Raw genomic sequence first — 126,513 nt, 5'->3', positions numbered from 1 at the left:
TAGGAGAAGCGAATCAGGTGAGAGTGACTGTTTGTATATTTGATTACATTGCATTTATTGTTTTGGGCAATGTTAACCTTCTTGCAGTAAAACCCACGTCCACGAAACTGGGAAGGCAAAAAAACCTCACATTTAACGTCTTTCGATACAGCGTGTTGAATGTCCTTCTTATACCTTAACCATGGTAGTGCTATCAAAGGAGGAAGATACAGAAAATACATACAATCGGAACTTCATGTGACAAATACCATCGGTATAGTTATCGAATTTGACCCGTAACTCGTTACTTATAGTTATATTATATATCAATAGGGCATTATTTAACCCCAATCTCTTGAATAAATAAGATAGTTAAGAGTGTATATCTGTATGTTTGAACCTGTAAAAGTGCCTTCGTTTTGTTAAGGATGTACTTAGGTGAGGTTTTGAAATTTGTGTCAAATGTTCGGACTCCTAGGTGTTTTTCCATACAATACAATGTAAAATATTTTGCCCCATAACACCCATTTATTTTTTCATATAAGACTTAATAGCTCATGAAAGGTCATTTACCAAAATTTTAGAAGATTCTTGATTTTTTTCCTTTTGTTTTGAGACCCAAATAATACCAATGCAAAATATAAGGTAAAAGTCAGAGTAAGCATTTTCCCGCCATATTTTAAATCTCAAATATCTCGAAAAGGAGGTCCATGACCTATCAATATTTTTAGCTAATCTTTATCCTTAATTGATGCCTTACCAGCTTATAGTATCAATTTTAATTTCTTAGTTTCTTAATTTTTACCTTACCTCACCTAAGTACATCCATAAAATTAATTTGTTAATTGCCATATGAGATATGAATACTTACCTTACATGGTACTTTTCTAAATTTTAATTGGATGATAGCGACCTTAAAATTCGTTTTCGTCCGGTCGGTAACTAAGGAAGCCGACATTTTGAATACTGGAATGTATTTACATGTGATTTGTTTAATTATGATAATAATTAAAAAAAAAGCACTTAGAAATCTTCTTTGATCAATTTGTGTTCAATTCGGACGTAAACAAGAACCCAGGTAACACCGGTTAAATTAATAGGGTACTGATTTACTTGAGTAATCTGGATATTTAAAGGAAAATCTCATATGAATTATAAAAATGAGACGCATTTGACTGTGAGAGAGCAACCTATCAAAAGAAAAAAGCAACACAATTTATAAGCAGCAGGGTTTATTACATCATGTATATCTTAAGTTAGAGAGTTAAACAGACTACAATAAACATGTTTATGAACATTTCGAACAAAATATTGATGTGCAATTTACTGTTATTATAAAACAAGTAGCTTGATTTATTTATTCCTTTATGTTCAGCAAGAAATTGAACGCTTAAATATGACGTAAAATAGAAGGTGGTTATCATCATTAAATATGTGTATGTCGGTAGAGAGATTACAGATTGATTGTCCGGTTTTGGAATACATATAGACTGAACGACTGTGTAAAGGTGTGCAAAAGATACCAGAGGGACATTCAAACTCATACATAGATTGAAAATAAACTAACAACGCAATGGCAAAAAAAAAAACAAAAAAAAAACAAACAGAAAAATAATAGTACACAAGAAAACAAAGAAAATTAAAGAGTAAGCAACACGATCTCAGGTTTTCCGGAAGAGTAAGCAAATCATGTTTCACATGTTGAACCCGTCGTTTTGCTAATGTTATTACAAACCCGGTTGATAAACTAATTCGGTAGGTCACATTGGTCAAAAGGGAACAGGATTATAGGATTTTGTGAAACGAATATTCTATAACGGTTTGTAACTCTTGGTTTAATAGCTATTATGTGAGTAGCAATCCTCAATCAAGGAAATTATAATAGGAAATACAAGCATGTTAGCATACACTTTAAAAAAAAATCAAATGTGATTAGAGTCTATAATTCATCAGAAAGCTACGTTTTTGTTGGCCTCGTAGTTATTTCAATATTTTTCTGGATATTAACTAACTTTTCTATAATGAATTTTTACTTTTTATCAGAGTCATGTCTTTTATGTTTTAAACCGGACCAAAATTACACAACGCTGAAGGTCATAAGGTTATCTGGAATTTGATCACATATCTATTCTTTGGTCTATGAATAGCTATATTTAAATTGGCACCAAAACCACATGTCATTTTCTTTATAAAAAGATGATAGTCCAACAACAAATATCTAATGTGTGTATGTTTTATTTTTTGTTTTAGATTCCTTTTTGGGTACTAGTACTATATATGTGTTTCGTCTAAAGTGACCGAACAGGTTGAACAAACGTTCCTTACTCGACATTCAACAGACAGTTTTACATTCCAGTAGTAAATAAAAACTCACATTGCTTTCGTAATTTTTTCTGTCAAAAGTAGGCAACACTTTAAAACTTATATTTATTTATATGTAATGTTTAGATTTGATATTGAGAAAAACTTTTCAAATTATGGAGATTCTTATGTCACATTTTTTGATGTTTTTTACCTGATATTCCATGAAATTTTTGGCCGAAAATGAATTGAAAGTAAACTGCAGGGGAAGAACCAAAGTCTAATAAAGATGTGCGATGCAAACCCAATGAATACAGCTTCAAAAAAAGTTATAAGTAAAATGCATATTTTTGAACATTTTTTTTTGACTATGCGGTAAAGACATTGCTCAATGTTGAAGACCTTAGAATGATCTATAGTTTTTATTCGGTGGCATTTGTTTTTTTGTGGAGAGTTGTCTTATAAGCAATCATACCACATCTTCTTTTTATATGAAAACAGCTATATTTATAGATAATATTTTCAGACAAAATTGCTGTTCATTTCCATTTAATTGATTTCAACAGACAATTAAGGTGGTACCAAACACTTTCAAGTTGACTAAAATTATTTTGCTTGTTTAATTTTCATAAATATTTGACAAAATATTCAGTACACTGTGATCCTTTGACAAAAATATAACATTTTAAAAATCTTGAACCAGACAATTGATCAGAAAATATTTTTGTAGTTTTGTGACAGTTTTATAAACTCCAATTCTGATCATTTGGAAGGCATATATTCCTCAACAAGAAAATGTGATTAAAATGTTCAGCTGATTTTTACAGAGTTGTCTTCCTTTCGTGTTATGTACCACCTTAAATTACCATACTTGTTGGAGGGATTTATAAATGAATGACCTGTCTGATTTACAATTATGTAAAAACAATATAACCATGACACAACAAGCACATGACGAAACTCCGTAATAAGTATTCTTTTGACGCTTTAAAGCCCCATGTACTTAAGTTGTTGGCTTTATTAACACAAAATTTTCCATCAACTTCTCCGATTTGCGAAGAAATTATTTCTTTGAAGAAGTTAGATAAAACACCTCTCTGTTGATCAATTATCCGTTTGTTTCGATAACATCCTCTTTCTAATGTCCTCTGTACTACGAAACATCCTCTGATGTGGAAATGTATAGGAAAATCTATAATATAAAATGTGATTGAGATTGTCGTCAGACATTGGTTTAAAAGAAAATGAAATAATAATAATAATAATAATAATAATTAATGTTAATACTGTGAAAAATACTTTTCAAGTTTCAGAACTGAGTCTATAGTTTACATGGAAAAATGACTATTAAGGTCACTTTATTTGAGTTAGACCAATGCAAATATTGGAATAAACGGGAGATAATTCAATATGAAGTTAAACTGAATGAAACGTACGAAATTGCGAAGTTCACCGTCTCTGAGAACTTATACATTTTGGCTTTCAATGTTTTGGTTTATAGAATTCCTGATGAAATTAAACCAAAAAATCCTTTCAAACGTGTCTGAGACAAATATCAAACAAAAGTAAACAGCGACGTCGTCGTTTACAAAAGCACAGGACAACAATAGTCTGCTGTTATTAACAGAAAAATGCAACCATCTTATCCAACGTCAATGTTAACTCTATGTTAGATTTGAAAAGGTAAACTTGATCGAATTTTGTACTAGATTGTGCTTCCAGAGAATATTGGTTTGCCCAAACATTTCGGCTTGGCATTATTAACATTTATGTCAAATGTTTTGTTGACCTATATTCTGTATTTGAGTCGTCTTTTCTATGGACCATTGTGATTTTCGAAATCTCTTAAGTAATTTTAAATACTTTTAAATGGTTTAATTTATGTCAAACAGTGCCAAAATCAAAAACCATTAGAAACAGGAACAGGATAAACAATTCTACTTCATGTCCATTCAATTTGATAATGGATTAAAAATGTGAAATAGGGTTACGAATGTGTGTGATCGAAAATTACCGTACCTACATAAAATATAGAATAATAAAAATACCAATTTAAAAAAAAATGAAGTAGAAAGTCCTTTAGAAAATGGCAAATTTAAAAACACATCAAACGAATGGAAAACAACTGCCATATTTCAAACTTTGTACAGGGATTTGTCAATATAGAAAAGGGTCGATTAAGGTGGTATGGGAGTCTAAAGTAAAAATGATAGAATTTGTCCATACTTGCCAAAACGTATATATTGATATATGTTCAAAAATATAATGGAAATGATACATCGCGCATTTTCTCAATCTATATTTTGTGACAAAATGACGTATTTTGTAGGGATAATACAGGAAAAAGCATCATTAAGCTAAACTATATGAAAAATTGTAAAATACAATACGAGACGATATAACTTTGAGAAAATGCTTTAAGAATATCACAGTGCGTTTTTTTTCTCGGTAAAAATACAAAATAGCAAAATTCCAAGAAGATTCCTTCAGAAAATGCACTATTTTAGAGGTACCTCCCCTTAAAAGGCCAATTTCAAAATATTAAAAATCAAGCAGAAATAATCTACAATTGTAAAAATATTTTAATATTTATAAGTAATAATCTTAAATTTGTTCTTTTAAATACAAGTTCACATTAGTTATCTGAATTCCTGCATAAAATTTTGCTAACTTGATTAAAAATCTGGACCTTAGATTCCCTGTTTTTTACAACCCAAGATGGCGAAAGACACCCATATCACCTTAAATCAGGTGGAACAGTAGTAACACAGACTTATTTTTAACTTATTACCATTTTGTTTTATGCTATCTGGTAAATGCGAAAATACATTTTGACAAACAATTAAAAAAAATATCAAAATAATAAACCATCCTTCCTATTGAAGTACCAATTATTCAAAAATTGTACGATTGCAATATACATATCTTTTGAAAAGAAAGTTATGTAACGTTGCACCTGTTCATGTAGTTCTTAACATTTTCAAACAACCTTTTTTAAGATATACTGGGTGGAGCACTACTGAGGACGGTTAACAGAAGCAATCTCTTTGAGCGCCCGACATTTATAAAGGTTTTTTTTCATTTAATGTTGAAACAGTACCTTTTACATCAACAAGGTGTGTCTGTAGGGAAATATTCACTGTTCCAACCAATCTGCCACATGTATTTACTTGATCGTGACCAGGAACTTCCATACAGTTTTGCAATTTAACGCCTAGATCAGGTTTAGCTGTTTGTGCTTTTTCGCATTCTGGATTTCTGTGCGTTGAATCAAAACGCTGTAACACAAACGGGACAGACGGACTCTTCAATAAAGCGTCTGTACATTTGATACACTCTATTCCTGTTGAAAATTGATAGATTATATTAACGAACAAAGCTCACGTTACTAAATGTTTGCACATTATAATACTACACACTTTAAATCAAGTTGTCCTAATGTAGCTCCATTCATTAAGAACAGATCAGACAATGTATACCTAATTCAAATTTTAGTTTTCAAAGTTTTTAGTATCAAATGTTGTAGTTTGTAAAACTATTAATTGGTTATTCAGCGTTTGCTGAAGGTTATTATTTTGTAAAGGCATCATTCATTCATTCTTGCTTACATGAAGATGTCTGTTTTAAAATTTCAAGTTATGACAACGAATCGTCAAAATGTATTAAACAAACTCAACATAATATTTTTAGGGGTGGTTTTTCATTCCTTAACGTAAATTCCTCAGCGGTACTTAGTTGATGTATATATCTAGGTCATATATCTATGTTGAGTTTCAAATCTATGGAAAATAACGTTAACCATCCCAAATCTATGGCAGATATTTTACAATCCTAATCTATGGTACGTTTTGTAATTTCCTAATCTATGGCGGATTTTTTGTTGTTTTCAAATCTATGGCAAATTTTGTGCAAATGGAAAACAATGCGAGCCACATAAAAATAAACACTTTCTTATATGTGCATGATACCTGTTTAACCAATTCATTAAAACAAGTGGTAAGTAGTTTTCTATATAAAAAAAAACAAAACAAAACAAAACAAAAAAGATAACAGTTTTAATTTTCAAATAACTATTTTTCTAAAATATCCAGTACTTAATACAGTGGTGCATTATTCATCATAGGATTCGCTCTGTACATCACATTTTGTTCCGCTTTCTGGTAATAAGTTACAGCTTCCTCTAAACCATCCGCGAAGAGTTGTCGAGGGAAATACCTCCATCAGAAATTAAGTTCAAATCGTTGGGTTCCGCCTTCGTTATTGTCGGCGACGATGTAATACCCGGTATAGCGCTATTCAACTGTGACGTTATATGTTACTCTTTTCCCCGGTAAATACCGCAATTTCAAGATCTGCCATAGATTTGGAGAAAACAATAATCAGCCATAAATTTGAGTTGTTTTGCGTTTGTAACGTCACATTAGCCATAGATTAGGAATCTACCATAGATTTTGAACCCGCCATATATATAGGTTTGAGTACTATATACAGTATATATATAATTAAGAAGATGGGGTATGAATGCCAATGAGTTAACTCTCTATCCAAGTCACAAAGTATAAAAAGTTAACAATTATACGTCAAAGTATACCCTTTAACATGGACTATTGACTCACACAGAACAGTAAGCTATAAATTGCCCCGAAAGGACAAGTGTAGTATAATGAATCAATTTTTTCTTACCATAACCTTTTGTTGTGAAAAACAAAATTGTAATCAAAACCAAATACATCGTATGAACATAACAAAACCAATTACAATACCTAAGAATGAACACGATAATGTGAATTTAAGGAAATATTAATGTAGTGTGGGTTGATTTGACCTCAACAATGATTCTCACCATATTATTACATATGTGGCATTTCTAAGTTCATTCAAATGTATATTTGTGTTTATCAAGTATATTCTTCCCGGCGAAAGGTTTCCAAAATACTAGTATATAATTTAAAGAACGACTATGTAATGCATATAAACGTCATGACTCTCATCATACTGACAATGGTGAACACGTCAATTGTTCATGACAAAGATATCTGCGACTTGTAGAAATGCATTTCCATATGAATATATATATAATTCTCGGAATGTATTATCAAAAACGTCTAGCATAAACAGTTCTTTTGATGGTCCACAAAGTAAGATAATTGTATAGTTTTACGTTAATTAAAGAACCTTAGTGAGCGCACCCACATACCCCACGTCCCCACATTGTCACTTGAGATATAAAATAACTGTTAGAAAACAAAATGAATCATAATTACCTGTCCATATGCACATCTACATAGTATGTCCTTGCAAAGTTTCATGAATTTCTGTTGTGTGGTTTCAGAGGATTTGCGATGACAAACTGTTGCAGAGGTATATTGAAGCAAAAAAAAAAAATCAAAGGAACGTAACTCTTACAAAAAAATTGAAACACAATTTCCTGTCGATATGCAAATCCACGAAGTATGTCCTTATTATATACAAAGTTTCATGAAATTCTGTTTTATGGTTTCAGAGGGGTTGCGATGACAAAACGTTGCAGTAGCATATTGAAACAGATAAGTTCAAAGGGACGTACCTCTTAAAAAAATTGAATCACAATTTCCTGTCGATATGCACATCTACGTAGTATGTCCTTATTATATACAAAGTTTCATGAAATTCTGTTTTATGGTTTCAGAGGGGTTGCGATGACAAACTGTTGCAGTAGTATATTGAAACAGATATGTTCAAAGGGACGTACTTCTTAAAAAAATTGAATCATAATTTCCTGTATATATGCACATCTACGTAGTATGCTCTTATTATCTACAAAGTTTCATGATACTCTGTTGTGGGGTTTTAGAGGAGTTGCGATGACAAACTGTTGCAGTAGTATGTTCAAAGGGGCGTAACTTCTAGAAAAAAAAAATCGTAATTTCCTGTCAATATGCATATCTGCATAGTATGTCCTTAAAATGTATAAAGGTTTCATGAAATTCTGTTGTGTGGTTTCAGAGGAGTTGCGATGACAAACTGTTGCAGTAGTATATTGTAGCTACTAAGTTCAAAGGGGCGTAGCTCCAAAAAAAAAAGAATCGTAGTTTCCTGTCGATATGCACACATACATAGTATTTTCCTATGATATTGTGTTGTTTTAGAGGAGTTACAATGACAAGAAACAGGACTGACGGACGGACAGACGGTCAAAACATTAAACCCTCCACAACTGCGTTGCGTGGGGTACCATTAAGATGCACACCTCCATACATCTATAGCCTTTTCACTAATAAGTAATATTGTCATTTTGTTTATTTTCTTTGGTTACATCTTCTGACATTCTCTTGAACTGAATTTTAATGGGAGTATTGTTATACGTCTACTTTTCTCCATTCGCTAGAGGTATAGAGGGAGGGTTGAGATCTCATAAGCATGTTTAACCCCGCCGCATTTTTGCGCCTGTCCCGAGTCAGGAGCCTCTGGTCCTTGTTAGTCTTGTATTATTTTATATTTCAGTTTCTTGTGTACAATTTGGAGTTTAGTATGGCGTTCATTATCACTGAACTAGTATATATATTTGTTTAGGTGCCAGCTGAAGGACGCCTCCGAGTGCGGGAATTTCTCTCTGCATTGAAGGCCTGTTGGTAACCTTCTGCTGTTGTCTTCTTTATGGTTGTTGTCTCTTTGACACATTCCCCATTTCCATTCTCAATTTTATGTAGTCTATTTTAAGTTGATGATTCATAAAAAAGTGAAGTGTATATAGATTGTTTGTATTTATATTCTGATTGTATTCATTAAACTTATCTTAAAATCACCATCATCCAGGGACTCTTTTACCACACATATTCAGCTTTTTAAATAATTTTTAATTCACGTGGTACGTTTTCGTGTGATGTGGTAAAATTATTTAAAAAGCTGAATACGTGTTTATATGGCTTCCTTTCTTTCCCATTATGTAACGCTTGTCCTATCTTGCTTGGAATCGTCTTTCATGTATAGAACGGATTTTCACAAGCGACACCGTTTATTTTCGCGTTTAGTGGTTTTACAGAGTCATCTCATTTATTTTTCAAACTGGAACAGAAAAAATCAACGTTGTAGGCTCCTATGATAGCAAGTTGTTCACAAATCTGTTCTGTGATCTAAGAATATCTGTCTTCAAATAGGGAACCAAACCACATGGCATTATCTTTAAATGATAGTCCCATAAACAATTTCTATTAGTGTATGTTTTATCTTTTGTTTTATATTGCCTCATGCAATGACGGCCCATTTTTTATTTGACACACCAGCAGACAATTATTTTAACATTCCAGCTTATAAATGAAAGCTCACATAGCTTTTGTAACGTTTTTGCTATACATAACATAACTGAGCAAAACTTAATGTGTATCTAATAAAACTGATCAAATAATGAAGTTCATGTCTGACAATGAACTAAAAGGACAACTGCGCCGGCGGAAGTCCAAAGGTTTTCGATGCAAAATCCCATGAATACGGTTTAAAAAAAGTATAATGCATATTATGGGGCTATTTATAACTGGCTATGCCGTATGGGCTTCGTTCATTGTTGAAGGTCGGTTAACTTTTGTGTCATTTCGTCTGTTGTGAAGAGTTGTTTCATTTGCGATCATTCCACAATTTTCCTTTTTTATAAATAAAAAGAGATAATATATTCTGACAAAATTTAACTTAATTATCATTTGATTGATTGGATTTTTGAAGGGTTTTGAAAAGCCAATCATATGACTGAAATTGTGGAAGGCATTTACAAATGATTGATCTGTCTAATTTGCAATCATGTAATAGTTTTATTTATAAAAAGAATAAAACCAAGACACAAGCATATCAGGAAATCCTGCAATAAGTAATTTTTAGACGCATTAGTGCCCCATGTGCTTAAATTGTTGGAATTTGAGACATTAGTGCCCCATGTTCTTGAGCTGTTAGCTTTATTTACACATAATTTTGCATCAACTTCTCCAAATTGCAAAGACATGATGTCTTTGAAAAAATTAGACAAAACACCTCTCTGTTGATCAATGATCTGTTTGTCTCGGTAACATCCTCCTCTAAATGTATTCTCTACGACAAAACATCCTCTGATCAGAAAATGTATAGGAAAATCTATAACACAAAATATAATTGTAAGTGTCTCTAGACATTTGGTTAAAAAGAAAAACACAATCCTTCTCAGAATTAAATATGCGTTTGAATTGAGATAAATTAGTTCTACGTTTATATAGAAAATTAAGTATTCAGTACATTATATTTCAAACAGACCTCAAACAAATACTTGACTTTGTGTGAGATCATTTAATCTGAAATTAAAATTGAATAAAACGTAAAAATATTAATGAGAGTGTCAAGCTGATCATGTGTCGGGAATGTAGATGGTATGTGTGTTTGTGGTTTCAGGTTTCCTTGTGCAAAATTTGAACGTCTTTTAGTACTGACACTTCCTTGGCTTAATGCGTCCCAATGTAAGTAAATGACCCCCCCCCCCCCCCAAATAAAAACCCCATTTTGGACGTTGCCGTTTATTTTTTTGAATTGACAATCGATACAAATCTCAAGCAAATTAAAGTAACCGACATTATGTATACAAAAGCACTATAGGGCACATACCGCACTTACTGTTTTAACGAAAAGTTCAGTCAACAAAACGGATATCAATGATAGCGAAATGAGGATTTTGAAAAGAGAAATTATTTCATTTAATGTTCAAACGGTACCTTTTACATCGACAAATTGGGTCTGTATGGACACATTCAGCGTTCCTACCATTCGTCCACACTTGTTTACTTGATCGTGACCAGGAGTATCCAAACAGCGTAGCAATGTTACGCCTAAATCCGGTTTAGCTATATGTGCTTTGTCACATTCTGGATGTCTGTGTGTTGAATCAAAATTCTGTAGTACAAACGGGGTAGACGATCCCTTCAAAAAAGCGTCTGTACATTTGATGCACTCTATACCTGTGGAAAATCAATAGATTTTATTAACTTGTGTAGCACACATTACTAAACTTTCTGACCTTTTATTACTACACACGTTAAATTGAGTTGTCCAAACGTTACTCCACTCCTTAGGGACATGCACTGGTCAAACTTCTTTTAAAGACAGTTAAATCTTTTAAAACAATTGAAATTAAGTAAGTGCTTCAAATTAAAGATGAAAAGACATATTGAATGTCATTGGTGTTGGCAATGTTAAATGGATCATCATGGTATATTTGGCGTTAGCCAATTTCCCTATTGTTAGGATACTATGATGGTAAAAAGATGCAGTTTGTCTTTTTATTCCAGATTCATAAAAATATTATAATAATAATAGTTTTATGCTCTGACACTAAATTCAAATTTTGGTATGCAAGTTTTTAGATTCAAGGGTAGTAATATTATTCAGTAGAACATTTGCGTGATGATGTAAATCGGCATTGATCTTTTTATAACTATTCATTGGTTATTCCCATTCGTCACAACTCGGCAAATTCCGTACCTTTATCTAACGGATAGAAGGAGAGTAGCGGATTCACCCATTGGTTATTCTCATTCGTCACAACTCGGTAAATTCCGTACCTTTATCTAACGGATAGAAGGAGAGTAGCGGCTTCACCCATTGGTTATTCTCATTCGTCACAACTCGGTAAATTCCGCACCTTTATCTAACGGATAGAAGGAGAGTAGCGGATTCACCCATTGGTTATTCTCATTCGTCACAACTCGGTAAATTCCGTACCTTTATCTAACGGATAGAAGAAGAGTAGCGGCTTCACCCATTGGTTATTCTCATTCGTCACAACTCGGTAAATTCCGCACCTTTATCTAACGGATAGATGGAGAGTAGCGGATTCACGCGAGGATTGCCGAATGCGGTTAGTCAGCATCGTCCTTTTCTGCATGAAGCTGGTTGAGTTTTAATTTCCATTCCTTGAATTAATAAATTGTTCTCAAACTTTAATTGCATTTTTCCTAAATCAAAGTAGCATGTTTTTGCACCTGTTCCAAGTCAGGAATCTGATGTTCAGTAGTTGTCGTTTGTTGAGTTGCTTCATAAGTGTTTTCGCGTTGCTCGGTTTTTTAAAAGATTAGACCGTTAAATGGTTTACACTAGTAATTATTTTGGGGCCCTTTATAGTTTTCTTTTCGTTATGATTCAGTGTTGAAGACCGTACTTTGACCTATAATGGTTTACTTTTATAAAATGTGACCTGGATGGAGAGTTGTCTCATTGGCACTCATACCACATCTTACTATATCTATAGACATTTATGGCTTTACTTTTCAGACCTTTTCTTTTTCATGCTTTGAATCATTGTAGTTACAAAAGAAAAACGAATAGTGTAATTGCAAATCAACTTACATGCATGGTTTCTAATGACAAATGCTAAGACGGTTTATAGTTAAATGCATTCTTTTGGTGATGTAAAATATTTAACTTACCGTAACATTTTCTTGTGAATAACAAAACAGTTACCAAAACCAAAAACATTGTGTGAACATAACTTTCAAATAACAATAGCTAAGAATAGAAAATATGATCAAATATTATCTAGCTTTAAGGAAATATTAATGTAGTGTGGGTTGATTTGACCTCTCAATTATGATTATTGTTTTATTATAACAAATTTCCCATTTCAAAATGAACATTTGTGTGTATCAAATATAATCTTCCCACCGAAATGTTTCATTAAACTAATATATGATTTTCAGCATGATAATGTAATATAATTCATGATGAAATTTTAAAATTTTACATGAGACAATGTAAGAAGTGTTTTTGTTAAAAGTAGGTCTGGAGTTATCAATTGTAGAGCTTTCTTATTCATATAATTGTATTCTTTGCAAAAAAGGAGAAGACATTAATTTCAATTAATTTATTTCAAATTTACACTCGTTTGGCTTTCTACCTTTTTTTTATCTGAGCGTCAGTGATGAGTATTATGTAGACGAAACGCGCGTCTGGCAAATAAAATTAAAAGCCAGGGGTGGTGTTTTCGAAAGTATCATAAGATTCGTCCTAAGTCATAAATAAGACCAATTTTAGGATGGGCTTATGATCAATTTAGGACACTCTTAAGTTGTGTCTCGAAGCTATCTCAGACGTATCTTATGTTAGGACGTCATAAACATATCCTAAGTCGAAATTTTAAATCGTAAAATTGATTTTTTGATAAAACATTTATTAATGAATAAACCAATTAATAAAATTGTTTACGAATTTTATAATTACAATTAAAGAATTCAATCTAATTAAAAACCGATCTCTCATCGCTCCCGTTTTCTGATGCTCCAACGCGACATATCAGAAAACGGGAACGATGAGAGAGGCTCCCACAGGGTACCCCATCAGGTCGCATAGTCACTTTTAAATTCGTCGAGAGGTCGTTTTTAAGGGAAATGTACAGGTCGCAGGTCGTTTTTTCCCAACACAGAGGACGGGTGTCGGTCGGAGGTCGTTTTTTCTAAATTTTACAGGTCGTAGGTCGTTTTTAGAAGGCTCTCAGGTCGGAAGTCGCCTCTAAAAAGCCCAGAGGTCGCAGGTCGTTTTTGACCATGCGGGAGCTGCATGAGAGATCGGTTTTTAATTAGATTGAAAAGAATGAAATCCATGATTTCAAATGTAATACTAAAATTATATCAAAAAGGATTGTAATTTAAACTGAAAATTGTTTTGAAATGAGACTTAAATTGGTAGCCGTGTAATCGTAAAAACAAAGTTCAAAGTTTAAAATCATGCATTATTTCTTTATATACGAGTCAAAACCGATGGTGCGTTTTATTTCATGTTAATTTTCAGGTAAAAAAATGAACAAAAAGCGAAATCCAAACTTTATTATGTTAGAATGAAGATAGGATGATCCTAAGACACCTAATTTAAGACACCTAATTAGGTGTCCTAAAGTTAGGAAGAAAACTGCGATATATCGTAAATTAGGAGAGCTTCGAGAACACGACTTAGGATAAATACCTGTCATAAAATGGACTTAGGACACGTCTTAGTCCTAAGATAGCTTTGAGAACACCACCCCTGGTACCTTTGAAAACTATTTTCGCAATTAATCAAATCACTATTGTATTCAAATGTATACAAAGAAAAAGTCCTATTAATAATTAAAAACCAATTGTTTAGAGACCAATTTATGGTCTTTCAAAGAAATTTTGAAAAGAAGCTAATTTCTTCATACTGATGAAATGAATAAATGGTTTCAATATACTTTTGAGTGAAATAAGTAAGATAATAAGCTACTTCCGGTGAAGTTTGATCACTTCTGGTCTCATATGATAGCTTTTTGCACACTGATTCCAGAAATAAATAGTTTCTATATACTTTTGCCTGTAAACAAGGAGATAATTGGTTACTTCCGGTTTATCGAAAGTCACGTCTAGTCGTAAGTGATAAGTTTACGTATCTGAATTACAAAATATATTGATTCCGACCTTGACCTTTGACCTTTACCTCATTTTCTAAGTTAGGACCTAGCGAACTCAAATAAAAGGTTCTAGGGTTATACGGTTAAAGATTTATGAGATAAAAAAGCATACTGACAAATATTTTGTGAAGGTAGATAACTCCCATAAAATTTCATCGAATCGCTTCAATAAAAATTAGCCAAAAATTCCTAAGGATGTAATTTTGTCAATATCTTTTTTTTGTTACGAAGGAGATAAACTCACTTAATAAACAGTGAATAGGGAGATAACTCTTACAAAGAAAATTGTTCGGCTTCGAATAGATAAAAATAATTTAAAAAGCGCATTAACTGTATGATACTATATAAGAAATATCTTAGCGGCATATTGCGAAACAAAAATTTTACGCGACAACAAAATTTGGTGTCAGAAAAAAACATTTTAATAATTAAAAACCAATTGTTTACAGAACAATTGTAGGTCTTTCCACACAAAACAATGTATTTTGATATGAAAGTAGTAAAATTAAGTTAAAAATGTCATTTCAATCGTCAAATGATAACTTATTGTACGCTGATTCCCAAAATATATGGTTTCTATACAATATTTTTAAATAAGGGAGTTAATTTGTTTCGTTTTGAAAAAATGTCACTTCCGATAATATTTGAATATTTACTTGACACTGGTTTCAAACCTATCTGGTTCTATATACTTTTATATTAATAAACTACAAAAATAGCTAGTTCCGGTTTTCACATTGTCTATTCCGCTTGTTTTTTTTTCAAATTTAAATGGTGATACCTATAATAGGTTATGAGGCCCAAACTCCTGCTGAAATTTTCCAAATCTCCAGTTGTGGCTTGACAACTCTGTAACATGTATGCCTATTGCCAAAAGTTTTATGGCTTTATCATGTATACATATGAGGTAAAAGCAGAGGTCAAAATCTAGAACGTCAAATTAAGCTATGGCCTTGAAATTAAAGGTCATAGACCAAGGACCTCAAATCAAAAGACCATAGGTCTTAATTAAATTTGGTTATTGAGTTATATCACCATACGCGTATTTTTAAATACAAGAGGGGAGAAAACTCCCTTTTACATTCAATGTACCCTTGCAATCAAAATTTACATGTTACGACAACGGTCGCAACTAACATATTAGTAAATATAATTTGTCGATATCTTATACGATTTTTAGAAATAAGTGAATATAAGCAAAATTCAAAAATTAGAATATGACCTTGACCTTGTATTATCCTCTAAATCCGAACAATAATGAAAAACAAATTAAAGTATATTCTCTTAATGGATATAGAAAAAGTTTGATTTTTATTCGACTTTCCTGTTACTTTGTAATGTTCAACTTGAAACATATTATGGCGAAGACAAATATGCTACATCACGTATTGTGATAATTAAACTCATCATAGATACCAGGACTAAATTTTGTACATACGCCAGACGCTCGTTTCGTCTACAAAAGACTCATCAGTGACGCTCAAATCCAAAAAGTTAAAAGGGCCAAATAAAGTGCGAAGATAACCACATCAAAGAATGAAAGGACCACATCAAAAACTGACATTATGAAGTGTAAAATAGTCCGATAAGGGCCGATTTTGGCCTCAAATTATAGGTTCATCTGACGGTAGATTTTGGACACTTTTTAAACACTTAAGTGTCTATTTTAGATATTTCCATTAGTTTATGTGAAATATCTTAACCGATTTAGTCATTAAAACGCTCCGATTCAAGCTTAAATATTAAAAATCTATCAAATATGCTAAAAAATGTAACATTTAAGATGGTTTTCGTCAAAAATTTAACTGATCGCATCTCTGTTCATCCTCAACCTTTATATATGTTGTGTATTATCATCAAATACAACTTACATTTTAATATTAAGAATGGACACAAATACGGCCACTTTCATTGAAGACGGAAACCGTCTAAAATTTAACTCAAATGCTAAATTCAGAAGATTTCAGTTGTTTAGCATGACTTTGTGGTGCTAGTACTCCATATATGTGAATTGTATTGTCAAAAACAGACCGTATTTATGTAGCCGAAGCATTCTACTTTCCAATTAATAACTGAACGTTTACATTTTAACAATTTTGTAAAACTGCTATATTTTGCGCCAAAAAAGGGTCTTACTGGACATACTCCTTTTGAAACATCAATACGTAATGATAAAGCCATATACAGAGTTGGCAAATCTTAATTATGAAATAACAAAGCCACATAATTTAATGAAACAACTACATAACATTAAGTCACATACACATCAAGTAATGTTAAAACCACATTGCCAAACGACACACCCATATTAAATAATGGTGAAACCATATCGTTGTTGGGATTACGCTTGTTCCACAATACATGGATGGTGGAAAAGTCACATCACGTGACATTTTTTTGTACATCTACGTATGACGAGAGTTTATCAAATGCGAATTAACATACAGGATCGATTTCAACTGTTTCCTTTGAAAAATTCGACTTCCCATTTTTATGATGGTCCTTATTATTCCGGAAACTAAGAGTCAAGAGACAATACCATAAGTGGGTATTTTATGCATATCCTTGGTCCTCAGATTGCTAATTTCGGAAGTCACCAGTTACCGTTGCGTGTGTGTGTTAAAGATTGTGGACCAGGAAAAAACGAACTATCGCGGAAATTTCGTGTCGATATGTAAGTGCTTCCTTTCTATTGGATAGAATTTCCTTATGTATATCATTTAATCTTCAACTTTGTCGTTTAATTTTGTAAGACAGCCAATATTAAATTGTTATCAAACAAGGTACCAGGATTATAATTTAGTACGCCAGACGCGCGTTTCGTCTACATAAGACTCATCAGTGACGCTCATATCAAAATATTTATAAAGCCAAACAAGTACAAAGTTAAAGAGCATTTAGGATAAAAAATTCCAAAAAGTTGTGCCAAATACGGCTAAGGTAATCTATGCCTTGGATAAGAAAATCCTTAGTTTTTCGAAAAATTCAAAGTTTTGTAAACATTGTACCCCTCAAAATTAAGATATCGTCCTCTTTAAACCAGACAATGCTGATATGTGAATACATATGGTTCCACAGCATAACACATTTTATTTGCTGCTATAAATCTAAGTCTTAATTGTCAGCTATACATGTTTTCTTCTCGTGACACATCAGATCGCTATCTCTAATGATTTTGACATAACCGTTACAAGAACAGTGCTGTCAAATTGACAGCAAACCGTGTTTTCTGTATTATGAAGGCACATTCACACTTATTTGACCTACGACTTATGTGCCTGTTAACCATAACTCATGAGCACTAAAAGGGAATATTATCAATTCGAAATTAATCTTAATTGACCTTCATTTTTTCATCGGTAACAACATGTTGAATTTTAAAAGCATTGGAAGAACGGTTGATCGCTTATTACACGGAAATGACATAAATTTCAAATTTGAAAGAGTATCAAGAACAATAACTCTACAAGCATTATCCTTTCAAAAAGGGCTAAGTCGACTCTTAGCTGATGAAAATGGAAAGTGCTCTCGCTTTGTAGATTTATTCATTTACTAGAATAGCCACGTGCATCAATCAACAAATTTTACCACACACGTGAGGTCACACGTTATGAAGTAGTATATATCGTTTAACGTTGTTGTTTACGAAACTCCAGAAGATTCGACTATTATAGATAAAAGTTACCTGTGTACCAATATCATGAATATGCATTATCAATGACCATGGCAAAATCTAATTGCTAAAATAGAGAGGACAAATCCGATATTCTACGGGATTGAAGGACATTAACTAGGTTTGGATTGTCCTAACCAATCAATAAACTTTGATTATTCACGTCTGGTAATATCTTCCAATCAGGTAGCAAGAAAAATTCACGCACTGACTGTCCATCGTTCAATTCTTAATATCGACTCCTAGGAGTCGATAATAACGGTTGAAGTGAAAATCGTTAATACTGATCTTGACCTTCATTCATTATCAATAGCCAGTGGCGTAGCTAGGTCATTTTTTCGTGTACGCCCGAACCTTGGCGAGGGGTCTGAGGACCCCAAACGGGCCAATGACAAACAATTGCTGGAATTGGCTGAGAGCTAGGGGGCGAAGCACCCGGAAGCTAACGAGTTATCGAAAATGGACACCATTCCTGTCATTAGACACTCATAAGTAGCAACATCGTTTAGAATCTAAATGGTTTATTTGGTATATTTAATTAATCATTTTGTTTATTTGAAATTATCATTGGATTCAGAGAAAATGTCAAAACCAGTAATTTTAAATTTCGTACATGAACATGTATTAATTAATCGTCAGAGATGTTCAGATGCAATGTTAGATATCGTAAAGGGCTCTGTTGAACCCTGGTTCTCGTCTAAGATTTTCCCCGCAAAAAGTGAATCCATTATCAGTCCGCTACTGGATTTTAAAAATCAAACGGATATTTTTAGATATTTTTTATTGATCTGGAATTGTAGTTTCGTCCCAAGTTTCATAACAATTTATCAAGGTTTATGCATTTATAATTTAAAAAAAGCCATACGGTTTGTCAGTATAATACTGAAAAATGAATAAACAAATTTACTTTCAAAGTTGTAAAAAATGCTTGGATTCTGCGAAAATTTCAATTAATTCGATAAAGTTTCGACAAAGAAATTGTTGTGTCAAAATATTAACCCATGACTATTACTATTAGTATTTGTTAATTTTTTTCGTCAAACACGGGAAAATTAACATCAGTATTATGCTCTCAGTCAGTTTACTCTTTTGAACATATACAGTTTCTGTTCAACTTCGTTAAATTTCGTAAAGGTTTGGCAAAGTTCTTGTTTTTTTGTTTTTTGTTTTTTTTTTTTAAAGTTTAACAACATACTGAACCTAAAATTTAGAAACGCTATATATGTCTCTCTTTGTCGTCAAAAATATGTCACAGGCTTGACAGAAAATGATCATAATCATAATATGATACTAATTTGCTGAACAGTAAATTTCGTCAATTTGATCCGCAATTACAAGCCAATGAAGGAAGAATTATAACTGAGCTTGTGTGCTTCTATAACAAGTTCTTTTTTCTTTTCTTTCGATTATTTTTTTTGTCAAAATTTAAGTGTACGCCCGGGCGTTTTGACGTAAATGTAGCTACGCGCCTGATAGCAACATATTGAATTTGAAACGCATTAATTGAACGGTTCATAAGTTATTGCGCAGAAAGTGCCTTTTATACAATTTATCCAGAACCTTATCTTCTGAACGTGAAAATCGCCATCATCAAACTTTACCTAATTATTGTCATCAGTGACAACATATTGAAATTGAAATGCATTGTTTAAACGTTTAATACGTTATTGCACGGAAATTGTTGGCAGCCGCCCACCGCCAGCAGTACTTCATCGAACTAATAACCAGATATGTCCTGTGAAACTGATACAAAATATAAATGGATACACATTTTTACCCGCGCTGGTGATAACTGCCTATAGTACATCTTATACAGGGTGTACATCAGTGACAAGAGAATTGTTAACTACTATAATATGGGAAGAACAAAACGGGTACCACATGTGGAGCTTGATCTTTACCCTTCCGGAGCAAATGATATCACCCTAGTATTTGGTGGGGTTCGTGACTCAGTCTTTAGTTTTCCGAATATTTTTTATGTACTGTTGTTTGTCTGTTTTTTTCTTTTCTTTTTAGCCATGGTTTTGTCAGTTTATTTTTTACTTAAGTTTGAATGTCCCTAGACTGGTACCCGGCCGTTATTGGAATTCTTGACAATATTTGTATATTCCGACTTCAGGCATACTGGATATTTTACGGAGGGAACCAACCTAGAATGTCCCTTTGGCACCTTTCGCGTCTCTATGACGTCGAAATATCTTTTTGAAAACAAGTTGCTTGTTTGATCATAAAGAATTGCAGGAACATGACAGAATACCGCTGAATGATGAGAAATATAAGTGTCAAATTTGTTGTGAAATTTGTACACTGTGATTTACAATAATTAACTTGACATGAATATTAACAGAAGTAGCGTTTACTCTAATGGGACAACAACACAACATCACAAACAAAAAATAAAAATCTTAAGCGGGTAATATGCGACGTTGAGCAAGAGTGTTATGTTTATCTCTAATGAATATTATAATAAAATATATATAAATTCATTATATTTATAATTAATATATTCATCACGAATGGGACATTCAATTCTTTAAAAGGAAGAGAAACATAATAGATTATAACTTAATATTATAACTACTGACGAAATTCCGGAATTTAAAAGGATTTGAAATATGTTGTAGCGTAGTTTAAACTGTGTTTTTAGCATTCAACTTTCATCCTCTTATATTTATGAAGGTACATTTATAAGTTTTAACCTCAAATATTAGAATTCACACTATACTAGTTAACGAAAACTTCAAAAAGGTTGATTTTATTATGAGCTAACATTAAATGACAAATTAGCTTCTCATTGAACACAGATATATAAATAATATATTTATAAAAGGGGATGCGTTGTATACAACCCCCCCCCCCCCAAAAAAAAAGATAGTACAAAATTAAGAAATATTTCATTATTTCATTTAAGTAACGTATTTTTATTCCAAGCAACAGTTTGGGATCAAATTATGTACAAGTCTCATTTTTACATATTTTTATCTTTTGATTTTGATTTTATATGTGATGCTTAAAATACTACAATGACTATAAATTTATATCCTTGTTTTCAAAATTCCAATAGGGAACATACCTTTTATAATTGTATAAATAAACCAATTTTTCAAGACGTTTCGGCCATTGGCAACTGAAGAAGGCCAATGGCCGAAACGTCTTGAACAATTGGTTTATTTATACAATTATAAATTTATAGATAAAAATAATAGTTCACCTTTTTGTTGAATATTTTGATGTGTTAAAAGTTATGTCACTGTTTTCATTTTATTGACATGTAGTTTAAAATATTCATACTACATGTACTAGTTCCACGTTTACACATGTTTTATCTTTTATGAGATTTCTTTTGTTTGAGGCTTAAGATACTACAGTACACTTCTTATCTCCATAAATATATTAGGCTTCATTTGTGCATGTAGGAATTTAAATATTTATCTCTCTTTGTCCTGAAAGGCAAATGGAAAAATAAATATTATATTCATAAAATTAATGTACATTCATAGGAAAAGGGAGAGAAGCCAACATTGTTTCTTGTTCTTGATATTGTTATAATAGATATTATTAATAATTCCCTTTTGAAATTTATTATGTTTAGATCTCAATATTGAGATGTGTCAAACGTTGTCTTTTGTTGATATATTAGTGTATGTATACTAGACTAATTACCATTGAATTCTGAATTTATTCAAATCAAATAAATTGAATTAACAAGTTTTCACTTCTTTTAAAAACCATGACATTTAAGGTAAAACATATATATATAATACTGTTAAATAATGTGCAAAATGCATCAGAAGTTGCAGTAAGTATTTAAAATTCTACGAAAAAGGCTTTTAAAGTAACTAATATTGTCCTGTTCATACTGATTTATTATTTTAACTGTAAGCGAAATTTAAAACCAACATATTAAATAAGATCAAAAATAATTCTCGAATTTTACAGATTTTACCACTACATCGAATCGGTACCATAAACCAAGTGTAAAAATATGAAAACAGGGACCATGTTATATTGCATTCTCCAATGTTATTGTGGTGTGTACTTTGAACAACAAAAAGCAATCAAGTTTAACGCTGTCAAAGTTTCCAACACATGTCCAAAGTCAAGAAACCACGCCAAGAGGGAGATGTGTGATCTCTAAAATTAGCTATAATAGTTTACTTCTTCACATATTAATGATTCTCTAAACTGACTGCCTTATGTCATAAGTTAATGCTTTTGTTATTTTGCAGCATTTTGCTTATATGACAGATCTACATGCTTTATCCTTCTGTTAAATACATTCGCCATATAAGGTGACTTAGAACTTCAAATATTGTTCTCCACATTATCAAACCTTGAAAAAAATTCCACATCTGCCTTGTGTCATGGGTTTATTTATATAAAGGAGTAAAACGACTGAACGATCAGGTTAAAGAGTGTAAATTTTATTGAGTGTATAGATATATTCCTTTCAATTTGTTTTTGTTAATAATCACGGTGTGTAAGGTTGTCCTGCGAGAAAACGTTCTGTGCTGGTGATTCGGTCCTGACTGGTGCTGGTGATCATTGAAAAAATGTAAACAAAGACGAAAATGATGATTTTTGACGTTTTCTCTCATAAAAAATTGAAGGAAACAGTTGAGATTTTCAATTTTGTTTCTTATGGGTTCATAAGCAAACCATTAAAAAATTGACCCTCTAACACAGGTACTTGTCTCATTTCTATATACCTTAATATAATATACATGTATTAAGGTTTATAGGAATTTTTTTTCTGAGACAAGTGCCTGTGCCCTCTAAACTGTTTCAGTAAGCGTAACACAAAAGTGCTCATTTTCAGAAAAACTAGAACTGGAAAAATAAAACAAAAATGCTCATGAAGTCCGCTTTCTATACTCAAATCCAAAGGACAAAATTATTTTGTGAAAAACCCGTGCAATTTAAGAAAATTTTGCATTTTCTCAGTTTATTTATGTCCTGATACTGTGCTGGTGGGTCCTGTCATTGTGCTGGTGGGGCCTGATACGGTGCTGGTGATTTTGGGTAAAAAGTTTGCTATATTTGATTTGAAACAAATGTTACAAAATCAATAAAATTTGGCTGATAATTGTATTCAATCGGATCTGTGACTCCTATTTTTACTTTAGTGCATCCATTTGGCTGTTTTATAAGCGTTTTCAAATAATAGTAACTCATATTACATAAATGAGCAACATCTTCCGTCAAATATCAGATGAAAATGTATCTAATTAGAATAGTTTTATTCAAGATATTAAATGCCCTTCAATTGCTGATTCTTTACATAATATGTTAACTTAAACAGTTTTAAAAGGTGCTTAAAGTAAAACGACATTTATAAGAGGGGGTCTTATATTGACATTAAGGTTTGGCTGGTTTATTCAGTTAAATATGCGTTCCACACACCCCTCGCAACTCCATCAAACCAACCCCTCCTCCTTTCCTCATTCATTGGTACAGTGGTGTAACAACACAACAATTTATCACATAAAACAATAACATTAAGACACAAATTATTGAACAACGCATACTCGCAGCTACTGTGAAAGCTAGTTCAAAGCCGCATTTTCAACTAATACCGGTAGATAAACCAAGTTATCTTAGATAAAAATCTCAATCGTACCGATCATAAAGTTCATGTTTAAATGTTTGATAAAGCAGAACTTTTAAAGTGTGCAGTGAATCTTGTGCTCACAACAGTTATTTCATAACTATGTATAAATCAGACATCTTAATTGAGAAGATATCGAGAAGTATTTTACAGTTAATGATCATGAAGGGGTAGAGATTGCATGGAAGTTAAACTAGGATAAGAAAAAAAATATAGTATGTTCTGGCGAAAGACTTTAAAAATTCTTTGCATTAAACTCTAAACAGCTTCTTATTGTCGTAAATTGTTAAATTCTGAACAAAATCTCAATAACTTTGTTGGAACGAACAGAACAAAGGTGACCTATACATGTAGTTGTTAATTTCTGTGTCATTTTGGTCTCTTGCGGAGAGTTATCTCATTGGCAATCATAAGCACATCTACTTTTTTTTATATTTAAATAAAATGTTTATGGAGTTTGATTTACTTTTAAGCTTCAACCCTGGTGAGCCATGTTAATTGTCGTTATGCTGTTGCACACATCGCACGTAAATTTTCATATTTCCATCTTTTTTTCTGATTTATTTTACCAAATTCATACGTGACAGGATTATTATCCTAGTAACCGGTGTTAACCGTGTATATATTGAACACAAGTTAAAAAAATAAACAATACTATACTTATGTGTGTGTCAATTTGTTTAGGCAAAACAAAACTACTGAAAAGTGCAAGGTAGATAGGCTTTTTTTTTTTTTTTATTACGGACGCCAAGTCAATACATGTAGCCCACACCGCCCCTAGCTGTAATAAACGAGTATGAATATAATAAAAAACAATAAACCAGAGTATACTGAGTTGTATCACTACAATATAATAGTCATTACGTTGAGGTTTAATTCCCTGTCATTAATTTATCATCAACGCACGAATTTGTCTCAGAAAAAGAAATTATATCTGTAAACAAACCTTACTTTCAGGTATAGAGATGTGATTTTTTTTCTGAGACAAGTCTTTATCATAATATCCATCAGACGGCTGTCATCCGATGTTCAGTACATCAGTTCTTTGATTTTCAACTGTTATGGCTTTTAAAAGTTAAATGTAGGTGTATAATTTAGTTTTTTTTTGCATCTTATATACTTTTATAATTATCACTCAATTGGTAGTATGAAGCTACGAGATATTTTAATTTTTGAAATTAAAAGCACATTTAACAAAACCAATTTCTGTAGGTGCAAACAAGTATAAATTCAATTGAAAAAAAAAACGTACACGAAAAGATAAAATATTGATTTTAATTTGCATATCTGACCCTCCTTCCCCATCCAGCAACAGCTCTTTTTGGGGAGGTGGAGGGGGGAGTAAAAATGGGCAATCATTTTATCGCATTCTACTTCCAAGGCGTGTTTGAGTTGATTGTTTTGTCCTGAAAACACATAAATAAAAAACAAATGTTTGATATATCTGGCTTTAGTTTCGATTTAAATTAAATATATACAAAGGTTACATGCTAATGTTATAGTACTAAGAATTCACTGTATCAAAAAATGAAATAAATGCGTGAAGTAAAATACCTCAGTAACGAGTCATTACTACAGAGAAGGTGTGTTTGGAACACAAAACTTAAAAGCCTCGTGATATTACCAATATTTAAATAAGTATTTCTAGTCTGGTATTTTTTTCCGTTCACTCGTTTTTCACTCAATTAAAATTAAAATTAAGGCTTTTTTTTTTACTTTTATTCATGAAATATATTTAAATATAGAAAAGTAGGACACATCATTCACCCCCCCCCCCCTTAATTCTTTATCAAAAATCTTTGACAACAGACTTTCTTTTGGAATTATAAAATGCAAAACTTAAAAAATCTTATTTCTGTTAGTGTTATCTAGGCTATATCGTCTTCATTCTCTGACAAATTCAGACCTCCCTCTTACTACCCCCCCCCCCCCGCCCCAAAACAAACCATTAGAAAACGTAAAAAAACAATACTATAATAGACTAGTCATCCTTTTAGTCAGCACTAACTTGTTTACAAAGAAATCTGATTGTAGCTGCTGAAGACACATGATTCTAACTCACAGAAACAAGGCTGAGTTTCATTTGGTTGAATAAAAAGAAAAGTATCTACAGTATCATATAAATTTATCAAAGAAACACTATTCAGGATGTTTAGATTAGACTGAATTCATTATCCAAACTCATCTAAGAAGTGTTCAGGCTCACCTTAGTCTGATTGTTTTCCTTGATCAACTTTGTTTGTTTTTGATTCGTACAAAACATGTTAAATCCCCAAGCATTTTAGCGCCCGGTCCAAGTCAGGCGACTCTTGGATTCAAGTCAAGCGACTCTTGGATTTATAAGTCTTGTATATCTGTTTTATTTATAATTTCAGTACATTAAAATGTCGATAACCGATAATAGCTGTTTAAATCATTTTAAATGAGAAAAACAGAAAACAGTCAATTCAAAAATTATGGGTTCTTTTTTCATAATTGCAGTAAACAGATTCACAATAATGTCAATTTTAAGAAAACAGATAACAGCTAATTAGTCAATTACAGTTAAGCATCAATGATCTTTAATATTTGCCACTTTTGACTTAAATATAAAGGCACAGAACCAGGACATAGGAGCAGAGAACCAGGACCGTTTTTTCTATCACCAGCACAGCGTCAGGACAATTTCGTTTAACGAACTTGCACGACTTTTGCAATAAAATATTGTTGTAATATACTTTGCATGGTACTTATGACGTATCAGAGAAAAATTAAGCAACAAAACAGTCGTTTTATTGTCTTTCTGATACAATGTAATCAAACCCACCAGCACCCGTCAGGACCGAATCACCAGCACAGAACGTTCTCTCGCAGGACAACCTTACCCACCGTGATAATCAATAAAATATAATAGCTGAAACTAGAATATAATAAATGCATTGCTTGTCATTAAATTTCCACAAAGAGATGTCACTGTTAACAAATTGTGACGGGGTATTTATAGCTCACGATATGGGTTTGTTGGGTGTTAATTGTTAAAATACACAGTTATCTAAAGTTGCTAATTTCATCAATGTCATTTGGAATCTGATGTATTATTTTTTATAGTTGTATCATTGATAATCAGATGTCCTTATTCTATAGTAATTAAACGTAAATTGTGTATAAAATTACTCAGCGCTTGTAATTTTTTAGTTGTTAATTAATCAAGAAAGCTACAGAATCACAATCACATATTTAGATAACAACAACAAATTAAACAAAAAGGCATATAGAATAAAGAGCTCCGCTATGAGTGCATGATACACCCGTCGCCTTTTCAACGAAAATAAAGTATTTTAGAGTTGTTGTTCGAAAACTGGGGAAAAAAACTTATTTATGAATTAAATCCCATAAAGGGAGCTAACATTAACATAAACAATTCACCAAAGTTTCATAAAAGTTAGTTAGAGTCTTTTTGAGTTGTTGTCCGACGTGAACGGACGGACAACGGTATACCATAATACGTCCCGGGTGTATTAGAACTAGACATAAAAATTGTCGTACATAACCATCGAAGAACACAAGTGAGAGGAATGTAGTAATTTTCTAATCAAAACTTTTCAAAAGATGAGAATCACTTGTTATGAGTGGTATTTTATGTACAAATACATTATCTTTAATGTTCTGTTTAGGACAAGCATTGAAACAATAGCACAAATAAATAAAGTCGCCCAGGAATAAGCATGTCTGATTGTCTTATTAGTTCCACATGCATTCAAGTTGTTTGGTCCATTTATGCAGAGAACACCATTGAATTCTCCGAGTTGCAAGAAAGATATTCCTTTCAATACGTTAGATAAGACCCCTCTCTTTGATTAATGATTCGCTTATCTCTGTAGCAACCTTCTAAGTTTGGTTATATGTATTCTATTTTCTTTTTTTTTCAATCTAACTACAGTGGAGATCACTTCTAACCTCTCATTAGAACTGTCAGAATATTCTGTCATAGAACTGTTCTAACCTGTCCTAGAACAGTTCTACCTAGAACAGTTCTACCCTAGAACTGTTCTAAGTAGAACTGTCAGAATCAGTTCTAGGTAGAACTGACTAAATCAGTTCTAGGTAGAACTGTCAGGATCAGTTCTAGGGTAGAACTGTCAGGATCAGTTCTAGGTAGAACTGTCCAAATCACTTCTAACCGTAGAACTGTCAGCAGAACTGACTTAATCAGTCAGGACTGTAGAACAGTTCTAAATGACGTCACTGCAGTAAGGGCACTTTAAAATTTAGAAGAAATAAATCACTTCCAATTACTTTGCTATATATATATTAAATAGCAGATTTTCTATATTTTTTACTGATCAAACGACTTTTATTACGTTACATGTACAAATATCGAAGTGAATAGAAGGTTATCCAACTCATCGGAGATATTTTTATAAGATTGCATACGGAAACATCATTGTTTACGTTTCTTCGAATCGTTCCCCGTTTTTAACAGTCTCTTCTAAATAAAACTACATTTAATTCATGGAATTTTAATCGTAATTTACCTTGTTTGCCTTGGATTTACATTCATTTATAATTCTGTTTTGACAAATGTTCAAACGAAAATTGTACAGTGGATGAATTATGGGATATTAATGAAAAAAGTGTTGTGTAACGTAAAAAAACTATATACATTTGCACCATCTCGTCTTAATAGCCAAACTTATCCATAACGATAATATAAATAAATGATGTCTGGGAGTCTGGAACTCAGAAAAATATACTGGATCTGAACATGAATGAAACATTTGCCCCTGGACGTTCGGCTACAAACAAAATCATGCATTTTTCTTTGCCTTCTAATCTTCAAATTATATTAACAGTATATATATATTCCAAGAAGAGAACTTCCCATACATGTACTTTTTATTTTATTTTTAAAATAAAGTATATGAATCAGTCATGTGAGTGTTGGATGATGCCATTAAATAGTTTTGTTTAAAAAAAAAACCATCACAAACTAATCTGACTTAAAAACATGTTTAAAAGTCACTTTAGAATGTTTAATGACGGTTCATTATTATGGATACAGAGAGGAAATAACGGTGCGCTAAATTCTTAGATATGGTATAAATACACCTTGTCGCAATTTGTCTGCCATTACTGGATATCACACAGGTTCCCGTAAAAATTTTGACGTCATAAAACAAAATATCTGACGCCACAATGGAAAAGTCGATCATTGTTGTATGCTTCAAAAGTTCAAGAGGCCGGGTCAGCCAGGATTAGCAATAAGGTGTATTGTGTTTCAAAGTTGGTGTCATTTTTATCATACGATCCGTCCTCACATAGAAATAACATTGGTTTACCATGTTTACAATGAGGCCATATACATGTATATTTACATGATAAAGTGTAAATAAGTCCAGTTTTGGTTGATGCGGTCAAATAATTTTGTTAAAACAACTCTCACTCAGTCTGATATATCGAAACCACTGAAATTTGTTTACAATTCAATATTTTGAATAAAAAGAGTACTTGCTAATATTCTAAATTGATGTGGAATTTTTTTTGTAGCCAATCATGTGTTCCAATATTCATTGATATTGCTGTCATTTGAATTATACAATCCATCGTTACCGGTTTATGTATTACTATAAGTGATTTAGTATGCGGCTATATATATATTAAGATTTTCATAACAAAGTGTAATTATGGTCAGTTTTGGTTGATGCTGTCACATATGGTCAGTTATGGTTGATGCTGTCAAATATGGTCAGTTTTGGTTGATGCGACAAATAATTTTGTTATATTCATGAGTCAGTCTGAGATATTAAAACTACTGAAATTAGTTTACGATTCAAAATTTTGATGAAAAAAAGGACATGCTGGCACTATAAACTGATGTAAGCATAATTTTATTTTCCAATATTGCTTTCATTTTTATTAAACAATCCATCCTGATATAAAAATATACAGGATTTACTTTGCGGCTATTAAGATTCACATCATGTTCATTATAAAGTGCAAATATGGTCAGTTTTGGTTGATGCGGACAAATTATTTTGTTATACCAGTCAGTCTGAGGTATGAAAACTACTGATATTTGTTTATGATGCAATATTTTGAATAAAAAGAGGACATGCTGGCATTCTGAATTGATGCAAATGAAATTAGGTAGCATTGTGTTCCCATATTTCTATCATTTGTATTTTCATGATTTTACAATTCATCCTTACATAAAAATATTACAGATTTACTATGCGACTATAAGAGTTACATAAAAAAAGAGCAAATATGGTCAGTTTTGGTTGATGCGGTCAAATATGGTCAGTTTTGGTTGATGCGGTCAAATATGGTCAGTTTTGGTTGATGCTCTCAAATATTGTTAGTTTTGATTGATGCAGACAAATAATTTTGTTACATGATTACATGTTACTGTCAGTCTGAGGTATGAAAACTACTGACATGACTGATATTTGTTTCTGATGCCATATTTTGAATAAAAATAGGAAATGCTGGCACTCTCAATTCCAATATTGTAGTTATTTATATACTACAGTCCCTCTTGACCTAAAATTATAACTGAATTACTGTGCAGCTATTTAGATTTACTTAAAGAAAAGCAAATATGGTAAGATTTGGTTGATGCGGTCAACAGATTTTATTATACGACTCAGTCTGAAGTATGAAAACTACTGATATTTGTTTATGATTCAATATTTTGAATAAAAAGAGGACATGCTCATTGGCTGATCAAGGGGGGGGGGGGGGTTCAGGAGTTGGAACCCCCTTATTTTTTGACGATCAATGCTTTTGAATTTGAACATATAGTTGGAAACCCCCCCCCCCCCTTTTTTAAATGGCTGGATCTGCCCCTGCATGCTGGCACTATAAATTGATGCGAACAAAATTGTTTTCCAATATTGCTGTAACTTGTATAGTACAGTCCCTCTTGACCTAAAATTAAAACTGAAGTACTGTGCAGCTATATATAGATTTGCAGAAAGACTGAAGAGCAAATAATGTCAGTTTAGATTGATGTGGTCAAAAGATTTTTGTTAAACAGTCCGTCCGAGGGATCTCCTGTAGTTGGTGATCGCAATACTGGTATACCAGTATTGTCCACAATACTAAAATTTTGTACCAGTATTGTGTTTTTTTAAATAAACAATACATATAGGTAATTAATCTTTTATCAAAGGTGTCACATATACATACATAATGATATTAACATATGACATGACAATTTTATATGGAATGATTGTATGTTTAACTGATAATGCCATTGATGGTACACTGTGATTGTAATCAAAGAAAGTTTTAAATCTTCTGATGGTTTTTTTCTTTTAAAAGGGAACTGTACTGTCTCAGCATTTTAACAAACTCTTTACTTTCTTCTTAATGTTTTCTTCCAGCTCTTAAGACTCAATAGTATATTTTAGTGAATTTTATATTGACATTGATGCTGTTATAGCTTCGGTATCAACAACATTGGTATTGTTTATTTCTTCTTCAGATGGCATTTCTGTAACCCCCACTTCCTATATTGATATTTAGGTATTCAGTCTGTTGACTTTCTCTTACGCCTACTAGATTACAAGCTTCTTTAGATAGCACCTGTGCGGCTCTCCTACTGTAGGAGTGCATGTTTAATACATGTACATGTATTAGTATTTGTACCAGTAGATATATCTGCTACAAATTGTATTGCCCATGGTATTGAATCACCTGCTTTAACTACCCTTAACATTTACATGTATGTAGACAAACTAGTTGATTTGGTTATAATCAGGTTTCCCTATGAAGCAACTTTTTATGTTAAATGGATATTGATATCTTTTATTGAGAAAGATTAATAAGAAAATAAAGACCAACAAATGCATATGATCTAAGTGCATGTATACATGTATAAAAATATATCTGTAAAAAATATACGATGGCATACATGTAAATAAAATATAGACATGATAGAAATATGTTAAAATTACTAGCAATTATTTATATAACTAAAAGTTGTTTGAATAATATGAGTTAATTAAAATAATCTTTAGTTTATTTGTACAAGTATAGTTATTATTTTTAACTGGATGTTAATTGATTTCACCAGAGACATATAATACAATTGTATTATATGTCTCTGATTTCACAATTATCCTCTATAATCTTTTTGAGTTTATTTAATCTCCCTTGGACCTTCAATGTCTAATTTTGATTAAAATTCACTTTTCATTATACACCTTAAAGTATAGTCAACAATACAACTACAATACTGGTATATCAGTAATGTACCAGTATTGTTGTTTCTTAAAAAAAAAGTTACAATACTGGTACAAAATTTTTATACCAGTATTGTGGACAATACTGGTATACCAGTATTGCGATCACCAACTACAGGAGATCCCGTCCGAGGTATGAAAACTACTCGTAAACAGATATTACATTTGGTTAGGCAGCAACCATTTGATTTTCTAGGGTGGGCTATGGGTTTTTTTTCTGGACAATCTATTTTTTTCGCGACAAGTCGAAAACAATTTTTTTCTTTCAATTTTAGCATTACATATAGTGGCAGCTGAGGGTGAAACAAACAATTTTTTTTTCTCAGAATCATAAACAAATTATTTTTTCTCCAAAAACTGGAAACAAACTTTTTTTTCCAAAAAAAACCATAGCCCCCCCCCCCCCCCCCAGAATATCAAATGGTTGCTGCCTTAATGAGGATAATTTTGTTATGTGATAACGAGCCATCCTGACTCCCAGAATAAAAAATGTAAAACAATTCAAATAATAACCCCCCCCCCTTCCATAATACTAATTAACGGCCTAATTTATGTACAAAAAATGAAAGAAAAACAAATATTTTATACTACACATCAACAAAAGAAAATCACTGAATTACGGGCTCCTGACTTGGAACAGGCACTGACATACATGCAGAATATGGCGGGGTTAAACATGTTCTCTTGCCGATTATAAATCTGAAATAAAACCGGCAAAATAGCAAAACTCTAGATAATATTAATCGCTATTTTGCCGAAGCCTTTATATTAAGACAAATATTTCTTACAACTAATAAATCAATTCTAGCCGTAGAATTTATAAATCAATTCTAGCCGTAGAATTTATAAATCAATTTTAGCCGTAGAATTTATAAATTAATTCTGGCTGTAGAATTTATAAATCAATTCTAGCCGTAGAATTTGAAATCAATTCTAACCGTAGAACTGTTCTAGAAGTAGAACTGACCAAATATTTGGTCAGTTCTAGCTAGAACTGTCTAAAACTGTTCTAGGGTAGAACTGTCAGGATCAGTTCTAGCTAGAACTGTCCAAATCAGTTCTAGGTAGAACTGACCAAATCAGTTCTAGCTAGAACAGTTCTAACCTAGAACTGACTAAAAGGTGTCAGGCTGACAGTTCTACATACTGTTCTAGAACAGTTCTCCTGACAGATTCTGACAGAATTTATGAGAGGTTAGAACTGATCTCCACTGTAAGTAATTTCTTAGCAAACATTGTGTTTAAACTGTAAATAATATCACCTCTTGAGGAGTTTTCAGCATCACTAAACCACTTTTGAGTAAACTGGTCGTGTAAAATTTGCTTTACATATATTTTTATTTCAACATTTCTTAAAATACATTGATTGTTCCACACATAGCTCAAAGCTGTGTTTTCTAATGTAGATTTTATACAATTAATCCACTTAGAAACAATATTTCAAGAATTATGCATGTAATAAAAAAGGATGTTTATGTAAGGTGTGTGAATGTCAGCGACCTTAATAACCTTAACCTATAGAAAAATATGTTTAATCCTTACAATTCTTATGTTTGATATTTTCTTTCTTTTCAAATATCCCCTTTACTCGAAAACCAGGGCTGACATGGATAAAACTACTTAAATTAAGACATCCATTCGTAGTACTAATTTCATCGTTGGACATGAAGAAAAATCCATCCCTTCGGAACAAGTCTTTTTGTAGCCGAGCCCTGGATTCCATTCATGTGATAGGACATGACTATTGACACTGTTTACATATTATACGGATAGGAAAGAATTCCGGCAACATTGTCTATCAAAAGAGTGAACAAAAGAAAAAATTGCTTGTGCATTCATTTGATAACAATATTTATTTGTAGATATACAAATCATAAAAATAATTATTAAAGAAACATCTAATTTTGATTTAAGTAAATGTATAATAAAACCGCAAACACTATTGGACACAATTCTGATATAGCAATATATACAATTTAAAAAAAATATATAACGTGTATTTTTCTATTCTTATAAAAAAATAAGAAGATGTCGTATGATTAGCAATGAGACATCTCTCTACGTGAGACCAAATGACATAGAAGTTACCAACTCTAGGACACCGTACGGCCTTCAATAACGAGGAAACCCCTTATTTATAAAATGTTATCCCTAACCGTACGATTCTCCAGTCAAAAACAAAAATGTAAACACGATCAAAAGCATTATTAATATAAACTACATAAATCTTTTTGTCAAGATATTAAGTACAATAAACTTTTCACGTTACACACGGAAGAATACACTTAAGTGTATTTGGATGAGACATAACTATTGATAATTATAGGTTAAATATTGCTACAATTTTGTGTCTATGTAAGTGTTTCTCTATTTCCTTTAGGCTAAGTGATGAATTTTTTTCGAATTAAATAAATCATGACTGAATAATTTTTACGTTTCATTTATACATGCTAAGGAAAACAGATGATTTAGTTATAATAAATAATATTTTATTAAAGTAATCAAGCAGTAGGGTAGAAGACATGTTTAATATTACAACCCATACAAAGACCCTCTCCTTACATATGCAATACATCTCCATGGTTAGATAAGGAAGCGGTACCGTTATTTCGAAATATTTCTATATACTCTCTCTAGTGAATTATAAATACCTTCTTCATTGATATCCTTTACTTTATTCCACCTTAAGTACACCTTATAAAATTGAGAATGGAAACTGGGAAAGTGTCAAAGAGACAGCAACCCGACACAAGAGCAAAAAGCAGCCCATATGTATATTTATGCTTTAAATTGACATGAGTGGTATCATTGGCAGTTTGACACCAATAGAAAATTTTGCAACAGATTTTTGAAAAATCTTTTACAAATTTAGTGATGCTGTTAAGTAAATTCAAAGTTCACGTTTTTAAAATCCGAGGATCTTCCATTTTTGAATCACACGTTCATTCAAGTGTTGGATGCAACAGACAAAAATCAAACGGCATCAGATTTTCCCTATTTGCATGGCTTCTCTCCCTTTACATTGTAGTTGCAGGACATTTGTTTTAACAACATTTTCATGTTCACTAGAATCATGCGTGTGTTAGATAATAACGTGACGACAAAGATGGGATATGATGTATTAGGTCACGACAAATCCGTACAAATATTTGACAAAAAAGAATGGATATTCTTCATCTCAAAGTCATAACACTGCTAGTTGTTCATCTCCAAGTCATATGTACAATCGCCTCGTTGGTCTTGTGGAAGGGTGTTCGCCTCGATGCTAGAAGGTCGTGGGTTCGAACCCCAACCGGATTAAATCAAAGACTTTAGTATTGGTATTTGCTACTTCTCCGCTAGCACGCGACATTATGGAGTAATACCAAAGACAGGATACAGAATAGTGTCTTTTTGTGAATTGTTACCTTGTGAAAAGCAGTGTTAATATTCGTTTTACATTAACATGCTATCGTACTGAATTTGCATTTAATTTGCCGCTGGACGTTAAACAGACACCAATCATCATCATCACCAATTCGTATTTGTGTCTCAAATACATAACTTACATATAACCATTTTTCGCTCTCCGTTAAGACAAAATTGTAAAATCATTTAAAAGAAAAACTGATTTTTGCTACACAACAAACGAAAAACAAATAAGGCCAACAGCTACCAACAACAACCACAAAAAAGCTCCTAATTTAGTATTGAATTATAAGGCATGAATGTAATATTTGTTCTGTCTATTCGAAATAACCTAAAAATGTAGTGCACACTTTTAAATAACTCGACAGGTGGGTTCTTCAGTCTTCACCACATTTGAGTTTAAACAATATTTATTCAGATAAATCATCACAAAACGATATGATACAATTGAAATAAATATTAAGGATTCCGAAACAAGTTAATTTGCTTTTACAAATCTTTCTCCTATTACACAAATAATACACTTATTGCACAATACATAAATATAAATACTGGCATGATGGTCTTGATTTGGTTTACATAATAAAGAATAATGGACAAAAAATGCAGAACAATAAAAAATATGTAAAATATGCGTAAAATATGAACAGAGAATAATGGGCAAAATGAATAAAAAATACAGAAAAATGGTCTGAAAAAAAAAAGAATAAAAAATCAATGATCCCCTATCCAGACCCTCTGTATATATACATGATATATGCATTTTTTATATTGACTTTTTAATATCCTATAATTCTAGTCAAACTTCAAACATAAGGCAAACGTTCAAAGCTATAGTCTATTGCTTAAATAGAAGTACTTAAAATAGAATAATTAAATTTAAGTACCTTAGAAGTGCTTTCTGAACGTACCTTGTTGTTTTCCAAACTAATTAACTCACCAAAAATCCGTTTCCAACATATTTTTTGTTGGTATTTCCATTTAATTTTATCTAGTGTAAATACTAGGTTATTATCAAATGTATTCCATGTAAAAAGTTTATTTAAATAATGATATAGACAAAATCTACATTTGTTGATTTATAACAATATGTATAGAATTAAATGAAATGTATCCTAAAGTATTTCAGTAAATATGTAAAGGGCGTAAGAAGTTTGATTCAAGTCAAAAATTTTAATTGTTTTTGATACTTATATTAACATTTTTTTGGTAACATGTTTATACATGTATTTTCTTCTAATAACATTATTTTTTTTTATCCTTATCTTTATCTTATTTTTATAATTTTTCGAACAAATTTAATGTCAAAATCAAATTTGATTGGTTATAAAGAAGGTATCAAATTTATAGGCAGTTATTGATCTGTAAGCATTTCCTATACAACATCGACTTTGAAATTGACTAGGTCTTACAATTGAATATAAGTTCATTATCAAAACAGTTCTACTGCAGACCAACGCTTTTATGTAAGAACCATGGAATAAGATATCATATATCATTTTCGTTGACATTAATTGAGTTTATTTAAATCAATTCGGAAGTATTATTTCTATCTCTAAATGGTAAGCTATTGCAATAATTGTCGGTAATATTTTTTACTTGTTTGTTTATCCATTTAAGAATTTGATTATTTATTTCAGAAATTGTTGAATATTTATTTTTCTCTAATTTTTGTACTATCATTTTCACATTTCTTGATCGGTGTGAGAAAAATATTTCTCCTCACTAATGAAATGTCTGTTCTCGGCAAACGATTGGTCGAAATTTAATTATGACGTCAAATTTTCTTGGTTTCTTCTGAAATTTCTATTGTCACGTCATGAAAAAGGCGACCGTGCCTGATGACGTCATATATAAAGAACACAACTTTCTGCAAATCTTTGAAAAGGAAGGATAAAAATCATTAGAGAAACAGATTCCATCACTATAACTCGTTCTCTGCTTACTGTTTTAATAAAACTGGGTATTTGCGACATATGTGTTTATCTTGTGAATGATTTATGTTGAAATCTGGTAGACATACCATTCAAAGGATTCAAAGCACTTTTCTGGAGTAATACGATTTGCATATTCGATTGGTTTAATTTTGATGACTTTTCACTCTTAGCTCTTAGCACTAAGTATAATAAAATTAAGAATGGAAACGGGGAATATGTCAAAGAGACAACAATCCGACCAAAGAGCAGAAACAGCCGAAGGCCACAATGGGTCTTTAACACAACGAGAAAATCCCGCACCCGGAGGCGGGCTTCATCTGGCCCCTAAATACAAATGTGTACTAGTTCAGTGAAAATGGACGTCATACTAAACTCAAAAACATATAAATGAACTAAAATTAAAAAAAAAACATACAAGACTAACAAAGGTCAGAGGCTCCTCACTTGGGACAGGCGCAAACATGATATAGAAATATGGTCAGCTGGTCCTATTCCATCAAATAGTAGCACCTATGATAAAGAGGGGCGTCAGTCCGGTCGTGCGGTAAGTTACGTATAAGTAGACTCTATAGGTAGCTACGTATGGTCGGAATAGGAAAGTCATCTCCGATGCCTCATGTTGGAAGCGTGTCACGCTTTCGTCACGTTGAATAATTCTAGCAACAACTTGTTGTTTGCTCCGTAGTTGAACATTTGCAAGGTCAAGTTTCTGTCCTTTTCCAAGATACATTTTTCCAGTCTACGCATCACGTCCTTAATTTCGGAAGATCTGGCCACGTTACATCGCCTACTCATATATTTTTTCATTGGTTTTCATCTTAAACATGCATGAGATATTTGCCACTAAACGAAAATTGAACGACCATCAATCAATTACTTTGCTTTGTACAATTTTAGCTATTCGACTATGGAACAGATTTTAAATCACACTAAATAATACAAAGTTAGGTGACTGTGTTGAACGCATCTATTCAATTGAACTTGATATAAAGGATACAATAGATGCAGTTAAGTCTGCCTCGTATCTTACAATGAGGGGCGATTGAGAACAAAACTCTACGATAAAAGAGATTGTTTCAACTTTCAAATTGTCAACTTTCTATTTCTATGAATACATTTAGTTACATCGGATCAGTTACTACATGGCTGCTAGTTCGAAACATATCTACGCCGTTGTTTTATTGATCTCACAGTAACCTGATAGGCTATGGTGCAAAAAGATGCGATTTCGATCCCTTGCCTGGTCAATCATAACACTTCATATTCTCCGAATAACAAATTACATTTTGGACTATATCAAGGAAAGGTGTGTTCGGTGTTGGGATTGTATGTCCAAGGGGAGGGTGTGGTTGGGCGTTACGTCCTCCTTTAAATTGTAAGTTTCGATGTTAGATTATTTTATGACATGGGGCGACACGTCTTCCTGTAGATTGTTACCGTTTGAGCTAGCCCATTAAAATTCTGTTTAGAGCGCTGATTTAAAAAGAGAAAATGGAAAACAAATATTCGATTCTTTATATGGGTCGAGGACACGGTCACACCGTCGGGATATTTAAAAAAAAATTAACTATATACATATATATTTCGTCCACAAGTTGCGATTTTGTATATGTTGTAACATGTGCAGAAATATTGTACATGTTATAACTTGCACAATGCAAAAATAAATGTATAACATGTACAAAAGTACATCGTATATGTTATAACATGTACAAAATATTGCTTAAAAATAGTTGTAACTAAAGTCTAGTACAAAATTTGAAAATAAATGAAGCAGAACATACATTTGAAATTTACTGAATCACAACTTTGTTCAACTGGAAACAGTTTAGATATCAATATTGCAAATGAACAAATAGAGAAATGTAGATTGTGAAAAACTTCTTGGTTTATATATTGACAAAAACCTATATTGGAATGAGCAAATAGATAAAATGTCATGTACAATTTCAAATAGAATCAATTTATTACAAAAGATAAGAAAATATGCATTTACGTATTATCTATTTTAAGGTGGTACCCAACACTTTCACTAAAATTAATTTGGCTCGTTTAATTTTCATAAAATTTTGTCAAAGTATTTACTTTGGGCCTTAAATAAAAATATGAAAAATTTAAAAAATTTTGAACCAACCGTTTTGTCAGAAAAATTACACTGGTTATATATCAATTTGACAAACACCAGTTTTGATCATTAAGAAGCCTAATATTCCTTTTACAACACAAGGTAATTAAAACGTTTACCTGACTTTACAGAGTTATCTCCCTGTAGTGTTAGGTACCACCTTAATGCTTATATTCTGCCATTGTTTGATTGTTGCAATATATGGGGAAGTTGTTATGAAAGTGGAATAAATAAACTTAATAAGTTATTAAAGAAATCTGCTAGGGTTATAGTAGAAGCTGACATAATGACATCATCCAGTTTATTGTTTATTAGTTTACACTGGTTTAATGTGGAAAAACGCATTCAATACCAAAAGACAATACTTGTATTTAAATCATTAAATGATATGGTTCCTAACTATTTAAAAGAAAATTTTCATTTTACTGATAATCAAAATTATAACTTACGTTCAGCTGATGAAAAAGTATTAAATCTTCCAAAACCAAAAACAAATTTTAGTTAAAGAAAACATTTACATAAAAATTATTCAGGTTCTCAAATATGGAACAGTTTACCAAATGAAATAAAAATAAGTAATACACTCGAATCTTTGAAAACAAAATATTACAAATTTTTCATCAATTGTGCAAATTAATTTGCTTTTTCATTATTATTCAAATACAATTGTATATTGTGTATAATATATACGGAAGCCCTGGAGTGCCACGCAAAAAAATAATTACAACTTGCGCGCACAAGTTACTAACTTGTGCGCACGAGTTTCTATCTTGTGCGCACAAGTTACATAACACACGCAAGATGTAATTATTTTTTTTGCGTGGCACTCCAGGGCTTCCGTAAATATATCATTATAATACTGTATGTACTTATAAATATGTTATTATTATTTTGAGGACTCTCAGGAAGATTAGTTTTAACTAATGGGATCATCCTCTTGAAATAAAGATTATTTATTTATTTATTTATTTTAAAGAGTAATAATCAAAAGCAACGATAGGTACATGATTTACAGCGTGCATACAATACTACATTTTCATACATTATAGAAACATGTTATGTTTACTTGTTGCTACAAGACAGAGAAGTGTGACACCAAGAGTTGAAATTATTCTTCCACATTTACATCTACAAGATTTATAATTGCCTTTCTTACATTGACCATGCACAAAACCTTGCCCTCAGCTCAATGATATCTTACGCACTATTTCTATCACACTCATATCACCCATTGAAACTTCAGACACATCTAACGTTGCATTTGCAATAAATTGAACCTGCTTTCTACCCAAATATCCCTTTACTTGTCCAACTTAAGGATGTACTTAGGTGATCTAAGGTAAAATAAAATAAATCAAAAATTCAAAATTGATACTTTAAGCTTGAAGAGTAGCAGTTAAGGATCAACATAAGCTAAAAATATTGATAGGTCATGGAGCTCCTTTTTGAGATATTTCATTTAAAAAATATGGCGGGAAAAGGCTGACTCGGACTTTTACCTTATATTTGCTTTGTAATATTTGGGTCTCAAATCAAACGAAAGAAAATCAAGAATCTGCCTAAATTTTGTCAAATGACCTTTTATGAGCTATTAAATCTTATGTTAAAAGATAAATAGGTGTTATGGGGCAAACTATTTTACCTTGTATCGTATGGAAAAACATCAAGGAGTCCGAATATTTGACAGTTATTCCAAAACCTCACCTAAGTACATCCTTAAGTTTCAATTCAATATCCTACATGCTCATTCATATTCAGTCATAAACCAGTTCTAAACTGTTTTTCTTTTTCTTTTTCAAATAAAACACGGGCCTAACTGTATATTTGGTATCAATCATTTCAAGTTCAAAGAGATAGATGTGATCAACAGTCATCACACTTTATTTATTCAGTAAGATAACCGTTTGTATTGAGGAAATTGAGGTTAAAGGAAAATACAACTAATTTCATCGCATTTTTTAAAAGACTCTGTATGATTTCTGTGTTATACACCCTGTCGACCAAACGTTACACATTTGTTTCAATGAAAAGCGGCACCTTTATGACTTTAGTTTTAAAGAAATTCTTGTTAAGGTGGTATTTATTATGAAAATGGCCCTTGCTAACAGTATATTTGTACCGACGTTGACTCTTTTATTAAAAAAAATTAAACTTAGTTTTTCAGGATGTCTTACGTTTAGAATGAAAGTTAGAGAAGTCGAATATCTGTAACCATAATGCTACGAAATACAAATTGTACATTTATGCTTTCTAATATTTTTACTGGTCAAATATTTAGGGAGGCAGTTGCCTCATTCATTGCCTCATGGGAGGCTACGCCTCTGACTGATTAACACTCGTTTTAAAAATTTATAACCTCTCCTTTGAAAACAGATTATAGTTTGCAGAGGAATTTATTCTCGACATATTAAGGATTTCATTGTAGAATATATCCTGGCTACCTACTTGAATTTTATGTCTTAATTTGTATAGAAGTATTTTCCTAGATAGAAACTTTTAATTTTGGTTACACATTTTCAATGTTGATCGTGGTAATAACCTAGACCATACGCGTATGGTCGGACTATATGAGTACATGTATAAATGCAGATCATAGGCGGATTTAGGGGGGCCAGGGGGCCCGGCCCCCCCTTTTTGGGAAAAAAATTGGTTGCTTATATAGGGAATCACTGAAGCGTGACTGGAGCGGGCCCCCTCTTAGGTCAGTCAGTGGGCCCCCATTTATGAAAATTTCTGGATCCGCCACTGCATGCAGATGGTGTTGACCCTACGCGTATGGTCTAAATACTGATATGGTCCGGAACATATACACTAATAGTCATTTCCACGCATCCGACAAACAGACGCATGTGAAAAATATTTCAAGGAATGTAGATCACTTTTTAATTTAAAATAAAATCAATAATTCCAAACTGCCGTTTCCATTCCCAAATCTGAGGATGAAATTAACATTACAGATCAAGCAAACAGAGGTTATATAGTAGCTGTTGTTGTCATTGCCCCGGCGAACGAGGATTATTTTTCCTTGTAAAGACACATATTTGAGATGCTGATAGTACGGATAAAAAGACCCTGAAATTATTCGCGAATCGTAATTTGAAAGCAACAGTTGGAAAACTACAGTTGAAGGCGGGTTGATAACATTTATACTCGGCTTGAAGCATAAAACAGCTTTGGTAATGGCTGTTTCTAAGCGATTTATATGCCTAGATTTGGATACATGTGATGACGCCGGAATCCTAAGCACCATAGAGGATATGCGTTTTGAAAAATTTACATGCTTGGGCAGTGACAAATATTTGAAATATATAATTTCAATAAGTTAAGATTATGATCTAATATAATCAGTCGTGGTAATAGTCCTTTTTTATAAATAGTTAAACATCAAAATGCCAGCTGTTTTTAAAAAAGGTGCAAAGCTTTGACGTTTTGTACAGAAGTAGGTTGAAATAATAGAAAAAACGTTGTCGAATAACGTTACCATTACTAAACCGAACACCGTGCGTAACGTCATTAATGTCTTCTGAGTTTTTAAAATTGATTTAAAATGTTGCTATGCGAATAAACTCCTGGAGTACCAACATTTTTTTTACTGGCTGTATACCTCTCTGAAACATTCCTATTGTGGAAAAAATCCAAAGGAATCGATTGGTAGGCAGCAAAGATTGGCATTTTTGAAATTAAGTTACTAAGCAAATTCAAACGGATCAAGAAGAAAACACATGTACAAAAATCGAGACGCCCTTTTCTTAAAATTGTATAAAATATAGTAAAAACTGCTTATTTTATAAGAATATGTCTGTTTAATTTTTTAACCAGTACCGACTTTTATATCGTTATAGTCATGAAAAGCTAATTCTTCTATATTGAAATGTCATGTCACAATAGAAGACCGGCTTACTCGAGCTTAGAATGTGAAAAATAAGTATATGTTGGAAAATTGTAACATGCTCAGGACTTTGTGGAACACTCCAAAAATTGTTGACCCAAAAGATCTTTAGATATTGGGCCACACCAATTTGATTCCTTGTTCGACGGACCCGCCCGCACCTATTTTTTTCAAAACAGAATTTTTTATCTTTTTTATATTCCCGCTTCCCGCATCCGGAAATGTAATCATGTCCATTTCCCGCACCGTTTTTTTTTTTGTAAATATTATAAAAAGATATCAACATTTGTTTTTAAAATCAACAGTCTAACTTGTAAATAACGATTTTAAACATAAAAGCACCCCACCACACTTTGTAAATATCTGTGAGAAAATTTGTTTCAGCATGAAACCTATTTATCCAAAGCGGGAGTGCTCCGATATAAATTTATAACGGCGGACTGAATACCGGAAAGAACAAAAAATTGGTTACTTTCCCCCTTACTTATATTCCCTATCAAAAAAATGTTCGTTGTGTTAGAATAAAGTACAAAGAACTTCTGAAAGATTTGCCTTCAACTGCAATTATATTGTATGCTGGCAAAACAAAACTATCCATAGCCGCTGCATGTTTATGCACCTGTCCTGATTGATTGAGGTGCCTGTCGTTCAGCAGTTATCGTTTGTTGATGTTGTTCATTTGTATTTTCCCGTTTGGATATACATGATATATAAATTAGATCGTTGGTTTTCCTGTTCGAATTGTGTACGCTAATAATTTTGGGGTCCTTTATAGCCTGCTGTTTGGTCTGTATCAAAGCCCTGTGTAAAAGGCCGTATTTTGACCTGTGTTTGTTATTATCAGGTTGAGAACAACCCTCCCTCAGACAAGGGGTCATTTTACTGATGTAGAAAAGAAAATAGAAATACCAAGGATTTGTATAGTTCTTCTATACAAAACCTTTGAAAACTTAGAATTTTGTACTCAAAAAGAGGAGAGTTACATCATATTTTAAACAACTTTTTCTACAAGAGGGGTCCACTTATTTTGAATAACATGAATAATATTAAACTGTTAAAGTAAATGTGTTAACATGGTTAAAGTCCAGGAATATTACAAAATTCTTGGACATGTTTTGACCATTTAATACCAGATAGATATAGAATGAAATTCAAAACAGTGTGGCTGTGGCCATTGATTGACACATTAAATTCATCCATTGACTGGGACAATTTAGGTGAACGTATGCATGTACATGTAACGACCACTGCTCACTATGTACTTTTTTTTTAAAGACACTTAAACTATGGGGTCACCAAAGGTTCTCAACACCTTAATAAAGTAATTCGAAAAAATAATCAGAAATAACATGATGTTTGATTTATACCAATTATATAAATCAAAACATAAAGGTTATTCCTGATTAATTTTTCGAATTATTTATAATTAAAGTCGTTAAGAAACCTTTGGTGACCCCACAGTTTAAATGTCTATCGTAGGAACGTCTTTAACAGTGGTCGTTACAGACAAACGTTCACGTAAATTGTCCCAGTCAATGGATGAATTTAATGTGTCAATCAATGGCCACAGCCACACTGTTTTGAATTTCATTCTATAGTTCTTTGAGAAAATATGAGCCCTTTTGTACAAACAAATATATTATAACTTGTATTGATCCCTCATAAAACATGTAAAAGGGATATTTATAACATTAAGGGGTTGTCCCCAAACTGATTATGACTTGGATGGAGAATTGTCTCATTGTCAGTCACACATACATAGACCAGATTTAATTATTTCGTGGTGAACAGGGAAAAAATACTTCAGAAATTAAAGAAATGTCAAACTACAAGTGATAAATCAAGCTTTAATATTGTCAAAACCTACTATTTTTTTTTATTAAAATTTTCAAATCGCTCGCCCCAAATTTTGGAGTCCAAAAATCCGTAGAACAAGAAATTAAATTGGTGTGGCCTTGTATGTACGTGATTTTTTTCATTTGTTTTATCAATATGCCGCAAAAATTGGCATTTTTAGATTCCAGTTTCACAAGCTTCTAATGCAATTATCTCGATAAATACTGAACATAAATTATTGTGTATTTGCAAGGTTATTTTTAACAAATAATTTCTTTAAAATGTACAATTGTTATAATTTAAATCACTTTTGATCAGTGTCGTCACCGGCATAATTTATTATTGATTTTTTCGACTCTATCATAGGAAGAGGTAATTTTCTTTTATTAGTTTTCATTAGATTTCCCACTGGATTGTTGTGTAGCATTTACCTTCAAACGAAAACTGCATATCTGTGAAATAATAAAACAAAATGTTTTGTATATTCCCAGACAACATTGGTACGTTGGCACAACTTTGGCCCAACGTATCTACATGCATTGGCCCAACGTTATTTTTAAACGTTGGCCCAATGTATAAGTGCAAAGTGGCCCTATGTTGGCTCAACGTGATGGCTAAACGTTGGCACAACGTTGTAAAGTTTTATACAATACATTGGCCCAACGTTGGTCCAATGATGGAATAATACAAAATGTACTTGCTGATGTTGAACAAACGTTGGCCAACGTAGGCATACAAACTGTTAGCAAACGTTGGAACTCTGTTGGTTCAATCTATAAACCTTTTTATCCAAATGAAGGATACTAAAATCCCTTCCAGGCAATAACTGCAATAACTCCTGGTTCTTATATCGGTTCAAAATGGCGAAACTATTACTTTTTTAAATGTTGCAATTATTGCTTTTCCATATCCACTATACCATGTTGTGTCTTACATACTACCCGAAAATTTTGTATTTTGCCACTTTCTCTCCATCTTCCTGAACATGCATGAAATATTTGCCAATGGACGTTTCAGTAACCAACAACCAATCAGTCTCTCCAGGAATTGTACTTCTGAATTTTACAAATTTTAATGAATGCAATCAACATATCCATGTTACCCAATTTTCTTAAATAAGGTAAATACAAAGGTATGATTAAATATAATTTATTATTAGCTAGACAAACAGCAAAGTTAAAAAAAATCTTTGTATCTATACGTTGCTAAATCAGATCTAGAATGAAAATTATAAAGTCTATTCATGATAATTCATTTATCCCGTTTGCATAATATCATTACAGTTTATGTAGAAATATCCAAGCTCTGTATTAAGGCATTAATAATTCATTTCATACAGCTATTTTTCTAGTTCTGTATTCCAACATGGTTTTTATTCACAAGAGTTTTCCTTTTGTTTTCTGCTACACTTTGTTTTGTCACTATTTTTGGCTCCCTCTTATTTTAAATCCTTTATCCAGTTTAGCATATCTTCATATACAAATGTAAGTTATTTCACTGCCTCTGTAATAAAGTAATGAATAAATGAGTACTCAATGTATGTATATTTTGAATATATTAAATCCTTCTAAAAAATAAAATAATAACAAAAAAAATACATTGTTTCTGGTGTCATGGCACATTAAATTTTTGTACAATAGTTAGAAAAAATACTCTTTTTTTAATATTTTCTCTAACCTATACAAGCCAAGGCAAAAATCATATTGCATGCTGTTTACCATAATGGTTAGACTTCACCAAGCTAGGTAGGTTAAGCAGGACAATTGAGTGTAGAAATGGTTACAGAAAACTTTGTCAAAAAATGTTCTAGGTAAATAAATAAAACTAGTTGAAAAAAAAATACAAAGTCAAATCTTAATACACTAGCATTAACGGTAGTATTAAACATGTTATGTGTATATATCTGTGAAATTGGAATCCGATGTAGCATAAAGGATGGCTATTATGTTAACTTACTTTCTTAAACATGTTAAAGTTATTCATTCTGGGCTATCAAATAGTAGAATGTTTTTTTCCCATCTCCATTCCCATGCATTTTCTAGCTAGGATGTTGTCAATAATTCTTATTATTCCTAGTTCTCTTTTTTTCCTTTTGCACTCCGATTTATTTTGTCTTCTGTAGTACTGAAATACCTGACCTAACCTATAAATTTATATTAAAATGTAAAATTGTATATTAAAAAGAAAAGCTACTTCAAGTAATTCAGACACTAACTTATAGTCTTTTTTCTTTTATAAATATACGTCAGTGCAGTATAGTTTTTTTACCGCACCCCCCCCCCCTTTTAGGACAAAAAACTAAATTCAGCCGAGTCCGTATAAATATATACAAATAACAACATATTCTTGCAATGAATTTAGATAATATTTGTAAATAAGATTACGAAATAAATACTCTATTTAATATCTAATACACTGTTACACATGCAAGTGTGTATAATTTATGATCAGTTTTCACAAATATATCGTATATGTTTGCATGCGATTTAGAAATACAATAAAACTAACAAACATGCAAATTCATTTATATTTCAATGAAGTCGAAATCATTATACCACATTTCTGAAACATTATATGTATACGGAATAAGGTACATCTTAAGACAGATTTTTTCCATTAACTTCAGTAATGGTCATAAATGTTATCGTTATAGATTTTAGAAAAAAAGCTATTAAAATATTGGTAATTTACAATTTGTTTGAAGATACTAATGTTCATTGGCAAATATTTGAAATATTTTCATTATGATTAATAGGACTGAAATGAGTTAAAATCTAGAAAATATTTCGCCCGAAACGTATAAACTTCAAGATAAACATTATAAAATGATAGAAATTAATACAATGTTTTAATTTTTAACAACATCCCTCAGATTATAAAATAATATTGTATTTGTCATTCTTAATCGTATTTAGATTTTTTAAAGTTACAACTTACATATGTTACTTTCTTTCTCTTTAAACCTCAGATGATATGATTTTCTCTATTGTTTTCTTCGTTTTACTGCTTTCTTACAAATACACAACAGGAAATAACCACAAAAGTGACCATCCCATTACATTCAGATTTCTTATAAACTTAATTACCATAGCAACTATCTTTGAAATTTGTCGAACATATGGTCAACCTTATCAGAATGTGCTTGATTAACAGACTGGCTGTATCAAATATCACTCTGCATATAATTGCTAAATTATTATGTTTCACAAAGTTTAAGGTTTATGTACCCTTCTGTATCCATTTTTGTACGAATTTTTCAAACCTCAATTGTATCAAAACTAAAGATATAATAAATAATAGAGATAGGCCATTTAGTACATGTTCCAAGGGAAAACTTGATGTAAAGCATTATTTTTTACTGTTTCATTGCATTTGATAGAAAAAGAGGACTTTGTGGCAAATAAATCAAGATTTTTATAGAAAATCCACAGCCTTTAATACAGAGATTTTTGTTATAAAATTTGAAACATAAATTACTCACTTGATTTTCTATGATGTGCTAGTGTTTATTTTTTTACAAAAAGTTCTAAGTAACCTGTAAATTCCAAAACACCTCGTGCTGAGTCACTAAAGTCGAGCGCACCCTAAAAGGTGTACTTGATTTTGGCCATATTTATACTTGTCTTAACCAATAACTACATTTATAAACTTGTTTTAAGGAAATCAATGCTAGCACTGCATGCAATAATCCTATATCTATCAGTCATCAAATTGCCAAATATGAGAGTACAAGGATAAAGGCTGTGGATTTTCTATAAAAATCTTAATTTATTTGCCACAAAGTCCTCTTTTTCTATTAAATGCAATGGAACAGTAAAAAATAATGCTTTGCATCAAGTTTCCCCTTGGAATATGTACAAAATGGCCTATGTCTATTATTCATTATATCTGTAGTTTTGATACAATTGAAGTTTGAAAAGTTCGTACAAAAATGGCTACAGAAGGGTACATAAACCTTAATGAATAAAGTTATTATAAATAATGATTGCAATAAATTTAAACTTTTAACCAGGCAATCTATGTTAACGATATACATTTTTTTTTATTACAATAATAATATTCCAGTCGATAAATTTTACCTGGCTTATATATAGGGTATAATATATGATCAACGTTGGGCCAGCATTGGCCCAACATAGAGTTGTAAACATGTAAATGTAATTTCAGTTGATAAACACTTTCGGTGTAACATTAACTTTTCTAGAGCATGCAGCTAACAATCGAAATTATCCGCCTCCCAAGAGAAATAAAGCGTAAAATATTTCATAATCAATTTTTATTAACCAAATTTCATATCGGCCCTATGTTGCGACTAACATAATGCCAACATTTTCCCGATTTTTTATAACCAGCATGAGATAATAATATGGATTTACAACACTTTACAACAACAGACCAACGTAGGGCCAATGTTGTGCAGCCAACACCAACGTGCGGCCAATGTACCGACAATTTGCCAACGTTGGGCCAATGTTGTTCAGCCAACATAAACTTGCGACCAACGGACCGACAATTTGCCAACGTTGGGCCAAGGTTGTGCAGCAAACACCAACGGTCGACCAACGAGCCGACAATTTGCCAACGTTGGCCCACTGTTAGTCTGTTGACTGGGTAATAGCATAAATATTTTAAACCTCCGTTTTAATAACGTTAGAGATCCCCTTGTTATATTAACATTTACCTTCAAAGTAAAACTACATATCTGTGAACTAATAAAACAAAATACTACAATATATTTTAGCATCAACATTTTAGACCGATGATATATATATGAAATCCTTGATATGTCGAGGAAGAATTCCTCTGTATAGACCACCCTGTCTTCATAAAGAGAGGATAGAAATGTTGAGCAGGCAAAAATTGCAACTAAACTTGCAAAGAAAGAGCCCTTCTGAAGCAGTACTTTAGATGCGTCAGAAGTCCCAATGAGTGATATGCGTGTGAGAAAGATAGTTCGTCAGATATCATTGAGTGGAGAGCAAGGTTTGTGCATTGTCAATGTAAGAATTGCAACTGTAAGTCTGGTAGTCTGGTAGTTGTAAATGTAGAAGAATGCAAGTTTTGTACATGTACAACTCTAGGTGTCACGTGTCTCTGTCTTGTAGCAACAAGTAAACAAAACTCGTTTCTATAAAGAATGAAAATGCATTATTTTATCCATGCTGAGATACTTTTGTACATGTTATAAATTGTATTTTTGCATTGTGCAAGCTATAAAATGTACAATATTTCTACATATGTAATGAAATGTACAAAATTGCAATTTGTACACGACATATATGCGAAAGCAAATTTACAGATCTAACATTGTTGGGTTGATGTTTAGACGAGTTGTATATAGTTCGTCTAATATATATATTATCTTGTCCTTTTCAAAACTCTTAGGAATTTTGGTCCTCAATGCTCTTCAACTTCGTACTTTATTTGGCCTTTTAAACTTTTTTGGATTCGAGCGTCACTGATGAGTCTTTTGTAGACGAAACGCGCGTCTGGCGTAAATGCAAAATTTAATTCTGGTATCTATGATGAGTTTATTCACAACAGAATAACGATATTGATCAATATTCAATCCTACAGAATAATTATATTCAGGAACTATTTTCGGAATGTACCGGCTGATTCTATTCTTAAACCCACAAAATGAATAGAATTCTACATAATATCATGAATATAAGATCTAGTTCATCTTTGATTTTATTGAATGCACTCAGTTCTTTTATGTTAAAAAAGAAGAATTAAGACTTCCGATAATGGGATTACATAATAAAGTCAAATTATAATTTCATGGTCTTTTTCTCTGTGAACTGTAAAAAAGACATAAAATTCTAAAGAGCAAGTTCTTTAAAGGTATAAAGTATTATTCAGGTAAGAAGTGGAGAGACATGAATGCATCAACGATAATCGTAACATATGCATCGATTATCTGCTGCATCGATTATCAAATAACTACTGCTAGTGGGTGTTTGGTGACCTTGGCTACCCACGAGGCTCTCGCAAGGTCAGTATTTTACCAAACTAAAAGGCATATCGGAGTATCAAAATGTAAAGTTCAAATTAAAGGCGTTCCACATAATGGCAAAATAAAAAAAAAAAAAATGAATATAAGATGAAGATAAAAAGTAAAAAGGCCTTACTTTTTATTATTGTATTTATGTTGTGTCATAGATCAAATTTATTTGTTCAGTGTATGTTTACTTGTTTTTGATAATATGTCCTTTTGATCGAAATAAGTCATTTCAATTGATATTTTATAGTGTGTCTTTCTATGATGTAATGTTACACTACTCTTTCAGGTTATGGTTAAAGTTGTTGCCTATTAAAACTTTAAAACCCGCTGCATTCGTTTAGGTCTGTCCTAAGTCAGGAGTATGTTGTTTAGTGGTTGTCGTTTGTTGATGTGCTTCATAAGTGTTTCTAGTTTCTCGTTTCTCGTTTTTATATAGATTAGACCGTCGATTTTGGGGCTCTATGTAGCTTGCTGTTCGGTGTGAGCCAAGGCTCCGTGCTGAAGGCCGTACTTTGACATATATTTTTTTACGTTTAACACATTGTGACTGGGATGGAGAGTTGTCTCACTTGCACCCATGCCACATCTTCATTTCTATATATTATGTACGTTCAATTAAATGGTACCAGAGGTGGTTTCAGAAATGGAGAGGCAGCTTGGGACAACGGGCCTTCTTTACAAAGCTACATATATGGTTAACGCATAAACTATTTACAAGTCCCATTCCAAACGTTGTCTTGTCGCCCCCTTTTTCTATGGTGTTAATATAAAAATGTTTTAGTGTAATGGTATGCACAATAGGCTAGTAGAAGTAATCTATATATGTGAAAAAATAAACTCACGCGTTCGAACCAAGGGTCATTGTTGAATTTTTTCATTAAACGTTTCTTTTAAAAACCAGTCATACACTAGTTCCTCCTTCATTGGCGGAACCAATTGGAGGGGTGGGTTACGGGATCGGAACCCCGTTTTTCGATTTCTTTTTTATAAAATATGTGAAAGTTTCATGGTGTTCCGGGGGTCGGAACCCCCGCCCCCTTTTTAAAGTGGCTGGATAAGAAATCTTGCGAAAGTTTTGATGATTCATATCACTGATTATGAATATAATTATGTATTAAGTTTAAATAAGGTAAAATCGATAAACATTATATAAAACTTCAAATTTAGAAAAAAAAACAAGTTGACTATATTTTCTGTTCTTGGTTAGCTATAAACAAGTGTAAATGGACGATCTTGTAAAAGATAATCCTTTATCCAATCAAAATCTTCCGAAATATACTTCTATTGAATTATTGTCTTCCAGTTCTCTTTTCGCCATTAGCTTTTCAGTTCACAGTGAAGCCTAAACCACGAGATTTCTCGTTAGAACCGTAACGAATTCTGTTTACGGAGGTTAAAGATTTATTCGTTGTTTTATTTTTTAAGTTTTATTTGACCGATTTTATTTAGCTCTTGTTACGAACAGTTTTAATTAAAAAAAAAGTGTATTAGTTTTAGCCTAATATAATTAAATCGCTTAATTGAATAATTTTTTAAATAAATTGTTTGAAAATAACTGTGATACATCAAAATTGTTATTGTATGTTTCCAATATCTGTCAGTTTTTTTTGTTAAACTTTCATTTTAATAAAAAAAAAAAAAAGAAAAAAATATCTGTTATTTTCAGAAATTTAATTAATAAAATATACAAAGACCTTCTGCGTAAGTGTTGACATCTTGATATTTATATGACTATCTAACAATGAAAGAATTGTATTAAAATTGAAGTTAAAATCCATAGACGTAAACTATATATATAGAAGCCTTCGTGGTACATTCATTTACGAATCTCTCTATTGTCAAAATTTAAAAATCGTTGGTGCTAATTGCGTTATTATTTTTCAATAATCCAAAAAATATATAAAAACTGAAACTGTCTATTTTTCAGGGGATAACATGGCTCAAGGTTTACTACGTACATTAATCAGACAAAATCAAACTATTCAATATATATATAAAATTGATATAGAGTTCTCGAAGGATTTAGAAATGTTACAGTTTTTCGATTTCATGGGGACAAATATATAATGAATCTTTTTATACATACATTTGAAGAAAGGTAATATGTATTTTTTTTCAGAGTTACATACGGTATTATAAAATAGTTTGCATATATAGATATATTACGGATTACAAATGTGTCGAGGTTTCTGATTGGATAACAACACAGAGATGTCAGTATATATTCAGGAAACTGCCGGGGTATATACGACGTTTTTATCCCCAATTGGAACCTCAAAAACGTCATCATAACACCGGTTACTATGTGACGTAGTCATAAGCTATCAGACTGTCAGAGGTTCACAGAGGGAAAATAATGACGTGCTTCAGTCAATAATACATTGTTGATACCAAATTACGCAATTAACACTTTTAATACTTTAATTTGATGTTAAAAGTGTTATTATAAATTATTACATACACGATAAAATTATGTTCACAGCAAATTAGAAAATGCTTCACGTATGCCGAACATATCAGGTTGGGTTTTTCAGTATATATGTGTTGTCAACAAATACCTGCACTGGAAAATAACATTAAGTCAGGGGTAATCCGTAAATATGTCTAATTCAGGTCTCAGAAAGGGTATATACTGTGACAGTCCCGGCTTAGGGCTTATATACCCTTCGCCTTCGGCTCAGGGGATATAAACTCTAAGCCGGGAATGTCACAGTAAATACCCTGTCTGAGACCTGAATAACATATAATATTGATACACGAATGTCGTAATAGCTATTTATACTAAATATTACACGCATCCACAAAATGCATTTTAAATGCATTAATTTGATTAGAATTTAAGAAGATTTAACTCATGAATGCATCATGTTTCTCCATAACATCAATACTATTGTATTCATAAAGGAATTAAATAGTGCTACATCTTACGTAGTCTTATCAATGTTGAATGTAAATTAACGTTTTATTCTTCAATGTTTTTCTTAAATAAACACGATAAAGGCCGTTGAAGGACGTACAGCGATCGATAGTTGTTAATTTCTGTGTCATTTAATCTCTTCTGGAGAGTTGTTTTTAATTGTCAATCCTACACATCTTCTTATATTTATATGATAAATGTAATGCAATCTTTGAAAACTAGGAAATCTAATTAGCAGAAAAGTGCTTTTTACATCGCGTTGACCGTGAGGGCATTCCGATGTATTGTTGCCAGAGAGATTTCTACTTAAGTAACTGTCGTTTTTGACTGGTAACCGATCTATAAATATGCGGACATCATCGAGTGCAATATAACATTCCTTATCGCTTGTTATCAATTCATTTCTTCAATGAATACGGATAAAAATATTTTTTTAGAACATAAATTAATTAATATGAAAATGTTTTGTCGTTAGAAATATAAGTAAAACATCATTAATATCTATGCACACGTACAGAAAAATTGTGTTATCGCATGCGGAAGAATATATTAAGAACGTTTTGCGGGATAATATGAATGCCTACTTAAATCCAATCTATTAGAAAAATCGAGTTATAATTACAGATGAGTGTCCACCATGCACTTGCACTGCAGTATTATTAGAATATTAGAATAGAATGATATACAAATGGTTGAAAATTATATATACATGTTACTGCTATATACAAATATTAATATACATGATATATAACAACATACCCGGCAGGTGTATACTGATTTGTATCACTACAATATAATAATTTAATTTTGGATGTTAAGCGTCTTCTGATTGGCTGACGTTATTTTGTTATCAGCCCATAGACATACTTTAGTCATGTGACCTTGACGTCATCAACGTTTTTTCATGGTTTTCTACGGTTTAAAATGGAATTTAGAATTAAATTATAAGAAATGACTGTAAGATTTGTTCTGTCTATTCAAAATAACATAAAAAATGTGGTGTACACTGTTAAATAACTCGCTACGCGTGTTATTCAGTGTGCACCAAATTTTTTATGTTATTTCTTCATAGACAGAAAAAATATTACAGTCATTCCTTAAATAGTTATTACGGTGAGGTCGAATTCCCTGTTATTTAGTCATCATCCACGCACGAACTTGTTTCAGAAAAATATATATCTTTGTTCATTAACCTCACTTTCAGGTATAGAGATGTGATTTTTTTTTCTGAGACAATTGCTTGTGATCATCTACAAGAACTTGCGATCACCCGATGTCAGTACTTCAGTACTTTGATTATTATGCTGTTAGGATAAACAAGATACCGATTAATAACGTCAACGAATTAACTTAGCCACCGTAAAGATCTTAAGTCCACGTCACCAAATATATCGTACGTCATACACTTACAGAACTATAGGCATTCCAATCCTATTTTCAATAGTTCAAAAAGACTTAGCAATATGGTATTTATAGATAGCTTACGGTATCAAATTAACAAAAACAACCCGAGAGGCTGAAGATACCAAGTGATGTCGAAAGAAACTTCAACACTGCATGGCAAAGAAAAGAAAGACGAAGAAAAACAAACAAGTTCACAAAACACTAGAGAGAAAACTAAAGACTGTGCAACACGAACCGTATACAAAACTCGAGGGATCTCCGTAACCTGGAATCCTGAAGAAATATTTTCGATTTTGCAAGCTTCAATTCAAATATAACTATATTCGAACCGGAAGTTCGCTTACGGTATTGAGAATATTGTATCAAAGTCCAAGACTAGGAATCTCCGGTGCTATAAAGCGGCTCCTGCTCCCCTAGTACTACCCGTCGTGTTTCTCATGATAAAGACACATTCGTTGTTGAGTCTCATTCGGTGATGTCACAATTCAGTAAAAGAGGGCAGGATGAAGGGATCGTGGTTAGGACATTTGGAATATCTTCGAGGTCACCTGTGACTTAGATATTCCATAACGGCTCACCAGATCGTGTTGGCGACCGTAACACTTCCGCAGGGTTGTATCAAAACGTTACCACTTTGGTATGACTACTAGTATTCAATCCATTATTATTCTCTTCATTTTTGGAGATAATGAATATCATAAAAGAATCAATTTTCTCAATTGTTTTGTTTCTCATTTTTTGTCTACTGGTTACCTTAAACAAAACGCACTAGTACGGAGTTAGGAAGTGAAAATATATCTATTTTGGATGAGTGTTGCCACTTAAGCAGGCAAGAAAATCTAGGAACTGAAATTGCCGAAAAAGTGAAATTTACACAATTTCAACAATTTTACACAAATTAAAAAAGTTGAAAGTTGCACGGGAAAGTTTTATATACATATTTCAAGATCGATTTAATATAAATGTACTAAAAGTGACTCATTAACCTTGCGGTATAGCACTGAACGACGTTTTATCGACCGTAATTGACTGGTAGATATTCTTAATGCATGCAATTTGTCAAAATAAAACAACTGTTGTACGACAGTAAAACAGTAAATTAACAGGTGTTAGATCCCAAGAGCTGGGATGTAAAATAGTTATCCCACTCGGATTGGGTGTGTCAGTGTAAGATTTCATATTTAGGGAGCTACCATTTGATTTTTATGGGGGGGGGGGGGGTTTGGGGCTGCATTTTTTTTTAGTTGTAATCTCTGTCCTGCCTTTTTATTTTTCACTCTATTCGGTCCTGCCTTTTTTTTATTAGTTTATCCTGACTTATTTTAACTAAATTGTCATCCTGCCTTTTTTTTTGCAAAGTGTCTCATCCTGCCTTTTTTTCAAAATCTTCAAAATTTGACTTTAATGAAACTGTGCCAATTGTAAAAAAATGTACCGATAAACGTTGTATGACTTGTCCAAATTTAATAGAAGGAAGTTCAATTTATTTCAAAAATGGAAAACATTTTACTGTTAAGCAAAATATGTCTTGTAAAAGTTCAAACGTCATCTATTCTATCATATGTTCAAATTGTGAGGAATTCTATGTTGGAGAGACAAAAAATTAACTGCGGACTAGAATGACTTTACATAGACAGCATACCAACCATGAAGATTTAACACTCATCAGGGCAAACGACCGTTTCCATCGTTGTTCTAATGGACGATTTAAATTATTTCCATTGTATATGGTCAATCGTCAAAATGATTTTCTCCGGAGGAAGAAAGAAGAATTATTCATAAACATTCTCAACCCGCGATTAAATGATAAATGATATTCTAATTTTAACGTACTAACATTTTAAAGTCTTAAAATGACATTAGTAGTCTCCCTTGTATTTGTTAACGTCATACTATTGTTAACGTCAATCAATTGTTTTATTTATTATTATATACAAGTCACATTACCTGAAGATCTGCGGAAGCAGTGAAAGTACTAGTAAAAAAGTGATGCATTGAAACCGTTATTATCTTTTAATAATTTTCTTATATGTGTGTTGTAAAAAAACAAAAGCCACACACACATACAAACACAAAACATGAAATATAAACACTTTATTGAAAACATTTTCTTAACGGAAAAAAAATTGTCAAGATAAAAAAGGTGCATCAGGCAGTGGTGAAAACATGACAAACAGAACCCACTCAAGTTGGCATTAATTTATGTTCAAATTGTATAATGGTGCACGAATATAATATTCGTTTCCTTTTCTTGTTTTGGTAATTCAAGTTATCGTTTGGTTGAAATGCACTAGAAAATAAAAATTAAGGGGAGCTATATTCGTCAGATTTGTCGAGAGATTTGTGCACATGAATGAAACAGTTGTCACTTGACGTTTAACTACAAACAAAATCAATCAACCGCCATAATAGATTAACAGTATACTATTCAGAAGAGAACCTCAAATACATTTTTTATTAAAAGTCACAAATGAATATTCAGACATGTCAGTGTTGGTACATGTACTTGGATGATGCGGCCTAATAGTTTCGTTTTACACACCCTAGTGACTGTTCAATATTATGAATACAGAGATGAAACGCTGACATTCTCAATGTATGCGGAAAAAAAATTGCATTAATTGTTTTCCTTATTGCTTACATTTGCCTCCCTACTAACATGTTCACAGGAGTGCCAGGAGCAGACATAATTAGGCGCCATCCCAACAGCGGTCATTTATTTTATACATTGAATCAAAAATATGGCTGATTTACTATGCGGATATATATAGATTTTTAAATTAAAGTGCACATATGCAGGTCAGTTTTTGGTCGATGCAGTCAAATAATTTTGTTGTATAAGTCAGCATGAGGTATCATATCTACTGAAATTTTGTTACGTATCAATATTTTGAATAAAAGGAGGACATGCTGAATTCCAAAATTAATGCGAACAAAAATTTGTTGTTATTATATTGCAATATTACTGTCCATTGTATTATACATTGAATCCTGGCATAAAAAATATGGCTTATTTACTATGCGGGTATACATGGTATATAGATTTTTAAATTAAAGTGCACATATGCAGGTCAGTTTTTGGTCAATGCAGTCAAATCATTTTGTTGTTAAAAGTCAGCATGAGGTATCATATCTACTGAAATTTTGTTACGTATCAATATTTTGAATAAAAGGAGGACATGCTGGCACCCTAAATTTATTCGAACACAAATTTGTTGTTATTGTATTGCAATATTGCTGTCCATTGTATTATACATTGAATCCTGACATAAAAAATATGACTGATTTACTATGCGGATATATATAGATTTACAAATTAAAGTGCACATATGGTCAGTTTAAAAAGATGCAGTCAAATAATTTTGCCGGACAAGTCAGCATGAGGTATCAAAACTACTGTAATTGTGTTACGTATTAATATTTTGAATAAAAGGATGACATGCTGTCACCCTTAATTTATGCGAACAAAAATTTGTTGTTATTGTATTACAATATTGCTGTCCATTGTATTGTACATTGAATCCTAACACAAAAGATATGGCTGGTTTACTATACAGGTATATAACTTTACAAATCAAAGTGTACATATGGTCAGTTTTAGTTGATGCGGTCAAATAATTTTGTTGTACAATCAGCATGGTCAGCATGAGGTATCAAAACTACTGAAATGTTGTTAGGTATCAATATTTTGAATTAAAGGAGGACATGCTGGCACCCTAAATTTATGCGAACAAAAAATTGTTGTTATTGTATAGCAATATTGCTGTCCATTGTAATATACATTGAATCCTGACATAACAAATATGGCTGATTTACTATGCTGGTATATAGATTTACAAATTAAAGTACACATATGGTCAGTTTTAGTTGATGCAGTCAAATAATTTTGTTGTACAAGTCAGTATGAGGTATCAAAACTACTGAAATTTTGTTACGTATCAAAATTTTGAATAAAAGGAGGACATGCTGGTACCCTAAATTTATGCGAACAAAAATTTGAAAAAATATGGCTGATTTACTATGCGGGTGTATAGATTTATAAAAAAAAGTGCACACATGGTCAGTTTTGGTCAACACGGTCAAATAATTTTGTTGCACAAGTCAGCAAGAGGTATCAAAACTACTGAAATTTTGTTACGTATCAAAATTTTGAATAAAAGGAGGACATGAAGGCACCCTAAATTTATGCAAACAAAAATTTGAAAAAATTTGCTGATTTAGTATGCTGGTATATAGATTTATGAATAAAAGTGCTCACATGGTCAGTTTTGGTCAACGTGGTCAAATAATTTTGTTGTACAAGTCAGCATGAGGTATCAAAACGTAACTAAATTTTTTATGCATCAATATTTTGAATAAAAGGAGGACATGCTGGCACCCTAAATTTATGCGAAAAAAAATTTGTAGTCATGTGTTAAAATGATGTATTCCTCTAAAATACGCTCTTTCATAGATATACATATAAATAAAGTGCAAATATGGTTGAATTTGGAATATATATTCAGTGCCCGTTATCATTGTAACCAAGATCGTTTTTTAATTTATAGATTGGCAGATCACAGATAAATTTGTGTTTCAAGCAACGTTTTATGCGAACTTTATTTTCAAATATTTGTATTAAATCCTGTTTATATATAACGGAAGTATTAGTTTTACTGTTTTCGATGTTTATACTACGAAACAAAGATATTAAAAAATATTTTTAAAAAATCGATGTAGAGCGGTCCTGGTTACAAGTTAACTTAGTGTTGAGCAGACCAGTCAAAAGTTAACTTGGGAACAGGTCTGGTTTCGATCGGATTTGTCAAAGCAAAAGTTAACTTTGTGGCAGGACTGGTCTCGAAGTTAACTTATGTTAACTTTATGGCAGGACTGGTTTCGAAGTTAACTTATGTTAACTTTACGACAGGACTGGTTCGAAGTTAACTTATATCAATAGCGGACCTGTTTCGAAGTTAACTTTTTGGCAGACATAAAAACAGTCCTAGGACCAAGTCCGCTTTTCAAGTTAACTAGATTTTGGTCCTAGGACTGGCCAGAGCAGTCCTAAATTTGGTCATAGGTTAACTTTGACCAGTCGAAATGACTGGTTATCAAGTTAACTTGCTGTACAGGTTAGGACTGCATCCATCTGTAACTCCGTAATTTGCTATCATTCTAACAAAAAGTTAACTGGAGATTTCTCGAATTACCAGACACGCAGAATCAAAAGACCTACCACTTCTAACTCAGGATGAGGGTAACTTCAAAATAGGATGGTTAGGTCGGTGGGTTTTTATCGGCCATGTTTTGAATTTTTTTCTAAATTGCCTGATCCTTACAAAGACTGGCACTTAAATGGATACTCAAAATATTAAGAAAAAATAAACTTGTAATGAATATATATGCTCAGTGCATTTTGAATGTTTAACAAATACCTGGCACTGGAAAAAAAAACCATTACGACAGGGATAATCCGTAATATATGTGTAATTCAGGTCTCAGACAGGGTATATATACTGTGACATTCCCGGCTTAGGGCCTCTGGCTATTATTAGACTATTATGTAGAAAATATAGATCAAAGGTCTTTTTTTAACTTGCCACTTTAAGAAGTCCCCCTCCCAACTTTTCAATGTACTCCTCTTCACTGATATGTATCAAAGAAATAAGCAATAATTTTATTCGCACACAATTTATAGACGTGAGAAGTGCTAGTGTTATCGCAAAACCCCTTATTTATTAAGATTAAATATCTACAAACATCGTAGTACATAAACCGGTATGCAAATTTATGTTCAATCTTTTTAATTAAGCCATCGTCTTTTAAATGCAAAATGTATTGTTTTCTAATTAAATCGTCATATAAGTCAAAAACAAAACAAACGTAACAAAAGAAACGGAATGGTAACAACCAGCTGTATAGTTTTGTCTGTACTTGTAGTCAGGCCAAGGTCCTCGTCTATCGCATCGAACTTGACTTGACTACTCATGCAGAAAAACTATACGGTGACGGTTGTTACCAGCCTGTTTTTGTTACCTTTGTTCTGTATCTAATACTGAATCATTTGCAAACAATATGAACTCGTTGAACCTGACTATATTGATAAGTTGACGGATAAAAGGCTCTAAAATGTTCTTTTTTGTTGTTTCAAACTCAATATAAGACATTCTTTTGCATGCCCTCCAAATAATCAAGATATAAAATGAGACTATGGTTTATAACTTACTAGTCAGACTAGACCATAGAGCAACTGGTGCTAGTTGCCAACTATAATACATATGAATAAAAGAGGATAGATGCATAAATGATCGAGACAGCAACCTAACAACAGCAAATAAACAAAGTGATACATCTAGAGGGCATCGTTCATTTAAAAAAAAAAAGACAGGTGTCGAAATTGGTAAACGGACAGAAAGTCACAGGACAAAAAGTCACAGGACATAAAGTCACAAATTTGGTAGGACAAAAAGTCACAGGACAAAAAGTCACAAATAATTTGTTGACAATTGTTTGAATTTATAAGAGAAATATCTTGAAATATTTACTTTTTAATACATATATTCAAATTAAAGTTTAGGAAATGTGTCATTATACTTGAAAAATCAAGAATTATTTAATTTTAATCATGCAAAAGATATATTTCTTGGCACAATGAAGCCATTTAAGTGCCAAGCCACTTTGACATTTTGTTTTTTTAACAATTATTTGATTATCTTTTATATATTTTTGATAAATTTTATTTTATTTGTTTACAAAGTTGGTATATATACAATAGTTAAAGAAAAATACAAAAATATTTTTGTAGAAATAAGCTGTTTTTCTTTAAAGAAAATAATCAGAAAAAATGAATTGTGACTTTTTGTCCTGTGACTTTTTGTCCGTGACTTTTTGTCTGTGACTTTTTGTCCTGTGACTTTCTGTCCTACATTCTAGAAATCAGCTGGTATTCAATTCGAGATTATTAAAAATTATACACAATCATAAACTATTTCTGTTTTATAGTTGCTTTTTTTCAGATTTGAAGGTGTCATGCATAGACTAATTGAACTAGTGATTTTGATATTTCAATTTGTACAAGTTGAATGTCAGGTAGGTCAAATAAACAGGAATCTACTAGTTTGTAACGTAACGTACTACGTGCTTATCAGCCGAGGGACAGGGTGGTTGGTAGTATGTTTTTCTTTCATTCTAAATATAGTGTTCGTACCACGAAATCATAACACTGTTTATTTTTTTAAAGAAGTGACTATTAAATTGATTGAAATGTCTCAATAAGAATGTTGTTTTTCTTCTCGCTGATATAATGATTTTTTACTTCAAAGTCGGGAATCCGAATATTTTTGTTTTGTTTAGAAAAAAAAATAAAAAAAATATTCTCAACTCCGAGTTAAAAGAGGGGTTCCCTTTTTAACAACGTTACAGAACAACATTTTATATCTTCTCTCAACACTAAGAAACATTGAGTAAACACAAAAACAAAAAGTAAAGCAAATCTAATCAAAACAAAAGAACTCAAATCGAGATTTAAAATTTCCTAAAATAGAAAGGACTGATAAATATCTTTTTCAGAATGAAACATTGCTGTTCATTGCACTGATGAAATATTGTAGGTTGCACTTCTGTAAATAAAAACAATGCAATTTCCGAAAGGAACTTCTTTTACGGCTAAAACTGTGCCACTTTTATTATAAAGTTTCGTAATAAAATATATCATTTCATCTTGCTCAGGTTTGCGGAAAAGTTTTGATATCGGTAATTTCTTGTTCTTATAAAATTGAGAAAGGAAATGGTGAATATGTCAAAGCGACAACCACCCGACCATAGAGCAAACAACAGCCGAAGGCAACCAATGGGTCTTCAATGTAGCGAGAATTCTTATGACTATCCACTGTTTTAAAATTTTAAAATTCTTTCATAATTCATTCATGGATGGCACATACAGTTCGAAACATGTTGTCCATGTGGTGGTGAAATTGTTTATATTTAAGTGAACAAACCATTTAATATATATAAATGTACAATGACGAACGACACGGTTAATACTACATTTATAATCTTCTTTGTCTATATGTTTCAGTGTTCATACTCAGCTCTAGGTAAGTAAATCATACACATTGATGTCGTTATATTTACCTCTCTTGATTGAACAAATACAAATAATGCTTTCTAATATGTAAGTGGTAACTGGATTTGATTATACATTCTTTTATCCACGTTTTGTTATTCGAATAATCAAGAGGCCTCGGTGGCCGAGTGGTCTATTATAACGTCCATCTACGTTATAACTAGCCTGTCAACACTGAGCCAGTGCGGCAGGTGTATTTGACTCCAATTTCAATTAACTAGGACTGTCACCTTTCCTGCTGAAAGTCGGTGGTTCACACCGGACACTCCGCCTTCTCTACAAATTAAATACTGACCGCCATGAAATAGCCAATAGTGATGTCTGTGGCGTTAAACATCAACAACCAATTAATCAAAAGATCAATCAAGTTAAATGATAGAACATCTAAATCTAAAAATATAGTAGTGTAGCTCCGCCACATGTTTTAATAATGCATGTTGTAGTGACCTCATTAGTGGTTGTATTTTATCATATATGTTTTTGTCAATAAGATATGTTGATGTCAATGTGTTAATTGCTTAACAACCAGTGGCGACTATTTATGTATATTGAGAACGTGAACACATAAACAGTAAATCTATTGGTATAACAAAGACGTATGCTATGATCAGAAATGGGAAAATTTTCAACCAGAACCAAAGGACGCGAATGTAAACAGTGATAGGTCATCATACGGTCTTGACATTGATGAAAATCGCTTCCGTATAGTAAGAAATATAAGCTCAGGCATGAAATAAACAAAAAAAAAAAAAACAATTGGCCTTTTCAGAATCTAAAGAATCATGGGTAATTTCATTGTTCGTACCCCAAAATGAAAATAACGTCACGTCATTGGTTAAATTTCCATTGTTTATGACATTTTTAACCAATCACGACGTTTTGGTTTACACTTTTGAAAATATTACCCAGGATGCATTAGATTCTGAAACGGCGAATTATGATTGCACATAGCAAACAACGAAAATCATATTTAGGATTACAAGCTCCTGACTTTGGAAAAGTACATAAACAAATGTGACGGGGTAAAACATGTTTATGATCTAACCTTTCACGTCAATATAATACTTCCATGGTTATACATGTACATAAATAAAAAATGGGTTGACCAGGATGAACTTGAGATGGGCGGCAATTTGGACTGTCACTTGTAAAAAGAGGATATGTTGTGTAGGGGTCTCGGTGCAATAGGGGAAATGTTTACTTTTCTTTATATATGGGCTATGAAAGAATAAAATCAAAAGGCAAATGATTAAACTGTAATGAAAATGACCTTTTCAGGACATGCAGATTACATAGGCTGTTTTGTAGATTCTGATCCTATCAGAAAGTTTCCCTATGTATATGGAGGCATACATTTTGTAAGCCTGACTATTGACTTCTGCATTCTTGGATGTGCAGATGATGGTTTCAAGTATGCAGGAATGCAGGTAATTGTTATACATTTTCACATTCTATTCATGTTTCGTAATAATTTCACAATTTTGATTGGCAGAAAACAATCAACTGGTGTTTTATAGTGTGAATATTTAAATCATAAATAATGGAACGCTTATTTTTTAAACTTCTTTTTCTGCTTTTAACATTGAAGTTTAATTAAAAGAATCAATGGTTTATTTTTTTTGCTTAGAAAAAAGTTTACACGCATTCAATGTCAGTTTGACTGCTGTGCTTGCTATTTTCATTCTTTGAACGCCAAATCAAAAACAATTCACACATTTATTTTTGGACATACAAACAAACTTTCTGGCATAAAACAGAAAAGGTATATGAACTAAATAGCCAAAGAATTCCAGGCGCAATTTATGAAACATTAGAAATCATTTCCATAAAAGAGGTCTTGTGAAGCATTAATATGAGAAAATGTGGCAACTAAATATAGATAACAATTAAGACATTTAAACACCTCAACAAGAAATGTTTTAAATCTCTTATTCTTTTTTGAAATCTCGCAGTTATTCTTTTCAGTCTCGGCAATGGTGTCATTGTGGTAATGATCCATACTCAGATCTTGCAATCCACCCAAATGTCAGCGATTCAGAATGTAGTACACCGTGCTATGGAAACTGGTCACAGATGTGTGGTGGGGAGTGGAGACTTTCTATATATCGTATCAGTACGGTTGCTTTGTTTTTATATTTTAGGCCTACATTATATTGCACATTTACAGAATAATTGTGTTAAACATTAGTTATTGTTATGTAACTGTATGTCATTTAGTTATTTAAGGAATGACTGTAATATTTTTTCTGTCTATGAAGAAATAACATAAAAAATTTGGTGCACACTGAATAACGCGCGGGGCGGGTTATTTAACAGTGTGCACCACATTTTTTATGTTATTTCAAATAGACAGAAAAAATATTACAGTCATTTCTTATAATGTAATTCTAAATTCCATTTTAAATCGTAGAAAACCATGAAAAAGTTGATGACGTCATGGTCACATGACTGAATTATGTCTATGGGCTGATAACAAAATAACGTCAGCCAATCAGAAGACGCGTTACATCCAAAATTAAATTATTAATGTATAACTTTAATTTATAAGAGACTTATGCAATACGCATAAAGACAGCAACCGTACGACACAACAAAAACAAAGAGACATCTTAAGGCTAGCACACGGCCTTCAACAATAGACATAAGGTTTCTTTCATCGCAACATGAGACAAAAACATGTGAAAAATATAACAGATTGAGACTAACAAAGATCTGTCATTCACTTACTTGCATATGTAAAATTATTGTAGCTTATACCCTTTTCACTTCATTTATTATTTATTGTGGCACAGATTTTAGTTAAGGGTCAATTATCTGATATAGCGTGGAATTCTCTCTAAACGTTTCACGTTTGAAGTGGTTCATATTTATTCCTGGAACAACATCAAATAAGTAGTTTCTTTTGCTGACTGTGTTTTTTTTTTGTCTTTCATCTTTTTTATCTTGTAGTTTAGTTATATTCTTTATTTGGGTTTGTCATATTTGTATGTATTTGCGGGATATTTGATTTCAAAATGTTGCATCATACTTTAGATATATGTTTTACTGTTCACTATACATTAAACCGTTTTGTCTGGTTCTTTTCTATAAGACAATTTTCCGAAGTGTCGTTTTCTACACTCCACTCCAAAACAATACAAGGACGTGAACAAAAGAAAAGAAAGAGAAACTAAAAAGTAAGGAGACACCAAAGAGGCATTTAAAAATAAGAAGTCGAAAAATCCCTGTCAACACCATGAACAATAGATAAAGAATGAAAAAGACAATCACGTATAACAAAAATACACGTAAGATTGAAGATCACATCGAAAACTGGCGGGTAACTGAGATGCTCCGAAAGGATAGGTAGTTAAAGCTCCGTTAGTGAAATCTGTTGTGTTGCATGTGACTAATAAAAAGAATTTGGGCTGTCTCATTTCCTGACCAGTCATGGATGATGAAAGGATGATAGGAATTTATCATATCTGTGATAGTCATTTCATTATAGTCATCCAAATCATGATTGCGTCTGAAAAATTTTCAAAGATGACTTTAACGGCAACTTTAGGAAATCCTTGTTTTATAAGTAACCGTTGAAGCCATCTTCGAAAAAAATTCAGACGCAATCATGATCTGGATTAACCTAATGAAGTAACTACCTATCTTTCCTTGGCAATGTGGTCAATGAGACAAGTATCTACAAGAGATCAAAGGACGTGCATGTCACTGTACTGTACTGTACGATCATCAAAAATGAAAAAAAAAACGTATGTCAGTAAACTTGTTCTTATTGTTCTTAAACCCATAATCTTTTGAATCAAAAGAATGGACATATAGTGTTAGAAATTATATCTGTAATAAGATTTACAACTGACCAGGCATACATTGTGTATAACAAAGAATGTAAAATACAATTAAAAAAATCCTATGGATGTCATGCAAAACAAACACAAGCTTGGTTCAAGAAGTCCATTGTTGAATGTGATTATAACTAATACAAAATATTGTATTTAAATTGTAGGGGAAGTCCTTAGTACTCCAACTTTTCAACAGTACGGTACTGCATTCTATGGAAAAAACATTTCAAGTCAGCCAACCAAATCCCAAGTTATTTACACAACTGGCATAAAAGCTAAAGTTTACTGTGCGAGGGTGTGTGGAGAAACCATTGACTGTAAATTGTTTTCTTTTTCCTCACAGAGTAAACTCTGCAGCCTGTTTGAGAACACTATAAATCTTTGTGAAGCCAATATAATGGACCCTAACACTTCAATCCATCTGCTTTTATGAACAGTTATGACTGCCTTATTTAGCTAGCCTCCCAGTTTTGTAACAATTTATTCACCAGATGCCTTCTATCATTTAAAGTTCTAGACATCTGATTTTTTATTCACTGTGCAATTTTTGTTTTACTTTTACGACGCATAAACTGTGAAGAAAGGCCATGTAGACAATTTTGTACACCGAAACACTAATCTAGATATGGTAGTAGCAACACTAGCAAAAGCTTGTTTTTCTTCTTGTTTATAAACTTATATGAATTCATTCTGAAAGCATTGTACGTTTATTTCAGTTAAAAAAGTAAGCAGGAGGGGCTCGTGAGATGGGTTGGGCGTTGTTAACCTTCTTTGAGAACAATAAAGATTTAATTAAATTGTTTTTTGACATTATCTATTGATATGGATATTCACTATTACACATTCTTAGTTGTAACTTGTATGACCCCTTTAGAACTGACTGGATACTGGCTTGACAAATTAAGACAATTCAACACTGATTAGGAAAAAATTAAGCACCATTTCCGAATTGATTTTACGTTTTGACGGTTAAAATCTCATCGAGTTGGATGATTAGTCAAGCACTGGTAATAGAAAAGTACAATATAATACTTCCATGCTTTGATAGACCACCCCTCCCCAAGAAAAAACAAACCGGAAAAGGAAAAAAAAAAAGATATTTTTCCTGGAAAGAAGATTTATCATTAAATAAACAAAACACAAAAAGATGGACTACGCTTTTTCCGAAATAGCCTTCCCATGATAAACTAACCGTTTGGTAACGGGTATATGCCCACGTGATTTATAGATAGTACGTCATGCTTTAACACGTAATTTATAGATAGTACGTCATGCTGTAACACGTGATTTATAGATAGTACGTCATGCTGTAACACGTGATTTATAGATAGTACGCCATGCTTTAACACGTGATTTATTAACTTTGTACTTGTTTGGCTTTATAACTATTTTGATCTGAGCGTCACTGATGAGTCTTATGTAGACGAAACGCGCGTCTGGCGTATTAAATTATAATCCTGGTACCTTTGATACTATAGATAGTACGTCATGCTATAAAACATATCTGTAAAACTATATTGATCTTCAGCATAAATTCATTGCTAATTGAGGTATGATTCTTGGATTTGCTTGTCCTGAAAAGCATTACAGCTATCCACATTGAAGCATTGCTATCATTAATTTATGAATTAACAAAACTAAGCACTCACGGCCGCTGATTGTGTTTTAGTAAGACAAACCAAAGAACAACTTGATCGCGTTGCTAGTTATATCAATTTTCTGTGTGTTGAATCAAAATGCTATAGTACAAACGGGACAGACGATCCCTTTAATAAAGCGTCTGTACATTTGATACACTCTATTCCTGTGGAAAATTGAAAGATTGTATTAACGAACAAAGATCACGTTACTAAATTTTTGGACATTATATTACTACACACCTTAAATCAAGTTGTTCAAACGTAACTCCATTCCTTAAGAACAGATCAGTCAGTGGTCCAATTTATACCTAATTCAAATTTTAGTTTCAAAGTTTTAGTATCAACTGTTGTTGTTTTTAAAAATGTTAATCGGTTATTCAGCGTTTGCTGAAGGTTATTATTTTGTATAGGCATCATTCTTGCATACATGAAGCTGTCTGTTTTTTTTTTTAAATTTCCAGTCATGACAACGAACCGTCAACATTTATTAAACAAAAATTTAACATCATATTTTTAGGGGTGGTTTCTCATTCCTTAACGTAAAATTGTAACTTAGCGGTACTCTTTATTTGATGTATAAATGTTGGACTCATATCTATGGAAGGTTCCAAATTTATGACAGATTTCAAATCTTTGGAAAATATGACGTTTACCATCCCAAATCTATGGCAGAGTTTTACAATCCTAATCTATGGCAAGTCTTGTAATATCCTAATCTATGGCGGATTTTTTGTTGTTTCCGAATCTATGGCAAATTTTGTGCATATGGAAAACAATGCAGTACTTATGATAGCCCCGTAAAAATAAGCATTTTCTAATATCTGCATTATACCTGTTTAACCCATTCATTAAACCAACTAGTAAGCAGTTTTTTATATAAGAAAAATAAAAAACTAAATAACAGTTTTAATTTTCAAGTACTACATATATATATATGATAATTAAGAAGATGTGGTATGAATGCCAATGAGTTAACTCTCTATCCAAGTTACAATGTATAAAAAGTTAACAATTATACGTCAAAGTATACCCTTAAACATGGACTATTGGCTCACACAGAACAGCAAGCTATAAATGGCCCCAAAAGTGTAGAATGGTGAATCACATCTTATTTACCATAACCTTTTGTTGTGAAAAACAAAATAGTAATCAAAATAAAAAACATCGTAGTATGAACATACCAAACCAATTACAATACCTAAGAATGAAAACGATAATGTGAATTTAAGGAAATATTAATGTAGTGTGGGTTGATTTGACCTCTTAACAATGATTATCATCATATTATTACATATGTCGCATTTCTAAATTCATTCAAATGTACATTTGTGTTTATCAAGTATACTCTTCCCAGCGAAAGGTTTTTAAAATAGTAGTATACGAATTTCCGAACGACTATGTAACGCATATAAACATCATGACACTCATCAAATCGGCAATGGTGAACACGTCAATTGTTCATGATAAAGATATCTACGGCCTGTAGAAATGCATTTCCATATAAATATATCTAAAACGTCTAGCATAAACAGTCCATTTGATTGTTCACAAAGTAAGTTAACCGTATACGTTAATTAGGATGCACACCTCCAGGCATCAATAGCCTTTTAATCAATATAAGTGAATGTACATGTAGTCTATTTCAATTAGATGATTCATAAAGAAAGTGAAGTGTATATGGATTGTTTGTATTTATATTGTCAACGTACTCATTAAACTTATCTTAAACATTTAAACACATCATCATCCAGGGACTCTTTACCACACGTATTAAGCTTTTTAAATACAATTCTGTATATTGTTTTTTAGTTTAAAAAAGTTTAATGTATATTATGAGGCTATTTATAACTAGTTATGCCGTATGGGCTTCGTTAATTGTTAAAGGTCACAAGGTGACCTTAAGTGGTTATTTTTTGTGTCATTTTGTCTATTGTGAATCATCCCACATTTTCCTCTTTTTAAATATTAGAAAAGATAATATATTCTGACAAAATTTAAGTTAATTTTCATTTGATTGATTGGACATTTGAAGTGTTTTGAACAGCCAATAATATGACTGAAATTGTGGAAGGCATTTACAAATGATTAGTCTGTCTGATTTGCAATCATGTAATAATTTTATTTATAAAGAAAATAAAACTAAGACACAAGCATATGAGGAAATCCTGCAATAAGTAATCTTTAGACGCATTAGTGCCCCATGTGCTTAAGTTGTTGGAATTTGAGACATTAGTGCCCCATGTTCTTGAGTTGTTGGCTTGATTTACACACAATTTTGCATCAACTTCTCCAAATTGCAAAGACATTATTTCTTTGAAGAAATTAGACAAAACACCTCTCTGTTGATCAATAATCTGTTTGTCTTGATAGCATCCTCCTCTTAATGTCTTTTCTACGATGAAACATCCTCTGATCAGAAAATGTATAGGAAAATCTATAATACAAAATATAATCGTGAGTTTCGCTAGACATTTGTTTAAAAAGAAGAAAGAAAATGTTTATCACAAATTAAATATGCATTTGAATAGAGATAATTTACTTCATTATTTAGTCTATAGTTTATATAGAAAATTAACTTTTCATGACATTCTAGTTCAAATAAACCAAAAACAAATACTGGACTTTGTGCGAGATTAAAATTGAATAAAACGTAAAAGATAATGATAAGAGTGTCAAGCTTATCATGTTTCGGGAATGTATGGGGATTTTTAAAAGAGAAATTATTTCATTAACGTTCAACCAGTACCTTTTACATCGACAAATTGGGTCTGTATGGACACATTCACTGTTCCTATCAATCTTCCACACTTATTTACTTGATCGTGACCTGGAGCATCCATACAGTTTTGCAATGTTACCCCTGAATCCGGTTTATCTATTAGTGCTTTGTCACATTCTGGATGTCTGTGTGTTGAATCAAAATGCTGTAGTACAAAAGGGGTAGACGATCCCTTCAAACAAGCGTCTGTACATTTGACACACTCTATTCCTGTGGAAAATTTACAGATTGTATTAACATACACAGCACACGTTACTAAACTTTTGGTCATTACATTACTATACACGTTAAATCAAGTTGTTCAAACGTTACTCCACTCATTAAGGACAAACAATCGTCCAAATTATTTAAAAAACAGTTACATCATATTTTAAAATTGTTGAAATTGAATAACTATTTCATATTGATCGTTTAAATTCAGCATCCTTGCCTGTTGCTAGGGGCTGTCTTAAACTTGTAGTGAGGTGAGAGTGTTTTTTGCTCCGTGTGGAATATATCACTGTGACTTTGAGATGAAGAACAGCAATACAAGCACTTTTCCTTTGCTTTTTGTGTATGTTGTTTTTTGTGTACATATAAAAAAAGGAGATGTGGTACGATTGCAAATGAGACCAAATGACAAAAAATTAACTACTATGGGTCACTGTACAGCATTCAACAATGATCAAAGCCCATACCGCATAGTTTGCTATAAAAGGCCCCTGACTGAATTAAAGTATATAACTATGCCTAAGCCTTATTTTAGTAATTGGTATTGTCATCTGATAAAGTCATGTCGATTATAAGATACACAGTTTCCTCTGCTTTCAAATCTTTCTGTTTGAACCCGTCGACCTGGAACTTATCAATTATTGGAAATATTAATTATTTGGAAAAAAAAGGTCCAGGCTGTCCAGGAATAGGGTATTTTTTAATCAACAGCATGGTCCTATATTAGTTATCTTAGAAAGTCTTGTTGATTGCTGAATGAAGCTACAATAGGGAAAAATTTGACAATGATTGAATTTAGTAGTATCAGCCCTTTGATTATGACCCGTGTATATAGCAAAATCCTAAATACACCGTTTGGTGGTGCGCCTGTCAAATGCGGAACGTACAGATAAGGTAATAGCTAACAGGTGAATATACTATTGGTATCGGTATCGGATTAGACCCGGAACTTGTTAATTATTGGCAATATTAATTATGTGGAAAACAAAAGGGTCTGGAGTGGTGTAATTTTTAATCTACACCATTGTCCTATATTAGTTATATATAGAGTTGATTTCTTTAATTTGTCGTTTTTACCCGATGACGGCTGACAAATTGGACCTCGCAATTTTAGTATTATAGATACTGAATAAAAAATTTTGGTTTGCAAGCTTAAAGTATTAAGTAAAAGTTGTAACTTTCGGAGAACAATTTTCGTGATGCTGAAATCGTCATCGATATTTTGAAAACTATCAATCATTTATTCAGCATCTGCTACGGTTCAATACATAGTAGAGATATCATCCTTATCTACATGAAGCTGTTAGTGTTTTAATTTCCAATCCTTGAATTAAGAAATTATTCTGAAACTTATATTGCGACTTCCCATATCAAAATAGACATTAATGGCTTTACTTTTGAGACCCTTTGTTTTACATGATTTGCATCACGTTATTGTTATAATGGATGTTACAAAAGAAAAAACTAATAGTGTAATAAAAATCATTTTTTGTAATGACTAGTGCTACGACGGTTCATGGTAAGATTAAGATTAAGACGGTTTACGGCAAAGTGCATTCTTAAGATGGTGTAGCATATATTACTTACCATAACTTTCTCTTGTGAATAACAAAACAGGAATCAAAACCAAAAACATCGTGTGAACATAACTTTTAAATTACAATAGCTAAAAATAGAAAATATCATTAAGCTTTAAGGAAATATTAATGTAGTGACGGTTGATTTGACCTTTTAACAATGATCAATATCTTTAAACGGATTTCGCATTTCAAAGTTTATGTAGATAACCATTAGTGTGTATCAAATGTATTCTACCCAGGGAAATGTTTTACTGTATTAGTATTGGTTTTCAGCACGGCTATGTAACACAAGGAATGATGATATGATTTTTTTTTAATTATAAGACAATGTTTTTGTTAAAAGTAGGAGTTATAAATTGTCTTTTGTTGCGTAGAGTGTTCTTATTCATATGAGTGTATTCTATGAAAAAAGGGAGGATCACATGAATTTTAATGAACTTTAAATTTAAAGCAATGAATCAAATCACATTTTTCAAATTAATACAAAGTAGAAGGTCTTTATAGTATTGTAAACAAAAACAGTCAAACCCATAGATTGAAAATAAACTGACAAAGCCATGGCTAAAATAAAAAGACAAACAGACAAATAATAGTTTAGAAGACACACCATAGAAAAACTAGAGACTAAGCAACACGAATCCCACCAAAAAACTGAGGATGATATCATGTTTTACCGAAGGGTAAGCAGATACTGCTCCCATTGTGGCACCCGTCATGTTGCTAATGTTATTACAAATCCGGTAATTAGTCTAATTCGGTAGGTCACATTCGTGATATGGTACATGTCATGGACAATACGTTCTCAGATTTTCAGATCAAAATACCAGAAAAAAGTGTCGTTGTATATTCTTACAAGGGTCAATTAGTCTGACGGAACTTTTCCCATTCTTTGATGGGATTCGTATAATTAAGTTTTCTGTTTTCTATTTTAGTTTTCTATTTTGTGTTTTGTTTTCTATTGTCCCTCTGTGAATAATATTCCGGTTTTTTTTGGCCATGGGATTTCCCGTTTGCTTGACGCAATACCCGTTTTCTAATATATACCTTAATGTATAGTCTTTTTTGTACTTTAAGCACGTTAAGTAAGCATAAAATATAGTGAGTTTTGAAGAAATATAACTAAAATACATGCGATGATCTGTAACAATGCACACTTGTGATGATGAATGAACGTGTGTATAATTGCAATCTGTCTTAATTTGATTTGATTATTTATTTATGTACATCTCTGTCCTGAGTGTTCTGGCATTTATTAGTACTGTATTCCTGTCGCATAATGTTGTCATTTTAGCGGTATTTCTAACATTGCCATATAAGTGAGAGATTTGGCTAAAGTTATCAAAAAGTCCGTTTCTATGTGTGAAGAGGGTAAACATGAGTTTTTTGCAGTTTTATGAAGGGTCCATTGATTCAATTGCAAAACACCCGGAGAAGTTATTTCGATAGATTCTGCAAAATAACAGAATTATGTGTTTTTTTGTTACTTTGGATTTTATTAATATTTTACTTTGTCTTAAAGAAATTTACATTAATACTAAGAAAGTGAATACCAAGACACAATTTTTAGTTTGCCTTACACGATTTTTACGTTATTTACTAAATTTACGTAAAATATCACCTTGTCTTGTATATCTTAATGTAAGATCCAAATAAACCAAGAAAAGAAAATATTGAACTGCATGATACAATTGGACATTTTATTACAGGTGCCCCGATTACGTTATGTGACTTTACGACGACGGTTGAGAGGTGTTTTCTCAATATGAAGTTTACCGCCATAACTTGCATGAGCCTAAAAATGTCATGAAGGGTCACATGTATGTTGGCGTTTGTTTTCGTTCATGTTGTTGCAGTTCAGTGTTTCTGTTGTTCGATCTGTTGTTTTCCTCTTATAATTGATGTGTTTCCCTCGGGTTTTGGTTGGTTACCCTGATTTGTTTTTCTCTAATCGATTTATGACTATTGAATACCGTTATACTACTGTTATCTCTTTTAATTACCGACCGTGACTTATTCCCGATTGTGACTGTTTTGTTGAGTGTAAATTCACATTGCTATAAGACGTGTCACGGTACTTTTCTATCCAAAATTTATATATTTAGATTTGATGTTATATTTGTTATTCTCATCGGATTTTGTCAAATGTCTTATCGTTTGTAGTTGTAAATCTTATTTTTTCTGTTGTATTCGTGTGTTATGGTAATTATAATTAATCACCCAGTTCATTTATTAGATTTTTGTTTTGGTCAACTAAATTTATACGATATATTTGGTTTATAGTTTATTTTAGAAGAAACGCCGACATAGCTAGATAATACAATTATTCATCTAATTACTACCACAATTTGATATTAATCAGTATTGTAATTTTCATTGTTATTGATAAATGTTATATCAGTTTTACAAACCTAATCTTGGATTTTATTCTAATTCTATCCTATTTTCGGGAAATTTTGAGAAATTCAAATGTGACGTCATATATATTTAATATTTAAGGTAACACAATACAATTTTTCACTCCCAATCAGACAACTTTAAACTGATGTCATAGGCGGATCCAGGGGGGGGGGGGGCTTGGGGCCCGGGCCTCCTTTTCGTCGGCAAAATTTGGTTGATTATATAGGAAATCACTGAAGCATGACTGGAGCGGCCCCTCCCCCTTAGGTCAGTCAGCGCCCCCCCCCCTTTATGAAAAGTTCTGTATCCGCCACTGGATGTAATTCATTTCATCCTTCTTTAGATTTTATAAATGAGGTACCAAAAGAAAGACTGATGTAATTCCACTCAGCCTTTATTAAATTTTATAAATGAGGTACCAAAAGAAAGAAGAAAGATTAATCTTTCAAATTGTGATAATTTCATTATGACATAATTATTACATAATCAATTGTTATGTAATTAGTTGCTTTATTGTGATGTCCACACTTGAATGAATTTAGCGTCTTTGTTCTTCATAGCATCCCAAAATATTTTATAGATTCTTGTACAACACAGCTTGACCTCCAAACCCGTGTCTCATATTTCCAAAAACATCAATAGAACAAATTTTATACCCAATTGAATTTAGTGATCTCTTATGAATTGATGTTGCAAACTTCATTGAAGATTTATGAGAGAATAGAATACAATAGGAAAAATCTGAGACACGGTTTTGGAAGTAAAGCTGTGTTGTACAAGAATCTATAAAATATTTTGGGATGCTATGAATAGCAAAGAAGCTAAATTCATTCAAGTATGGACATCACAATATAGCAACTAATTACATAACAGTTATGAAACTATCACAATTTGAAAAATTAATCATTCTTCTTTCTTTTGGTACCTCATTTATAAAATTTAAAAAAGGATGAGTGGAATTACATCAGTTTAAAGATGGCTGATTAGGGATGAAAAATCTTTGTATTGTGCTACCTTAAATACATGTTTTGCTACTAAGATTTCTTTTACACGTATTCCCAACTATTCTATATATTATCCCTAGACTTGGGAGGATTACCAACTTGGAATAGAGAAATGACATGTTCATTGTATAAGACCGTAGGTTTAATTTTAGAAGGAAATGTTTTCTTCATTGTTTAATTGGTTCGCTGTCTAAATTAAGTACGTATACTTCATATCTCCTTTGAACTCATTCATAGAAATCAAACATTGCTGACATATCTTATCTTATATGAGAACATGGATAATTGATGCGTGTGTGCTTTGTCTATTGTTTGTTACACGTCAAAAAATTGCTCTCACGAGCTGAATTAAAATGAGAACTCAACAAATAAAAAAATAGAATATGAAGTCGGAGTTCCCGTAGACAAAAGAGAAAATATATAAAATGAAGATTTAAGGATTTAATCCATTAGGAAATCCCGACCGTCCGTTTAGCTGTCTGGGATGTACAAATACGCAGCCACGTTTGCTCAGAATATTAACGTTAAGTCCAATGCCTCGTATAGAGAGAGTGACTTGCACACTTTCAATCAATCATTCAATCAATCAGTTAACTAACCAACCAACCAACCAACCCATTCTAACCAACCAAGCAACCAATCAATATGTTCATGATCTCATTTGTTTCGTTTTCACTTGTTCGAAGAGACTCTACAGATCTACATGCTTTATACTTTCTGTTTAATACATTCACCATATAAGGTGACTTAGAGCTTCAAATATTGTTCTCCACATTACCAAACTTAGAAAAATAATCCACATTGCCTTGTTTTTATGGTTTTTTTTAGATATAAAGGAGTAAACATAAAATTGAGAATGGAAATGGGGAATGTTTCAAAGAGACAACAACCCGGATAAAAAGGAGTAAAAAGACTGATCGCCAAGTTTAAAGTTTGTGAACTGTATTGAAGACAAGACAAGACAAGACAAGACAAGACAAGACAAGACAAGACAAGACAATATTTTATTTAAATTTCGCCTCTTACATGTACAAAACATTTACATAATATTACAACTTATAAACTTGAATTGGTGGATATCTTATATTCTTTTTCTTTTCAAGGTAATTTGTTTTTGTAAATTATAATCAAATAAACAAAATGTCATTGATAAAAAATCATGTCGGGGTATTACTAGCTTACGATATGGGTGCGTGGTGTGTTCATTGTTATAAGACGTCCAGTAACCAAAAGATGCTAAGTTCATCAATGTAATTTGGTATCTGATGAAAACATGTAGTTGGCTCATTGGCATCATACCAGATCTGCTTATTCTATAGTAATTTAAACATTAAGGGTGTCTAAAAATACTCAGCGCTTGATACTTTTTTAGCTTAAAAATAATCAGGAGAGCTTCAGACTCACAAGCACATAAATAATAGATAACAACAATAAAAAATAAATGAAAAAGCATAAAACAATAAAGAGCTGCACAATAAGTGCATGATAAACCAGTCGCTTTTTCAACGAAAAAAGTTCCATAAATCCTCAAATTATAAAAAAAATAATTAAAGAGAGCTTATTTCAATCGATGAAAACCTGTCACTAAAGTTTTATTAAACTACTCAAAGCCTTTTTGAGCTATTGTCCGAAAACTGGCAAATTCCCTCTTATTTATGAATTAAATCCCATAACTCCGACATGTACAATCTATTTTTTTTTTTAAAATCGAAAGGGAGCTTACATTATTAAATATATATAAACAATTCACCAAAGTTTCATAAAAATTGGTTAGAGTCTTTTTGAGTTATTGTTCGACATGTTGACGTCCCGTAAACGCCAGTGAAAGGAATGTAGTAATTTTCCAATCGAAACTTTTCAAAACATGAGAAGCACGTGTTATTAGTAGCATTTTATATACAAATACATTATTTCTAATATGTTTTGTTAGGAAGAACCATTGAAACAATAGCACAAAGAAATAAAGACGCGCAGGAAAAAACATGTCTGATTATCCCATTGGTTCCCCATGCATCTAAGTTACTTGGTCCATTTATACAGAGCACACCATTGAATTCTCCTAGTTGCAAGAAAGATATTCCTTTCAAAACGTTAGATAAAACCCCTCTCTGCTGATCGATAATTCGCTTATCTCTATAGCAACCTCCTCCTCCTAATGACTGCTCTACTAGGAAACACCCTCTGACGTGGAAATGAATAGGCAATTCTACAATGTAATTTAAATATGATAATGATGGAAGTGTTTAACGACCTTGACTGGCTTTTCAACCCTCGCACGGTCGGTAATAACGATTGTCTTTATATGCGAATATTTTAATTATGGATTTATCGCGTCTTCTGATAGGCTGACAGTGTTTTGTCTATCAGCTCACTGATACAATTTTGTCATGTGACCGTGAGGTCATCAACTTTTTTTTTTTATTTACTCAAGCTACACGGATTATTCAGTGTGCACCATATTTTTTATGCTATTTCTTCATAGACAGAAAAATTATTACAGGCATTCCTTAAAAAAAAAGAAATATTATTATTTTGAAAAATGTCCTGAATTTTCGTAATAACTCAAGGAACATAAAGCAAAAGTACGATTAAGCAATTTTGGTTCATAAAAAAGAATTAAGAGGACTTAGTATAATTGTAAATTTAAAGTATGTACAAATGACGACTAAAACGAAACGATAGAAATGAATGACATGCTCTGTATAGACAAATCGATGTTCAAACACTCAAAAAGCTAGTGTAAATTCAAAAAGAGTCCAAATCAACTAATACTCCATACAACGAACAGCAATTTGAAACATAAACAAGAATATACACTAAAAACTCATTCAAGGAAAGACAAGGATATATAAAATAAAGTTGCGTTCATGAAAAATTTAAGTTCCCTGATTAGAACAGGCTGATAATGCATGGATTGAGATAGACGTCTAGTTCACATCTATCCTGGTAAATATTTATTGTAGTCATACACCGCTATGTACTCATTTATTTTCCAAGTTTGCATTGGGATTATTTAAATTACATCATCATCATCATCTATCGTCCTGAACATCCATAAAATATTTGTCACTGGACGTTAAGCAACCAACAATCAATCATCAACTCATAAATCATATGATCAAAAATATTTTTTAATGCCATTTTATTAAGATTTTTAACTAATTACCTATTTTATCGATCAATGGAGGGTCTATTGAGACTCTCAGTGTCCCTACGAGTCTTCCACATCTATTGACCTGTCCGGGACCTGGAGAGTCAGTGCACGTGTTCAATGTAACATCTGAAGCCGCCCGAGCATTTTGCGCATTTTCACATTCTGGTGTTCTGTAGGTCGATTCAAATGTAGACAGCACGAATTTTACTGCAGACGGGATAGAAGAACTGTTCAGTACAGCGTCTGTACAGTGTAAACACTCTATTCCTGAAGAAAAAAAAAAACAGTGGATCATATAACAAAAAAACAACACAAACAACGATTGTGCCAGAATATGGCATTATGATAACTATTTTCACCTTTTTTCAATAAATGTTTGATCTTCGATGTAATAATTATATATATATATATATATATATATTTAAATTTAGGGCACTTATGAGCCAGAATAGAAACATCTTAATCTTGTATATATAGATATAGGAGGTTCTGGCATGAGTACAATGAGACAACTCTCAACTCAAGTCATCATTTGTAAAAAGTAAACCATTTTAGATCAAAGTACGTCCTTCAACACGGAGCATTGGCTCACACCGAATAGCAAGTTATAAATGACCCCCAAAAATTACTAATGAGAAATCATTTAAACGGGAAAACCAGCGGTCTAATCTATAAAAAAACCCGAGAAACACTTATTAACCGCATCAACAAACGACACCCGCTGAACAACATTCCCACTTCTCATTGTGTAGGCTTTTTAATGTACATTTATATAATTATGTGTGTGTGTAATGTCTGTCGATCTACACCAAACTTGTACAAAGAAACATGTTTTGTTCACACAAAAAAAGAATTAGTATAATAATGAATAAATCACGAGCATTCCGAATATTTGACAAAAGTCAAAACATGAAATTAAGTAAACATTGTCCTCTCCAATTTTGTTCAACAACTATGGCAAGCCGTTTTACTTTTTATTCGAATTTTAAGATATCTCATATAATATTTTATATATTTTATATATAATATAGGATATCTCATTTACTATGTAAGATATCTTAATATATTATTTAATTTTTATAAGATATCTCATAAAGTTTATAGGATATCTTATATAGTTTATATAAGTTTATAGGATATCTTCTGGTTGATAAAATATCTTACAAACATTTTTTCAATAACATATCTTATATACTTTATAAGATCTTTATAAGATATCTCTTTATTTGTATACGATATCTTACATACTTTATAAGATATCTTATATACTTTATAAGATATCTTATATACTTTATAAGATATCTTATATTCCTTATAATATATATCATATAGTTTAAAAGATAAATCATACAGTTTATAAGATATCTCATATAATTTTTGAGAGATTTCATAAAGAAAATTATAAACCATATAAGATATCTCACAAACCATATAAGATATCTTATAAAGTTTATAAGATATTTTTTAAAGTTTACGAAATATCTTGAAGGACGAAAGATACCAGAGGGACAGTCAAACTCATAAATCGACAATAAACTGACAACGCCATGGCTAAAAATGAAAAGGACAAACAGACAAAAAACTGTACACAAATAACAACATAGAAAACTAAAGAATAAACAACACGAACCCCACCAAAAACTAGGGGTGATCTCAGGTGCTTCAGAAGGGTAAGCAGATCCTGCTCCACATGTGGCATCCGTCGTGTTGCTTATGAGATAACAAATCCTGAAATAGTCTAATTCGGTAGGTCACATTTATGAAAGGGAAGGGAACTGTAGTTACGACGTAAGGAAAATATCCGATATCATTTGTAAAACGTTTATTCCATAACGGACAACCAACTCGTGATGGCGTCCGTAAAATTTACGAAGAGATGATTTCAACTTCACTATTTGGAACTTTTAATTTAATAGCTTCCTGGTGAGCAACAACCCTTTACAAGAAAATCATGATAGGAAATGCAAGCACGGGAATATCGTATCAATTGGGAGATATATACACCGTATGCAGGTGCTGCTGGAATGTTGCTACTTAAAAATGGAAAGTTCACAATTGGAAAGCTGAAATCATCTCTTTTGTCGTAAAGTTTTGTTTTCAATCGACCCTCATTGTCAATTTCTAGATGTAAGTCAAGATAAGAGGCCGACTTAACTGTATCTATTGTATCCTTTATCTCTAGTTCATGGCATTCGACATAGTCACCAAATTTTGAATTATTTTGTGAAAGAACATTATCTATGTAGCGGAAAATAGAATTAACGGAAATGGCTAACTTCTTATCTTTCTTCCTAAGAAGTTCCTGTATGAAATCAGCATCATAATAACAAAGAAACAAGTCGGCAAGAAGAGGGGCACAATTCGTGCCCATTGGAATGCCGATAGTCTGTTGAAAAACACGTCAGAATAAATAGTAAAACGGCTTGACATATACCACAGTTTATCCTGTATATTCCATTTTTTGTAGTTGGTTTTGTTGCAGCCACTTCCTCAAATATAGCTAAAAAGTATATTCAACGCTTAATTTGAATTTTCATAACACCTGTGAAATTTTAAATATTTTTCGTTAAGAAGACGGAACACTAGTCTTGTTCGTTTTACAAAAGTGAAGATTTTGAAATAAACCAGGAACTACATTTCATAACGTGAAGCCCCGCGGAAAATTGTAGTTTATCGGATTTACTATAGTTTTGTCGGTTTATTGATGTCTAAATTAGCGTACGTACGTGATTTATCATTAACTGAATATTTGTTCTTAGAACTTTATTAACATTCTAGACAGTTTACATTCTAACAAGAGGTAGACAAAATGTTACAATTGATATTTTACAATCATATGGTGAACAAGATAGAAGAAAAATCTGTACATAGTTTATTATAGTTTTACCTACATTTAATTCTCTGTACACAAGTATGACTTTTTGTACATAAAACACTCGTGGAAATCGGTCAGAGCTATAAAAATGGGACTTAAGATCGCCAGTCGAATAAAATGTAAGTGAATAATCATAGAAATTTCATAAGTTTTTTTTTTAATAAAAATTGACAAGTTTATCAAGACTTTTACATGACATAAAGACTTCAAACCTTTAATTTTATATTCTGAAGGGTTAATAATATAGTAATTTGTGATATATGCACATCTTAATTTTGTAACCTCGTCTTTGCGACATACAAGTATGTAATGCAACTAATTTCCATTACAATTATTTTTGCACAAAGTCCATGATAATCTTTCCTCTTTTGGATTGTTATACCAACGACCAGTTTCTAACGGAATTTTGATATTTGAACATCTAAATTTGGTTATTTATAGTTTATTTTATCTTTTCAAACTAACTTTTCATGTTTACAAAAAAGACGTTTATGTAAGTTGTTTGTATGTCAGCGAAATTTTAACCAACGTAATGGCATTAACCTCTAGAAAAATATGTTTAATCTTAGAAAAATATGTTTGATATTTTCTTTCTCTTCCATATTCCATCTACTTGAAAACCAGGGTTGATATGCATAAACCTACACGTAAGTAAAAATATCCATTCGTAGTGCAGATTTCATCGTAGGACATGAAGAAAATCAATCCGTTCGGAACAAATCAAAATGCACCCACAGGAGTCCATACATGTGAAAGGACATGACACTGTTGATTTGAAAGAATTCAAGCAACATTGTGTAAAGAAATGAGAAAGGACACATTCATTTATTTGTTGATACAAACCATAATTTAAATAATTATTTAAAAGAAACATCTAATTTGAATTTAAGTAAATGTATATTAAAACCACAAAAAATATTAAACACAATCCTGATAAAACAATATTTACAATTAAAAGTTAAACTTGTATATTTTCTATTCTGATAAAAAAAGAAGTTGTGACATGATTGTCAACGAAGCAAATATCTACGTTAGACCAAATGACAGAAGTTACCAACTCTAGGTCACCGTACGACCTTCAATAATGAGCAAATACCCTTATTTATTATCACTTACCGTACGATTCTCCAGTCAAAAACATAAATGTAAACACGATCAAAAGCATTATTAATATAAACGACATAAATCTTCTTGTCAAATTATACAATGAACTTTCACGTGACAAACGGAAGAATACACTTAATGTAAAAGAATACACTTATTTAACAAGTGTATTTGGATGAGACATCTTTAACTGATAATTATAGACCGGTTAATTATAGGTTTAATATTGCTACAATTGTGTGTCTGTTAAAGTGTTTTCTCTAGTTCCTTTAGGCTACATGTAAGTGATAAATTTGTCGGATTAATAACGATGAATAATTTTTAATGTTTTATTTCAAATGATCTTATATATTCAGAGGCGGATCAAGAACCTTGATGTCTGGGGTATGGGGTGGGAGAGGTTGGGCACCATGAAACCAACATTTTAGATTTTTTTAGAGAAATATATACGCGAGTGTGAGTGTTTTGTTTTGTTGTTTATTTTTTTTAAAGGGGGGGGGGGGGGGGGGAGGGAGCCATATAATCAATTCTATATCTTTTATTTTTTTAATTACTATTTCACTTTATACTTTATTATCCTGCCAATTGATCTTTATTATATTCGTCCTAAATATGCATCAAATATTTGCCACTAGACGTTAAACAACCAACAATCAATCAATATGTTCTTTATATTTAATCAACACTATATTTTTTATCTATTTTTTTGTCCTCGCTTCCAGACATACTTTTTGGTACATCATTCTAATATCTGTTAAACACCTTCATATCCTTATAAATGGTAACCTATCCAAAAAAAGAAAAGAAATACACAATGACACATTCTGCAAGAAATCCAGTACACCAAAATATAGCAAGTTTAAAAGAGGGACGAAAGATGCCAGAGGGACAGTCAAACTCATAAATCGAAAATAAACTGACAACGCCATGGCTAAAAGTGAAAAGGAGAAACAGACAAACAATATTACACATGACATACATTGTAACATGAAAAACTAAAGAATAAGCAACACGAACCCCACCAAAAACTAGGGCTGATCTAAGGTGTTCCGGAAGAATAAGCAGATCCTGTTACACATGTGACACCCATCGTGTTGCTCATGTAATAACAAATCCGGTAAAAAGTCCAATTCGGTAGGTCACATTCATGAAAGGGAAGGGGATTGTATTTAACCTATCTGAAATGCTTATATTATCAATATCATTGGTTTACATGCTTTTGTTTTTGTATTGTGGGATTATTTTTGGGAGAGAATACGGACTTAATATGTTTATATTGTATATAGATATGGGAAGATGTGGTATGAGTGTCAACGAGACAACTCTCCATCCAAGTCACAGTTTGTATTAAAGTAGACCATTCTAGGTCAAAGCGTCTTTAACACGGAGCATTCAATTTGGCTCACACCGAACAGCAAGCTGTAGAGGGCCCCAACAATGACTATTATAGTGTAAAACCATTCGAACGGGAAAACCAACGGTATAAACTTTACAAAAAACGAGGAACGTACTTGATACTTTTATTTGAGCGCTAGTTACATTTTTATAAGTCATACTAAAAAAGTTGGGACCTAGCAGGAAACAAACTCGCAGCTGAGTCCCCCCCCCCCCCCCCTTTAACGAATTCCTGACTTTGAAGGAACACTTTAAGATATTCCAGTTGTAATTGAAAACTTATTCATTGGTCCAATGATGTTTTTTCAGATTACTTTAGTTAGACTAAGAAGCGATGCCGTTATTTCTGAAATATGTGTATATGCTCTTTCTTGACTTGACTCAAGCTAGCGAACAATAAGCTGACGAACCCTAAAGAGGTACAAATGTATAACTTAAATTTAACTACAATTTCACATCAGATAATCCCCTTTTCCGAGCTATAGCGAACAATTACAGAGAATGAAAAATTATGAGAATACATAAAATCTTAACCAAAAACGAAAACAAAACGAAAACAAAAGGGATACAATATTTTATACATAAAGAATACGAAGCTTTTTTCCCAAAAAAATAAACAAATCAATATCTGGCATTCAATAGACAGTTGGATTACTATACTCATAGGGTAGCACATTGATACAATACGATTTGGCGAAAGGCAGTTACGGATCTAGAAATTCACATCAAGGGGATCCACTGACTGCCCTATGAGGGGGCCCGATCCAATCATATTTCAGTGATTCCATATATAATCTACCAAATTTTGCCCACAAAAGAGTGACTGGGACCCAAGACCCCCTGGATTCGCCAATGGAGAGGGAATTTTACGCTTATCTTTTGACTGATTTATAGATTTAATTGAAAACGACTTAAAAGGCGATGTAGGGGAAACATTGTCAAGGAAAAAATCAAGTATGGTTTATGTTCGAAAATCTAAACTTAGATAGAATTAACAGAAATTGACTTAACGAAAATAGTTTTATTTTTTTTGGGGGGGGGGGGGGGGGCATGGGGGGAGTGACAACCTTTTAGTTGATTTCAGATCGATATGTACGAAGATTGTGACGGGCAACGACTGTACAGGTGATGCACGTAGAACATACATTAGTGTATCCACTAAGAAAAATTGCGTGAAAGTTTATGCTCGAAAAACTGAAGTTACAAATGTAGTTAAAAAAGGAAAAAGGAGAGGAAGGAAGGGTGAACCTTACGTTCCTTTTGTTCCAACTTATATACATTGTGACGGGCTAACTGTATAGGTGTTGTAGAGGAGACATTGGCGTATCTCTTAAGAAAAACTCCACAATTGTTCATATTCGAAAATCTTAAGTTAGGTTAAACAAGTGTGCAGCTGAAATGTCTCGCCTTCTTTATTAACCATTGGTACTATGCTGAAAGTTCTATAGACAAAGCTTTACTACAACTATCACATTAATTTAACATGATTCAAGAAAATTAGGTCTGCCGGAACCAAACTGGAAATACATGTACACCATACACACAATATGCTTTAAATATAGTTGAACTACTGCACCTCGAAGAAATAAACTAAACTAAACCAGGAAAACTTAACATTGATCAATGAAACATGAAAATGAGGTCAATGTCAGATGAACATTGCCAGACAGACATGTACACTTTATAACCAATACATGTTTTGAATATAGTTGACCTTTTGCATATGTAAATGAAGTATCTAAGAAACAAAAAAAAAAAAACCAGGAAAACTTTAGATTGACCAATGAACCATGAAAAAGAGATCATGGTCAGATGATAATTGCCAGACAGACATATACACCTTACAATCATTCCATATACTAAATATAGTTGACATATTGCTAATAGTATTTGCAAAGAACAGACCAAAAGAAAAATAACATTGTGCACTAAATAATAAAAAAGAGGATACAATTGACCCATTGCATACGGATAAAAACACAAAAGCTGATCTTTAACCACTGAACCATGAATATGCGGTCAAGTTTAGATGACACCTGTCAGATGGCGTGTATACCTGACATTCATTCCATACACTAAATATAGTAGACCTATTGCATATAGTATCAGAAAAACAGCCAACACACATAAAAAAAATAATTTTAACCACTAACCTTGGATGAAAATGACGTCAAAGTCAGATGACACCTGGCAGTTGGATATGTATACCGTACAATCATTCCATACACCAAATATTGCAGACCTTTTGCTTATAGCATTTGAGATATGGACTTAACAACGACACGTAACCTTCTTCACTGATCCATGAAATGAGGCCGAGGTCAAGTGAAAATTGTATGACGGGCCAGATGTCCTTGCAAGGTCCGCACATACAAAATATAGTTATACTATAACTCATAACAAGAGAGAAATTAAGAACAATAAAAATATTATTTTTTCAAGAAGTCACCGAACCATAAAAATGAGGGCAAGGAAATTGAACATAATTATGACAAACAGAATATTTATAACATAATGCGTCTATAAACAAAGTATGAAGGATCCAGGTCTTGTACCTACTGAAGTATTAGATTTTAAGAGGTTAGCTAACGCCGATGCCGCCGCCACCGCCGCCGGATCACTATCCTTATGTCGAGCTATCTGCGACAAAAGTCTCATTGTTCGACAAAAACGAGATTTGTAAAAACAAAAATAATAGAGAGTGGGGTGACATACAATCAGTTGATTGCAGACAAATTTAAAGAGATTGTGACGGCCAACGACTAAATAGCGGATACAGAGGAGACATTAGCGTATCTATTAAGAAACACTTTCAGAATGGTCTATATTAAAAAAAGTTAAAGTTACGTAAACAAACCTGAAATTGTAAAAAAACGAAAATTTGAAAAAAGATGGGGTGGCGTACTTGCTCCTGACGACATACATAAGATATGCGATATGCTGTCCTCCTCCTCCTCCTCCTCCTCCTCCTCATCATCATCATCATATTCTGTGAATATTTGCCCGCTGTATGAGGGTGTAAACGGAGTATACTAGCGAATTTAACACAAAACAAAGAGTAGAAGAAAGAAATGACTAAAACAATATAGAATAGCAAAACAAAGGCCTTAAATATAGAATAAAGCATAATGGGGTGCTGGAATATAAAGAATAGAGAATAATTGGCAAAATAAACAATGAATGCTACCAAATTATCAAAAATTCAAAGAATGAAACAATGAATGACCACCTTCTCTCGACCTTCTTATTCTTATTTTTGCAGTCCTGCTTTGTAATGTCCTATATTTTAGTAGTAAAAGTTCAAACATAATGCAAACGTTCAAATCTACTCAGTATAGAAGAACCCTAGAAGGTTAGACGAGTGATTGAACTTTGGTACTTCAGAAGTTCTTTTTGGTATTACATTTTTGTTTTCTAAATTCAATAACTTACCAAAAATCCATTTCCAACAATTTTTTTGTTTGTGTTTCCATTTTATTTCATCTAATGTAAATACTAGGTTATTATCGAATGTATTCCATGTAAACAGTTTAATTAGAGAAAGTAAATATTGGAATATCCGATTCATAATTAAAATATGATTCAGACAACATCTACCAGACAAGTTAAGTTAACTACTATTTTTTTCATTAACGATTTTATCAAGGTACTAGTGTTTCGTTGATGTCGTCTTTGTTGATCTTACGAAGACACTTTTTTCAAGATGAAATTCGATTTAAATTTAAAGTTTTAATCGCATTAAATACTTTAAGCGCTATAAGCAATTTTTTGTAAAATGTTAATATTTTCTTCTGAATATCTTATTAGTTTTCATTATCTTCAATTTAGGCTAAAATTCATTGAGTGTTATTTATATCAATTGGAAATATTATTGCTTTCTCTAAAGGGTAAGCTATTGAAAGTATTTTCGTGGATTTTGTTGTACTAGTGTGTTTATTCAATCAAGAATATTTTCATTTGTTTCAGAAATAGTTGAATATCTATTTATTCATAGTTCATTCAGAACCTTTTTCGTACAGTATCATGAGTATTGTAATTAAAACAAATCAATTTATCCAATTTGAAATATTTTTTTCTGTAAAAACCTCGTCTTAATTTTTAACAAAACCGGAAACAAATGTATGCAACTTATGTTGAAATCAAGCAGACATACAATTCAAAGGATGCAAAGCACTTTATGGAGTAATATCATTTGAATAGTCGATATGTGTTAAAAAAATTAATAAAAGGCGTCTGTATGCAATTGATTGTACGGAGATTAAGGTATGTACAGTATATAACCAGCCTCACCTGATAGGGACTTTAAATCGGATGCCTCGTGTTAAGAGAGTGCCACTTATTTTGTATGCTGAATGGTCATAGAAACAACTAGTTGAACATGTTCAAAGTGAAGTTTCTGTCCTTTTCCATTATACAGTCTTTTTTTTAGTGTAAAAAGTCCTTCTTGTATGCGGGGAGACCAGCGGCTAATTTTTTGTCATGTACCTGCATGATATATTTGCCAGACAAACAGTGAACCATTCATCAATTTTACATTTCTTTGATTTTTTTTTAGCTATTCCACTATGACATAGATTTCAAATCACACTCATCCTTGTTATAAATGATACAACAGATGCAGTAAGTCTGGATCATAATTATATTGACTTGCATTTAGAAATTGACAATGTCGGTCGGTTTTGAACAAACCTTTACTATAAAAAAGACGGTTTCAGCTTACCAATTACTTTGCATATAACATTTAGTTACATCGAATTACTTTTCTGTTAGGTCAAAACATATCAACACCGTTCAAGTAATTGTCTCTAATTAAGTAACTTGATAAGCTATGGTGCCGATAGTCCGAGATTACTCTGACGTCCAACGGCTGTTTTGCCAGACAAGCTGGGGCCGTGGGACGTCAGAGCTCGTCCCATATCAAAAAGTGGATATTTGCCCACCCAAAATAGATGCGCTGCTTCGTCGATTCTGGTGCCGATTGAGGACCTTGGAATTATGTAAATCGGGCATCAATCTGTTCATTTTTCATTTATCTCTCCATTTATGTAAGTTTCACCTACCTGCTAACCTTTATTTTTCCATATTTTAACAGTTTTCACAGAGACCCATCGATTTCTGCATTTTGACTTTCATTTTCAAAGATTATCACGTGACCACGAGAAAACAGTGCAAATGACCATAATGTAACACCTCGTTCATTTACGATGCAAGTGATCTAAATGTCCGAGAGCTTGTGATTGTTATCGTGGTCGGAACTAAATGCTTAATACCGATCTCCTGTGAAGGAGGTGAAAAATCGTGGTTGGCTTTTAAATGTTAAACATCGATCTCCTATAAAGGAGGTGAAAACATATAACTATTTGAATATTTGAGGCCACGAACTCTCTCGTAACTTGACGTCCATTTGAAAGTGAAAGTCAAAATGCAGAAATCGATGGGTCTCTGTTAAAACTGTTAAAATATGGAAAAATAAAGGTTGGCAGGTAGAGATAAATGAAAAATGAACAGATTGATGCCCGATTTATATAATTCCAAGGTCCTCAATCGGCACCAGAATCTTCATTTTTTCAACCGACAGACTTTTAAATTGTTATATACATGAAAACTGTTCATTCGTCTCAACTCGGCCGATATCCTCATCTAGAGAGTAGCGGATTCTACCGATGATTGCCGAATGGAAAATGTCTAGTCTACATTGAACTGTCATGTTACCAAAACAGATCGGTGTACTCGAACGCTTAGAATTTGATAAAAAGTATGATTAGGGAAATTATAACATGCTAACTAAGGACTTTGATTAACACTTAAAAAAGGTGACCCGAAAGATGGTTATATGTTGCTTGTAACAGCGCATGATTTTTTTCCAATTTTAGTTTATCAATTTGCAGCAAACATTGTCATATTATAGATTCCAGTTTCACAACCTTCTAAATTAATGCAGTTAACTCGATATGAAAAAAAATACTGAACATCGTGTATTTTCATATTTATTTCTAGTAACACAGTTAAAAAAACCTTTAAAATGTACAATAGTTATTTACTAGGAATATCTTTTGATCAGTGTCGCATTGTTATATATATTTATTAGTTTGCTCGACTCTATTATAAAAAGAGGTAATTTTCTTCTATTAGTTTTCATTAGATTTCCCAATGGATTGTTGTATAGCATTTACCTTCAAACGAAAACTGCATATCTGTGAAATAATAGTACACAATGTTTTGTATATTATAGCATCAATATTTAAACCTCCATTTCAATAACGTTAGGTGACTCTTTGTTATATAAACTACATTGTGTCGTAGATCAAATATATTCCTTCAGTGTTTATATACTTGTTTGTCAGTGTTAATATGTGTTTTGATTGGGTTGAAACATTTTAATTTATATTTTATAGTGTGTCTTTCTCTGTTGCGATGTCACACTATTGTTTCAGGTAAAGGTGAAGGTTGGTACCTATTAAAACAGTTAAACCCACTGCATTTGTTTGCACCTGTCCTAAGTCAGGAACCTGATGTCCAGTGGTTGTTGTTTGTTGATGTGATTCATAAGTGTATAGAATAGACAGATGGTTTTCCCGTTTACTTTTACAAATTGTCACACGGATGTATAGTTGTCTCATTAGCACTGATAATACATCATCTTATATCTATAATTATTAGTTTTTTTCTTACATTTTCTCTTTTCACAACAGAATAATTACATTAAATGAATATTCGATCTTACAGAATAATTTTATCAGGAACTATTTGCGGAATGCACCGGCTGATTCTATTCTTAAACCCATCATGAATACTCTACTTAATATCATCAATGTAGAATCGAGCACATCATTGTTTCATTGAATGCAAACAGTTCTTTTATGTTCAAACAGAAAATTTCAGACATACTATATATAATAAGATTACATAATAAAGTCAAATTATAATTCCACGGTCTTTTTGTCGATGAACTGTGACAAAGATATAGAATTCTAAAGGATTTTTTTTTTAAAACACATAATGAATTATTCATGAAAGAAGTAGAACGATCATTGTAAACTGATTCCCTCTTCTGTATCTGTTTGACTCTGACAGATGTATTACACAACAAGGTATCCGAGTTACCCGTATGTTGCAAAGGAGAGAACCAGCTTTAGATAATAAATTCGATTATAAAAAAAAAACTACACATGAGTCACACATGGGGGTGTTATAGACATTGATGACTACCCATTCAGTATATTTCAAACTATAAGAAGGCATGAAGGGAAACTACATGTAAAATGTAAAGTTCCGATATAAAAGAGGGACGAAAGATACCCAAGGGACATTCAAACTCATAAATCTAAAATAAACTGACAACGCCATGGCTAAAAATAAAAAAAAAGACAAACAGACAAACAATAGTACACATGACACAACATAGAAAACTAAAGAATAAACAACACGAACCCCACCAAAAACTAGGGGTGATATCAGGTGCTCCGGAAGGGTAAGCAGATCCTGCTCCACATGTGGCACTTGTCGTGTTGCTTATGTGATAACAAATCCGGTAAATAGTCTAATTCGGTAGGTCACATTCATGAAAGGGAAGGGGATTGTAGTTACGACGTAAGGAACATATACGATATCTTTTGTGAAACGGTTGTTCCATAACGGTCAACCAACTCGTGATGGCGTCCGTAAAATTTACGAAGGGATGATTTAAACTTCACCATTTGGAACTCTTGGTTTAATAGCTTCCTTGCGAGCAGCAACCCTCTATCAAGAAAATCATGATAGGAAATGCAAGCACGGAAATATCGTATCAATTGGGAGATATATACCCCGTATGCAGGTGCTGCCTGAATTTTGCTACTTAGAAATGGAAAGTTCACAATTGGAAAGCTGAAATCATCTCTTTTGTCGTAAAGTTTTGTTTTATAAATGGCAACATTTAAGCATAAAAGTAAATATAAAGATGAAAATAAAAAGTGAAAAAGTCTTAGTATGTACGTTCATTTTAGTGGTAACAGAGTAAATTTAGTCATGATTAGGAGGATGGGGTGGGGGCAGGAAAACCGATCTTTTTTTTTCGCTCACCTGGTCCAAAAGGCCAATTGAGATGTTTTCTTGATTTGGCGTCTGTCGTCCGTCGTCATCTGTTAAGTTTTACAAAAATCTTCTCCTCTGAAACAACTTGCCCAAATTCAACCAATCTTAGTCACAATCATCACTAGGATATCTAGTTTAAAAAATGTGTTCGATGACCCGGCCCGCCTACCTATATGGCCGCCATTGCTAAAATAGAACCCAGGGGTTAAAATGTAGATTGTGGCGTATATTTCAAAAATCAAAGCATTTAGAGCAGTAAAATTGTTCTATCTGCCCTGACATTTTCAAGCGTATCAGACAACCCGTTGATGGGTTGCTGTTCAGAAATTTGTTATTTTAATGACATTTTGCAGTTTTTAATTGTTATCTTGAAAGTTATTATATTAGATAGAAATTGTACATAAAACTTCAAATTAATAAAAACAAAAAAAAAAAACAAAATGAATAAGTTGACTATATCATATGTTCTTTGTTAGTTATTTTTACTATCAACAAGTGAAAATTGACGTTTCGTAAATGAAAACAAATCCTTTATGTTATAAAAAAATTCAGCGGCCGTGTCAACGAAGCTGTCCTAGGACTAGGACATTTCTTAGGATGGTCTAAGAACACGTCTTAGTCCTAAGTCAGGTTAACGAAAGTCTCCTAAAATAAGATATGTCCTAACTTTGGTCCTAAGTTAGGATATATAAATAGGTGTCTTAGGATAAACATAAAAGTTACGATATCCTTAAACGAAATAAAAACAACAAATATGGCATAACATTTTTTGCACCAGACTTAACGGTGTAATGTTAATCTAGATTTTGAAAAAAATACTTTTTTTTAGTTAATCCTTATTCAATATATGTAATGAAATCGAGTGGACCCAAAGGAAAAAAATAATTTACATACTAACATTAAAAAGGGACGAAAGATACCAGACGGACAGTCAAAATCATAAAACGAAAATATTCTGACAACGCCTGGCTATAAATGAAAGAAGACAAACAGACAAACAATAGAACATATGACACAACATAGACCAATTTTCTGGGGCCTAGTCAATCAAAGTATCATAGGATATGTTTTCCATTTTAAAGAGTCTTCCTCCCTCACTTTCTCACATATATAGTGAAATACAATTAAATATTTGTCATTAGCTTCTCTACATATTTTTTTTCAATTGAATAAATGTGTTAGAATGGTCCTAGGACCGTCGTAGGTAGGATTGCAGCACGAATATCGCATTTACCTATGTTGTGTGACTTTTTAGTTCTGTAATCGTATGAAATTTATTTTTTTTTATCTTATTTAATAACGTATTTCCTAGTAGTATGTTCAAACTTTTTTTTAGTAAATTGTTTTCAATAAAGAGTCATCCTCCCTCACTTTCTCACATATAAAGTGAAATACAATAAAATTAAGTCATTGGCTGCTCTTCATATTTTTTTTCAATTAAATAAATGTGTAAGGATGATCCTAGAACCATCATAGTTAGGATTGCAGCACGAATATCTCATTTACCTATGTTGTGTGACTTTTTAGTTCTGTTGTCGTATGAAATTCATGTTTTTATTATTTTATTTAGTAACGTATTTCCTAGTAGTATGTTCAAACTATTTGTTTTAGTTAATTGTTTTCAATAAAGAGTCATCCTCCCTTACTTTCTCACATACATAGTGAAATACAATAAAATATATGTCATTGACCTCTCTCTCTATATATTTTTTTCACTTACACAAATGTGTTAGGATGGTCCTAGGCTAAGATCATCGTAGTTAGGATTGCAGCACGAATATCACTTTTACCTATGTTGTGTGACTTTTTAGTTTTGTTGTCGTATGAAATTCATTTTTTTTTATCTTATTTAATAACGTATCTCCTAGTATTATGTTCAAACTTTTTTTTTGAGTAAATAGTTTTCTAGAAAGAGTCATCCTCCCTCACTTTCTCACATATATAGTGAAATACAATAAAATATGTGTCATTGGCTTCTCTACATATTTTGTTTCAAATAAACACATGTGTTAGGATGGCCTTATGGCCGTCGTAGTTAGGATTATCTTAAGCTTTGTGTTACATCCTAAGACATGTCTCAGACACGTCATAAGACCATACTAAATAATGTTCTTAGACATGTTTTAGGAGATATTCTAGGATACTTTCATTGGCACGGCCCCAGAAATGTGATGCAATTGCTTTATCATCTTCCCGTACTCTTTTTGCCAATTCCTTCTCGATATGCAGTATCCTTAACCACGTGAACTCTCGTTACATGTAGAACTGTCACGTGGCAACCTAAGCGAATTCAGTCAAAGGAGATTATAGATTTTTTTTTATTTGACCGATTTTATTTAGCTGTTGTTGTTAACAATCTTAATTTAGGAAAAAAATGGGATTAGTTTTTGTCTATTTCAATTAAAATCGGTAAATTGAAGACTTTGTTTTCTATTAAAGCTGTTTGAAAACTTGGACTAGTGTACTTATATTCAATATAAATTTGACCGATTTTAATTAGCTCTTTTGTGAACAATTTTAAATTAGAAAAAAAAGCGGATTAGTTTTTGTCTATTTTTATTAAAATCGGTAAATTGAATGTTTTTTTTTCAATTTTAACTGTTTGAAAACTTGGACTGGTATAATAATATTAAGTTTAATAGGTCCATTTAAAGAAAACTGTGAAACATCACAGCTGTTATTGTAACTATGTTTTCAATATCTGTCGATTTCTTTGTTAAAATTACATTTTAATAAAATATGTTGTTATTTTCAGACATTTAATGAATAAAAAATACAAAGAAGTTCATCGTAACTGTTTACATTTGTGTAAATCTTGATGTGACTACTCTAACAATGAAAGAATTGTATCAAAATTGACGATTGAATCCATTGAAGTAAAATTAATATAGAAGTCTTTGTCGAATCTCTCTTTTACTAAAATTGAAAAATCGTTGGGGTGAATAGTATTTTACAATAATTAGAAAAAAATATATATTACTAAAATTAGTGCTGTCAATTTTTCAGGGAAAACATGGTTCAAGGTTTATTACTTTAATCAGCCAATATCATACCAGTTATTGACATTGCTTACGAGGGATTGACGAATGTTACTATTTTTGTGAATACATAGGGAAATATATATATATAAAGATTCTTTTAAAGATATGTAATATGCAATTTTTGTTTTAGTTATTTTTAATTTGTTTTACTTCGTTGGTATTGCAATTTGATGTGTATGTCGTTATACTTATTAAATTATTAAAAAAAAACATATTTTACACGTATCTCCAAAATGCTTTTAACAAAAAATTCTCCGAAACTGACAGTAACAAGATGCTTGATTTCTTGATTGACAACATATTTTTTACGTTCGGAGGACGTGTTTTTCAACAGACTATCGGCATTCCAATGGGACGAAATTGTGCTCCTCTTCTTGCCGACTTGTTTCTGTATTATTATGAGACTGACTTCATGCAGGAACTTCTTAGGAAGAAAGATAAGAAGTTTGCAATATCCTTTCACACTACTTTCCGCTATATAGATGACGTTCTTTCACTAAACAATTCAAAATTCGATTGAAAACAAAACAAAAGACAAAAAGATGATTTCAGCTTTCTAATTGTGAACTTTCCATTTCTGGGTGGCAACATTCCAGCGACATCTGCTCGCGGTGCATATGTCTCCCGGTTGATAAGATATTCCCGTGCTTGCATTTTCGATCATGATTTTCTTGATAGAGGGTTGCTGCTCACAAGGAAGCTATTAAATCAAGAGTTCCAGATGGTGAAGTTGAAATCATCTCTTCGTAAATTTTACGGACGCCATCACGAGTTGGTTGACCGTTGTGGAATGGACGTTTCACAGGTGATATCGGATATTTTCCTGGCGTCGAAATTGCAACCCCCTTCCCTTTTATGAATGTGATCTACCGAATTAGACTATTTTCCGGATTTGTTATCTCATAAGGTAGCACTTCACAGTTAGGTGTGTAGTTTCGCATTTTGGCTCCTGTGGATTTTTCAAATATAAGAGCTAGTGTGCAATACAATTCATTTTTGGATAGCTGAGTATTAAATAGCCTTCGTATTGCGTTTATATGAACATCACGATCATATATTGTATGTAGTATAGGCTGCTTTCTATATGACAGTCCGTATTTGTATGTCCATACGATACATTGGTCTGGCAATTATCATGATTATTGTAAGGTTTTTTTCCATTTTTTTGTCGCACGAACTTTGTTATTAGATTTAACGATAAAACAGTTTTTAAAAAGGTATCACTCAAAGGCATTGAAATTCTAGTTTGATCCAAAAATTGGGGGATATGGGAAATGTTTACCCCCCTTTTTGCTATATTTTATGGTAAATAAATGCAGAATATTGCCATGGATACACAGAAAAGGAATTATGTTTCACCCTTTTAACTTTTGAAAATCAAATTTATGGAAGATACTGATTACATACATATGCACATGTACAACACAAACAGTTATGTTAATGTATTAGAAATCCAGGAATAGGAGATGATAAAACATTTTGTGGCTCATTTTTTATTTTATTTTCTAACTATTGAGTGCTACCTAAGCAACACGACGGGTGCCACATGTGGAACAGGATCTGCTTACCCTTCCGGAGCACCTGAGATAACCCTTAGTTTTTGTAGGCGTACGTGTTGTTTATTCTTTAGTTTTCTATGTTGTGTCATGTGTACTATTGTTTGTCTGTTTGTCCTTTTCATTTTTATCCATGGCGTTATCGATTTATGAGTGACTGTCCCTCTGGTATCTTTCGTCCCTCTTTTTAGATGCAATCAAGAAAATACGTTTTATATTAGAAATACAAATCTAGAAGATTTAAATCATGAATATATCATGATTCTTAATGACACATAGTACTGTATTCAAAAGGAATGAAATAGCGCTATATCTTATGTTGAATGTAAATTAACAATTCATTCGTTAAAGTCATATATGAAAGATCCAAGAAATGAGTTTCTTGTAATTTTAATGTTGTGGAAATTATTGAACCAATGCATGAATATTCTAAAGTTATTTCTGTACTATGTATGCACGTTTTTTGGGAAAAAAATTTATTACTAATCAATAACGTTCAATCAGCATATTATAAATCATTCAAAGATAACTGATCGCTAATTAATTTTAATTAAAACTTTCGAGTTTTCTGTTGAAGTTTACAGGATCGTGTCATTGATAATTAAACTTTTCCTTAACACTAGTTGAATGATTTGGTGCATATAATTTGTTCTTTAATAATAAGTTACTACTATTTATAGTCCATTGTCATGAAAAAGAAGTTCCTTTATAATATAAGTTCCAAATGGAAGACATTTTATCGTATTTGTTCCGTACGGAATAAAGGGTATAGCATATTTGTTACACCAGAACCAAATATTATGGCATTGTTTATATGTTTATACGTGTACACCAGTACGCTCTGTAATCTTGGTTTTCGCCTCGCACTTTCACGGTGCGGTGGTCGAAATTCTACAAGAGGTCTAATACTCGCAGTTGATGTAACTGCATACGCAGTATGGAACATATCGGCGTATAAGTGTACTTGAAGACAATATATTAAATAGTAGTACATTTAAGGAGAATTTGATAATATATATGATTTTCTTTTAACACGTACACTTGATTTAAAGAAGTGAAAAACTCAGCGATTTAGGTATATTAATCAAATTCTACACTTTTTAATGATAAGTTTTTTTCTCCTTGAGATAAATGTAATGCAATCTTTGACAAATCAAGAAAGCTTTTTAGAAAACGGTTGCCATTTTGGTAAATTGATATGATAAACAACACAGGGACATACCGAAGTACAACGAAGTGAAATAAGAAATCTCAAGACAAAGCATATCTTAAATCGTAAAGTTATAACACTATACGCATTTCAAACAAATTTTCAATAGTTAAAAAAAACACAAAGCATCATGGTGTTTATAAATTGCTTACAGCAGCAAATTGATAAAACAAAAATTTAGGCAGAATAAACAAAGTAAGATTCGAAAGAAAATACAACGCAATGGCAAAACAGAAAAAGCGGCGAAAGACCAACAAGTGCACAAAACACTATACAGAACACTAAAGACTGAGCAACATGCACTAACCGTTCACAAAACTAGGTGGATCTTAGGTGCTATAGAAGTGCAAGCATTTCCTGTTTCACTAGTAGCACCCGTTGTGTTGCTCACTTTCGCCACATGGTAACGATTGACTCATCTGCTATCAAAATCTTTTCTTTTTCTTTTTGAAAATTTAGGTACTTTCGCACTGTTTATGAAGTTGCACTAATTTTTATTTTCGACGAAAATTTAAAGAAATTAGATTTTTTTAGTGATTTCTTGGATAGGAACATAGCACACAGGCGTCGACAAACAAATCTTTCAGCACAATCATTGATATGGCATTATTCATATCTGAATCAAATATTTAGTTTGTCGGCGCTTCTGCTCTATTTTTTCCCACGCATTTATTTGGTTGAAATCAGTACGATTTTGTCAAATTTGTAAAAATCTCTGTTTTTGACCTATTTGTCATATAAAGATCAACGCTTTAGAATAAAACTTTGAAAACAATTACTTCTATTTAACTTCCTCAGACGTTTTTTCATCATCTTAAAATATCTTTTATCCTGAAACATTGAACTTAATAATCGGGCTCTTACCGAACCTACTTCTTTACACAAAAATATAAAACCACAAAACATTCGGACATATATCCACTAGAATGCTATAACACATTAAAGAAAACGACGGAAATATCACGAATCCAGTGTGTTTGGAAACCACACCTACGAAAATACCGTGTCTTAACCATGTTAACAAGAACATTAAACGTTACGAAAACCTGTAATTTATACAATGCGACTCAAAATATCATTGACAATGTATATGATTCAAACCTGATATAATTTGATTAAACCAGTAGTGACTCAACCCAACGGTAAGACTTGCACATCATCAATTAATGCAATAAGTCACCCTAGAACGATTGTATATCGATTCAAACAATATGAACTCGTTGGACCTTACTATAAGAATAATTAACAAATGGCAAGACATATCACTGTTCGAACTGCTTCCAATGGTATTTTCAAATCAGTATTTAGATGTTTTTCTTGTCTTGTACAATACAAATCAAGCATATATACATAAATACAAAGTATTTCAGCTTTATGGTTGTTTGTTTCAGATATAAACGTGTCATGCATAGACTAATAGAACTTGTGTTTTTGGTATTTCAATTAGAGCAGGTTGATTTACAGGTAAGAAAAATAAACCTAACTCTTCTCGTATTTCATATTATACGTAGTAAAAGGAAAGACTTGGGTAACGACTTTTAACTTTTAGGTAAGGGTTCAGGGTTGTAATGAGGGCGGCAAAGGGTTATTTCCGTGAAACGTGGTTCCATTTTTTTTCACGTGCAGCCGTGAAAAAGGTTCGTTATTCGCCGTGTTTCGTGAAATCGGTTGCAAGACATTTTTAGTTGTTCATTCATTGTGTAATGGCAATGTTATTTCGCGTTCTTCCGTGCAGATATCCCCCTCCTTTTACGCCCGCCACTTTGTAATGTTTCATTTTAATTATAAGATATGTTTTCGAACCACTAAAACATCTAATCATTCATGATTTTGTTGTTGTCAAGAAATTACCATTAAATGTAATGCTGAATGGGTCGTTTTCTATTTATAGCCGTTATGTGAAAAAATTATATATATTCTTTCAAAACATGGAGTAAAGAGTTACTAAAGACACAAAGAAACCCACATAAATCAAAACAAAACAAAAACAGCTGAAACTAAACGAGGTCGGACCATTAAATATACATTCAGAATGATACAAATTAAGATCGATTTAAGCTGACACCGTTAATAATATATTTATCATTGCCTTTGTATATATGTTTCAGTGTACATACTCTGCGCTGGGTAAGTAAATCATACACATTTATATCGTTATATATATTTCTCTGAATTGAAAAAATACAAATAATGATTTCTAACATCAACCATGTAAGTAAAAAGTAAAATAACAAAAATACCGAACTAGAACATGTACAAGGATATTTCAAAGTCCCTTATCAAATGACAAATCAAAAGCTCAACACATCAACACATCACAGGAATGGACAACAACTGTCATATTTCTGACTTAATACAGACATCTTCTTAGATTGTTTAATGAACATGATTTTATAGCTAGCTAAACCTATCAAGTTTTTATTATGACCCTACATGCAGGTTCATATTTTGTTATTCTATTGATCAAGAGGCCCTAGTGGTAGAGAGTACGACAGCGTTTATTTTAACGGGATTTTCATTACCAGATTTGTTAGTTCGAAACCCTCACGTGGCAAGTCGATCGGCTTCAATCTTACTTTACTATGATTGTCAGTTGTCTTGCCGAAAATATATCAGAGCTCTCCGGCTCTCTTTTCCAATAAACACTGACTGCAACGGTATCTTATATAAAACCCTCAGACTGAAATTATACGCAAAAAAAAAATAAATCAAGTGAAGTGGTAGACTATTAAATCTATAAATATACTAGTTTAGACATGTGAAACCTTATTTTACTATTTATGTACCCTCATTAGTGGTTTTTAATTTGATAAGTTTGTTCGTCAATTAGAGATGTTGGTGTTGCTGTGTTTATTACTTAACAACTTTGGCAATTTTGTCATGCGTGTTCAGGGCTTTGTACATATTAACAGTAAATATTCTGGTATAACGAAGAACATATTAAGGATCAGAAATGAGTACATTTTTCACATAACGAACGCATATGTAAACATTGACAAACGAAAACTAATTATTGCACCCGTCTACCAAAGCCAATATTAGGATAACGTGCTTCTGACCTCAGACAATAACATAAAAATGTGACTGGGTAAATATATATTATAAATATCGACAAAATGTAGCATTGTAAAAAAATAAATGTTATTTTAATGCAATTCGTTTGTAGCGATAATTTTCATTTGACAATATCACCGTAAACAATACTGTGTTTTATCTCTTTTCTTGTCTTTATTTAAAGGCTATGAAGTAAAACAGCTAATGATGAAACTGTTATGAAAGTTTATTTTTTCAGGACATGCAGAGTACGTAGGCTGTTTCATAGATTCCAATCCAATCAGAAAGTTTCCTTATTTATATGGAGGCACAAACATTTTAACCTTGACTATAGACTTGTGCATACTTGGATGCGCAGATGATGGGTTTAGATATGCCGGTGTGCAGGTAATTATGTATTTTAACGATAAAAAAAGGCCCATGACCGCTAATAACGGTCTTTTTCTTCCTTTATTATAACCTTTTAATTTGTGTCCAATATGCATATGATGCATATTAGCATTAAAATATAAAAGAAGATGTGGTATGATTGCCATCTCTCCAAAAAGAGACCAAATGACACAGAAATTACCAACTATAGGTCACCGGACGGCCTTCAGCAATGAGCAAAGCCCATACCGCATAGCCAGTTATAAAGACATAATTCAATAAGTCGTGATTATGCATTATGAGTATCGCATCTACATTGAACTGGCTGAATAACTGTTGGTCACAGAATAATCTTAATGATACTGATAAAAAGAAGGACTTGGGTGTTCATTAAGGACACATGCTAAAAGCAAATATTAAGTAATACAATGAACAAAAAAAATCAAAATCCAAAATTAACAGTGAGCCCATCATATTTAGTTCTTAGTTTGAAATGATTCACGGTATTGATTTTGCTCATAACGAAAGACTGTATGATTGCTTCAATCCGAGTTATCTTGTCTCTGTGAGATTGATGCCTCATTTGCAATCACAACTACACCCCTAAAAAGCTCATATGGATCAAAATGTTCTCTTTTCCATTAAGAGTGGAATTCACTGCTAGATGTGAGCATTATAAATATCTTCATGTGATATTTTTGACTTATGAACGCAGCAATCAGCTAAAACCATTGGACAAACAATAAATAAAAAAAGACATAAGAACATTACACAGAAGAGTTAAAGTATAATTTATAAAAGGTTCATCGGTGATGTTCGATACACAAATATTTAACGATTCAAAACATAATACATCTTGGATGAGTTGATCAAACATAAAAATTTCCTTTGATAAATGTCCAGTGAAGCATTAGTATGCTAAAAGTGAGAATGGAAATGGGGAATGTGTCAAAGAGACAAAAACCCGACCGTGTAACAAACAACAGCAGGAGTAAACCAATAAGTCTTCAATGAGGCGAAAAATTCCCGCACTCGGAGACGTTCTTCAGCTGGCCCCTAAAAGATATGTATACTACTGTACTGTAGTTACATATACACGACATACTATAAGTTGGATAGTTTTCACCACAAAAAAAGAAAGTTTTTTTTTTATTTTTTTTTTCCAGTCTCGACAATGGTGCCATTGTGGTAATGACCCACACTCAGATCTTGCAATCCATCCGAATATCAGCGATTCAGAATGTAATACACCATGTTTAGGGAACTGGACACAAATGTGTGGTGCAGATTGGAGGCTATCTATTTATCGTATTAGTAAGTTTTGATGTTAGACTTAATTAAACAATGCACATTTTACAGAAATATGTTATATGTTCGTTGATGCTCCACTTACAAAACATTTAATTTGACACCACTCTTCGAGGTTAGGGCTAGGCTTTGGACTCCAGCTGATTTGTTTAACTCCATCAAATTCCGTATGTATGTGACTGTCAGGAGGCTGTAATTCAGTGATTGTCGTTTGTTGTTGTGTTAAATATTTGTTTTTCGTTGTTTTGTACATTATTAAGCCCTTAGTTTTTCTCATTCGAATTGATGATTTCAGTAAAAATATAAATAATGGTTGTAACAAACAAAAACCAAAAACGTGAAGTGAGAAAAATTCAATTTATAGAGAATACTATTCATTTTTTTAGAACTCTTCAACATGCTAAGTCACGTTATTGTTTTTGAAAAAATTGTGATGATAAAAATGAAAACAATCATATTTGCATTGTAGGAGAAGTCATCAGTGTTCCAACTTTTCAACAGTATGGAACAGCATTCTACGGTAGTGCCATTTCAAGTCAGCCGTTGAAATCAGAAGTTATACACAGAAATGGTTTAAAAGCGAAAGTTGACTGTGCAAATGCGTGTGGGGAAATTATTGACTGTAAAGTGTTTTCTATTTCCTCACAGACTAAACTTTGTCACATGTTTGAGCACACTACACAACTTTGTGATGCTAATATCATGGAACCAAATACCTCAGTCCATCTCCTTTTATGAACAGCCTCACGCTTCTTGGAAATTTGTCTCAAGATATTTCAAGATGTCTCAAGACAAGGATCCCGGAGGTTCATTTTCTATGAGTTTGTGACTTTCTTAATTATTTAACTATCAGTCCAATTTTAACGAACTTTATATGACAATGTAAACTACACCAGATTCCCTCTATCATTTTCGGGATCAGTCATATGTTGTGCAATTTTGTTTTACTTTAACAAGTACGAATACATTATGACATAGAAAGGTCGTTGAGATAATATTGTACATTTGCACACTTATTTAGATGGGATAGTAGTAATACTAACAAAAGCTATTTTTTCGTCATATTTATTATCTAATATGAAACAATTCTGATAGCATAGTACGTTTATTTAAGATAAAAAAATACATATACATGTAACCAAGAGGGGCCCGAGTTATGGGTTGTGAGTGTCCTACCCTCTTTGAACACAATAAAGATTGTATTTAATTGTTTTTGACATGCTTTTTTTTTTATATCGATATTCACCATGATTACAAAATCTTTTTCGTTATCATGGTTACTTGTAAAACCCACGCTAGAACTGTATGGACACAGGCCAGACATAATTAAAACAATCCTAAACCGATAAAAATACAATACAGCACCATTTTCTCATTGTTCATTATTATGACAGTTAAAATGTCATTGAGTTGGATGACTAGTAAACCAATAGTACTAAAGTAATAGAAAGATACAAAAGAAAAATTGTAAAGAAATACAATTATTTTATTCGATCAAAACGGAGCACTATTGCAACAAACACATTACATTACACAAAAGATGACAACTTGTTAAGTGAATCGTATAACATGGGCCTTAAAAAGACAGAGTGACTTACAGGAGAGAATTCAGCAAAATCTATTATTTTGGTTGTAATGAATATGTGTTATGTAAAGTCAACCTTGTCCTTTGAAAAACACCCCTCTCCCCCTATCGGTCACACGGGAAAACGTTTACCAATAATAAACAGATCACAAAAAGATGTACCGGACTATTTCCAAAATAGCCTTCCAATGATAAACCAATCATTTGGTAACAATCTTTAAATGGATAGAATCCTGATTTATTCCTAGATGGCACTTATTTATTTTCTGCGTAAATTCAAAGCTAACTGAGGTTTGATTCCTGAATTTTCATCTCCCAACGAGAATTAAAGACATTTACCTTGAAGCATTGAACCCATAAGGGGTATACAGAATCATAACTATCCCGCATTACCTGTTACATCTGCTAAAATCTAAAATATTTGAATGCACTGTATAATTTACGGGTGGTCTATTTAAGGCACAGCACGCTATTTTACACTTTTTATAAAATATCCCTAGAAAAATATACCATAGATTTTTAAATTGTTTGGTCTAATCGATAACTACAAAATGGGTAGTTCTGACCTGAATGGTTAATTGCATTAAGGTGGTACCTAACATTACAGGGAGATAACTCTGTAAAATCAGCTAAACGTTTAAATTACGTTGTGTTGTTAAGGGAATATTAAGCTTCTCAATGATCAAAATTGGTGTTTGTCAAACTGCTATATAACCAGTGTAAATTTTCTGATAAAATGGTTGGTTCAAAGTTTTTGAAATTTTTATATTTTTGTCAAAGCGTCAAAGTATATACTTTGTCAAAATTTTATAAAAATTAAACGAGCCAAATTAATTTTAGTGAAAGTGTTGGGTACCACCTTAATGCCAAGTTTATTGCTATCATACTTGAAGCTGAAGTTGTATCTTTTCTAAATTATAAGTGTTTTCAAAACCCCACACCTCACAGCCGTAGATGAGAACTGGCTGTACAAGGGCATCGAAAAGTCTCAGTTGTAAATCAACACGTAAAGAGATATTTCGCAATTTCCTGTAAAGTCCAAATAGAGACTTAGTCGCATGGTTAGCTGCAAGTGTTCCTAGTGTCGTTCGAAGTACTGGACAATCTAGCTGGTGATAGCATATAATATACACATTTAGTATTCGTCTATAATTGCTAAAGGATCATATTTAAGCTAATGAACTATTTATTGCATTGTTTATCTTATCTGAATTTTATTCAAATTCTGTGTTCAATGGCAATAAGAATGGGATGGATAAAGTGTGCGTGTTTTTTTATGTTTATTGCAAGATCTGAGTGTTTATTAATAGGTTTCTTTTATTTATCTCCGGAGTTCGCCACAAGAAAAATGATTAAACAAAAAAAAAGTTAAAATGATTATGAGTTCCCTGAATTATGTTTTAGACACCGTTTTGTTAAAGATCAAGTAATTTCTAAATGCAAACTGGAAAACAGTTGTATAACGCACTCAAAACAGACATTTGTATTAAATTAAAAAAAGATCCATTTTGATATGTTTTTGATGACTTATTGGGAATATATTGTCCGTCACTTAATTTCAGTTATAGACAAGAAAAAAGTCATTTTTTAAAGTCTGGAATACCTTTTTTCTTATTCAAATTTTCTGTAAAAAAACCCGGACCAATCGTCTAAAAACCCGGACGATTTCACTGTTGCTCTCGAAAAAACCCGGACAATAACAAACACTGATTATTTTGATTAAATACAAGGAAAATGTGCTTCTTTGGTGATCAAAACATATTTAGTATTCAATATAAGATGGGTAGTAATGTCAAAACCTGTTATAATAACGAAATATCCGTTAATTGAACTTATTGCATGTTTTATAACCCGAAAAATACCGAACTACACTCGCAAAAATGGACCATATCACTCGAAAAACCGTGAACAGACGTACGAATATTTTGAAATGCGTTATTTTTCATTTATCATCCACATAAATTTCGAGTTGTCTCCCTTTGTACTCATTGAATTGTTAACACCGTATTAAGTTATTTAAACATTAGCTTTGAATATCGTAAATCAATATATAAAAATATTGATGTGATATTAAAAATTGGTATTTAAACTTTGAACCTGGTTACCTTGAGTATTTACTTCCTTGTTATTGAATACACACCCCAAAAAGAAAACCTCCGGTAAACACAGGTAATCAAATGTAGATATCATACATTTTAAGATATATGTATATATTTATTCATTTAGATTGTATTTTTCTGTCAATATTTTTGTTTTGCATAAAAAGGCCAGATTGTACAAGCTAAATGTGAAACTATATCATTCAATTATTTTATTTTATCTGTGATTTAAACGAAATGAAATCTTGCTGAATAATGAAAGATTAACATTGATAAAGAGAGTGCTTAAATGAGATGAACTCCCTCAGCCAACATATATTTTTTTCTTATTAAATTGACTCTGAATGTATTGACGTTTGTTCATCGTTAATTTAGACGTTTAATTTTGTTAACTTGAGTGTTTTTTTTGTCAGTTTTCCCACATATAACCATAAGTGGAAATTGACGGATTAACAGAAACACTGACCTTCTACGATAAAAATGCCAACATACATATAAACTGACTATTTAACTGCCATATTCCGGACTTAGTACAGGACATGTCGAGAAAAACATGCTAGGTTAAACCTGAATTTTGGGCTAGCCAAATTTACAGTATGTATTGCAATGCTTGAAAAACCACTAAAATGACAACATAACGTAATAGTTATACAGTAAAAATAAACGGTAGAACACCCAAGACAGAAACAAACATAAATGAATAAGATCATAATAGTTAAATATCCAGATATCTTAATCATCTGAAAAATCGAATCAACAAATGATTCAGTCATGTGCAGTCATTCAGCTCATCCGAAATTAAATACTGTTCAGAAAATTTGCTGACAGTTTATTTTATACGCGTTCCTTAGTTACCCAGACAATTCAATCTGATGTGTGCAGGTAAATAAAAAATACTGGATAGTCTGAACATAGACATTACAGGTCTTGATTGACTGGAAGCGCATTTGATCTTGAGTGTGAATAGTCTGGAAGTTGACTGAAAAAAATGGAATGACTTGATGATTTATTGTTCAATCTTAAAAGGTGCTCATATCAGATTGACCTTAAGAGACCAATATGTTTACTAGTTACCGTTTTACAGAACGACATGTCGTCATGTACTAAACAAGATGCGATAGATATATTCATTCTTTTCGAATAACAGAGTCTCATAACTGTATATCATTTATATTTACAGATACAATGTCTGACTCTTCCGACAGTACATTTTGTGGAGTTTGTAAAGTTCGTCATATTACAAAAGCATCCGCTTATTGGTGTCCTGAATGCGATGAAGGGTTATGTACGGAATGCCATGATAATCATCACAGTATTTCGAAAGCGACACGAACACATGGTGTCATTTCTATGAAAAGATATAGAAAACTTCCCGGATCAATTGCAAATATTTCAAGTTTCTGCACGGAGCATGATATGAAATTTGAAAATTATTGTCCTTTTCATAACAAACTATGTTGCCCGGCTTGTATTTCTACTATTCACCAAAAGTGTGTTGGTTTACAGCTACTTCGTGATGTTCTAAAGAATGCCAAGTCATCAACTGTATTTGATTCCATTGAGATAAGTATCAAAGACATAAAAAACAACATTGATGCAATCATAAAGGATCGCATAGATGATCTTACCAGGTTCCTCCACCAACGCGAAAAATGTCAGAATGAAGTCACACAATTGAGGATTACAATAAACTCTCATTTGGATGAACTAGAACAACAAATACAGACAGAACTAAATGCTGCCGAGATGAAAGTTAATTTAAAAACTAACAAATTGGTAGCAGATCTTTCACAGAAAACAAAATATGCAGATCAATTGCAGGACAGCATAACATCCGTCAAGAAATATGGATCCAATCTTCAGGCATATATGGGTAGTAAACTAATAGAAGCTAATGTTGAAAAGGAAGAAACATATCTCCAGACTCTACTAAAAGATGGAAGCCTTCAATAAAATCTCTTGAAATGCAAAATTGATGATACCATAGGGAAATTATCATCAATAACCACCTTTGGATTCATATCTATAGAATTAGGGTCGTTATCAGTTATTTTGAAAGCAGAAAGAGAAAAGCAGGCACAAATTTTTACAAAAAATCAAAAATCTATCCAGAGGACTGTTAAAAACATAAAACTTACGTGTGCATCAACAACTGAAATGAAATATGATTTGTTTAAGGAATCTGACATCCGTGGTGCCGTTGTTTTATCTAACGGACAAATTACATTTGCTGATTGCAGTCAACGAAAGATAATCATACTCAATATAGATGGTACGCTTGCAAAAACATTATCAGTTACTAGTGGGCCGTTCGACATTACCATCATTAGTGATAAAACAGTAGCCATATCCGCCATTCGTGCCGTTCAAATTATCGAAATCGACTCTGGGAATATCATAGAAAGTATAAAAACAAACGGTGAATGTCAAAGCATAGATTACCACTTCGCAAAAAGAATGATAATATGTTATGTTAAAACAAAGGGAATTCAATCGATTCAATTATTCGACAAGACAATTTCCACAATTGTAAAAGCGAGAGGTGACTCAAAGTCTGGTTCGATCTGCATTGCTGTCCAAGGCGATAACATCTACGAATCGATATCAGAAAAGCATACAATTACATGCTATACCTTAACTGGAGAGAAACAGTGGGTGTTTAGCAACACAGAATTGCTCGCTTATCCTTTAGCTTTTTCTCTGGATGAAGACGCAAATATTTTTGTTTGTTCTCACTATACAAACAATATAGTTTTCCTGTCGTCAGATGGGTCAAATGGTAAAGAGATTCTAACATTTGATGATAGAGTATCGCGTCCATGTGCTTTGTATTTTGATACAAAGAGAAAGAACCTGTTATTTGCAAAGATGAGTGGACCATCCATTGTTTATAACGTTTCATAAAAGGGAGGAAATATATTATGCTGTCTAATATCTGACTTTAAGGCATTTGCGACCATTTGATGTTTAGACAAAAATCAGTTCAATTTGGTAGTTGGTCAGGAGTGCTATCATTCTAGTGATAAAAAAAAAGATTACGCCACTTAACCAGCCAAGATTCTGTAAAAATTAAGTAAAAACAGGAGTTCAGATTCCCCTAAATTCGTGCATATTAAATATCATTTCTTCATACATGTATTTAATCAATCTCAGATCATAATGTATTCGGAATAGTTCACCGTATGTTCGATAAACAAAAAAAGTTAAATTAATCTTGCATTAGATGTAATTAAAGATAACAAACTGCCAATGACATGGGAAATAATGCAAAAACGTGGAAAAGGCAATCAGCAGTATACAAATACAAGATAAAAAAATTACATTAAGGTGGTACCCAACACTTTCACTAAAATTTTTTTATCTCGTTTTATTTTCATAAAATTTTGACAAAGTATTTACTTTGACCCTTTAACAAAACTATAAAAATTTCAAAAATTTTGAACCAACCGTTTTGTCAGAAAAATTACACTGGTTATATAGCAGTTTGACAAACACCAATTTTGATCATTGAGAAGCTTAATATTCCCTTTACAACACAACGTAATTAAAACGTTTAGCTGACTTTACGGAGTTATCTCCCTGTAGTGTTAGGTACCACCTTAAGGAACAAGAAGCCGACGGAAAACCTGAGGACAAATCTGTGCTCTGGCGGAAGGGTAGCCATGCAAAGTGGGAAAATAAAAACCACACCATATTGTGCTGCGGAAAACCCAAACAATATTAAAATAGTTTCAACATTGACAAACAATTTGCAGAATGAGAAGTCACGCTAGGGAAAGAAAACGATCTAAACAAACTTTAAGACTATTCAAACAAATCACACACACCCAACAATTTTCAATCTAGCAAGATCGGGAAAGTTGACTTCAGTTATTGTATACAATGTAACTATCGTAACCTGTACACAAGTTTTTATCAGAACAATCGATTCAATTATTCGACAAGACAATGTCCACAATCGTAAAGGCGAGAGGTGACTCACAGTCTGATTAGATCTACATTGCAGTCCAAGGTGACAGTTTTAACTATTAACCTACATCAAATAGGGATTCGTTTTAATTTCATGTTTGAAAATGATATGGTTTGATGAAATAAAGTGTTACTAGTTTTTCAAAGCTGTCTTTAAGTTTGAAACTTTCTTCTCACACACTGGTGATTTTTCTTCTCACACACTGGTGCCGTTTTATAGATCTGAGTAGGAGATGCAAGCTCTTAAATACCGAATAAGTCGTGAAATGTTTATCCCATATGCAGGTGAAGTTGCTATATCTTACTATAGTGTGAAAAACTGATAATTTAGAGAGAGAAAAAATGGTCCGACTTGGTATCACTTTCAATGTTGACACTTTTTCCTTTTAGTGGCTGAACATGAATTATGCATGCGTAATTAATTCTTATTTGATGGATTAAATTGAAGGTCACATGCATACGGAGTTAATGTGTTCAAATTAGTCACTAGGAAGTGAATAATTCGACAGCGATATTTATTTGCTTATTTTGACAGAATTAAACTTCATTGTCAACATTAAATGAAATAATATTTCTTTAGAAAATCCAACCAAACGAGATCATACCCTTTTTTCATATCTCGTAGCTAGGACTCCTTTAATGAAAAGCATATCATCAATATATCTGAATGTGAAATAAAATGACCTGCCTTCGTTGATCTTTTTTTATATATAGTTTTTGCTTGTGTCTGAAAGAAATCCAATTCATATTAAAATAAGAATAGGTCGACAAGGAGAGGCGCACAGTTCGTTCCAATATGAATGTCGACATTTTTTTTGAAAAAATTCTACCTCCTAATTTAACAAATATGTTTTCAATAAGAAACTCCAGCATTCTGATCTATTGGTCCTATGTGTAGAATGTTTTACCTTTTTGTTCACTATTAACACGTATGCCGTATCGTATACAAACATTATAAATTAATTGCGTATGCTATCATTTTTATGTTGAAAAGCATTGTGGATTATTTCTTTCAGACAAGTTTTTATAAACATTTAAACTTTTGTTGTATTAACTGTTTGATTTCAAAATGAAAATGACACATAGAGTCAAAATGTAGGCCATAGTATTAGGTAAGAAGAAAATTTAAGCATTAGATATTAGCGCTCTCGCAGCTAATTTTTTTTTAAAGGTATGACTTATAACAATGAAAGTTTCATTTCCGCAATCCGAAATCAACAGTCCGCCAAAAAAAAAAAAGAAAAAAAAAATTATGTTCCGAAAGTATAAAAAGCACAACTTCATAAATATTTACCGTTTTTCTAAATAAGATCACCATCCATTTTAAATTGAGAATATTTATTCTCCACATGTAGCCATCTTAACAGTACCCAGTTAAAGAAACCCACGTAATAACTACAAACCGCAAGATACCCAACTAAGCAGGGACTAAAGTAGTCGTAATTCGTGACAATATTATATCTCTTACCAATCATACATGTGTTTTACCCGACAATATAATGACCAGGCCTGGGGTAATGGTAATTTGTAATTGTAATGCATTGTAATATTACATTTTTTGGATGTAGTGCAAAGTAATTTGTAATGCACATTTTCTGCATTACAATTACATGTAATGTAATGATTACTTTAGTTAAAAATTGATGTAATGCCTCCATTACAGTACATTACTTTTCATTACAAATTGGTAAAATAGATAAAATTGAAGAATATTGTATAATAAAAATAAAATATTAACAAAAACAAAAGAAAGTATGGAATAAAATTTTTGTCACAGTTAATTACTGTATTAAATAAATTACATCAATCTTTAAAACACACATTAAGGTAAGAAATATAAAATGGTAAAAAATATCAAGTCTTTGATCTTGGTTTCTGATATTTGTTAAATATGATATGGGAATATTTTGGTGTTTGGTGGTCTATGAAAAATCTTATAAAAAAAATTATCAAACAAAACTATATAGATCAATGAAAAAAATATGAAGATGAAAATTTCATAATTCTATACACACCTTACATGTATTTCAATGAAATATTGAATATATCAAACAACATTTTTAAACCAAACTGTGGTCAATAAATTTGAGTTAATTTCCCTTTAAAAACACAGTTTGGGTCCTGTCTGTGTTGTTATTTCACCTAATTTAATACCACAATGTTTTTATTGCAATCAAATCTTCTCAACTTATGTTTGTCCTCACAGAACCCTTAGGCATTTCACAAGATAATCCTTTAATGACACATTTATTATATCCCTTTGAAATCCTTAATGATGTCTTAATGATTAAGTGATCAATGTTAGAAACAAAATTATATATGATAATTTATCTATTTTTTACCACCACCTAAGAAACTTGAAAGTGACTTTTTCAGTTTCATGCTCCTACTACTCAATCAAAGGGTATAGACACAGGTACGGTGCAGTACATGATGTTGACATCTACTTGTCTGAGCCATGTGAAGAAATTTCAATCAATGCACTGGAATAATGGAAGTCAAATTCAGTGTGCCTTTCTTCTTTGGCTAATACAGCTATCAAGTATTTAGCCATTTCCCACAGATAAGCTCCTGTAGAAAGGCTTTTAAGTATTGCCGGAAAGGTGTACAGAACTGATCGCTGTTCTCTTTAATAATGGCATCACATTTAAACCACTTATGATGATAAAGTGCAATGGACATATTAATTAACCAGTATTTGAAGTCTATGTACCTAACACTGTATACATATGTACATATACCTGTTTTTTAAATGCTTTTTGTTTTTATATTGAAAAAGTAATGTGTAATGTAATGCATTACACAGGCAAAGTAATTGTAATGTAATGCATTACATGTGAGAAAAAATGTAATTGTAATTGTAATTGTAATGGAAGAATCACAAAGTAATTGTAATGTAATGCATTACATTGCATTGTAATGGCCCCAGGCCTGATAATGACAAACGCATACATCGATTCACGGATGCTAAACACAATTATACCAAACATAGTGTCTACCTATCGGCAAAAGCCTTTTTCTTCATTGAAACGGAACAGTATGTTGTTTTTGAAAATAACTATAGTCTGTTGTTTTTAATGTTGATGAAACAGATTAATATAAGGGAATTATAGTTAAGGTTACTTTTATAGATTTTCTCATAGGTTATAATCAACTAGCGGTGTTCCGTGTAAAGAGGGTTTTGATGATCTGATTTGTTCAAAACTAATAAGTTTGAATATCCCTTTGTATTATATTTCGCCATTGATTTACAATAAAAAAAATTTTGAAAGAAAAAAAAAACACCAATAAGACAGACTGACAGGAACCAACTACAACGACTGAAATACAGGCTACCGATTTGGGAAAGGCACACAGAGAATGTGACGAGGTAACATCTAATTTTGATTTGATTCCCTATAATCCGAGGCGTAGCATAAGTCTTCGTAGCGCCATGCATAATACATAAACAAGACAAATTGTTTCAGGTAAATATAACGTACTTGGAACAATACTTATGTTAAACTTTCAAATATCAATCGAAACATAATAGTATGTGTAATGATGTAGGAAGGTTTCCCTGAGAAAGTAAAAATGAACATGCATTGGTACAACCCAATACATACAAAAAAGTAAAATCACAAAAATACTGAACTCCGAGGAAAATTCAGTCGGAGAGACCCTAATCACATGGCAAAATTCAAATGACAAAACACATCAATCGAATGGACAACAACTGCCATATTCCTGACTTGGAACAGGCATTTTCAAATATAGAATGGTTTTATAGCGCTAAACCTCTCACTTGTACGACAGTATCATCAAATTCCGTTATATTTAAAACGATGCGTGAACAAAAGACATAATAAATAAAATAGTCCAAATATGGGTACAGCAGTCATCACTTAGTTACAATCTTAAAACAAACAACTTTACTAACAAGCACAAGAGCATCTATCAAATTAAAAACACATCATTTGTATTGTATTTGCTGTTTTTAAGCATTTCAATTTTTCAGCGTAGACGGATTCAAAGGAAGCGTACTCAGTGGTTTCTCCACATCATTGGTATTTGCTATAACTAAACATTTGCAACGATTTCGTTTCCCCGATCTAATCTATGTCCTTAAGTTTCCATTGATAAAGTTATACAGTTTAATGTCACAGTTTGATGATTATTGCTATTGACCTATGGGACGGTACTAGCTAAGATTAAAATCAAACCTCACGGTTTAATGTTTAATATTTGATTTACGTTTTCTCATGAGGATGATACCACTTGACTAAAACTGTGGCCTTTAAATATCCCTACTGACTACTACGTTTTTTCTCCAATATACCGTATTCTGATCAGGGGATTGTGCATACACTGCTCTAGTACACCAATATCAATGTTTCAATTTTCAAAATTGTTTATCCTGTCAAGATCTTCAAATACGGACGTTGACATATAGTTGTCAATTCCGGTGTCATATGTTGTCTAGAGAATTTCTTGATTGGCAATCATAGCACATCTTCTTATTTTGATATGTGACATATAAAATGAAAAGATATAAGAAGATGAGATATGAATGCCAATGAAACAACTCTCAATCACAGTCATAATGTGTATAAGATAAGTACATATAATGATTATTTACACAAGCGAAGATTTTCTTTTTGGCATGTCCAATTTATATTTAGTTCGAAACGTATATAATAAGATTGATATCAGTTTTTTTTTCGGTTATTGTTTAAGCAAGATAAATCAAAATACATAAACGAAAAAAGTTTTGCATGTGTTGTTTTGCATATATATATATTAGATATTTACCTACATTTTCAACATACATTTATCAAAAACTATTGACTTTACATTTTGATATCATGACTAATGTATTGCATAATTAACAAATCACGACAAATGTATTGGAACAATATTGAACCAAATTTTTGAACTGTGTTTGCATATGATTTCACAACCCTATGTATTTGTAGATAACTGATTACCACCCTTACTCTTGAATTCCTGTTTGTATTATATATCATTCAAATACAAAGTAAACATTACAGTGATTATAAGGTAAGATGAATGTAAGACCTAATTTGGTAAACAGATCACTGCAATATGAAATGAATGTATGTGCCTGTCCCATGTCAGGAGCCTGTTATTCAATGGTTGTCTTTTGTTGATGTGTTACACATTTGTTTTTCATTCATTTTTGTATATAAACATGATAAACTAGACCGTTAATTTTCTCGTTTGTATTGTTTTACATTTGTCATTTCGGGGCCTTTAATAGCTGACTATGCGATATGGGTTGAAGGCCATACAGTGCCTTATAGTTGTTGATTTTTGTGTCATTTGGGCTCTTGTTAAGAGTTTTCACACTGGCATTTATACCACTTCTTCTTTTTTAAATGTAATTTATTATAATTATCAATGGGATTTAACTCATCTGATAACATTGGTGAGTATACATGATTTTTCAGCTGTCTTCTGATTTTTTCTATGTCGAAATGCACAAGTTATAACACTCATCTGATAAATTTAGGAATAGAACTGGGGAATATGTTCAAGAGACAACAACCCAAACAAAGAGCAGATTGCAGCCGAAGGCCGCCGTGTACCTTATCACGAATGTGACCTACCGAATTTGACTATTTATCAGGTTTGAGATTAGACATTATTTTTCACAATTATATTAGTAAACGTACAAATGCATGTATATGTAACAAGTCTTTTATGCTTATAAACATATTTTGTACTGATGAACATTACACAAAATTGTGAGTAAATATCACTGATATTTTTTTTATAAATTATGACATCAACAAATTCATTTTACTCTCTCCTTATCTTTTTCTCATGTCTCCTCTTTTATTTACAACCACTGGGTCGATACCACTGCTGGTGGAGATTTATTTCCCCGAGGGTATCACAAGCCCAGTAGTCAGCACTTTTTTGTGCTGACATGAATTATCATTGATATTGTTATATATTTATAAATTAACTGTTTACAAAATTTTGAATTTTTTGAAATAATAAGGCTTTTCTACCTCAGGCATAGATTACCTTAGCTGTATTTGGCAACACTTTTAGGAATTTTGGATCTCAATGCTCTTCAACTTTGTACTTTATTTGGCTTTTTTAAAAAACTTTTTTGGATTCAAGCGTCACTGATGAGTCTTTTGTAGACGAAACGCACGTCTGGCGTATATACAAAATTTAGTCCTGGTATCTATGATGAGTTTATTCTCTACCTCTCAATCTCAATAGAAAAAAAATCAGTTCTTATCTTTTATGACTCAGTTTTGCTGCTCACCATGACTTTCTTTTACCAGTCGATTTATCTGATTCAATCGTTAATTATTGCGAAGCCCATACAATGAAATATGAAAATTATTGAGAGTACCACGACAAGGATTGTTGCCCCGCTTGTATTGCAGTTGATCATAAAAGCTGTACTGATATAATGCTCCTTCAAGATGCCATAAATGCGGTTAAGACGTCTGCTTCATTAAACACTACTAAATCAAATGTCAAAGACTTACAAAGTAAATATGAAATATAGATTCTACCACTGTTTGGAGTGTAATACGATATTTATCCACTCGAGACAGTTAAATATAAAATTTTATTGTCGAGAGTGGATAAATATCGAGATTTAGTTGTTGAACCTGTTTCACTTATGATTTTTAAACAAAATGCAGGCAAATTATTTCTTCTTTTGAAATGATCTGTAAAAAGATGTGTTCTTTCACGTCATCAGGAATGGTCGCTTTTTTCATGCTGTCACAACGGGAAATGCAGAAGAAAGCAAGAAAATTTGACGTCATAATCGAGTTTTTACCAATGAAGAACTGAGATCAAACAAACCACACGTTTATTAAATAAAAATAATCATCAAGTCGGAAAAAAGGATAAATCGAGTAAAAATTAAAAAAATGAAAATATGAATGCGATCGCCTACTAATATAGTGCCAAACATTGACTCACTCACTGTACGAGATCCAACATTACTCTCATCAAATAAAACACATGGCTTTTTGTAGAGAGAAACACAAAAAATATCACTACACCAAAAGTTCCAATTGTATGAATGATATATAATAGGTATAGAGTATATGCATGAATATACAAGTACGAGTACTTAACTTTATTTCTTTTGAAAAAAATAAGAGCATGCAGGTAAATCGAGATTACGTGTAAGAACATGGTACGAATAAAGTTCAGGACAGTCAATCGATAATATTGATTCAAGAAAGTTGGAATTGTTTGAATACTTACGTAACTGTAAAAGAAAGGTGGCTGTTATTCAGTATTTGTCGTTTGTTTCTGATTTTAACATATATTTCCGGACTATTTACTATGAGTATTTGGACTATCCGCGCATGGTCATGCCCATATGCGTATATACTCATATGGTTTGACTTTACGCGTTTGGTCAGACCGTACGCGTATGATCGGAGTAACTAACGCGTTTCCTTTTAATACTCAACTTTTCGTAATGAATGACCATTGTAGTCATTGTATTGTATTTTATTATATTATTACAACAAGATAATCTTAATAAGAATAAGCAGCTTCACAAAAATAGTTTTACTCACTAGTCAAAACCACAGTGACTTGTTTAGCAGATTGAAATAGTTATCAAAGGTAACAGGATTATAATTTAGTACGCTAGACGCGCGTTTCGTCTCTATAATTTTGTTTATCAATGTTTTTCAAACTTTTGTTCGTATTTCCTGTCTATTTGTATTACATTTTTAACATTTTTAACCTTGGCAAAATTATTTTCTGTATTTTCTATGTTATATTTGTATACTGAAAAATCCTAATTGGATATAAGTCGCCATTTTGAATGGTCTACCCTTCTTCAAATAAAACAAAACAGTTTTTGGTAGCCTTTGAATTATATAAAATTAATACATTTCATGTAACCTTTGTTGTATTGTTTATAGATAAAGTTCATTCTACGTATTGTTGAAAAGTTTTTGCATATATATATATGAAAAAATACCCATATGGTACAAATGGACCGGCCTGTTAATAAACAAACGAGTATATACTCATATGGTCCAACAATATGAGAATACGCATATGGACATGATCATACGCGTATGGTCAAATATTCTTATGGTCCGGATAATTTTCATATTATATTAACTACTTTTCAAATAGATTGTTTGTTGTTCATTTTTGAAAATCTGAAGATAATCGATATTTACCTCCTACGTCATTATTCTCTGATGGGGAGTTATCTCTATGACAACGCTTTCTGGACGACATTTATATGAAATAAGAAATAAGAAAAAAGAAACAATTCATTGCGTCAGTTTCAAATCGCAGGATAAAAAATATTCTAAGAAACGGAAAGTATATAATTTTTTTTTACATGTTACGAAAACAGAAATTAATTTGGCGAACCTGCTTTTCTAAAGAAATTTTAATGCTCATACTCATACAGTGTGTGTGTTTTCCGACGCGACGCTAATGATGTTTTATACATTCTGTTGACTTACCATACCTTTATAATTTATACTTAATATATTCATGATATTCAATGTTTTGAATAAATGTTTATTTTGATACACGGAAGACGTCTATAAACACAATATTACTGCTATCAAAAGTAAAAATACGGAAGCAACGTTGAATTATAACTTAATATGTAAAGTATTACATATATTTAAGCTGCTCTTAGTTAGCTTACCTTTATAAGTATACACAAATTGGCTTTTTACGTTTTTGTTTGACATCGTCAAATGCTCACAACAAGTAAAAATTATTATTGTTTAGCAAAGCAACATAATACTTCTCATCAATAAGTAACCAAAAAGTACGCGTGCAATAAATTCTAATATTGCACTAGTGCAATAACTCTTCAAAATTCATGACTTCATCAACAACAAAATCTTAGTTTAAACCAATTTTTAATTTCAAATATTATATTTTCTAAACAATAAAAGGGTTATTGCATGAATATTGGGGAATATTGTTTCCTCGTAGAACATATATTGCACTCACAAGCTCGTGCAATATAAAATTCTACTCGGGACAATATTCCCCAACATGTAAAAATTATTATTATCGAAAGAATTTCTTCCAAGATATATTAGAAACAATACAAGATTAATGTCTGTTTTCGCTCAGAAGAATTTACAATACATATCTTGAACAAATCGACTTGCATATGAATCCATTTTTGTACTAGACCAACTCTCTCAACTTGAAAATCTGTCATAGTCATTTACAATGATAGAAATCGATCAAAAACATGTTATGCTACAACGACGTATTGTTTGACTCAAGGGGGACCAGTATTGGATTGACAAAAAAATGTCCATCTTTTTGTTATTCTGACAAGCAACAGTACTTGTTCGTTGAATTGTAGATATATTACGTTACTTTATCAATGAAAGATTGGACACGTATTTCACGTTCACACTGAATAAAATCTTGTTGAACGAACAAAAAAGTATAAAAATAAAAATACTGAACTCAGTATAATTTTAAACGGAAAGTTTAAAAGCAAAACGCAAATTCCAAATATCAATCAGATCAAACGAATGGATAACAACTGTTGAATTCCTAACTTGGTACAGGTATTTTCTTATGGAGAAAAGGGTGAATTTTGGGTACCTCATTACGCGGAAACTTTCTTTAATGACAAATTGTGTTAAAAGAAATTAGTTCATAACTCGTAGTAAATAATATGTAATTGACTAATATTTGATCCAGTTTAGTCGATATTCATCATGAATTTTAAACACATATAAGGGAAAATTAGGTATAAAATCAGGAACATGTCTAATTGATTAATTGCAGTTGCTACGTTTAACCTGAATCATATGATGTTTCAAGACCTATATTATCAATATTAATGTTGGATGTTCAATATATGTGCATTGTACAATGATTTTATTATGTAGACTTAAAAGATATGTTAAATGTAGTCGTTTACGAGAATCTTCGATCTTCAATTTTTTTGTGATCACTCTAGTTGATGCGAGACGGTTTCTAGTGGGCAGAGTATTTTTTTTTAATTTGATATTGTTTCCATGCGCTGGTATTTCATAAACTTCTGCAGTCTTCGAAAGCATTTCATTAAAATGTTCATGTGTTTTAACGTTTGACAAACCATCTCCGTTTTTTAATTTAAATAATTGAACTTTAACTTTTATGTTATGGGAAAGAAAAAGGATAGCGAAAACTATCTCTTCGTCACTCATGACCGATTATTTTCAAGTGTGTATCATCTAAGGGCTATCAACACCTTTTTTTATTTACGTAAACAGTCTGTTCAATCAAATTCCCTTTTGACATTCTTGTGAACACAACTGATTTCAAAACGTGAATTTCGATTTGCTGTTGATTTTTATTTGTTTATTTACTATAACGAATGTAATTTTTCGCGTTTAACACAATATTACATTTTTTGCTTTTAGATATCTATTCATGTATTTGGTTTTGATGTTATATTTGTTATTCTCATAGGATTTTGTCTAATGCTTAGTCCGTTTCTGTGTGTGTTACATTTTAATGTTGTGTCGTTGTTCTCCTTTTATATTTAATACGTTTCCCTCAGTTTTAGTTTGTTACCCCGATTTTGTTTTTTGTCCATGGATTTATGAGTTTTGAACAGCGGTATACTACTGTTGCCTTTATTTATATTTAAATTGTATTACCGTTGAAAGCTTGATGTCACACGTGCATCCTTTTCTAGAAGAAATGTCAAAATCCTATTGGATTGCTTTGAGGAAATTAACAAAAGTAAATGTATTCGTTTTCGATGTCTCTGGTTTCGTATACGCCTACCATGCATATTGATAAGTCCAATCATCATATACATTCTTATGCAGGCATTTTAATACACAGAGTTAGATTATGTAATACATGTAATAGTGTAAATAAAGACAATTCTTTTTTGGACATATTATTCCTATCACCGAATGGTAAGAAATTGCTTGTATTTTGGGTGATTTATTGATATTAATGCATTCATATATTTTTTCAACAGGTAATTAATTGTCTATTATTTCACATATTGTGTAGTTTTCGGAACCTTTCTCTGATATGTTCAGATGACAACCTGTAAGCATCAATGTCAGTATAAACTCTTAGACTTAAACTTTAAAACTTAATGTTTTGAACTTTAAATAAAAATAGTAGTACATTTTACTTTTATTTCTCGTATATATTTTTTTATGTCTTTTAGAAAAAACAGAAGAAGAAAAGGCTGAGAAAAATACCCAAACCCTCATACACAAATAAATAATTTAACCTGTAAATCTGTGATTTTATCAACAAATGATTTTTAGTATGAATGCAAAAAAGAATTATCAGATTTTTAGCAGTCAATTCTGTTACTTTTTTTTTTAATGAATTTATAAGTCAATCGAGTAATTTCATACATACAGTTTTTGCAAACATGCCTGTGTTTAAACACGTCTAGTTCAATTTGTTATTGGTATATTTTGATAAAAGTTCTACTCATTGCATGTGAACAATTATGCACATAGTTTACTAAAATCAAAGTTTTTTTTTCTGATTATTAAAAAATTGAAACAGGGATAATGATCACTAACTATACTATAAAAGAAAAAGAGTGAATCCAATGCTATCTTTTGAGCTATGATTCTGCTAAATAAGCAATTGAGTTAAACCATTTAAATTGATATTTTATAGTGTGTCCATTTATGTTGATATGTTTCACTACTGTTTCAGTTTAGCGTGAGGCTAAAAAGTATACGCCTGTTGAAACGTTTACACCGGCTTTATTTGTGTGCAGTTGTTATAAGTCTGCAACCTGTTTTCCAGTGGTTGTTGTTTGATGATGAGGTTCATAAGTGATTCTTGTTTTCGTTTTTTATTTAAAAAAATCGTGTCCCTGTCTGAATTGTTTTACGTTAGTTATATTGGAGCCGTCTATAGCTGTAGCTTGCTGTTTGTTGTGAGCTAATGTCGTTCTTTGAATTATATTTGTTTTCATTTTACTCATTGTGACTAGGATTCAAAGTTGTCTTAGTTACACTCATGCCTCATCTTCTTATTTCTATTGTTGTGTGTATGAATAATTTTCAAGATTCGTAAATCTTAATAAATATTATACTGTAAATTCACAAATTATTGCAATGTTTTCATTAATACGAAAAATACGGCAGGTTTATAATCACATTAATTCATGCCTCCGTGTCCTTTAGGTACCATGCATACTCGCATTTGACATCCATTATTATGATTATAAAGCTTGGGTTATTTTAGGAGAAAAACGAAAGTAAAAGCGTCCGGATATTGTTTCCGTCTTCAGACCGACTTTTAAGTCAGACACAATACCGGTTATTAACTTAAACATAATTTTTGTTTCAGTTTTAAAAAGGTACTCTGGGAGTGGACAATTATTTTCGGTTTTTTTTTGTATGTATACTATGATTATACTACTATAATATATAGAGGCTCTCTATATTATATAGCAATCACGGATCGCCGTGGAGAAGAATCTTAGACACTTTATTTATAATATATATACATATGTTCATAGTATACAGAAACGAAAAAATTATGAAATATAACAGAAAACAAAAAAATAACGGACTTTGAAAAAAAGAGAGAGGGTTAAAAAAATTGCCCTATCTCAATATACCTACTTCACTTGTCTTTTCTGAAATTCTCCAGACATAAAATGTTTTACAAAAATTCATCCAACAATAGTTTACATACTTCCAACTAAGCTTAAAATGCCCGCGATTTCGCTGATGAGTTCTAGTGATAAATTAATAACCTATATAGTATACTTTTTAAACAAAAAGAAGAAAGGAAACTACGGAGGAAATACCTGATATACATGATATACTAATACTTCACGGGAACAATATTCAACGACCACAAACAACGGGAAATATTTGTAATCTGTAGCCACAATTCAAATTGCCCATCTTACATTTTCAAGGCTGTGCACTATGTTTTGTTTTAAATTTTATATAGTTTATTTTGAATAACATAAAGAGATTAAACCATCAAATTGACACTCTTCATTAGAAATTTAAAGTATGTTCCAAAAAAGCCTGAGTTCAAATATATTTAGAATGAAATGAATAAACAGCTGACCTTTGACAAACACTGACATCGAGCCGATACAAAGTTATTGAATGTCGGATGTTAATTTAAGGCCCCAGTCCCACTAGACCATGCTCATAAATAAATGAAGATCGTGGTGAGGTCGTGGTATGAGCGGCATGAAAATATAAATTTCCGTTTCCTTCACGATGCTACTACGTCCTTATTACGCTACGATTATACCACGTTCTCACTGCGCTTATTCTGCGACCTCACTACGCTTATCGAGGTCTTTCTACGCTCATCACGTTATCACTACGACCATACCACGAGTTATCCGATTTCAACACGATCTTTCCACGCTTCTACTGCGTTTATAGCACGTTCTTACCACTATTATACTACGCTCATCCCGCGGTCTTACTACGTTCTCAACAATAACGTCAACATCGTGTTCCATATGAATACCGTTCCATCCCTTTTATTTCTGATTAATACGTAGATTTAGCGGAAACAATACATTCAAAAATATTGTGATGAGATATATTCTACAAGTGGTGTTAACCAGATGTGGATTCTCAAAAATTCGAAAGATCTACTGCTTAATTTTTTATCACAATCTTTGCAATTTTGCAGCAACATAAATACTTTTGATTTTTCGACCATTTACATTACTATTCCTCATGCTCAGTTGAAAGATCGGCTCCATCATCTCATTAAACAGAGCTATTTCTATAAAAATGGGAATCGTAGATACAAATTTCTTGTTTTGGGTTACAATTTTTCATATTTTGTGAAGAACCACACTGAATCGACCGGAAAATATACAGAAGATGATATTATGAAAATGCTTGACTTTTTGATCGACAATATATTTGTTGAGTTTGGAGGATTCATATTTCAACAGACAATCGGTACTTATTGTGCACCCCTACTAGCCGATTTGTTTTTGTACTCGTATGAAGCAGAATTCATCGAAACCCTTCTAAAAGACAAACAGAAAAAGCACCTTGCGAAATTCTTTAATTTAACTTTCCGATATATTGATGATGTCCTATCACTGAATAACCCATATTTTAGCCAATATATGCATCTCATATATCTAAGTGATCTTGAAATTAAGGATAATACTGATACTAGAAGGACTGCTTCATACCTTGGTCTTTTCCTCAATATTGACACAGATGGACGACTTCACACGAAAATCTATGATAAACGGGACGATTTCAACTTCCCAAATATCAATTTCCCATTTCTCAGCAGTAACATACCCTCTGCTCCATCGGGTGTTTACATATCTCAATTAAAACGTTATTCTCGTGCATGTTCATACTATACGGACTTCATATACAGCATTGTGCTCCTAACGCAGAAACTGCTCCAACAAAGGTATGAGGAGGACAGATTAAAAATGACACTCTGTAAATTTTACG

General features: G+C 32.1%; 2 protein-coding genes and 4 long non-coding RNA genes across 7 annotated transcripts; 2 read left to right on the top strand and 4 right to left on the bottom strand.

Annotated features, from left to right (window-relative positions):
• Window positions 1-2,932: 2,932 nt before the first annotated feature.
• Window positions 2,933-7,108, bottom strand: LOC143042387 (uncharacterized). Its single transcript, XR_012967964.1, has 3 exons — window positions 6,964-7,108; window positions 5,381-5,623; window positions 2,933-3,472 (listed from the first exon to the last, which is right to left on the bottom strand). It is a non-coding gene; the product is annotated as an uncharacterized LOC143042387 (long non-coding RNA).
• Window positions 7,109-10,036: 2,928 nt separating this feature from the next.
• LOC143043459 (uncharacterized) lies at window positions 10,037-12,816 on the bottom strand. Its single transcript, XR_012968406.1, has 3 exons — window positions 12,696-12,816; window positions 10,986-11,228; window positions 10,037-10,377 (listed from the first exon to the last, which is right to left on the bottom strand). It is a non-coding gene; the product is annotated as an uncharacterized LOC143043459 (long non-coding RNA).
• Window positions 12,817-37,063: 24,247 nt separating this feature from the next.
• LOC143043458 (sialate:O-sulfotransferase 2-like) lies at window positions 37,064-68,463 on the top strand. 2 transcript variants are annotated; one of them, XM_076215747.1, is made up of 6 exons: window positions 37,064-37,165; window positions 62,717-62,789; window positions 63,778-63,796; window positions 65,104-65,252; window positions 65,791-65,938; window positions 67,826-68,463. In XM_076215747.1, exons 2-6 carry the CDS (start codon window positions 62,730-62,732, stop codon window positions 68,092-68,094), a joined length of 645 nt encoding a protein of 214 aa, XP_076071862.1. In that variant the 5' UTR covers window positions 37,064-37,165; window positions 62,717-62,729; the 3' UTR covers window positions 68,095-68,463. The 2 variants fall into 2 exon arrangements, with proteins under 2 accessions (XP_076071862.1, XP_076071863.1); XM_076215748.1 differs by lacking the exon at window positions 65,791-65,938.
• A 2,933-nt stretch (window positions 68,464-71,396) lies between these two features.
• LOC143043457 (uncharacterized) lies at window positions 71,397-74,074 on the bottom strand. The gene is made up of 3 exons (XR_012968405.1): window positions 73,878-74,074; window positions 72,048-72,290; window positions 71,397-71,735 (listed from the first exon to the last, which is right to left on the bottom strand). It is a non-coding gene; the product is annotated as an uncharacterized LOC143043457 (long non-coding RNA).
• Window positions 74,075-78,709: 4,635 nt separating this feature from the next.
• Window positions 78,710-84,538, bottom strand: LOC143042385 (uncharacterized). Its single transcript, XR_012967962.1, has 3 exons — window positions 84,417-84,538; window positions 80,438-80,692; window positions 78,710-79,477 (listed from the first exon to the last, which is right to left on the bottom strand). It is a non-coding gene; the product is annotated as an uncharacterized LOC143042385 (long non-coding RNA).
• An 18,442-nt stretch (window positions 84,539-102,980) lies between these two features.
• Window positions 102,981-105,330, top strand: LOC143043456 (uncharacterized). Its single transcript, XM_076215746.1, has 3 exons — window positions 102,981-103,120; window positions 104,269-104,416; window positions 104,880-105,330. Exons 2-3 carry the CDS (start codon window positions 104,377-104,379, stop codon window positions 105,146-105,148), a joined length of 309 nt encoding a protein of 102 aa, XP_076071861.1. The 5' UTR covers window positions 102,981-103,120; window positions 104,269-104,376; the 3' UTR covers window positions 105,149-105,330.
• Window positions 105,331-126,513: the final 21,183 nt, after the last annotated feature.

Source organism: Mytilus galloprovincialis, chromosome 8 (genome assembly GCF_965363235.1).
Source record: "Mytilus galloprovincialis chromosome 8, xbMytGall1.hap1.1, whole genome shotgun sequence".
Taxonomy (NCBI): domain Eukaryota; kingdom Metazoa; phylum Mollusca; class Bivalvia; order Mytilida; family Mytilidae; genus Mytilus; species Mytilus galloprovincialis.
The sequence above is the reverse complement of the archived record's forward strand: the minus strand, read 5'-3'. Positions and strand labels throughout refer to the sequence as shown.

Coding starts and splice junctions, on each gene's coding strand:
- LOC143043456 (XM_076215746.1), top strand. CDS start 104,377: ATGTGTGGTGCAGATTGGAGGCTATCTATTTATCGTATTA. Junction 104,417..104,879: donor GCTATCTATTTATCGTATTA/GTAAGTTTTGAT, acceptor TTTGCATTGTAG/GAGAAGTCATCAGTGTTCCA.
- LOC143043458 (XM_076215747.1), top strand. CDS start 62,730: ATGCATAGACTAATTGAACTAGTGATTTTGATATTTCAATTTGTACAA. Junction 65,253..65,790: donor TCAAGTATGCAGGAATGCAG/GTAATTGTTATA, acceptor TATTCTTTTCAG/TCTCGGCAATGGTGTCATTG. Junction 65,939..67,825: donor ACTTTCTATATATCGTATCA/GTACGGTTGCTT, acceptor TTTAAATTGTAG/GGGAAGTCCTTAGTACTCCA.